This window comes from Punica granatum, chromosome 2 (assembly GCF_007655135.1).
Source record: "Punica granatum isolate Tunisia-2019 chromosome 2, ASM765513v2, whole genome shotgun sequence".
Taxonomy (NCBI): domain Eukaryota; kingdom Viridiplantae; phylum Streptophyta; class Magnoliopsida; order Myrtales; family Lythraceae; genus Punica; species Punica granatum.
In genome coordinates this window covers 13640400-13766591 of record NC_045128.1, presented here as the reverse complement: position 1 = coordinate 13766591, position 126192 = coordinate 13640400, and the positions used below count along the sequence as shown (strand labels likewise).

General features: G+C 36.7%; 8 protein-coding genes and 1 long non-coding RNA gene across 36 annotated transcripts; 4 read left to right on the top strand and 5 right to left on the bottom strand.

Moving 5' to 3' along the window:
• The first annotated feature begins 6489 nt into the window (after positions 1-6489).
• LOC116195290 (nuclear intron maturase 2, mitochondrial) lies at positions 6490-14973 on the top strand. 16 transcript variants are annotated; one of them, XM_031524374.1, is made up of 10 exons: positions 6490-6901; positions 7313-9569; positions 9835-9951; positions 10052-10222; positions 10345-10412; positions 10500-10654; positions 12720-12841; positions 12978-13158; positions 13267-13331; positions 13780-14973. In XM_031524374.1, exon 2 carries the CDS (start codon positions 7328-7330, stop codon positions 9530-9532), a length of 2205 nt encoding a protein of 734 aa, XP_031380234.1. In that variant the 5' UTR covers positions 6490-6901; positions 7313-7327; the 3' UTR covers positions 9533-9569; positions 9835-9951; positions 10052-10222; positions 10345-10412; positions 10500-10654; positions 12720-12841; positions 12978-13158; positions 13267-13331; positions 13780-14973. The 16 variants fall into 16 exon arrangements, with proteins under 16 accessions (XP_031380234.1, XP_031380236.1, XP_031380227.1 ...); XM_031524376.1 differs by having other exon boundaries at positions 9705-9951; XM_031524367.1 differs by having other exon boundaries at positions 10052-10412.
• A 12025-nt stretch (positions 14974-26998) lies between these two features.
• On the bottom strand, positions 26999-28770 carry LOC116198181 (heat stress transcription factor A-2c-like). The gene is made up of 2 exons (XM_031528531.1): positions 28096-28770; positions 26999-27970 (listed from the first exon to the last, which is right to left on the bottom strand). The coding sequence occupies exons 1-2, from the start codon at positions 28636-28638 to the stop codon at positions 27137-27139; spliced, it is 1377 nt and encodes a 458-aa protein (XP_031384391.1). The 5' UTR covers positions 28639-28770; the 3' UTR covers positions 26999-27136.
• A 3340-nt stretch (positions 28771-32110) lies between these two features.
• Positions 32111-35106, bottom strand: LOC116194277. Of its 3 annotated transcripts, none has more exons than XR_004154392.1 (2): positions 33833-35106; positions 32111-33740 (listed from the first exon to the last, which is right to left on the bottom strand). It is a non-coding gene; the product is annotated as an uncharacterized LOC116194277 (long non-coding RNA). The 3 variants fall into 3 exon arrangements; XR_004154394.1 differs by having other exon boundaries at positions 32111-33879; positions 34632-35106; XR_004154393.1 differs by having other exon boundaries at positions 34632-35106.
• Positions 35107-38055: 2949 nt separating this feature from the next.
• Positions 38056-45602, bottom strand: LOC116196199. 6 transcript variants are annotated; one of them, XM_031525804.1, is made up of 9 exons: positions 44907-45602; positions 43542-44716; positions 43019-43087; positions 42781-42909; positions 41559-41609; positions 41253-41393; positions 40022-41172; positions 39186-39647; positions 38056-38559 (listed from the first exon to the last, which is right to left on the bottom strand). In XM_031525804.1, exons 1-7 carry the CDS (start codon positions 45070-45072, stop codon positions 40165-40167), a joined length of 2739 nt encoding a protein of 912 aa, XP_031381664.1. In that variant the 5' UTR covers positions 45073-45602; the 3' UTR covers positions 38056-38559; positions 39186-39647; positions 40022-40164. The 6 variants fall into 6 exon arrangements, with proteins under 6 accessions (XP_031381664.1, XP_031381666.1, XP_031381662.1 ...); XM_031525806.1 differs by lacking the exon at positions 38056-38559 and having other exon boundaries at positions 39147-39478; positions 39583-39647; XM_031525802.1 differs by lacking the exon at positions 38056-38559 and having other exon boundaries at positions 39147-39647.
• A 9226-nt stretch (positions 45603-54828) lies between these two features.
• On the top strand, positions 54829-56794 carry LOC116193690 (nucleosome assembly protein 1;2-like). The gene is made up of 8 exons (XM_031522431.1): positions 54829-54864; positions 55391-55483; positions 55571-55634; positions 55789-55850; positions 55939-56123; positions 56225-56378; positions 56463-56506; positions 56644-56794. The coding sequence occupies exons 1-8, from the start codon at positions 54829-54831 to the stop codon at positions 56792-56794; spliced, it is 789 nt and encodes a 262-aa protein (XP_031378291.1).
• Positions 56795-60917: 4123 nt separating this feature from the next.
• Positions 60918-65326, top strand: LOC116196905 (DNA repair protein recA homolog 3, mitochondrial). 2 transcript variants are annotated; one of them, XM_031526844.1, is made up of 8 exons: positions 60918-61229; positions 61418-61475; positions 61929-62146; positions 62257-62344; positions 62907-63079; positions 63249-63395; positions 63559-63693; positions 64556-65326. In XM_031526844.1, exons 1-8 carry the CDS (start codon positions 61176-61178, stop codon positions 64925-64927), a joined length of 1245 nt encoding a protein of 414 aa, XP_031382704.1. In that variant the 5' UTR covers positions 60918-61175; the 3' UTR covers positions 64928-65326. The 2 variants fall into 2 exon arrangements, with proteins under 2 accessions (XP_031382704.1, XP_031382703.1); XM_031526843.1 differs by having other exon boundaries at positions 60918-61235.
• Positions 65327-67098: 1772 nt separating this feature from the next.
• LOC116196751 (CRM-domain containing factor CFM3, chloroplastic/mitochondrial) lies at positions 67099-72841 on the bottom strand. 5 transcript variants are annotated; one of them, XR_004154883.1, is made up of 10 exons: positions 71717-72841; positions 71040-71463; positions 70826-70956; positions 70385-70735; positions 70126-70282; positions 69368-69660; positions 69207-69266; positions 68958-69062; positions 68703-68860; positions 67099-67584 (listed from the first exon to the last, which is right to left on the bottom strand). XR_004154883.1 is itself a non-coding variant. In XM_031526625.1 (9 exons), the coding sequence occupies exons 1-9, from the start codon at positions 72779-72781 to the stop codon at positions 68786-68788; spliced, it is 2661 nt and encodes an 886-aa protein (XP_031382485.1). In that variant the 5' UTR covers positions 72782-72840; the 3' UTR covers positions 68239-68785. The 5 variants fall into 5 exon arrangements, 2 of the variants coding, with proteins under 2 accessions (XP_031382485.1, XP_031382486.1); XR_004154882.1 differs by lacking the exon at positions 67099-67584 and adding an exon at positions 68239-68528 and having other exon boundaries at positions 71717-72840; XR_004154884.1 differs by lacking the exon at positions 67099-67584 and having other exon boundaries at positions 68239-68860; positions 68976-69062; positions 69368-69656.
• Positions 72842-105357: 32516 nt separating this feature from the next.
• LOC116197027 (cytokinin dehydrogenase 3-like) lies at positions 105358-108178 on the top strand. The gene is made up of 5 exons (XM_031527032.1): positions 105358-106064; positions 106255-106382; positions 106682-106948; positions 107048-107316; positions 107703-108178. Exons 1-5 carry the CDS (start codon positions 105383-105385, stop codon positions 107989-107991), a joined length of 1635 nt encoding a protein of 544 aa, XP_031382892.1. The 5' UTR covers positions 105358-105382; the 3' UTR covers positions 107992-108178.
• A 10238-nt stretch (positions 108179-118416) lies between these two features.
• Positions 118417-122066, bottom strand: LOC116194385 (cytokinin dehydrogenase 3). The gene is made up of 5 exons (XM_031523198.1): positions 121328-122066; positions 120747-120874; positions 120299-120574; positions 119461-119729; positions 118417-118932 (listed from the first exon to the last, which is right to left on the bottom strand). Exons 1-5 carry the CDS (start codon positions 122004-122006, stop codon positions 118644-118646), a joined length of 1641 nt encoding a protein of 546 aa, XP_031379058.1. The 5' UTR covers positions 122007-122066; the 3' UTR covers positions 118417-118643.
• Positions 122067-126192: the final 4126 nt, after the last annotated feature.

The window sequence follows — 126192 nt, the reverse complement described above, 5'->3', positions numbered from 1 at the left end:
TGTTGCCAAATCACAAAATAATGTTCTTGCCATTGACTTGAAAATGTATTTTCAGAAAAGGGAAACAATGCAATATGGGTCATCTAGGCCTGTAACAGGTGTTGACCAATTCCTTAGATCTTTTAGGGTAATGCGAGAACCCCATAAAAGCCAAAGATTTGGTCGATCTATCTGGAAGTGGTCTAAAAGGAACTTCTGTATTCTGACCTGAATTACCTGAAATAAAGTGAAACTCAAGTCAAAACACACAAGTTTCTCCTAGATGTCCATGTTACTTCGTATTGCATGTCTCGGGTTTAGAAGTATGCGTATTTTGAAAAGAGCATTAACACCGTTTTGTAATTCGTCGACACGAGTTACAGATTAATGTTCAATTCGTGCAAAGTTGTTTAAAGCTGAATGAATTAACCGTGTGAGCGTCCCGATTAACTCGTTCGTGAAATTAATACTTAAGGGTTGTGCCGAATGCATTAATTATGAAAACGATTCGTGACTCAGCGACCAAGACGATTCCATAAGGATCGAGGATAATTTGGTCCAATGATCGAAATTACCCTCGTAACCGAATGGACCCGAATGAGCCATCAATACCCGAATCCATGCATGCTTTTTTGAAAAAGACATTTTCATGCGATATTGCGACAATAATGTAGATTGCAAATCACGCAAAATCCGAGAATGGACTTAAAATGGGGAGAGGAAGCCTCATGCAATCCGTACGAGTCTAAGAGACTCTCGGCCATTTCTCCTTGGAGAAAACCGAGAAGCCTCATGGCCCACATCGGATTCCACAAGTTTTCCCCGTCTTATTTCGAATCATTTCTCGCATGCTCAAGCAACAAACATGATAAATGACACGATTAAACGAAAGTCAGTATTGCCATGATTTAAATAACACATTCACACATGCACAAACATATTATTTAAGGAATAAATAAAATAATACCGACTTCATGCACGTGAGAAAACACGAGGAAACTCGAGAATCGAACTTGGATCGGGCCAAGAAGACCTTTCCTTGCCCGAAAAGAGCAAGAGATCATTCGGTCATCTCCCTTGGAGGGAAACCCGTGAGATCTCATGTCTTTCTCAAGTCAAGATGTTCTTCTCGACTACGATCCAAGTGTTTTCCGACATGCTAGCACGTAAATCGAGGACAAACATGCATAATACAATATGAAAATTGCATAAAGATTAAAACTTGGAAATAAAACACGCATAAAACCCCTTATAACTCCATAAACGCAACGAGAATGTAAAAGCCTTAGCTTTTCTAAGTCGGGAATGGTCATACCTAGTCCCGGGATGCGGGATGGGATTGTTAGAAGTCGGGTTGGACCTTTGTTGGGTCGGGTTTGGGCAGTTTTTCGTTGAACATACCCGAAATACACAAACAGACCCGGCTAGAACACTGAACAGACCCAACTGGCACAAGTCAAGTCGGACGTCACCACGGAAGTTCTCGATGGAATTTTGAGGCAAGTTCAACGGCTCTTGACTCCTAACTGACCTCCGGAGGTGACTGTGGTAGTCCTTTGGTCCCAGAGTTATCGGGTTGACTCATACAGTCCTGCAATGATCACGAAAAACAGAGCACGTTTGGAATTTCGAACCCGTTCGGCACCAGTCGGGTCGGACATCGCCATGGTGTCTCCTGATGGAATTTTAAGGCAAGGTCAACGGCTCCCGACTTCTAACTGACCCCCAGAGGTGACTAAGGTGGTCGTTTTGTGAAAGGAATCTTGGATCGACCTCATCTAAAAGAAAACAGCAAGAACAGTCAGAAAAATCGACCCGACTGGGCAGTTGAGCTGTTTCTTCGTGTTGGGTTAAAACCAACGGGTTTTTATTGGATTTCTTGACTCCTTGACACCCTAGGGTTGTGTGGGGAGGTGTTTGATGGGTTTTGGCGACTCAAACCGACCCGAAAGCCCTTGAAACTCGAGTTGCCATTTTTGACCCGAGAAGACCGTTTTCTGGGTTCGTTCTGTGGTGGCTGTTCCGATGGATTGGAGGCTTCAAACTTAAAATCTAAGCCTGGAAATGGATAAAAGGGGTCGAAAACATGTGGGATATGAAGTTTGGTGAAGTTTGAATTGAAGCCGGGATGGTTCCGACTTAAGTCTTTGATGTTCTTGCTTAGTGTTTGCTGAGCCAAAGGGGGCTGTGATTTTGCTGAGCTCTTTGGGAGCTTTTGCTTGATGAAAATAGCAAGTGTTGATGTAAGAGAAGGTAGGTGTGCTTGAAGATTACTTAGGCTATATATATGCATGCTTAATGACTTGATTAGTGAAATAAAAGTGCAATTAGGGCCATGGATTGTGTGAGATCCGAATTTTTAATGAGGATGAGGATGAAGACTTCTTCCATTGCATTGATGAGGAAGAGCCAAATGCATTGATGAAGGTGGAGTGTTGGAATGGTATTATAGGCTTGATATTTTGGAAGATAAGAATGCAAGTTCGCTTGTTGATTTGATGAAAAAAATGACAAGGAATGGACGGCAATGGAGGGGATGGTGGCTGGTCATGGCTGATCGTGGGCCCCACGGGCTTGAGGGGAAGTTCGGGGCAAAGTTCGGGTCTCGATTGGTCTCGTGTTCGAGTTTCGTGGCTCAAACGAATGTCGAATTGTCATTACGCGCACGAAAACGATTTAAACGAGCCCAAAATCATCCATTTTGCCTAAAAGGAAGATTCGTGTGATTTTTGGCTCGGAAGCCGGTTTTGCTCATTTCAAGCATTCAGAGCAAAGTTAGCCATTTCGGAATGCGCATCTCTTGTCTGTATTCCGAATCGGTCGTTTTGACATGCATTGTCAATCAGATTGAATTATTGACCAATAAGCCGGTATTGTCAATGTGAAGCCAGAGACGTCCTAAGAGTCCGAAGCTTAATTTCTCAGAATGATTTTTGAGTTGCTTGGGCGAGCCGGAGATCACTGTAATCTATGTTCGTTGAGGACTGGGTTCAAAGGACTGAAAAATTGCATCTGAAACTCTAAAACGATGTTTTGAGGGTCTAGATGGATTGTGAGATTCTGTCTTAGGATTTCATGTTGAGCGTTGAGATGAGTAGCACTGGGTTTGCTAACCATCCGATGTCAAGGTACCACGAAAAGGACCTCCGTTGATGAATTTCCGTTAAAAACGGACTTTTCTGCTCTTCAGAGGTCACTCGGGAAACTGAAAGAGATATTGTTGTCTGATGTGCTCAATTGCATATGTCCGCTATAGTTTTTTGGGCAATTCATGGCTAACTTGGTTTGCCGATGTTCTATTAGACCAATCTTCGGATAAGATTTTCCGTTGAAAAGTATGCTTGTTCTGTCGTTCGGGAGTCATTAGAGGAGTCTGTATGACTTTTGAAAGACAGTTTGAAGCAATGATCATGCTCTGCATAATTGTTGGACATGACTGTATCTGACCTCGGGCATTAACTTTTCTTGGATGAACCGGCATTTCTGGACTTCCACTTAAAAGTTGTATGTATTATGAAATTGCTCTGTATGGAGTAGTTGATCTGCGAAATGTGTTCGGAGACACTTTTCATCCATTTGATGTCACGAGGAATTTTTGAAGCCCAATATTGACTGTCTTCTGATGGTTGAGCGGACCAATGGAAAATAGTACTGTCGGCGATGTATTTTGAAAATGCCGGTTTGGATGCTGTTTGAGCTGTTTGTTTGCTCTATATGTTGCTGGATGATTATGTATGTTCTTCTGTCATATGCTTGAATCATCTACCTGTCTCTGTTGACTTGAGAATGAATAGCAATTTGCTGCTCTATCAAGCTCTCTTCTGTATCGATGCTCAAGTCGTAATATGAATTGCTGTTGATAGGCGTTGCCTGAACTGGTGAGCCAAAATGGGGTGCTGACACTCTAAAAACACCCGTACAACACAAAGGCAGCAAACCTGTTCTGCTTTTCACATTCAAGAAACAAATGACCTTGGGAAATATCTGGGATTTCCAATTGGTCTGTCACCTGGCAAAGAAAAAGACTTCAATTTTGTTGTAGAAAAGGTGCGATCGAAGCTTGCGGGTTGGAAAGCTAGTATGTTGTCCATGGCAGGTAGAGCTATTCTCATCAACACAACCTGTTCTGTCATACCATCTTATTTCATGCAATGCACCCGCCTGCCTCAGTCCACTCTTTCTAGTCTTGACCGAATCAATAGAAACTTCATATGGGGTTCTACGACGGAAAAGAAAAAGATTCACCTTGTTTCTTGGGAGATTGCAATTATGCCAAAAAACATGGGCGAGCTAGGCATCCCGAGTATGGACCTTTGCAACAAAGCCCTACTTGGGAATCTTGTCTCTAGAGCAACATCTTCAAGAGAGCCATAGGCTCATCTGTTACAACATCAGTTTAACACTTACAACTCATCACGACTTGCCAAGGGCTCCAGTAATTGGAAAGGCCTCCGAGTGGGTATGGAGGTGTGGGACAAAGGCACAAAATGGCGGATTGGTAACGGAGCTTCAGTTCGGTTCTGGTTGGACTGTTGGGTGGATGGGAAACCGCTCAGGAATATCATCTACAGGCCTCTTCCTGCCCACGAAGACAGTAGACTTGTAAACTCTGTCATGATGCCAAACGGTGAATGGAACTTCACCTCTTTACCCTTTGAGTTACTGCAATCCATTCGAGAATCCATCCAGGGCCTCCCAACGGGTCTCAGCCGCGATACTCCATATTCCATTATCTGGGGCCCCTCGAAGGATGGCAAGTTCAGTACCAAATTTGCTTACCTACTTCATCATGATCATCCTGAGCTTCGGATGACAGTTGGAATTGGTTATGGAAATGCCCTACCCTTCCTCGTAGTCAACATTTTACCTGGTTATGCCACAAGGAGAGGCTACCTACTGCCTCCCTCCTTGCTCACCGTGATTTAGCTATCTCACCCCGCTGTCCTTATTGCCTTTTAGAACAAGAGACAATTGATCATCTCCTTCGAAGTTGTCATAGGGCTCGTTCCTTTTGGCTCCAGTTGCAGATTCCCCAATCTAAATTGGGTACTTTTAATACCTCTATTAAAGATTGACTCCGCTATAACATTGCTTTTTTACATGCTTCGCACCTCCACATTCCATGGGGTATCCTCTTTACATTTGTTATATGGCATCTCTGGAAGAATAGGAATTCCTTGGTCTTCTCTTCAAAACCTCTTCATGACAACTTGGTTGAGTTCACCATTCAAGTTGTAGCAAAATTCTATACGACACGAATGAACTCCCTCACTAAGCCAAACTCGATCATACAAGTCAGTTGGGAGCCCCCCTGACGGCTTCTACAAGCTTAACTCTGATGGATGTTCTAAAGGCAATCCGGGATTCGTGGGTGCCGGGGGACTCATTCGGGATTCCTTAGGCAGATGGGCTACGGGCTTTAGGATGAACCTTGGCCGTACTACGAGTCCTACATCAGAACTTAAAGCCCTCATACAGGGGTTAATTTCAGCAAAGGAATGTGGTATTGGCAGCTTGGTAGTGGAGCTTGATACTAAGTTAGTCATTAGTTGGGTCTGGGGGAACTCCCCCAACATGATGCTAACAAATTTGATCAATGACTGCAGGAACCTATGTCGACACTTTGACACCATCATTCCCAAACATACATATAGAGAAGCCAACAAATGTGCTGATCACCTCGCCAACCTCGGTGCAGAGCTCCCTGATCTGCTCGTTTCCTTTTCACGTCCACCTCCTTCCATTAGACAGCTTCTTTTTGAGGATATTACGGGGCTTTCGACCTCACGTTCTGTAAACACTTTGCGTACGACTGATTAAGTTTTAATGATTACTTTTACATTACCAAAAAAAAAAACACAATCAACACATAGTTAAGCCTAATTAGCCCTGAATTCATCCAATTAAGGACTCTAATAAACTCAGTCCGAAAGTTACAGCAAGCATGCAAGTCTAATTTCCTGCTAATTTCGTCAAATTAAGCCACCACATGCATGATTACTTATAGCCAAGTGTATAATTAGTTTAATTTCATACAATTCGACTCTAATTAAGCCCAATTGACCACTAATTGGACTTAATCACAACATGTCCAGAATGTAACGGAGAGCAATTAAGCAAAATTAGACAGGATTAGAACCTAAGTAACATGTCACTACGATCCTAGGGGGTGACTAGCGATCCCAATTCCACCGGAGCCGGAGTGATCAGGGGGCGTTTGGTTTCAAAGTTAAAGTAATTTTGATTTTGATTTTGATTTTGATTGTGGAAAAAGACAAATGAGATGGTATTATAAATTTGACTTGGAAAACGTGTGTTTTTGTTGTGTAGTGGGTAGAGTTAAAATCAAAATCATGATTCTAAAATAATTTTATCAAACCAAACAGGCCCTGAATTGCAGGGTCAACCCTGGATCGCGGGTCGGGTAGGTGAATCGTATGATCGGCGCGACCCGGGCGATCCTACATTTAGCCGAAGCCCGCAAAATTGGCCCATGCCTCGTCGGCCCATTGAGCAGGTCGGGTCGGATCGGATTTTCTTCCCCCCATTCTTTCCTCTTCTCTGATCGAACGAAGAAAACTCTTCTTTTCTGCCCTAAATTCTCCGACACTTCTCCGATTGGAAGCCCTTCTTGTCGTCCTTCTTCAGCCGTAGCTTCTCCGATTGCAATCCTCCCTTGAGTGTTGAGTCCTTTCTTCTCGTTCTTCTTCTGTGGAGCTGGAGCTGGAGCTGCTGTGGAGTGTGGGAGCGGAGCCGCTGCGGAACGCCGGAACTGCTGCGGAGCCGGAGCTGGAGTTGTCGAGCTGCTTCGGAGTTGGAGCTGCTGCGGAACGCTGGAACTGCTGCGGAGCTGTTCTGCTTCGGTCTGCTGCCGGCTTGCCTTCTTCTCTGGGTTCGAGCTGCTCTGCTTCGGTTTGCTGAGGTGAGGCTTCAATCTCTCCTTGACTTGTTTGAGTCGAAATTGCTGACGATTTGAGCTTTCTGCTGACTTGTTTGCTGATTGAAATTGCTGCATTTTCTGGCTTCGAGCTCTCTGGTCTGCTGAGTTTTTGTTCGAGACTGGTCAGTTGAGTTGTTCTGCTGAGCTGTGTGTATTGTCGTGTTGTGTGTTGTATGATGTCCTGTGCTGTGCTTCGAGAGCTTGAGCTCTCTTTTCTGTGCTGTGCTGTGTGTTGTGCTTTTTGCTTCGAATTTATATGGTCTGCCTTCTCTGAGTTTGGCTTGTTGGGCAGTGGTCTTTATTGAACTTGAATGAACAACTTGAATCAAGTTTCTTGCATTTTCATTTATTGCTTTTGAGTCTATCTGACGAGACTTTATTTGGAACACGTAGCTCCTGAGCAGTCAAATGCATCAACGGCTGTCCCTGTTGACCGTAAGAATCATTGGAAATGCCAGTGCTAATGTCACCGGTCACTCAGTTTTGCACTCTCAGTTCAGTCACTTCCGGCCAGGGAACAGTGGGTTTGCTTTGTTCCGTTTCCTTTCGTTCCCAATGATGCACCGCCGAGCGCCGCCTGATCCTGATGACCCAGCCAATCTGTTGAAGGAAGATGGGGTCTCTGTTTGCTCCCAGATGTGGATTGAGAATTTCCGGGAACCTGATCGGATAGTCAGCAATCTGAGCTCGTACCTCCGACGATTTGAGCTGTGGGTGCTGGCCTATCAGAAAGTTTGCATCGATGAGACGGGCTCTTACATGCCAAAGAGCTCAATCCAGAGGCCTGCCCTGGAGGATCTGTTAGCCCTTAGAAATGCTGTACTTGATAACAGGTTCAAGTGGGGTGCCAGGTTAGACTTCTTCATAAAGTCCCCCAAGGATAAGACCGATTATCAGGCCTTGTCGAAGAGGAAGATTAAGGCTCTCTTGACTACGACGCAGCCCACCCCTTTTCAGGATCGGATTGTTCAGGAGGTTTTATTGATGATTTTGGAGCCAATTTACGAGTCAAGTTTTTCACAGAAATCTTTTGCTTTTAGGCCTGGGAGGAATGCTCACACTGTGTTGAGGGTGATTAGGAGGAGTTTTGCAGGGTATTTATGGTACATAAAGGGGGACTTGAGCACAATACTGGATGGGGTTAAAGTAGGCTTGGTTATTGGGTCTTTGATGAGGGATGTAAGGGATAAGAGGGTGATTGATTTGATTAAGAGTGCGCTCGTCACACCCGTGATTACTACTAAGATTGATGATGGTGAGAAGAAGAAGAAGAAGAAGAGGAAGTACCAGAAGAAGAGGGTGTTAGCTGAGGATGAACCCAAGCCCGATCCTTATTGGTTAGAAACCTTTTTTGGATTTGCTCCTGAGGAAGCAGAAAAACGACCGAATTGGGGACACTGCGGGATTCTTTCTCCTCTGCTGACTAATATATGTCTCGATGAGTTGGACCGGTGGATGGAGACCAAGATTAAGGAGTTCTACAAGCCTTCAAAGAGCGATGTTATTTGGAACTGCCCAGAAGGAGAGCAAGAACACGGTAATACCTCTTGGCCTGAGTTTGTGCCCACTAGCGGGCCTGACAAGACTCGGAAGATGGACTATGTGCGGTATGGTGGCCACATATTGATTGGTGTTCGTGGGCCCAGAGCTGATGCAGCGACTCTGAGAAAGCAGCTGATTGAGTTTTGCGATCAGAAGTACATGCTCAAGCTCGATAACGAGACCCTCCCTATCGAGCACATCACAAAGGGGATAATGTTTCTCGATCATGTGTTGTGTAGAAGAGTAGTCTACCCGACTTTAAGGTATACTGCGACTGGAGGGAAAATTATTAGTGAGAAGGGAGTGGGGACACTCTTATCAGTAACTGCAAGCTTGAAACAGTGTATTAAGCAGTTCAGGAAGTTGAAATTTCTCAAGGGGGACAGAGATCCTGACCCCCAGCCCTGTTTCAGGATGTTCCACGCAACTCAGTCCCACACCAATGCCCAAATGAACAAGTTCTTATCGACCATGGTGGAATGGTACCGATTTGCGGATAATCGCAAGAAAGTGGTGAACTTCTGTTCGTATATTATTAGAGGTTCTCTTGCAAAACTTTATGCTGCTAAATACAAGCTCCGCTCTAGAGCTAAGGTGTACAAGATCGGGTCGAGAAATTTGAGTCGTCCACTGAAGGAGAAGAAAGGACAGTCCCCAGAGTACCATAACCTGCTGAGGATGGGCCTCGTTGAGTCGATCGATGGGCTTCAGTACACAAGGATGTCTCTTGTTCCTGAAACAGATTACAGCCTCTTCCCAAGCAACTGGAGGCCCGACCATGAGAAGGCCCTGTTGGAGTACATAACACTTGACAACCCAAAGACTCAGGAAGAGCAGCGGAGTTGCATCCGGGAACAGGGTCTCGTCTCACCTCAGGACTACATCTCGATGCTCGTATGGAATTATAAGAGGAATGCTATTCCTCTCGATCAGCTTTCATTGCTGAAGAGTGTAAAAAACAATGCCGACTCTGATCAAAAGTTGCTCCTGAGCTTGGGCTATGATAAGGGCAACGGAGATTCCAAAGAAGAGGAGGAAGAAAATGAAGGGTTTCATGTGGCACAATTGTGAGATGTGTACTATTGTTTGAGAAATTTTTCGAGTTCAGGTAAGGAGGATGTTATTAACATCAAAATATATCATAAATTGCACATTGACTTAGTTTGGAAGATTTGATTTGAGTGGTAGTTTTCATTTGGACTGCTTTGGCCATCATCTCTTGCTTACATGTTTCATGCTCTAGACAAGCAATATATGCGAATGAACTTTTTGAACCGGATGTGTCTAGCGCAGAACCAACCAGTTCAGGTTGGTTCACTCAGTGAACTGGCTAGTTCATGCTCAAGATCCATGTGGCCTTTGGTTGAATTCAGGAATGCTGTGAGCATGGAGTTCTGTTTCTAGAAATTAATGGTCCTCTTAGTGCTCTGATGCTGCTGTGTATCCTCCAGAGCTGGTCTGTAATATTTCACATCGACAGAAGGATCAACGTAAGTGCTGTTGTTCAGGATTTCAGGCTCTTAATTGTTTGATATTACAATGCTAAAATATCAATCTATATCATATATTGTTGTGCTTTTCCCCTTTCAGTTTCCACAAGCTGGTTGCCATTTGGGAAGAGGAAATGAAGACCCAAAGATACTCTGCCATAGAACCCAAGCCAGAGGCCGATCTCAATAATGTGGTGCAAGCATCAAACAGCGATGAGGAAATTTGTGATGTAATTAGCGAATTATTGGATACTTCAGATGGTCATACAAGGTCAAGGGAACTGCAAAAATTTAAAGCTATAGGAGAACGGTTATATATGAATTCGTGTTATGAGGAAATTGTCTGCTATGAGTCTAATATCCACATATCTTATTTCCATGTGATGCCATTAGACAACGTTCAGTTGGAGAACTGGCTTAAGTATTTGGACTTCGTGGAGGGCCAAAAGGATTTTGAATAGGTATTTATTTTTTTCCCTTTTCTTGTGGCATAGTGCAAGTACAATGCATTTAATCTTTTCATATTTTTTAATGTACTTTAAATTCAGGTAGTTAAACTTTATGAACGATGTTTGCTTCCTGCTGCAAAATTATTGTGAGTTCTGGATGTGGTATGTGGTCTATGTTTAAGCTAAAGGAGGGGGAGAGAGAGAGAGAGAGAGCAAACTTTGCGTTGGACCATGCAGCGAAGATTTTTCTGAAGGTATATTTTTCTCCATGACCTATATTCACATTCTTTCATGAAAATTGCCGGGGGTTTGTGTAGGGGGTTGAGAATAAAAAAAACGTGTGGCTTTGGCTCTGTCAATTGCTTTTGACACTACTGTATGCAGGAAGGAATAACAGAAAGTGTAATAATAGAGTTCCTAATTGTTTATATTACTAGTTGGTGTCAGCATTCTAAATGCTTTGTTACTATAGCCAAAATGAAGTTTTATATTTAAATATGGCATCATATTTATCCACTTGTCTTCCTTTCCTTGTATGCTTTTTACTAATTTATTTGTAAAGCAGGCTGTTTGGTTATATATTTCCAAAATCATTTTGGATGCACCCTAGGAAATTCTAAGTTTACAATTGTAGTTTAAAGTAAGAGCACACTGATGTAGTTGCAAGCGTCGTAGCTTTTGCTTTGTCCACAATTCTGGGTGAATCTCAAGTCCTAGATTCAACAGGTCAGAAGGATATGGTAAACCTATATTTAAGGTTCAGACACTTCCTGAAACTATGTCAAAAGATTTTATCATGTTAAACATTTTGCCGTCATCGGTACATCGATATCCCAATTCAGATTCCACACAGTTCAAAAGAATTTTTCTTTTTCTTTTCTTTTTTGGTGTTACAGAATTTTTTTTAGACAAGTTACACATTTAGTTAGTGAAAGCTAGGTAACATTTTTTTTCTTTTTCTTTTTCTTGGCATCTTTACCATTTTCTCTCTGTAAAGACAAAGAAAACTGGGATAACTGTGCCTGAGTTACGATTCATAAAAGTTCTACAGCCCAATATATCTTTAAATATGCAAGTCAACCGGTTATTTCTGTGTATCTCATTATAAATGAATGACGGCAGACTGGCGATCAGAGTGTGAATTAGACTTGCATAGGAAGTATATGTTTGACCTGTTTCTGATTAATTAAATTAAACCCTAATAAAGAATCTACTCCTTTATTTAAATTTTAAATTTAAAGAGTTATTTTTTTCTTATAGATGATTACATGTTTCCCATCAGTATGATTCTAGTTTTTAATTCAACCTGATCAGTGCAGTTCAGGTGACAAGGATGCAACTAGTATGTTGTGCTATAAAAGTTGCAAATTGAAATTTATGTACGTACGTGGTGTTGTCTTATTCGAGATGTAGAAGAGGAGATATAGAAGAGGGGTTAAATGTAATTATATGTAGAGAATGATGCTTTGCGATTTGTAATTTGTGTAGTATGATGAGATAAAAGGGATAACTGAATATTTTTCATCGAAGAGAATGGACTTCCATAAAATGAATTGCCATGAATTAATTGATGGTCAGTTGGCATTACTATGAATAGTTGAAGTAACTTGGCTGCAGTCTTCAACACTATTTTAGGTTAAGTGCTGGCTTTATTGTTTTCCACTTTGATTGACATACCAGTGCTCAAATCAATTGGCGTGTTGATTGTCCTTCCTTTTTTTTTTTTTATCTTTTATTTTGGTGTGTTCTAGCAATCTTTGTTGCTTACACGGTGGCTTCTTCACTTCATCTCATTCATGCTTGATCTTCAACACAATTTAATTGATCTCTTTTTTAATTGATGTTGCAAACATTAGCTACATTTGCGATATGCTTCTCTTTAGGCCTTTCTCATAATTTAAAGAAATAATGGGTACCAACTGCTCTTCGTTACTTTGTTTCCCTCTGATTGCTTGCTTCAAAGACCTTGATGTTGAAAAGAATATTGAACCATTCAGGTTGCAATGCTAGTAATGTTATTTCCTAGCAATGTAGTACATCAAGGCTGCTCGAACCATACTGTCAATGTGCTTGCGACATTTTTCACTTTATTAAAAGGACAAATTGTCTGTGGTAGAAGTCCCTTTATTCTGATTAAGTGTGAAGAACAATACTTATCCAAAAAATTCCTCATTTGAAAATCATAGTCCTTCACTTTTACGTAAATTCTGCCATGGTCAGCTATAACTTTGTCGTCTGATTTTGTATCTGTAAAGTCTGCAGAGGAGTACTTTAAGAGTGGTTGGTCTTACTGGCAATGAATCACTGCAATCTTTACAGGCAGTCCTTTTCCTAATTGATGGTGCCCCAAACATCATTAGGGTGGTTTGTTTGGAAGTGAAGGAGAGGATTATCATATCAAGTATGAGGCGATCTGTTGTGAAAAGTGCAAACAAATTGAGGTTAACTTACCACTTTCCTGCTTATCAATTCTTTAACAAGACTTGTTCCATCCTTTCTCCTGAATCTTTTGATCAAGAACTGCTTTAGCACTTAAATTTTGACTAATATATCGCCATTGTGTGTTTCTCGCTGAAGGTAATCTGTAGAAAACATGGAAAGAGATAACGGTATCTGAGCTCATTTGCTGGGGGGACTAAGGTGATGCAAAAGGTATCTCAGGGTTGGACACTCTGATTATTCATTGGAGCTGATCTTTCCCTAGTACTCCGAGAATGCAGGAAACAGAGTTCCCTTGAGTTTTCTTTGGAAGGTTGAGGTTAGCAATCCCTTTTGTAACTTTTTCTTCTTCTCATCGTTTGGAATCCCTCTGAATTTCACGAGTCTCTCCATTGAATTTTCCTGAATGTACCGTCAAATGCATCAGGAAGCGATAAGATCCTTGGGAGCTCATAAAACGATGAACTTGTTGGCTTCGGAGAATTGATTAAGGTGAGTCCGGAAGTCTCAAATAAGCAAATCTGTAATAAGTATATAAGGCAACCCTCATGTGACTTTATCATGAACTACATAGTTATGATGATTTATTGAGATGCCGCTTCAACATGCTGCTTTAGTTTAAAACGTCAATCATCGGTTGAGAAAACATGGCAGCTATATTTCTTTTAATTTCGGTTCGATCTGCGTCTATTATGGTTCCCAATATTTGCATTTAAGTGACTGCTCGGACTGATGTTAGAATAGTCGCACATCAGTATGGGTATGCATGACATGTAGCAAGTTTTGATTTTTTTGCATTATTATTGTTATAATCGGAATTATTGCTTAGCAGTCGTGAGGAACCACTAGGCCACATCAACAATTAGCATACTAATAATTACTTCTAATTGTTCGCATCATATTCTTATCCCGTTAATAAGTCTTCTTGCCAAATTTTCAGGTCATGCTTTGGTTGATGCCTTTCAAAATCAAATATCCTTCTGTGTGCTTGAAGAACAATCCATTATTCGGGTACCACTTATCCAAAAAAAGGAAAAAAATTTGTTGTTTGGGCAGATATTTCTATTAATTACAATTCTAATCAACTTACAGCATCACGTCATTATCACACAATACGTTTTTCATATTTTTATTTTGTAAAGGTAGATCCCCTGCTAAGCGGGTCTCGCCCATATAGTTTACTAGGGTGAGCTGGTCGGAATGCGCTGTGCTTTCATGGTAAACAGACCCTATATGTAGTAGAACCAATGAATCGTATGAATTTGCTCATTAATGTGAAGGGGGGATGTTGCACAAATCAAATTCACATGCCATGCATTTGCTCATTGTTGCCGACTTGCTAATAAAAAGGGTAATGTTACGAAAGGGGTTAGATTTCATACCATTGAGGTCATTTTCCCGTACAAAAGATCAAACACAGCGTTTTTTCTGAATTTGCTTGAAGTTTGAATCTCTATCGAATTCGATGAGTTGGCCTTGTATTAATCGAACGTGCTTATTCAATAGGCACATGAACTCTTTGTGATAACCTTTTTCTAGCGTTTTCTTTCACCCTTATATATGTTGTGATGATGCTGTTTTTATATTTGGATGTTTATGTCAGTATATTTAGATCTTTTAAACCCACATTTTCCTTCCGCCAAAGAAGGCCCACATTTTCCTATATGGTAATTTTGGATTTAGTATTAACGAGGACCCATTGCAGAAAATTGCTGAGATGCGAAAGAATTGAAAGTACATTGTGCTCGAAGAATTGGACGATCGAAGGGCATAAAAATCACAACTTTGAAATGCAATTATCGGGAGGGAGCTGTCTGGTGGAGGGGGGACGAAACAAACTTCAACGATTCTGCGTACTAGAGCAGAAGTCCTTTCATGGATCGAATGAAGTTGTATATTCCTTAATCGAACTTCTCTGGTTCTGCCTAGTTTAGGAACTCTACTCTCAAGGTAGGAACATTTTCTTAGATAATTCATTCCTTAATTTTTTTTTTCTTTTCGGTAGAATTCATTCCTCAATTTTAATTTATATGCAATATCATATAGTATAAATTTGTTATCGTAATTTCTTTAGAAAAAAAAATAGTGAATCATACTAATTATATATATTGAGAAATCATGCTATTTTCTTTGAGAAGCGAAGAAATCATGTTCTTTTGTTCGATGTTGGTATTTCGCATTCTCATTCATTTAGAATTTAGCATTATACTTGGTCTAGAAAACCATTTTTAACCAGGAACCACCCTAACATGAATATTTTTCGTTACGTGAGTATATCGATTTTTTTCGTGTCTAACCCTTGTTTTATTGAATAAATTATACGAATCTAAGGGTTTTACTCAGAAAACATTTAATGTGCCTTTATTATTTAAAATACGAGTAATTGGGGTTTGAAAACAAAGTCTTTGATGGTTGGGTGTCACGTTTTACAATTTGTTTTGCACACATTCTTTCGGAAAATAAAATTCTATCAATTAACTCATTGTTTTAAAAATAGGCATTGATGGCTGAAATTAAGTACTTAGCACTCGATGACTTATTTATTCTTTATTCTCTAAAATCTCTCTTATGATGTGCGATCCCCAAGTCCTTTATTTTCTCTTTGATTCGATGTGCTTCTCGAACGACCAGCCTAGCTATAATTATTAAAATAATTTTTAAATATATATTTATGATTATTTATTTTATTCAAATAATGTATATATATATATTTATTAATGATATGACAAGAAATGATTGAAATATTCTTTCATATTTCTTTGAATATTTTCTCTATATTCTTAAATTGTTATTAATTATAATAATAACTATTATCATTTAATTTCTATGTGATATAATAAGACAGGAATTAGAAATGATTTTACCATTTTACCTCTATTTATTTTACCATAAAATTTATTAAGGTGTTGTGAAGTTTATATATTTATATATATATAGATTACACATTATATTCTTTATTACTCATAACTTCTTCCTGTTGTCTTTCGACTACTCAAAATGAATAAAATTCCCTCTTAAGTTCTCCAATTGAGACTGTTTAAGCCCAGCTGAAATCTTTCGTTAGTTTCTCCTAAGTTTCGAAAACCTAACTCTAGCTAGTCTAATAAATTTCTTCAATTACATGTCCCGAATTGACCACATTCTTGTTGTGCTTGAACCATGCAAAGCTAATCCTCGATGTGCGTTCATACATTTTCTAAATTTGAAGGATCTACGCTATAAAATTTTTTCAGGCTCGATCTTTTTGAAAGTTATAGAAGTAGAATTCATTGCACGGATTACAAGCCGTTCATGTACCCATAGTATATTATTTCTTCCTCTATCCCCTATTGACCTGATTGTATCTTATATACACTAGAGCGACGACCCACACCCACACCCACGCTTGGTGATGAATATAAATTTTAAATAAATGAAAATTTTAAACATTGTTTAGAAGAAAAAATTAAGAAAAAATAGAAAAAGAAGACGCAACTTAGAAAGAGGAGAAAGGTGGGGAGGAGGAGATAGAGGGGGGTGTTGCTAAGAGAAAATTGAGGAAGTTGAGTAATTAATTTAGTAAAATTAGACTATAATCTTTTTTTTAGTGGTTGTTATCAATTGAATTAATTTATTGTGAGACGCAGTTTTCTTCGACCTTTATAAAGTAGAGATTTATCCTACAATCAGACATGGGCGTGCCATCCCAGTAAACAGTGTAGACAATCATACTTTTTTTTTTTCCCACACATACCACTATCCTGTAATCCAATGGACCATGACAAATCCATCTTCAAGCGGGTTAGTCACATAATAGAAAAACTCTCTTAATTGTAAATTTTTACTATTCATAATATTTGAATCTAAAATCATAAATAGTTAAACGAAACGTTGAATTATATAAACCGATATATGCCAAAAGAAAAAAATCCAAACTGATGCGGTTAGCATATCCGTATCAAATTTAGGGTGGAGATTTTGTGGACCAGATCTCCAACATTAATTCGTCTTGGTCAAGCGAATGGTTAACTTAATCACCCCAAAGTTTTATTAATTATTCTTTAAGCTTTGTCTTTTTGCTTCTTTTGGCAATAACCCGACCATAAGCATCCTTTTGTCTACATCATATAACCCACTGACCATATATTATATTATAATATTTTGACAAGAACACTTAGCGATACGTGGCATGTAATTGATGACAGATGATTGAAACTTTCTGGCAAGACCTACAAACTTCTCCTCCCAGAAGATTCAGAAGGTAAGTGTAATGATTATATTAGGACCCAGAAGATCCATCCGGTCCCGTCAGAAGTTAGGGATCGAGAATTCATTCCACGTCCCCCTTTGGAATTATGTCCATTTGAAGATTTACAAAATTCACTAAACATAATAGGATTAACCACTCGAAAAAGCTTGAATTTTGATCCATTTTTAAAGTTTGGTATGAACTTTATTTTTTAGGAAAAAAGTTAGGCACCTGTGTCATTTTTCATCAGTTTTACTGACGTGACGGAAAATGGTGATTTCGTGACAAACAATGTCAAGTCATGTTAACAAAATAAAAAAAATTAAAGAAAAAAAAAAGAGAGAAATGCTTTGATTGGAGAAAGGGTGAGGGCCCCGGGTAAGCACCGCAACCCCTATTGGGGTTATCGATGACTTTGGAGGGCGTCGGCTACTCTAATCGGCGGTGGTGACCAGGATCGAAGTCCTACTCACTGAAATCGGGAGATCCCCAAGGGTGGTGGCTGAGATTGAGGTTTTACCTGCCAAAATAAGGAGAACCTCTAATTTGAGGATTATCCTGATTCTGCCCGTCCACCACTCCCATAATTAGGTTTGTTGGTGTCTTGTAGGGTTACTCGTGACTCCAATCGAGTGGCGGTGATTCACATTTTCTCCAATCAATGCCTTTCTCACCTTTTTTCTCCTTTATTTTTTTTTAAATTTTTGCTGAAGTGACATGACACCATTTATCATGTAGACATCGTTTTCCGTCAAATCAACAAAATGGATGAAAAATGGTACAAATGCCTAACGTGTTAAGAAAATTAAAGTTTGTGTCTTTTTTATTAAAAAATAAAATTCGTATCAAAATTAAAAAATAGTCAAAGTTGATGCTTTTTGGGATGATTAATCCAATATAATAATACCATATTGATTTTGGACATGCGGCATCCCATTAAATAACCTGTGATCTTTGATCTACTTGTTTCGTGAATTGAAAAGGAGAGAAATGGACGGGTGCAAAAGGGAGTGATTCGAATTTCTTAACTGGGTCAAATTTTTCAGGAGGATTGAGGAAACTGTAATACGAATCGAGATGAATCATTCTCGGGTAAGATCGAGAGTCATTAGAAAGTATTCATGGTTGAAAATATATAAAAAAAAAAGAATAATAAAAGCATGAGTAGAAAATTGTTACTGTGCATAAATATTATCACGTGTACAGAAAAGCGCTTCAATTGGAATCCAGCGACATAGATATGGTCAATTACCATAGTCGGTTTAGAATTTTCATATTTGACATGTTTATAAGATTTAATTCGAACGTAAAAGTATCTCTAACCAAACACTATTGAGGGTGGATTTCTGATATTATCCATATATACTTCCTCCATAATTTTTTATTACCTCAACTTCGGGGAAATCGATGAGGTGATCAAATTGTATAACAAATCCCTACTGAATTTTACATTTAAAAAATCATAAACGTCGTGCTACGAAACCTTCCTAAGATATGCTAAGTAGAAATTTGGCTCTATCACGGTATCATGCAACAACATTGGTAAGTCATGTTGGTGTAACAAAACATATTATATATGAGGCCGAGAGATATTGGTTTATACACTTAACTTTTCGTACATTGTTTAAACTTCTTGTATTATATTGCAATGTCAGACACTCAACATAATATTGATATCGCTCATAAACGATGTCAATGATTCGTCATACGTATCCATTGCTCATAACTTAGTATGAAAGACTCATCATAATAGGGTATATTACTCATCATAGTGCAATAAGAGAGCTTATTGTTTTACTAGCCTTGTTTTCTCTATTAATTTTATTATCTTGTGACAAAAATTTGCTAGGCATTGGACACAATCAATAGCACCGAGTCTTACAGATTATATAGTCGTTCATTATATCTTTCTATACTGTTATATAAAAAAAGATATCTCTCTTCCGTCTCACTTTTTGTTTTCAGAAAAACCCTTGACAAAATAATTCCACTTAATAAAACCCATAAGATTGAGAATAAAATGTTAAATACAATAAATACTACCCATCCTTCTTCTTCTTCTTCTTTTTTGGTGTAATGAGGATAATTTTATTGAAACTCAATAGATACTACCCACCCACTCTCCCCAATTTTCTCCCTTAGTTTTTATCTTTTGTTTTTTCTCCTTCTCTGTCCCCTCTCTTTCTCTTGCTCGCCGCCCCATCACCCTCCTATAATTTTATCTTTCCTTCAAAATTCGTCCTATAAAATAATGTAAAAACACAATATATTTCTATATAATTAGAAGATGCTTTGAAATTTCGTTTATTTGGTTTCATTTTATTATTTATGTACTTTTTATTTAAATAGTTTTTATTTATTATATCCGAGTGGATCGAGCCTCCAGTTATTATTTAAGTCGGATATGAGATATGCTCGCGATTACGGGCAGCCACGAAGAATTCAAGGATAATATTTTATTACTATCAAACGATGTTTAAGTTAAGATCTTGAATGAACCTAACAATATACGGTAATAGTGTAATTGCACAGTGTGAATCCCTTGCTGGTTGATTTTGGCCGGATGGCAACAATCAGAGGGAATCACAAATTAAGTGAGTTTTTTTTTTCCATCTTTTTTGGGTGGTAGAGTTCACAAAATTAATATATTTCATTTATTTGCTTTTAACCCTAACACTCTTTTCTTTTTTATCAATATTGTATTGGCCTTCACCGACAAGCATACTCTCTCAAGCAATTTGCCCCTCTAGAGTCCTTGACAAGTACATTTCTCTCTTCTCGATATTTTATGTGATTATTATTGAAATCGTCTATGTTAATTTTGTTAAAATTTCATCATCAATGGTCAGGCTTGTGACTAGGCAATCAACGACCTATAGCTCTCTTTGGGTTGTATGTGGTAAAATGCATTTACTATGTGGTCTGTCTCGGTTAGCCTACAATAATTTTTGTCTTTGGCTCTTCATCTTTGTATATTTGCTCGGAGGCTAGGGTAATTAGTTGGTTGTTGGTACTGTGATGATCTTCCTTCTCCTCTTGGGTGTATCTTAAGCCGTGTGATGTGAGAACTCTATGTACAATGATATTATAAATAATTTGAGCTCTATTTTCCTTTTTAAAAAAATCATATATGGGTCTTTAACCAATGCTAGAGGGCTCCATGCATGATCCACTTTGATGAAGATGCATTTATTTTTTATCATCAAAAATGGTTATCAAGATACTTATCTACTCTGCTTCGTGTTATTTATTTGCTTCTGAAATCTATCAACCTAATTAATTTGCCTGATCATGTTAATTAAATCCATGCTAGTAGAGACTATAATAAATTATAGGGCATAATCTTCTTTATTCCGGGCTTTATGTGCTATCACTTATCACGTTTTCCATGCTTTTAGATTTTTTATTATTCGACCTGACCTAGTCATGTCACTAAGAAAAATATGTACAGTATATTTTTCTAATTATACTCATGCAATTACCTAGATGGCGAGCAAAAAGAACCCTGGCCCTCCAAATGATATAAATGAGCCAAGAGGGAAAGCTCAATGGGATACTAAGGCTACGGAGATTTTTATTGATGCATGCATAATAGAGGTAGAAGCGGGTAATCGCCCTACCTCTCATTTTAAGAAGATCGGATGGAATAATCTTATTGCCAATTTCAACAAAGAGACAAACAAAGATTATAGTAAGACCTAGTTAAAAAACAAGTGGGTGAACTTAAAAAAATGGAAGATATGCAGACAACTTTTGGGGGAAAGAAAGTGGTCTTGGCTGGGATTCTTCGAATCAAACAATCAATGCATCTCCTGAACGGTGGGAAGAAAGACTGAAAGTACTTTTTTATTTAGTTTATGACTTTTTTCTAGTATTTTTTATCGTAAAGTTTCACTTTAGAAATTATAGTCCAATTAATATTTGCAGGAAGTACCTGAGGCTGAAAAATTCCGTGTCTGAGGTTTAGAATTTGTGGAAAAACTGGATCGGCTTTTTATGAATGTGGCGGCAACAGGGGATGTTGCGTGGTCACCATCCATTGGGGTACTACCATCACAAAATTCTCAGGAAGAAAATTCTATCAATTTGGAGGAAGAAAATAATGGATTTAATGAGAAGGAGATGGATGAGCTCGACTCTCAATATGATGAGAACAGAACTAGAAAGAGGCCTGCCAATTCAGAAGTGAGGAACAAAAGAGGGCAAAGTAAATGCAAAGGAGGGGGGCCGGAAAGTTTCCTACTCTAAGCAAATCGTGCTTTCTATAAATGCCTTAGTAGAAACTTTAAAGAGTAGAAATGCAGAAAGAACAACAACTAAGCTCATGAGAACAGACCCTTCATGTTGTAGTTATGCAGAACTTGTTGAGCAACTAGATGCTTTAACACAGATAGAACCCAGCAGCGATTTATATTATTTCCCTCTTGAGCTTTTCAAAGACAAAAATGAGAGAGAGTACTTTGCTGCACTGAAAATACCTGTTGTGAAAGTTGGATGGCAGCAACAGCAACAACTGAAGAAAGGGGATAGCTCTTTCTTGTCCATGATGTCTAATTTTTTTTATTATTATTATTGATGATTAAGTACTTTTATTAGTGTTTCCATTTAGCTCTATTCATCAAACAATTTCTCGCTGAACTCAATGAGGAACATATATTTATATTAGTATGATATTAATTGTCATGTCAAACAGATATTTAAATTTAATATGTTTTTGTCTTTTATTTTAAACTATTTGTTGGTTTTTACTTAGTGCTTATAATAATGGAAACATGATGTAATATCTCATTGCAAGTATGGACCATGAAAGTGATAGTGATGATGATGAAGAATTAGAGATTGATGCGGTGCTACATGCAGTGACTTGTATTATCATAGAGTGGTATAATAAGTACATGTACAAACACTACAAGAATAGCTCATATTTATCACAGCCCAAAAAGGAGGAAAAATTGTGGGAAACTCACCGTTTCCTCTGATTTTCCCACTAAATTTTCCGTTCAACCGGAGGCGTGGGAAAATATGCCGTACGAAAAGCTTTCCCACGGCCATTCCCACGATCCAGTCAGTGGGAAAATTTTCCCACTCCCCTCGGCGTAGGAAAGTGCGTGGTAAATTTCCTACGCTCATTCCCACGCAACAAAGTGTATGGAAGTTCGTGGCAAAATTCCCACGCCTTGCTTGTGGAAAAAGTGTGGGAATTTTCCCACGACCATTCCAACAATTGATGGCGTGGGAAAGTTCGTGGCAAGTTTCCTAGGCCCATTCCGACTAGTATCTCCCTGTGTCGTTCAACATGTGATTAAATAGAACTATATAATATGTTTCAGTTAAATAATTTGATACATAAACATATAATATATCGTTCTATAATATATAGAGGACACTACCGATTAGAAAAAAAAAAATGTTCCTCTGATGTTCCTTGATCATTCGAATTAAGAGGGAAAAATTGTTTACTGGATCATTTTTATTTTAGTTTCCCACAGAAGTGTTCCCATGTTCACCAACCGGGGGAAATGTTTCGATGTTTTTATTTATTTCATTTGAGTTTCCCACGTCCGAGCGTGGAAAAATTTCGTGAGAACATTTTCCTACAATTTTGGACGTGGGAACGCCTTGGGTAATTACTTATGGGATTATTTTCTACGTCCTAATGCGGGAAAAGTCATTGGGAAAATTTTGCGATGATTTTGTGGCGTGGAAAAGTCGTGGGAAATTATCTATGGATTTACTTTTTTAGTTTTCCACGTCTGAGCGTGGGAAAATTTTCCGACGATTTTGGAGTGTGTGAAAGCCGTGGCTAATTTCCTACAGGTCTCAATCGTGGGAAATTTGTGTGGGTAGCCCACAAGTTTCTTGCAGTTGAAAGAACCATGCATGGTCTCCCCATTTACTAGAAGTAGAAAAATTAAGGAGATCATGAGTGCAAATGATCAGAGATTTTTAAATATGTTTAGGATGGATAAAAGAGTGTTTGAGATGTTATGCCGAGAGTTACAAATTAATTACAATTTTAAAGGTTCCAGAGAAATTAGTCATATGGAATTATCAGGGATGTTCTTGTACACTCTTGAGCATGAGGTTAGTAATAGAAATGTTCAAAAAAAAAATTAAACGTTCTGGTGAGACAGTTTGCAGAAACTTTGCATATGTATTAGATATTATGGTATATTGCACCATATAGCCTAATGTTGACATATATTCTTAGATCTATCCCAACGTCGATTTTTTGTCTAAGGTATCACAACTTTGCTAATTTGATGTCACCATCTAGTACTAGGGGATAGTTGGTGAAACAAAAATAGTAACGTTGGGATACCTCAAGTAAAAAAATGACGTTGGGATAGATCTAAGAATATATGTCAACATTAGGCTATATGGTGTAATAAATCCTAAATATTATAGCTACAATGGCTATAGATATTGTGAGCAGCGTGGTCCACATTTTAGAGGTATTCCGTTGAAGATCAAGAATGACTCTCGATACTGGCCTCAGTTCAAGGTAACATATTGATATTTAACGGATTACATATGTTTGAGAGAATTTTTTTATTAACTTTTAATGTATTATTTGATTTAGAGTTGCATTGGCGTCATTGACGGTACTCATGTAAAGGCATCAATATCTCCAACACTTCAGGTGCCTTATATTGGACGGAAGGGTCATCCAACTCAAAATATAATGGTGGCATACAACTTTAATATGATTTCTACATTCATTTGGGCTGATTGGGAGGGTTGGGCTCATGATGCTCACATTTTTAATGGTGCTACTAATTCCTGGCGTGTTAAATTCCCAAAACCTCCACCAGGTAACCACATATATTTTTTTATAAGTTTATTTTATTATATTATTGTTATTACTGTTTTTAATTTTAATTATTATTATAATTTTTTTTTTGTTTTGAATATTTCAGGTAAATATTACTTGGTAGACGCGGGGTGTCCAAACAAGAAAGGATACCTAGGACCCTACAAAAATCATAGGTATCATCTTCTTGATTTTTGTCATGGAAGTGAACCTAGTGGCCTTGAGGAAATTTTAAATCATGCTCATTCATCAATAAGAAGTGTCATTGAAAGGTCCCTTGGTTTATGGAAGAAAAATGGCGCATCCTTGAAACTATGCCAAGTTACCCGTTTGATAAGGAAGTGAAAATTGTAGGTGAAACTATGGCTTTGCATAATTATATCCGGATTCATTTTCAAGATGACCCCCATTTCAAAAGTACGATAAAGATGCAGAGTTTGATCCTGGTGATGAAGATGATATAACACTTTAGAATGTTAGTTCTTTTAGTCAAGTAGATGAAATGGCTAGTGTTCATACTGCTATTACTATTAGTTTGATGAATAAATATTAGAAAAATAATTCTTATTTCCGTCCAATATTAAAAATTAATATTCTATTTAGTGCCATTTAACATTTTTTAGTTTAAAATTTTTTATTTGAATTATTGTCATTCAAATTACACAAAATATATTATGCATGTGTAATATATTATAATTATCTCATTGATGTATGCTGGTTATTTATGTACAAAATTCTAAATTTGTTTTTTGTTAATGTACTTATTAGCCATTTCATCTTTTATCAACGATAGCAAAAGCAGTTTCTCAAGCACTTATTATATCCTATCGTCACTTTCAGCAGATTCAAAAAATAACATGCCAAATGCCTAAACTACTTGTGAGCATAAGCAATTATTTTTCAGTAGTTTTGTTTCAACACTTTTCGTTTAGCAACAGCACAACCAAACCAAGCCGAAGTGAACCAAAAAAAGTGATTCCCATCAACTCACACACCGCTTTAGCAAAGAAAATAAGATCACATGCACCGCTTTAGTAGAAAGTTAGAAAATTTTCGCGAACTAAATGGGAACTTTTTTTGGTATGAAAAATAATTTTAAAAATTTTTAAAAATAAATAATAAATAAATAACACAAAATTGAAAAAATTGAAAAAAGAAAATGAAAATACTTGAAGAGGATCTTGGGGCATTGTTGAGGGCCCTCGCCTCTGCTACCACATTAAGATTTGGTAATATTTTCTAAGGAACAGAGCGAAGATAAATTTTCGGCGGTGTCGGAGCCATAAGTCGGCCGCTATTATTTAAGTAAAATTGTTATGCTCTCTGCATTGTGTACCACCAGCTAACACGTGCTTGCTATATCCTTTATTTATGTCTGTTTTTACCTTTTCGTTATTTTATTTTTTTCACTACCGTTTAATCATTTCATGTTTTAAAGAAATTTAATGAAAATTTAATGAAAAAATCGATGGAACATAATAGACGTAACGGGAAAGCGGTAACCTCGCAGAAAACACACATTGGTTACCAAAAAGAAAAAGTTGAGAGTACACATTCTTTTTTCCGGTCACAATAGAGGTACATTGGCCTAATATAGTGAAATAGAAATTTTACTATCTATAAAAGGTCATAAGTAGTCACACTAAATTTCGAACTTGAAACATCTTATTCCCAGGCGAGGACGTGAGTCACGTACTACACCCTCTTTTTAAGAGTACACATTTTAATTTCTATCTACTTTCATTTTTGGCTATATTTAAAAATAACGCAAAATGTAGGTTTTTTTTTGTTGGTGAAATTAACCCTTGTTTATATTGGCATTTTGCTTTTGGTGAAATTTATTGACATGTTTTAATGTTTGCATGGTTGAGGACAAAGAGTACTTAGAGGACATTACAAACATATATACTGCCCAGTATAAGTGTTAGTGAAAGGCCAAGCTTAACCTCTAGAGCTAACTTCTAACCGGAGACTGTCAGTCAACCGAAAACACCATATATAGACCGAACCCGAAAGATAAAATAAAGGGCAAAAAATTACTTTTTTTGTCCAATAAATTTATCCTTGGGTCAATTTTGATCGTTGAAGTTCTAAAAGTGGCAAATTACTTTGTAATGTAAATTTGATTAATTTCGTAATTATAGGACCAAAAGTATTTTTCTTTTAAAAAATTTATAAGGTTAAAAATATCTTTTTCAAAACTTATAAGACTGAAATTATCTTATGGAACAATCATATATGACTGATTCGATAATTTTATATATTATAGGATTAAAATTGATTGAATATTAAATTTATAAAAACAAAAGGATTTTTTTCTCTTAAATAAAGCATTGTTATCAGAACCGGACCGGACCGGCCGGTTCGACCGGTCGGACCGGGAACCGGCACCAAGTCCGGTCCGGTTCGCCTAAAAACCGAAATGGCAGCTTTGAACCGCCGGACCCATTGAACCGGCCGGTTTTAAGTAAAATTTCATTAAACCGGCCGGTTCTATGGGTTTTTATGGGTTTCCTATTTAATGTAAAAATTGGTTGGTTGTGTAAGGATTTGAACTCATGACCTCTTGCTTTTCATATTAGCATACTACCAACCAAACCACCACCACTTTTTTGTTCTTTTAATTCTACTTTTAAGTACTTATTAAAATAAAATATTTATTTTGAAGTAAGAAATATTAAATATAGATACTTTCTTATACTATTGTTATATTTCTTTAAAATCATCATACTTTTATCTTAATTATCATAATTTTTTTAATAATATGAATATTTATTTTATTTTAAATAAACGAGCGGTCCGACCCATCGAACCCCCGGTTGGACCCATAAACCCATGACCCCGTACCCTTTCCGGTTCATCATCCGGTCCGGTTCTGATAACACTGAAATAAAGTGATGCCTGTTATATCTGACTGGGAAAGAGAAAAAGAAAAATATACACGTTCTACAACTAGCATGCCAATTCCCATTATCTGTTAAAGAACGAAAGGCTACAAAGCATTTCGAGACGCTATGAACATCCGAAAGTTCCCACTTCGAGAGATAAAGGTCAAGCTCGTTCATCGCAACAATGAAATCGATAGTCGGTCGCTGAATAAACCGTATAAACCAATGGTTTAATGAAGTGGGAAAAAAGGTTAACCAACATATGTATTAACACGTCGTCGTCTATAATGTTTAGATAAGATTTCACAGGGCATATCCGATATTTTACAGGAAATTAACCCATTGAAATTTAAAGTTATCTGATCAATCAAGGCATTGCTCCTACAGCAGCCGGCTCTAGGAATTCGGCTTCGTATCCTTCCCAATCTCGCGACTTCCTGATAAGACCCTCGAATTCCAGGTATAGATTTGAGTCCTTCAATGCCTCGGCAATCTCCTCATTCTCCACATTCCCAATATCGCCAAGCAAATTATCGGACACGACTTGGTAGACCTCGGACATGTCTGAGAAGACACAATCTGGCTCCGATGGCGTAATCTCACCATTCCTAGGTTCCTGACCCAACTCACACCCAGTTACTTCTCCATCACCTGAAGCTGGAAATCCACCGCTTTCCTGATTATCATCACTGAGGTTGGGCTTCATCACCTCTATCAAGAACTCGGCCGCCTCGGGATCGATAGGCATCTGCAGCCTTGGCCTTTTCTTGCTGTGCCCACCGGCCATTTTGAGCTGTCTCATCTCTGGGTCTGAACTTCTCTTTTTCTGGATCAGCTGCTGAACGAAATTCGGGTTCCTGACCGCCTTTGCGAGGAAGAGGAACATGTGCTGGTGCCGGTTTTCTGCTCGCCGTATCCTCTCTTCAATTGCACTGATCTCATTCTGAGAGATTTCTTGCTCCTGTCTGAGTTTGAAAATTTCGAGCCTCAGCTCATCGCCGTCTTTCTTCATAATCTCGGCTTGTGCTTCCACATCCACCGTCCTCTTGTTTTCCGATATGGTCAACGACATTCCCGCTCGTCGAGGATGACTCTGGCTCGCCCGAGCCCTCCTTCTTATGTTATTGAGCAGCGGCTTCTTCCCTCTTTGGAAGAACTCGTGCGCAAAGTCCCACCTGTCCGAATCAATCTTCCTAAAGCCCTAGAAAAATTACGAGATATTGCAATCACATCATCGTATATTCGCGAAAATTTTCTGTTATCTGATCAGATCAAATCAAGCACGTAAAGTAATAACTGATTCAAAATAAAGGCATAGACTCTCACGTAGGTGTTGAGCTGTCTAATGAAGCTAGAGAAGTTGTTGTGCTTGAAGTACTTAGGCAGAAGGTCCTTGGAGAACTCGTGCTGGTCCCACACGACGAAGCTCTTCCCGTTCCTACTCCACGATACAACCGCGTCGCTCGCCGGGTCCTCCACCATCTCGTATGTCTTCTTCAGGAAGGGCGGCAGCCCCACCTCGTGCAGCCCCTCCATCGGCCTCGGCAAAGCCTCCGCTGCCGAAGATGACGACGAGGCAGCCCTGCCACTGCTGCCGCCACTGCTGCAGTCAGCCATGCTCGTGACTGTAAAATCGTTAAAGCCGGGATCCTCTCCATGGTCATCGCCTTCGCCTTCGCCTTCGCCTTCGCCTTCGTCTTCTTCTTCTTCTATCTTGATGACAACTGTTGGCTTGGTGTTGGCGGGGCGATTGTCACCATCAAATTCTTGATCCAAAGGGGAAGTTTGTTCCTTCGCTTTCAGCGGTAGCTCAATTCGTCGAACCAGAGCTCCGCTGACAAAGTCCGACTCCGTCGCCTCCGGCCCCATGCTTGATGATGGAGAGATGGGGTTCGAGGATTTATTCTTCTTCTTGCTTGAATAGAACAGACCAGACCAGACCAGACCAGAGCTTCAGCTTCACATAGAAACAGAGCAGGGCAGAGGTGAGAGAGAGACCGTGGCTGTCGGCCCCATTACATTCCATTTATAGAAATGTAAAGGGACCGCCACGTTTTCCGCATTCCCGAGATTTTGCCATTTGGAGTAATCCTCTGCCTCCTCATCTTCATTTTGCTCTCCAAGTCCCTCAGTTTAACGTTATTTCCGAAATGATCCATTTTGCTTAGTCATCTCGTCATCTTAACTCTTCTTTCTTCATCCATCATTGTTCTTTTCTTTTTGAGCAAGACCCAAGGAAAGCCCATACTACGGTAAAAATGTGTAAATATTATTAACTTGTTTGGATCGCGGGTTAGGGAGGGTTATGGAGAGGTGGGTTATAAAGAGCTATTATATACAAGTTGGAAGAATAATTATCAGATGAAAGATCATAATTATAGTTATCAAGTGGTTCTGAGTTCGATACTCATGTGGAACTACCCGTGTCCCTTATTAGATATTCAGCATTTTTATTTTATTGGGCTAGGCCTATGAGCCTTCACTGTAATCGGAAAAAAAAAAACTCTAGTTAGGATATACTTGTATAATTGAAATGTAATTTATCGATTTTTATTTTTGTTGTTTATTTACAGTGAGTTTGGTCTCTATTACGAGGCTTAAACTTAATGTGTGATTTCACTCATCTCGTGTGATCTTTCCATCAATTCTATTTTTCACATCTGATGCTTTAGGGAGATCTATTATGATTGATAAATCAAGGGAATAAAACTAATCATTACTTGTCTTTGCCATACCATAACATACCATGCCTAGTATGGCAGCGGACTAAATTTGGGCAGGTAATATGAGCACCATAACCACACGGCAGTCTAACACAATGCACCATATCCTCACAATATCCGCCGTGGTTTTGAATGAAGACCTATTAATAAAAGTTATCCTAAGGTAACCATTATACTCTCCAATATTTTTGGTAATCGGCTAAGCAAAAGTGGCCTTCAAAATGATGCCGGATAAAATGAGCTCGAAATATACGTATGACAAAGAATGCAATGCAGTTTTCACCCCCAATTTTTTCATTAGAAACTTATTCACATCGCATCATGCAATTTTGAAAAAAAAAAATTATGAACCGTAACAATTTGGTGCAGTTTTGTGGCCTAAAAAATGGTGGGATTATGGGCGGATGTGGATGGCGGGTACTGCCATCCCTTAACATGACATGAATAGTAATTAGTTGAAACACAATGAGTGTAATTGTTCTTCGATTTGGCGCTCTACGTGAGGGAATATTTTGCTTTCATGCAGACTTAAACGTTGAATATAATCTTCTGTCAGTAATCACACCGATTCTAATTGAAAATTATTTATTCTCGGGTACAAACGCCGCATCTCACGGAAATATTGCTCCCCCCTTGGTAGCGGTTGCGATCTGCTCCTGCTCTGTAATGGACGACCGAGATCATGCGGCTCTCGGCCCACGTGTCCCAATGTTGGCCCCTGGTTCGTTCGGTTGTGCTGACTTTATACACGAGTACAAAAATACAGATACAGATACTTATATATAGGAGATGATGCGGCTGTCGGCACACGTGTCCCAATGTTGACCCCTGGTTCGTTCGGTTGTGCTGACGTTATATACGAGTACAAAAATACAAATACAAATACTTATACGGATACATATATGTATATATATATATATATGTATATGTATCCATCCAATTCCCCCAAAAAGTGACAAAAGGAGTCTGATGAGAGCTGATTTATTTTGACCGATGTAATAAATGAATCAATTATCAACATAGATTACATTTTGATGCCTGTAATTAATATAATTGTTGCAAAAGGACGATTATTAGTCTCATATGCAAGAATGCACCACTGATAATAGAGGAATTTTTTTCTTGGACTAAACTAACAATTTGCCCCTCAAGTGATCAATATTACATTAAATCTCGCCTCAAAAAATTTTTATATCAATTTTGATCTTGACCTATTAAATGTAAATCATATAGTCTCTTTTGTCCGTCTGCTGTTAAAAATTCAACAGAACCCTCTAATGGAATATGCAATATGATGTACATTTAATAAGTCAATGTCAAAATTGATGTAAAAAAAAGTAAAAAAATAATGTCACATAAGATATTTTCGTCCACTATTGAAGGACAGGTAAACGAAATGGGTCATTTGATCTACACTTAATCTATCAAAGTCCAATTTGATATAAAAAATTTATCGAGGTCAGATTTGATGTAGTATCAATCTCTCAATAGACAAATTGTTAGTTTACTCTCTTTTCTTGTAATCTTTTTTATGTGATAATTAATAGAAATATGACAAGTGGCGTAATATTCTATTGCCACCTTAATTCTATAAACCAAAAGGACCTGCTCTCATAAGACGATAACACTAATTTATAATAAACACGGCAAATTGTCACATTTAGTAACACTGTGATTCATGAGCTAATATATCTTTCAAAAGAAATATTTACATTACGTTTGGTAACGAAGTTAAGTTTGATTTAATTTGATTTAGTTTGATTTGATAAAATTAAGATAAAAAGTAGTTGGAAAAAGTATGTGAGAGAATTTAAAGAAAAAATTTAAAAAGTAATGATTGCGTTGTTAAATTGAGGAAAACAATATTGAATAGTTGAGAAAATTTGGTGTTAAAAATTAATTTAAATAATATATAATAAAAAATATGAGAGAGAATTTGAAAAAAATATAGAAAAGTAGTGGTTGTGTTATTGAATTGAGAGAAAAGTAGAGTAAAGTAAAGTTAAGTGAAATTTGATTTTGTAAACGACCAAAGCTAGATGTTGACTGTATTGCTCGAATGTGTGGGAGTCAACAATTGCAGCAACATTGCACTACAAATCGATCTAACTTCAGAGCGGGAGTCATTCTTCATGATTTTGTTTCTATAGTTCCTCTTGGCTGGGCATACATGCGCGGCCTGTTCGTTTAGTTACACAAAATTTCATATGTATGCACATATGTATTGCATAATAGATATCTCAAGAAAATTGACAATATTACATTTTACTATGCTCAATATGTCAACAAAAATCATCAGACGATCGATTTATCTCTAGGAAATGACAAAAATCATCAGTCGATCGATTTTTCTCTACAAAATGAGAAAAATCATCGGTCAGTCTATTATATATGTTTTTATTTTGTATCTTCTCATATTTTAAATATACTAGGGCACGTGCCTTTAAACATGCCTTACTTTTGCTTGTTTTATAATCAGTATGAAATCTACAACGAATGATGGGACAAAATATAAAAACATTTTTTTTTTCCTTTACTTAAAGGAATGTTTCTTTATTCGGCTTATTATGATGGATCCAGGTAATACGGTAAAAATTAAAATTACAACAAAAAAAAAATGAGTCCTAAACTTAACATTGTTATATCTTGCTCTGCCGGTGCAATTCAAAGACTTCGTTTATGATCCTCTCTTCTTGTAATCCCAAAAAAGGTTGGAAGAAACAGGTCATGGCCTCTCCCCCAATCCCCCCCCCCCCCTACATAAATTATTCAAGCTGTTTCATAACCTTCCAAAATTGGTATTGCTGCCTCACGTATGAATTAATTCTCTACTTTTTACATCACAGTCTCATTTATATTATTGTATCTAGAGCTAAAGGCCAAGAATAATAGTTCATTTTTAAGCCAATACATCCATAAAAATAATGAACAATCTCCATTGAAACATAAAAGCCACAACCATTTTTTATAAGCTGACCAACAACAACAAAAGTATTGAACATAGGCCATGAAAAAAGGCAACAAAGCTGATGTCATTATATTTCTTTCTGCCTTATAAAAAAGATCAGGTTCAATTAATTAGGTAAAAAGAGAACTAACCAAAACTATTTAGGATAATAACCAATTTATAAGCAGCTCCACGAACTAAAAGTTAAAAATCTCTTATCAACATATCACACTTTGGAGCAGTTTTTTTAATTTATATTGTATAATCAGCATACCTAGTGTAAAACATTGTATTGCTGGGATCAAAGGGCCATCATCGGACCCATCCTCAATGGTTGGATAAGACCGATACCCAAAAAAAAAAATCCAAATTGGAGATAAGCTTTAAACCATCCCGAATTCCACTCATGGAGTCATACTAAAAAAAGCAATGAGGCCTATGCAAAAGTGAAAGATAATATGGTATGATCAATCAAATGGCGTGAAAGTGAAAGATAATATGGTATGACCGAACACCAACGAACCATGAAAAAGCAATGAGGCCTAGGCAAAACCAATGAATAAATCAACTGTAAGATCAGTGATTTCCTTAACCTTATATCATCGTTACATGGTTGTGGTAGTAGTAGTTTCTTTAGCAAAAAGCAAGGGTAAGTAATGGCATAGCAGTTCACGAAATAATAGCAAGCACATAAAGCAAAAGAGAAAACTATTGACTATGGATGTGAAAAATTAGCGAGTGTCTTAAACCCATGGTTTTGTCCAACAGAAGTTGAAAACTGTAAGTCGCGTTACTTGGACTCCCTAACAAGCAAAAGCAACTTACGCTAATAGGTAAAGAAGAAAATCAAACTTGTACTTTTGGATTTAGCTGCAGAAAAGATCAAGCACTGAGATAGAGCGAATTTAAGCTATATAAGATACTTGAATGCCCCATTTATAGAAAGCCAAAATTATCGTTAAAGAAGCTTGAAAAATGGACCACTTTTTTATTCCATATCAAATAGCTTTGAGCAACCAGAGGCTCAATCCGTTAGGGCTCTCTACTATTATTGTAGCTTTCCTTTTACAAAACCCCTCAGGAGGCTCACTCCGCTTGACATTATTCTTGTACACACTGCAAGTACCAAGCTTTACATATAATACTTTAACCCAGAAAGTACCAGAGCATGATCTCAAAATTACCATGGTTGCATGTAGAATAGCACAGAACATGGCTGGAGACGTATTTTACTTGAGCCATTTTATGTAGAATAGCATGCACGCAACAGCATAGATAATGGCCACAGACTTTTTCATAACCTACAAAAGGGACCCGGTTCTCAATATTTAACCACAACAGAGGAGAACCCTTAGTAATAAAATGACAGGTTATAACCCAGCAAGATCACAACCTGCCCCTGCGAAAACTGGGAGGCACCCACACTCACGCCCTCCCTTTCTGAAAGGACAAAGCCAATGAAAAGCATATGGAAAACCATTTATCTACAAGTTAACTTCATCAAACAATCCGTCAATAACAAACCCAAGTGAGGATCATGGACTACCTCTACCAGGAAAAAGGCCATGAAGGAAAGTTCTTTATATGCACTATCGGAGAATATGAAATGTGACCAAAATTTTGTGTTAAATGAATGCAATTCTGATAATCTTTTAAGGCTGGAAAGATCCAATAATTTCCATACTTTAATGCTCAGGCTATCTGTCACGAGGCTATCATCAGCAAATAATGTTTGTACAAATATAGTGGTCACCAAATTGAGCACAGAATATTATAATACGGCTCAAAAGTTAAGCACTTCTATAATGCCTCTGTTTATTTCGTTGCCAAAAAGAAATCACTTGGGGACAGAAATAACTAAATACACATTAGTATGGACAGAATCATGATCCGTGAACATATCCAAAGTATATTGTGTCAAAAGGTCTTGTAAGAAATTCCTTTATTGAAAAGGGACGTAGTCATAATTTAAGTACAACAATCAAGAGAACATTATGCGAAACATGTGGAGGGCAGAGAACTCAGGGCTCTGTTTACAACGTTAATTTCATGAATGCAAGCAATACTTTGAAAGAAGAGCAAAGTTACACTTCAAGGTCCTAAAATAGATCAAGTATCAATAGAAAATCAGAGACAATGGCGTTGACTAACAAACCAAAATGACGGTATAAAAATGGAGAACAAGATGTCACCTGAAGGCCATAAGACAGTTGAACGTCTGCAAACAATTCAGGTTGCTCCATGGAGCAGAGGAAGACTATAACAGGCGTTCAGCCTGCCCACAGTACATGGAAACAGAAAACAATTTCGGTCAGTAAACCGGGAATAGAGCGGAAAGGAGAGTGGGCGCTCCATGTGTATGAAGCATTATTACAGTCACGATAAAAAAACAGACGCGACAGCGATCGACGAAAAGCCATGAACTGGTTGAATGGGGTCGCCGGGCTTGGTAGGAAGAAGCAATTCACACCGGCACTTCGGTGTAGCTGCACGTCTTGGAGCAAGCGGAAGAGCATGCTGGTGGTGAAGCCGGTGGCGAAGAAGGTGGTGTGGACCCTCGCGAGTGCTGAAGGTGAAGTGGCAGGCCAGGGAAGTAGGCGAAAAGCAAGATGGAGCAGCGATGGGCTTGGAGAGAGAGGGCTCTGATGGGGACTCGGGCGGTTTGGAACGGCTGACTCTACTCAGTTTAATCGTGTATAATATCTATGGATGATGTTACCACAGTTGGTAATAAAAACAACCATCATGATTATTTTTTTCGCAGTCAATAGATCTTTTTTTATATAAGATCATGGCAGCACATATGTCATAGACTTTTATACTTTAAAATTCACCTCTCATAATCTGACTATCGATATTTGCAATAATGCATCTTCTCGTCGACGCTCGGTCTCACTTATGAATAAGCTGAATCCGCTTCGATATTAAATCGAATCGAAATACACAGTTAAATCAAATAAAAATAATTTAATTACTAAAAAAATAGACACTAAACAAACACTAAAATGTTTGTCTTTGTTCATACTCTTCTCATTGAACAAGAATCAAATCCCTCAAATTAAATGAAAAAATCAATCTCGTCAAATCCAAAAACTAAAAGAAAAATTCAATATCGTGGATGCTTGGCACACCTCTCATTGCCCCACGCTTTGGTGGCTGCCTCCAGCCCGCTGCGAGCGTGACTCCTCCCCCTTCCTCCCCGCCTCACAGCGCGGTAAGTGTACCAAGGAAAGCTAGAGTCAAGCAACTCTTCCGCTTATTGAGTACTGATGAAGCTCGTGGCACCGCCCCCAGTGATAATCGGGAACTCCAAACTACCGGCCGAAGCAACAACCCATCTCAATTTGAAGGCCAAATTACATTTAAAAAATTCATCAAATTTCACATTTTTTTTTCCTCTCCAGATTTGTTTCGTTTGCACCGTGCTTCAAGATTAGGCCTAGTCCAAGCTCATGGTGCCAGCTAGGCCTAGAGTTTTTTTTTAAAAAAATGCGAAAAATGAAGTGGAAGCAAACATCATTTTAGAAATTGATCCAGAAACCAAGCCCGGCTGAAGAAAAGAATGGCTCCAATCATCTGGATTTTCTGAAAAATTCGGGAACAATGTTTTACCAAAGATCACCGATATCTTCACATAGCAAATAACTATAATATATTCTGTACAACAAATTCCCTTTTGTCTGTACACCAATTCAATAATAATTCACAACCTCGAGGTTGTGGAGTTGCTTGACTCGAGCTTTCTCAGGTAGGCTTTACCGAACTGTCAGGCCAGGAGGGAAGGGGAGGAAGGGGGAGGGAAAGGGAGGAAGGGGGAGGAGTCGGGCTCGGAGCAGGCTGGAGGCAGAGCTGCGGAAAGGGTGCGGGGTCAAGTGGCGGTGCCGAGCATCGCCGAGATTGATTTTTTTTTTTTTAATAGGGATTTGATTTCAATGAAGTTTTTCTTTCGATTCGGGGGATTTGATTCTCGTTCAATTGGGAGAGTAAGAAAAGAGACAAACATTGTGTTTGTTTATTATTTCGTATTTTAGTAATTAAATTATTTTTTATTTGATTGAACTGGTGCATTTCAATTTGGTTTAATATCGAAGTGGATTCAGCTCGCTCACAGGCGAGATCGAACATCGACGAGAAGATGCGTGATTGAAAATATCGATAATCAAATTATGAATGGCGAATCTTAAGTTATAAAAATTTAAAACACGTGTATGATCAGGATCTGATGTGAGGGAATCTAATGGTCAGAAAAAAACAATCGTGATAATCATTTTTGATAGCCAATCGCTCTAGAATCTTCATAATATATATATATTAGCATGCGGTGGGGGCACAAGGCGGAGGCACGCTTGATAATATAGGACTTTCTTTATATACCTTTCTCTTTTTAATATGAAGAGACACTACTTGGGGCAGTTTTATAATTTTTAGTAGACATAAAAGTCAAGGGCAGTGGGAACGAATTAGCGAAAGGGAATTGAACGGTGATAAAATGGAAGGGTATTTTTGGAATGTAAAAATCCAGAAACATAAGGTTAATTATGGAATTTTATCTAAAATAGTAGGGTATTTTTGAAATGTAAAAATTGAAAAACGCTAAATGGAGCTTCTCACTTTTATATATTGTATATATGTATAGATATATATTAATTTGAGCTTACAATACTCTATCAATGAATCATATTAAATTTTTCGTCAATTTTGGATGTTAAAATTAAAATTGACTTTATGCTAAAATTGACACAAAATTGAAATTACAAGTATTGAAAGGATGTTTCAGATTTTAAAAAATTGACACAAAATTGCGATTTTTTTTTGTTGATTTGTTGTAAATAAATAAATAAAATCTTTATGTTTCTATGACTTATTATGTTTATGCCTTATATGTAGTATTATATTTAGTAGATGTAACATTGATTGAGAGTATAGATTTGTTATTGTTATATGTTACTCTTTTTTAATAGAAACTTTTAAATTTATTTGTAATACATTTGTATTTGTAGATATTCATTCAGAAACAATATACGGTATAATGCTAAATCCAATAGAACTTCCCATATGAATAGTTTTATTAAATAATACATATTTTGAGTATAGTATTTAAAAAATTGGACAATCCGTACATTTTGTAATAGTAGAAGTTACATATTTGCAATTCTTATCTTAAAAGTTTCATATCAATATAATATATGGGATATATAATATATGCGTCATTTTGCAAGGGCTCAGAGGGGGGAGCCACTGATCTGATCCCTCTCTCAGCGACTATCCAGCCCCTCGGTGTTATTTTTTAAGATCAAATTAATTTATTTTATTTTAATTTCTAATTTTTCTTTTACTTTTTAAATAATTTTAATTTGCAACCATTGATAAATTACCACTTAAGTAAAATTATCGGTGTCAAGTGCACATTAAAAGTGTCTTTATTCAAATATAAAATATGAAAAAAAAGGTTAGTAAAAATAAATAAAAAAAGTTGAATGAAAAGTTTCAAATACAAGACAATTGACACGTCTAATCATGTTTCTACCACTTTAATACTAATAAACTTATGCTTATCTCTCACATTCTTTAATTTTTTTATTAATCACTTTCGATGAGTTATTAAATTAAAGAAGATAAATGAAAAAATACTCAATCATGAGTTGAGAAATTGCTCTAGAATCTTACATGATAGACTCACATCACGCGAACGGAAACTCCTCATTGCACAGACTTGAATAGCCTACTTTAAATACATATAAATATATCGAAATTAATCCATACATGAATATGGACGGGATATACATGTCTCCACCGTTATAATCACACAGACCCACGCACAACACGAGCCGAAACAACTTTTACCGCGTTCCGATGAATTATCGATTTCTTCCGAAAAGGTGTTTTGTTTTGTCTTCATTAGGCACCCGGCGGGGAAAAAACCCACGAACCCACCGCCCTCCGCCGTTAATTCCCCCTAAGGAAGGATAAAGATATAATTCCCCTTGGTTTGTCGTCGCATTATTCCGGACATTTGCTAGCTTTGATTTGATCCTCTGCGATTCATCCAGAAAAGATCCCCTGCCGACTGTTTTATATCCGCCGCTGCGTACCCTGCCATGGCTCTCCTCTCTTCTTGTCCTGTGTAAAGTACCATGTTGTACTTTATTTATGGATTAGTATTATGTTATATATATTATTTATATACAGAAATATATATATATATATATATATGCCGTCAAAGGTGAAAGGACCACATTTTTTAAAAGGATAATGACTCTAAAAAGCACAATTTTTCAGAAATTATGTAGAAAACGCATCCTATTATTTTAATTGCACATTTAACACAACATTAATCCTTTCGCTCATTTTAACTATAATGGTTAATTTAGACTTAACGATACCATGCGACACAATATGAATGGACGAGTTGACCCCACAATTTTATTTAATAAAAATTATTCTAAAAATTAAAAATGAATTTAAAAAAAAGGACCTGAATCGGAGGATAAGGTGGAGGGGACCGGTGGTGTCCCCCCCCCCCCCCCCCCCCAAAAAAAAAACCCAAAAATAATAATAATTAAATAAAAAAAAAGACGGGTGGTTGACGGCATTTTAGGTCATTATACCTTTTTAAATACACACATATCATATTATATATATATATATATATTTATTTATTTATTTATTTATTATTTTGATGAAATTCCCACGGACAAATTTGTAAATTACTTTGAATATAATGGATTCATCCTTCTACTTCTTACCAACTGCTACATTCACCAATTTGATGATATCAATGACCATGCACAGCACATTATCAGTCAAACTGAAAGCATTAGGCCTGGTCCAACAATTACTCAATCTCCCAAAGCCTCTAATCGACCTGATAAGAGTGCGCACTTGTCGCCTCAAGACACGATCCCGTATTCCCTCAACGTTGCAAGTGCAGGATCATGAACGATCGCGTCAGTGCTCAGAATCTCAATACAACTTTCTGCAGGGAGTACTCATGAAATGCAGAAAAAATCACACGCGTGCGTGCGCCACGGAGATCAACCTGCAACAGCAATTGCAGTAGATTGGCAGCTTCTCCAAGCAACGTCAGCTTCTTTAAATGATAAACCCGTAAAAGGTGACTAAAGCAAAAGCATTTCACCCGACTTGAATCTTAGAACAAAACCATCCGCTATTCTTGCAAGAGTGATGACCAAGACCATCGGCCTCCTCTGCATACAGCATAAATTCTGCCAACATTAGTTCGCAGAAGCTCTAAAGGCTGTTTAAGGTCCCAGTATTGACATTTACTGATCGTGTAGACAATGACAGCAGCGGACCAAAATAGATCTATTGCATTCTACAGCTTTCCACATTGGACAACAATCAGAGTACTGGAACTGAAAGCTCACTAAGGAATCGACCACTCTCAGACACATGAGACATCGTGTATCAAAAACAGTTGAACCAATCCTGCAGTTAGTTGCACTCAGCACAGTTTATAGGGGTAACCGACCAGTAACCTGACCCAAGAACCACATTCTAATAAAAAGAAAGAGCACCCTGTAATAAATAAGGCAAAAATCAAGTCGAAAAACTAACAAACCTGATAGAACATTGGGGTCAGCCTTGATCAAAAGTGACTGACATCAGATTACGAGTTGCTTCTTCCTACATCATAATAAATATACACTGAAGAGGAAAAAACCATGTCCCCTTCCTTCAACATTTAGCAAAATCAGATCTCTGCTACTTTTTCTTGCCGATGCTGGACAGGAAATCCAAAATCTTTTGAGCTCTCGCAGTGTCATTGCAGTTGGCTCCATTGGCTGTTTCCTTACTGGTCGAAGAACAGGTAGCATGATCTCCAGAAGAGCGACTCTTCATCATCATCTCCTTCTCACACCTTGCTGCAAATGCTAGGGTTGAAGACAGCACCTTCTGAGTCGAGTTAGACATGCTCTTGTAAGGCGAAGGAGTCGAGCTCTCTGCTCGTTGACGAGTAATCACTGGAAAAGTTGGCATGTTACAAGCCTTGACACTTGAGTTCTGAAGCTTATTCATTTGCTCCCCTTGAGTGGATCTATCACCTGTCCTGGGAGAAGTAGCATCTTTCCTAGTACCGGCATCATTCTGTGGAATCTTCACAGAAACGATATTATTAAGTTCCTCAGATCCCATCACCTGAGCTCTTGCCGGTGTTTTGTGTGACCCAAAAACCTTTTCCAACCCATTTTGCAGGGTCTGATTATCAGCTTTAACTTGCTTATCTGTAATTGTATTGCCTGATTTTGGAAGTCCAGTATTGGCATTGTTGGATGAAGACCTAGCAAAAGATAGAAAATTTATTCCTCTCGATGCCACCGATGGTGAAGTCTTCATACTCTCATTAGTCTCCTCCACCATGCCTGTTGAGGAACTCTCTTTTGCCTGATTTTTCAGTCTGCCTTCGTCCCTCCCTTTCAAAGATGAGTTGCTCTGTCCTGACTTTATGGCAGGAGTTACTGTTAGATCCTTTACAGGATGGGAACCAATATTGGATTTCTGAACTTGTGCTTTTCCGAGAGAGCTTGCTATAATCTGGTCCATGCTCTTGAAAGAAATTCCAAGATTTTCCAATACTGCACCAGCAGCTCTACCAGAGGGACTATTTATATCTGGTCTTTTTATGGTACTCGCATCATTGGTCTTAGACGGAGGCCTTGATTCGGGTCCCGAAGCGTTCATCTTAGCAGAAGTGGAGTCCTTTGGTAGAACCTGAAGTTAAATATGCTGATGAAATATACAAATAATAAGCAACTCATGAGACAAAAAAGAGAAATTTGTAGCAAAGATACCTTGTGTGAAAACAGGCAGCTGTCACCTCTGCTGCAAAAGCCTTCCGACGCAAATTTGGTACAAGGATAGTTAGAGAGCTGATGATCGAATGGACAGTTGTCTCCTTTCATGCACGAACGGCGTGCAAAGTAACAACAAGGCTGCAGCATGAGATATGAATGTTAAAAGGAGATGCAGGGAAAACAGGGTTTTATCCAATGGGTTATACTCCGGGATTACTCCTAGAAAAATAAGGCATAACCTATAAATCAATACAAAGATAGAAAAAAAAGCACATCCAAAATAAAAGGCAATATTGCTCATACCGTGGACTTTGTGATAGGCACTGTATCATGTGAAAACTTGCATTTCTCTCCCTGTTAAAGATGAAAAAGCATGAATGGTTAGCCTATGGGAAAAAGGAACGACATAAACTGAGAAAAATTTAGACAACTCTAGCACATAATAGTCAATCACTAAATTCAGACAAAATAAACAAGAAATAGATAAATTGATGGGGCTCCTAAAATACTCCAAGGATCCAGGAGCATTACACCAAGTACAAAGAGCACTGAGTTATATAAATCCCATGCCTTCAATTACAGAAATGTCATGTAGTACATATAACATTAAATCCTAGCCTAATCTTTTCAGCTTGCAAACTTCTCTAATATTAAACTGGAGTGAACATTATCTCTAGTAAACCTCTGCAAGGCTCTAGCCAGCAGTAAAAACTTCACTACCATGATTTTTTACTTAGCACCGATTACCACTGAAATAAAATCGTCCTCCATGAATATGATTTCCACGGCTGGAAACACAGCGCAAATATCTCATTGTGGATACCCCATAGTCCATTCATCAGAAAGATAACATTACCTAGTCTAGTATACTCAATCCAATTCCAAGACCAAGATTGAAATTGAATGTTATTCCTTGCATATCATGTCCACTTAATATGATATACTAGTGTTAGATCAAATTGAAGTGTCCAATTAACCACTCACAAAATTGTTGACTACTTTCCAATCAATTCTGGTTCCAAACAGCAAGGCAAAAAAATATTAAACAGTATGGAGCCCAAAATCATTCAATGGAAAACTTAGGCAATACCATTTTAACAAGAATTAGCTGAAATCCAGGATGAAATCAATTGGATATGTTACGGCACTGCAAAAATTTCTTGAACAAAATCGTTCAGCCAAGTAGTTCCAGACAGGATATAACAGGACTATCGCATGTGGAAGGATATACTAAAGGATCTGTTTGGGCCAAGTTTCTTGTGCAAGGCAGAGTTACAAGCACCTAAAGACTTCCAGTGGAACAGATGATGACACTCCAATAAAATAAAATAAAAAAGAATGTAAAATTCTTCATGTAAGGAAATTGCAGACATAATTAACTTCAACAACCTCCCAAAGTGCAACTAGTGGACCATACTCAAGATGTAAGACAAATGAACAGACCAAAGATGTAGGCCAAATGAAGCTTAGATATGGTTGAACATACTCAAGACATGAACAAATGAAGCGATCCAGATAATCATACCTCCTGGCACCTTCCATGGATATAATGGCGGCAGAGTGGTATCTTTTTCGGCATCTGTACTGGCTGCAATTTCAACCTTTTCACACCAAGCTCTTTGTTCTTCATGGCTCTCTTCTTTCTTTCTTTTTTCTGTAACAAAGCTCATCACTCAGTCGATATATCATATTAAAAAAAAAATGAAAAGATCGTAAGCCAATATCTTGCTAGTACAGAGCATGAAACAAGAAACAAGCTTTACCTTCTTCTTTTCTTTACGCTCTTGAGAGCAAGGACCCCGTTTCCTTTTCTTGGGGACATCAATGTCCTGCTTCACAAGCCAGCACCATATAGTATCAATAACTATTTTGTGAAGAAACTTATGACTATAAATTCCAACAGAAAGTTACAAGTAGCTATATTATCTCTCCAAAATTTCCTCTCAAAACAATATAAGAGTGGAAGAATGAGTGAGAAAGGGAATCTTCAGCTCGTAGACAGTTTAAAGGTCACGTGTCAAATATACATTAGCATGCAAAGCCCTTGTTAAGGCTTCTACATGTGCTCTTGCACATAGACATTGTTGGATGCATGTGCATGTGAAGTATTCATGGGCTCAAGATGGATTAACTCATTAGATTAAAATTAAAATAGAACCGCACTAACACTAATAATAATGATAACACAAATAATAATCAACTAAACGGGAACAGCCAACTGCTACCCTAGGTGGAAACATCAACAACAGTAAAATGTTGGGGAAATAGGAAGAGTTGGAAACATACCTTCTCAGGAGTAAACCCTTCATCTGCAATTTCCTTTTCCTCTAAAATGTCTCCATAAAATACTAGATCATTGGAACGTGTTGCTGGCATCCCAGCACCTTCCTTTGCTGCTGGCTGCTGCGGTTCATTTTTTCCATCTTCAATGAAATTATCACGCCTATCAACTCCTTGGGCCTCTAGACATCTTGCGTTTTCACAAGAATCCAAATCATCTTTAGTACCAACATTGCCCCCATCAGTTTCCTTGACACACCCTTCTCTGTGATCATTAGTATTAGATTTTATGCCCAAGGAATAGGCAGATGCATCAACCCCTTGGACAATTGCTTCAGATACTTGCCTGTTGCCAAGCTTTTCATCTGGCACCTGAGAATTCTCTGAATGCGCAGGAGCTGGAACTTCAGTTTCAAAGCTATCAGAAAGTTCTCCTTCCTCCATTTGATCATCCACAACCATTGGAATGGGAGCCAACAGAGTATCACCAGAAGCTACAGAATCGTTGTGCTGTACTGCTATATCTGCACCCAACATGTTGTCCCTTGGAAATGAACTCTCAATTACTTCACTCTCTTTGGGTTGAGGAGCCAACGCATTATTGCTAGGAGACGAGCACAAGTCCTCAGAACCTTTTTGACCCAAGTGTTCTCCATCTTGTAGCATCAGAGCCACTTCTTTGAATTCATTCACGACATTCTGTTTATAACCAGACTGCTCTTCGTGTTGTCTCTCCAGCTCAACAGTGCCATCACCACAAGGGGTCTTATCTAAACATACCGCGTTATTTTCAATGCTACTATCATCTTGAACAGGTCCAAAATCTCTGTCCACAATGGACTTGAACTCATCTACAATCATTTGCTCCCGATTGGAAGCATTATCTTCCAAACTTACCACATCAGTGGTCCTCTCGGCATTATTTTCCTTTTGCTTTGACAGATCTCCAGGTTCTTCCTCATTCATACTCATTAGATCAGCTATCCTACTAAGTGCCATTTGAGTGTCATTAGGCCCTCTTTCTGACAACCCAAAGCTCTCTTCGACAGCTCCACCTTTCTCTTCGTAAAAATTATCCTTCTTCTCGACATCTGCGTCTCCCATCTTACCCTCATCACAGGTTCCATGCTCGGTATTTTCAGTAGCATCATTGAGGACAAAATCATCGAGGGTAAGGGACCCTGTGAAGGACAAGAAAGAACACAATTTAAATTGGTCGGTTAGCAACAAGCAGTCCCTTCAAAAACCCATGGCATAGTGACACGATCCCACTGCATAAATATTTGCAAGCCGCAATCTTTCCTATCACAATCTCCACAAAATTCAAATTTAAGCAATTCACTGAAAACGACCACCGCACGAAAACGTTACCTGGGGGCAGCTGATAGGGGACGAACTTAACGACACGAGGGGGTTGGTTCTGGTCGTCGAACAGGGAGAGGATCCGGGAGAGGGTTCTGTAGGTTTGGCTCTTCAGGGGAGACCTCCGGCGAGGAAGAAAACCGCGTCTCGGGGATTGCGGCTGGGCATCTTCCATTGTTGGTCGAGGGAAGTTCTTGACTATTGTGAGTTTCGCCGACTCAGCTAAAACCTCCTTCCGGGGTTTTGACCTCTCGGCGCCGACTCACAGGGAGTGGCCATGGGACAAGTCGGGTCGGTTCCTTAAAAAAAAAAATCGGATGACACCAACCGCTCCGAGACCCGTGCTTAAACGAAAGCACTTTGCGAGCAGGAGGCGGCGGAGGGCGGACACGGGCAGGAACTGGCAGAGATGGCAACTAGTAGGAGGCGGCGACGGGGAGGAGCCGGTGAGGACGAAGGGGGAGGAGCAGCTGGGGGAGGCGGCGGCTTGTGTATCATGAGTGAGCACGCTTCAGTAAAGCTCGAGGCAAAGGGGAGGAAGAAGAAGAAGCGGGAGGTGGCGGAGTCGAGTTAACGGCGGAGACGGGATGACGACGAGAGCGGCGGACTCGGGCTGACGGCGAGCAGGGGCAACGGGTAGAGGAAGACGAAAGGGTAGGGCCGGGGAGAGGGTTGAGATAGTGGCCTTTTGGTAATTTTTCTGGAGTCATACCCTACAAATTTAAATTAGGGTAATTTAAAAAATTCCACATTTTTCCCTTTATATTAATTTTAAACGGAATGGATTAATTCAAGCGGTTCGATATTAAAAGAGCCAATGGTCAATAGATAAGGATTGTTAAAAGAGCCGGTGGTGTCGTAAAGGGTTTGAATCACTATTTTATATATTTACTTAATTGACAAATTTCTTCTATTTACTCAATTGATAAATTTTTTGCTAATTGATTGTTTACCAGTTCAACCCTATTTATTAGGTTCTAGTCATGTTTATATATAGCTGAAATATAGATTAAATTATTTTAATTATAGATGAACTTAATTTCTTTTTTTAATTTAATACTTATTATTTTAAATAATATATGAAATTATTTTGTATGAATTAATTGTATACCAATTTAATCCTATTTACTTGTTCCAATTATCAATTTGACCCAAGTTATGAGGATGTTGTCAACTTTATATATAGAGAGATACTTGCCCTCGCTCACGTGTGGGCAATTGCTTTTGTGTTTGACGCAAACTCTATTTGCGGAAATTTGTAAGAGGCGATTGAAGAAGACAGTAGTTATTGTGTAAGAGAGAGATATGAAGTAAAACCTTAGAAATTTAGGAAAAGCGACTACAATATGGACTTTTTGCCTTTGAGGATAGTACTTGAGTATATCGCATTACACGGGAAGGCATACCTCAAAATGAAAAAGTAGTATCAAAGACAAAATTTGAAAAATGAAAAAGTTATAGAATGCGGAATTGAGAGCTTAGGAGAGAATAGAGTAAAAATAAGAAGAAAATGTCACATATGAGGAAAAAGAAAGAGGAGAATAATATCAAATGGACAATATTATTGTTCTTCAACTTTTCTATTCTATTTTGAATTATATGATATTTAAAGTAAGAATAAAATGTTATTTTTGACATTTTAGACATCCTACAAACGTGAAAAATCCAACTCTTACTTAAATAATAGGATTAAATTAGATTAGATATATATATATATATATATATATATTTAGATATGGATATAGAAGTATATATAAGATATATAAGTAAAATTAAAATAATCTGAACATTAATAAAGCTAAAATATTATAATAATTTATTAGAAGGATTAAGAATGTCAATTTGATCCATTGAAATCCAATTATGAAAATCAAATTCGGCCTCTTAAAATAAGTTCAACTTCAAAAAAAAAGTGATAAATAAGTTTACTCACAAATTAGTATCTAACTAGTTTTCAATCATGTGCGTTACACGGATCTATAGACATATAATAATTATTCACAATTGTTAAAAATGAAATTACGTTAAGAATTTTTAATTATTACTTTCTATGTTTGAAGAATAATTTTCAATATGTTGACATTAGACTAATTTTAAATGATTTAGTGATAATTCTATGATTGATTCTCATATTTAATTTACTTTATAAATATTTAATTAATATTCCTAAAAATAAATATTCTTAATTAATTATTTGTATATTATCAGAGATCATTATATATATTTGCTTCAAAAATAGCAACCTGATTTTACAATTTTTTAATATAATATTTTCTAATATTATATTTGAATATCCTCATTTAAAATACTTAATTTTAATATTTTGACAATTTTTTTATTATAAAGGTGATTTTTAGTAATTCATACTTCAATTTTATATACGAAAGGGTTAATTTCACCATACAACACGATATTTTGAAAATTTTCACCACATAACACATATCGTTATAATTTCACCAAATCGCACGACATTTTGAAATTTTTTTACGGCGTAGCACGAAACGCAATAATTTCATCGTACGGCATAAAATTTCAAAAAAAACTCATGGCATAGCATGACGTTAGTTTTCTGTCAATGACCTACCGATGTATATATATGTATGTCTATGTGTGGACGAGAGAGAGAGAAGAGAGAACTTTGTGAGGTCGTTGACAGAAAACGAATGTGAAAAAATTATTACGCTTCATTAAATTTTTTTGAAATTTTGTGCCATGGGGTGAAATTATTACGCTTCATGCTATGCTGTGAAAAAATTTCAAAATATCATGCGATTTGGTGAATTATAATGATATGTGCTATGTGATGAAAATTTTCAAAATATCATACTGTATAGTGAAATTAACTATTTATTTAATGATATTTACATTTAGTACATTGATAGCATTTATTATTTAGTGTAGTTTTTGTACTATATATATATACATATAAATGGGGAAAAGTACAAAAACCCCCTTGTGGTTTGAGCTTGCGACAAATTGGATCCTATGGTTTTTCGAGAGACAAAGAACACCTCGTGGTTCATTTCGTGAGATATAATGGACCTCACCATTAATTTTTTCATCACTTTTGGTCCTCAAACTTTTCTTTTTGTCATTATTATGCTCAAGCTTCCAACTTTTTTCAATTTGATCCTAAAACTCGAGGGAAAAAAAAGGGAAGGGCCTGAGGCCGTCGGTTGCCGACCCCGACCCCACCACTGAGGTCGTATGCACTCATGGATGCCAGCGACCATGGAGGCGGGAATCAGCGGCCCCACCCCCGAATCAATCGGGATCTCGAACTTGAGATCCCGATCAATTCCGGAGCTAGGGCCACTAATCGAAGGCCCTGACCCCACCCTCGAGGTTTTCGAAGTCCTTTGTGGGTGTCAACAACCTTGGTGGTAGGGTCAGGATTGCCAACCGACGGCCCAAGCCCCTTCTCCCTTTTTCCCGATTTTTAGGATCAAATTGCAAAAAAATTAAAAATTTTAGGGTAATAATGACAAAAGGAAAATTCTGAGGACCAAAAGTGATGAAAAAATTAATGGTGAGATCTATTATGTCTCACGAAGTGAACCACAAAGTATTATTAGTTCTTAAAAAAATCACATGATCCAATTTATCTCAAGCTTAAACCACAATGCGGTTTTGTACTTTTTCTACATAAATATAATATACTAATGCTTTATCTCGTGCTTTGCACGGGTAGTTTCGTATATCGACTATCATGTAATTTGATTAATCTCATTTAGAAAGATCAATTTATTAATGAGAACATTAATGCTGCGTTTGGTTTGTAAGTAACATTTTAAAATCAGATTTTGATTTTGAAAAGAGTGGTATAAACTGTTATGTATGAGGCCTACTTTTTGATTTTGTATGAGTTATGTGATTTTGATTTTGAAAAAAAATGATATAAATGGGGCTCACCCTTTGACTCTGTATGAGTTATTTTGCTTTGTTGTGGGTAGAATTTTGTTTTGTTGTGAGTAGAATTAAGTTAAAGTAAGATTTTAAAATTCAACTTTGAATCCAAACAGAGTATAATTTTTTATTGTTAAATGCAATTTGAAACAATAATTTTTAATAAAAATAAATAACTTCTTTTGAACAAAAATAAAAGTAAGTATTAATTACAAATAGAGTAAGTTTTACGATTTAATAATAATTTTGCAACTAATTGTCTCATGCAATGCACAAGCTTATTTTAATTATATATATATGTATTTTGTATTGAATGTGATATTAAATATAATAAGTTATATATATATAAATTTTATATTCTAACATGATCATCAATTTTGTATATAAATGCAAATATTAATATAAGAAAATTAAAAGTGTCCAATATAGTTTTATTCCTATACTTCATTTCTTAATATTATATTTTTTTCTAATCAAATTCTAAAATTTTAATTAACTTTAATGATTCATTTTTTCTTAATTTTGTTTAAAAAGTATTGTATTTTTTAGTTAGTATTTCAATGTTTTCAAATTTTATTATTTGTATTCAATATTTTAAATTATATTATTTTTATAATTTTAAAATAATTTTATCTTTTCATACTTTTTCAAATGCATTAATTGATGAACATTTATTGCGGTTTAAGTTAATTTTACTAATATAAAGATAGATTGGATGGTAAACTAATTTATATTACAATTAAAATATGGTGGCAAAATATATTAAATGGCACAACATTTGTACTTTGTGTTCAATTTGGCACAACCTTTAAAAGTTGTCTTAAAATGCAAACTTATCATTTTTGTGTCAAATATAGCACGCCGTTATATGTTTGTACAAAATTGACTATCTTACTGACATGGCGCATGTATTTGGCATGCGGAGCACACGTGAATGGAGAGCACATGGCTCAAATGTGTCAAATTCGGCACAAACTCTAGACAATGTGTCAAATTTGGCACATCCTTTCATTTGGTGCCAAAACCGGCATACCTTTCTAATTCGTGCCACATGTGCTTATTCCATGTATGCGCCTTCTGCCAAATATGTGCATCAAGTTAGCAAAGGTATTAATTTTGGTCAAAAATATAATGGCGTGCTAGATTAGGTATGAAAATTAAAAGTTGTGCTTTTTAGGCAATTTTTAAAGGTTGTGCCAAATTTAACAAAAAGTGTAAAGGTTATGCCATTTAAAATATTGATCTTTAAAATCCATATTACTTATTACATGCATGCAAAAATAATATATTTTTCATTATTAAAATAATAGATTATTTCCAAATACTTTTTTATTTTTACTATATCTAAAAGTATTTCATCTATTCTTTTATATTTATTTTAGAACTTACAATCTAGGGGTGTGCATGGGTACAGGGTAGAACCGGTTGGACCCTATCCTAACGGGTAGGTTCTGGGTAATTCCAATTAGAAACATGGTAGGGTCTGGGTATGAAAATTAAGAATTGGTGATTTCCGATTCCAGTTTCGGTCCCTACCTACAGGGTACCTAGAACCGGGACCGGAACCGGATGATAATATTTAAAAAAAAAAACAGAGAGTAAAGTGTGGTTGTGTCTCAGTGTTTGAGTTGAGCTTCTAACTCGAAATTTTCTATGCTACTCTGCTAGTCCCCTCTGTCTCCGACTCTCCAAGGCTGCCCACTGCCCAGTCCTTCGATCTCCGACTCTCCTTCAAGCTCTCCGACTCTGCTTCGAGCTCTTCTCCAAGACCCTAGCAGTTGGCGGTCGCTTCCTCTGGCCATTCTCTAGTAGACTGGTACGAATCCATTCTCGGCGCGCTCTCTTCCCCTACTGCTCTTCTGGCCATCATCTAGTAGGAATCCATCCTCTGCACCCTCTCTTCCCCGGCAGTGCCTCCTCTGGCCATCCTCCGGTGCGAATCCATCCTCTGTGAGCTATCTTCCTCGGCGATGCCTCCTCTAGTGGTAGCAGCTCTAGCATATATGTTTTATTTGAGTACCATCGGTTCTTGAGGATACCGGGGTGATGTAAATGATGTGTACGAGTAATTTGTTGAAACTTATTTTCACCTGCTGATGATCCCGTGAGGCTTTATCCATTCATTACGAGGAAGAACTATTTGCGATAGTGAAATGTAATACAAGATGTTTGCTTTTGAACAACTTGTCATCTTTGCTTACGAGTTGAACCCCTAGGGCCTTGTTGGTTGATTATCTGTTCCATGATAAACTGTGAGTGCAGCCAAACTGGCGAAGGCCCAAGGGTATTGACTCGTGTGGGAGGAGGAAGTTTAAGGAATGCACCATGATGCCCAACATCGGGTATGGTCGGACAAGAAGACCCGCCACTACCTTCCCAATAAGTTCAAGAAGTTTGTTGTGCACAACGTGAATGAACCGGAGCTCTTGATGATGCACAACAAGTACAGGCTCTTAGATCCAAACACTACCAAATGTTTATTTATACAAATTTTTTAGACCTTATATGGAATTTTGTTGAGGATCCCCATTACTGATTGGGTGTCAATGTCGTGGTAGGACTTACTGTGGCGAGATTGCCCATAATGTGTCTACCAAGAAGAGGAAGGAGATTGTCAAGCGTGCAACACAACTTGATCTAGTGTTGACAAACAAGTTAGGCAGGTTGAGGAGCCAGGAGGATTAGTAAGCTTAGATGTAATAGTTTTCTGCAAGTTTTGTGGTATATCGACACTTTTAATGTATTAGTCCACATCCGTGTGAACGGATCAAAATTTTTATGTCTACTCGTTTTGCTTTTGGTTTTGGAGGGTCGACCTCTTCTTTTTGCTAAGGGATGATGATTCAGTTACCGAAACACATGCTTTATGTTAGTGCCTTAATGCTTCCAATATTGTGTTCCTGTACTATTTTTGTTTGAGATTGGTATGAAAGGCAACATGATGCAATCAAACAAGGTATTCGAAACATGTGATATAATACAGAGAATGAGATGGGATATTTTGTTTGTGGATGGATGGGATATTTTCGGTTTTATTTAGCGAGATGAAAAAATTTACATGTTCTAACAGGGTACCCAGAACTTGTGGTATAATACAGGTTCCGGGTAGGTTCCAGTTCCAGGATTCAACAGGGTAGGGTTCGGTTCCAAAATCTTGGAACTAGTCCATTACAGAGTAGGGTTCGGGTATCGTGAAAAAAACATGGTACTCGGACCGATCACCCCTATTACAATTAACACTTATAAATTAAATTAAAATATATAGAAAGCAAATTATACGTATAAACTTATATAAAATGATCGCAAATACTCTTGAAAGTTGGTTTTTCATGCATAGGTAGTAGTCAATGATTTTTTCAGTGTGTATCATAGTATTCGAATGCTTAATGGGCCCTAATTATCCAATTCGAGTCGGATTAGCTCATTAAAGAATAAAACTCTCTTAATCAAGGACTTTCTCCCTTCATAAGATTCGAACATGAGACATTACTTAAAGGGAACAAGCGTCGAACCACTTGAACCAACACTCCTTAGTTAATAAGAAAAGATCTATATGCAATGATTAAAGAATTGACTTATTGGAAAAGTACGAGAATTTTACATCACTTTCTCAATTCTTTTACTTAACCCATGGGTCTAACTTATTATAATTGAAAAATGTGAAAATTATTTCTTTTATTTGGAAATAAATTAACAATTGCATCCTTGAGAGATATGTTTCGCATTAATTGGGTCTTTAACTTATTTTTTTCTATCAATGCCCCGACCTTAAAAGTGCATATATCTTGACCTATTTTTTTCACCCGCCTAGTTCTTGCTGTTTCAAAGTACATAATTAGATCAATGACATACCCTTTACATTAATCTGGTCTTGATCATTTAAAGGAGATCACTATCAATTAGTTCCTTTACCCATTTTTCATATCAATTTGATTCATGACCAGTATATATTGTTTAGGTCCTTCTACCACATTTCAGTTGATAAATGTACTATAATATTGGCTAGTCATATCTTACGGAAAGAGTGCACATGCAATACACGTGTCATATTTAATAATAAAAGAAAAAAATAATAGTGAATGAAATAATCATCAAGAATAAACTCATCGTATTTTGTGCATTTTGATTTTACTTCACATCAAGATCTCAAAATGAGTGGCGTAAGTACCAATTTTTTACTTCATATTAACTAAATGGTTTTCATTATGAGAACTGAACTATATACTAATAAGTTGGCCATATAGAAAAGTTTCTTTTTGGTTGTTTGGTATCTAGACATGGTGAATAATTCATATATTAACTATCCAACTACATCAATAACAACGATGTGTACAAGGAAACATTTATTGGCATAATCATTGACCAACAAAACCTGTTTTCTAGTATTATATATATAGTTGTTTTTTGACGTGGCACTTCACGTGTCAGAAACTATCTAACATAGCACAATAATAGAATAAATTGTTCAACTTTTTTAAGTCATAATTAAAAAATAAAATAAAATAATAAATAATTAAAAAAACCCTCCTCTTTCTATTCCCTTTCCTCTCTCTTTCCTCTCTTCTTGCACCCTTCTAGATCATATCTCCCCATCCTTGTAGAAGCAAAGGAACTCAAGCTCGTCGCCCTCTCTCATCGTTCTCCCCTTATGTCTTTTTTTCTTTAATTGTCTGAATCGATGGTGGGTGATGCTGCCAGCAAGCTAGGTGTTGGGGCGCCTCCACTCCCAATTCAGTGCAAATATATTTAAGTCAATAAAAACAAAAGAAGAGACAGAAGTAGGAGAGAAGAAGGCCGCCACCGCTCGAGTGAGCTATCGGCCGGCCAAACAGGAGAGCAAAGAGAGACGAGCTAGGATATGACAGAAAGAGAAAGGTGCAGAGGAGAGAGAGAGCTTTTTATTCAATTTTTTTTAATTTCAATTCATTTTTATGTTGTTTTAGTTAGTAATGAATTTTTTACTTTAAGGTTGAGTCCATATTGGATTGGCATTGACATGTCAGCTGCCACATCAGAAAATGTTGATGGCATTAGTGGAAAACTAAGGGAATGCTTGATTGTAAAATTTTGGAAGATTAAGCTTGCAAAACATTTTGTACCATTCATGCTTTTCCTAATCATTAAGTAACAAAAATTTGCTTATATTCTGGCATTATATATGGTAAGTTTTTTTTTAGGTTATGACGAGGCCAATGGACTTTCTATGAACAAAAAAAGAAGAAGAAGAGAGAAATAAAGAGCTCAGAGAGTCTCATTGGCAAGAGTTAAAGTTGGAACCTATTGGTTCACAAACGAATGAGTGTGCATTCCATTTATTCTACATAGTAGGATTTGATTATATGCATAACTAATAACTAACTTTCAAAATGGCCTGTTGTTTTACCATTACAATAAGAAAAATACGTGCGAGTTAGATAGTATCTACTACGAATTAATGATTTCATTGTCATTTTAAAGAATTCAAATGCCTAATATCATAACTGACATTTTTTAATTCAAAATAATTCAATAATTTTTATTATTGGAACTGAACTGTGAACTAGTAATAATTAATAGAAAGTCGAGCTGCTTAGTCAATATATGCGGCAAATAGGTTATTTGTATGAATAATGTTCAACTATATCAATAACCACAATGTGCATAAGGAAACAGTTATTGACGTAATCATTAAGCAACCAAACTTGGTTATATTTACAACTAACCTTCCCCAAAATGACCTAACTTATTAAGATGACATAAAGGAAAATAAGGCGGTGAATACATACCACATACAACACTTAATTTCAATACCTAATTTTACAAAATGTTGCCATTTTATTTTTTTTAGCATATCATAATAAGTACTTACCAAATTTTTTATTCCCCATGCTATAAAATTGGGACCCCACTCTCAATTTCAATGTGTCTCTTCTATCTTGCCTCTTCTCTTTCATCTCCCTCAAGTCCTCTACTCAATTTGGTTTGGTTTTTTTTTTTTCCATTTCCTCTTTAATGTTCCCGAGTTCAAGAACCACCATGAGCAACCATGCCAAAAGCTTTGAAACGGAGGCGGTTGACTTTGGTGAGCTTCATTCCTCTTCCTTATTCCTTATCCGTTCTTCTTCATAATGAATTCTCTAACATGCGTAGTTCTCTTTTTGTAGTCCTTAATAAGGAGGACCAAATTGCTGCTCTTGGTTGGCTATATGTATGTAAGAGTTCCGTGATTTTGACTTCTCATAAAACTTAACAAAAGACCTTTCTAGATTAGGTCATCTTTTGATGATTATGTTTTCTTCAAGTCACTAGTGACATATCAGAGTATGTACCAATAATGATTGTCAAAACTTTTTATGTGCATTTTCATCCAAGGCACCATTTCACGATTTTTCTTAGGGTGACCTTTTTTTTTTTCATTTGCAGGATAACCCTAAAAACTATTTGTTGAAGATGCCTGATTACCCTTCTAGGTCCTTAGGAAGGCGTGTCCTTTCTTTGAAAGAGATACAAGCATGCCCATCAACAATTCTATTTTTAAATTGTAACAATTTACATTATTTGGATTAGTTTAAAATAATTTTATGATGAATTCACCATATATATTGCAGGGTGTATTTGATAAACTCGAAGCGGAGTTCCTCAAGGAAAGGGTTGCTCTCGAAGTTAAGTACCAACAACTTTATCAGCCTCTATATGCCCAGGTAGAAACACTAGTGAGATAACTTTTACATGTCTCTAATCATCTTATGCTATTATCACTAATTTTGAGATTCATTGATTTCACATAGAGATATGAGATCGTGAATGGAATTAAAGAGGTTCGTGGAATTCCTACTGATATAGAAGATCAAGGTGATAAGTACGTTGTATAAATAATAGAATTTGTTTTATTTTTATTACATAAAGATGTGATAATTACTTGATAGTATACAGTAGAATTTTGAAACTTTTCGTAGATTGGATAGAAATGACTTTTTTTTTAAATAACAGTAATTTTCCCATGCAGAGAAAGGCATCCCAAACTTTTGGCTGACTACATTGAAAAACAATGAAGTTGTTGCTTATGAGGTTGCAATTTGATGAATTTAATCTTCTATTTTTATGTCTTTTGAGTTTTTCATCTAACTACTCGTTGATTTGCACTCTCGTGGTATAGATTTTTGAAAAAGATGAAGATGCCCTTAGATATCTTCGAGATATAAGATGGAGCAAGACAGATAATCCTAAAGGATTCAAGATTGACTTCTTCTTCTACACGAATCCTTACTTCAAGAATTCTATCTTGACAAAGATTTACCATTTGATCAACGAGGAAGAGCCGATCCTCGAGAAGGCTACTAGGTAAATCACGTGAACTGTTTACTTAATTCTTTGTCTCGATAGCACATATTCACTCTAACAATCTCTCTTATGGTGTTGGCCATTTCATTAATTCCTTGTAGTACTAAGGTTGAATGGTATCCTCATAAATGCTTAACTTCGGAGAGTTTCTTATATAAGGACATTGAAATCAAAATTAAAGGCCATGAGAGCTTTTTCGACTTCTTCAATCCACCTCCTGTCCCTAGAAGGCGCAAGGACCTTGATGAAGACGTTGTAAGAAAGCATCAATTCATCTATTGCTCTCTTCGACTTTAATTTCTTTTCCTTTGTATATAAAAGCTTTGGTATTTATTGTAGGCTAATAAACTCAAGAAGAATATGGAGCAAGACTATTACGTCGGGTTGGTCTAGCTTTGCTTTTGGTGTAGAGTTTTCGTATTCCTTTCATTTCCTTCTTATTAATTCTCTATGGAACTTCCTTATATCTATTAAAGTACAACTAAAAGGCTTAAACCCTGAGCATGATCAAATTTTGTAGAGCGACTATTAGAGACAAGATCATCCCACATGCTATCAAATGGTTCATTGGAAAGGCTCAAGGTAATGTTTATGACCTTGATGACAATGAAGACGTTGGCGATGAGGATGAAGATTATTCTGAAGAGGATGATGACTCTAAAGATATATAGAATGTGATGTAAACTGTTATTTTCATAATCCAAATCCCATGCTTCTTTTCTTTTATGATTCTACATATTTCCCTTTATTTCACGAAACATATTGCTTAATCAGGCTAATATATTATTGCAGAAAGGAGGAAACGATGCCAACCATGAATAATTTATATGTTTACAAATTTTTGTTTAGTTATGGGCATAATTAAGAAAGCTCTACGAAACATGTCTTTTGTCTTTTGTGGATTTTTTTTTTGCTAGAGGCGCTCTTTTTCAATATACCATAATGAGTCTTACCATAATTTTTATCCCTCATGTTATAATATGGCCACCTCACTCTTAATTGTAATATGACTCTTCTATCTTGCTTCTTTATTATCTCTCTCAAGTCCTCTGCTAAATGCAATTTGGTTTAATCCAGATCCACTATAATAATCCTGAGTTCAAGATCATAAATCACCAACATGAGTTACTAACAAGAAAAGTTTGGAAATGGAAGAGATGATCATTGGCGAGCTCTGCTCAAGCCCTATCCCCAATTCAATTCGTCTTCCTTATTTCTACTTCTACTTCATATGACTTCTCAAATGTGCATTTTTCTCTCTTTGTAGCTCTCAATAACAAGGACCAAGTGGCTGGCCTAGATGGAGAACCATCGAATTTTCTGTTTTGAGTTTTTTTTTCGGTAAGGGAAATGACAAGAGTCCAAATAGAAAATTAAAGCATACAAAAATGGAGTATGAAAGCCCCAATGATATCACCTAACATGAGATGGCCAAGACTGTTAGGAACCAAATCAATATAATGCACTCCAAGTGAAAAAGAGAAAAATCTTTGTGCAGGCCAATCTGCACAATTGATATCCTTTCGGTATGTTTTGAGTTTTTACATGCTTGATAATGTCTTTTGGAGCAATGAACATTGAAAAATAAATTTTCCTTCAGCTTATACAGGCTTAAGTACATCCACCTAAAAGCTCAAACTATTAGGTGTTGGAACTTAAGTCTCATATAATTCCTAATTCTTTTTCTTATTGTTGGATATATTGACCTCTTAAGACTTGCTCTCATGTGGCAATGTATGGACTTTATATATATTTCGAGCTTTTGGGCTGGCAAAGGCCAAGTGGAGATTTTACATGGTATTAGAACGGATTGCGCTTTTGTGTGCTTGTGTGGACTGACAATACGCCAAAGTCTAGTATAGAGCTGCCAAATTGCACCTCATGGAAGTCCCTTCACCCAAGCATAGAAGAGAGGAGTCCGACTTGAGATTAATTGTTGAAGGCGAGCATTCAAAGAGCACTTGACACATGTAGACAAGTGAAAGAGACACAAGTTACCACGTGAGAGCAGGTATTGAGAATGAGAATCTCACAGGAAAAGATAAGGAAAATTCAATGGTTTATAAAAAAATTTCTAATGCTTCGTTTTTCACCAATAAATAGATACTAAAACTTATCAGCTCAAGTTTTTAGGTTGGGACTCAATCGTTATAGATCGTTATCGATCTATTATATTATGTCCTATTCTAGTTAGAGAAAAAATGGAATAGTTAGATTTATGCGGAACAAATAATATCCGAACATTTTTTTTTTGTATATTTATATAAATATATAAAAAGGTAAATATTGATCCAACACATCTCCTTATCCTTTGGAGTACAATATTATAATGGATTTTGCTTAATTTATCATTTAGTTCAGTTTTATTTTAGGTTTATGAAATTTCAAAGAAAGAAACGAGTCATTATGTCACATTACCAAGAACCTCATCTCAAAAAGAGAAAAAAAAAAGTTGTGTTGTCCAGGTGCTTTACTAGGACTAACTAGTAAAAAGCCTAGGGTCGAAGGTGCATATGGAAACCAATCACGCTCAAGGAGGAAAGCTCAATATAGTATTCATTTAGAATAAAATAAAAAAATTGCATCTTATTATGATCTTACATAACAATAATTACTTAAATACAAGAACCTCGGGCTTTTGGCTTTTTAAAGAATTTAATAAGAAGCCCTCTGAGAAAGATTGGTCTTCTTTTTCTATTACAAAGGATGTCTATGGGGCATTGGGCATTGTGTAAGAAAATGAAAACCTAAATAACGGGGAAGTTGTAGTCCCTCAAACGAGAATTAAACCCGAAACATTTTGTTTCCTAGATGAAGACGTGTATCATTGTACTATACTCTTTCTCTCCAAGATTGGTTTAGAATTCATGGAGAAGTTATTATCAAATTTTATACCAAATAATGAGGATAAATTTTTTTTAATCAAATTGTTTTCTGAGATATCATTTTATCATATTTTTTAGGGGTGACGTTTTGATTTCAATTAGAGGATAAGTCTGACAACTATTCATTTTTTAGGATCCGACTACGCCTCGCATTCACAGAATGTCATGTAGAGGTTCTCAAAGAAATACAAACGTGCCATCTTTCAAAATTCTATTTCGTGTTGATCGTAACAATTTACGTCATCTCTGGGAAGAATAAAATACTTTTATAATGAAATTATCCATATGCTAATTGCAAGGTATATATGATGAACTTGAAGGAAAGTTCATTAAAGAACGGGTTGCACTCGAAATTAAGTACGAGGAACTTTATCAACCTTTATATGCTAAGGTAAAACACCAATAAGATGATCTTTACAAAGTTTCAATAATACCCATTACGATATCGATAAATTCAAGAATTATTTTTTCAGTTCTAAGAGATACCCATTGGTCTAGTACAAGGATAAAAAATAAAGCGAAATAAAGAGACACATATGTCTTATAAGTGAGGATCGAATTCAAGACTTCTTGATTCCAAGTCAGCATTTTGTGCCATTATAGTAAGATCCCTTCCTCAAATTTAACAATTAATAAATTCGTACAGAGATATGACATTGTGAATGGACTTGAAGAGGTTCGTGGAATCTTCGGTCGAGGCAATAGAAGATCAAAAAGTTTGTTCAGTGTTTGATTGATATGGTGTGGATTTGCTTGATTTGATAATGTGTGGTGTGGATAGAGAGTTTTAGCAATAAGCTAGGTTTTTGGGAGAAAAGAACCTTATGGGCCTGCTTAAGTGGGTTTTCTCATTCAAGCATGGTTTGTTTGGTTTCAAAGTGTGATTTTAAAATCACACTTTATTTTAATTATACTCACAACAAAATAAAATAACTCATATAAAGTCAAATGGTGGGCCCCATTTATACCATTCTTTTTTCCACAACAAAACAAAATAATTCATATAAAGTTAAAGGGTGAGCCCCATTCATAACCATTTATATTACTCTTTTTCAAAATCAAAACCATAATTTTAAAATCCTATTTTGAAATCAAACGCAGCATAATATTTCACTGGGGGATATGATGCTCGGCGGTTCTTCCCGTGAAGGTCTCGACTTGGAGAGGTCAAGGCAAATCCACCATCGAGGGCTGCCTCCTCATGCCCTCCTCCACTTTCATTTTCAACAAATGTCGTATTTGCCCTTGAAATGTCAAGTGACATGCACATGAATTTCTTTCACCAGAAAAGTGATCGCTATGGCCAAAGTGCCTATTTTTCGTAAGTTTTGGGGGGAATTCCTTTTTTTATAAAGGTCAGTGGCAAACGCCTCTTACTCCTAAAGGTCAGAGGCCAAGTGCTTTTTTACTCTAAACAAATAAAGTTAAGAACATGCATTTGAATATTCAATATTTTTATTTATATATCTAGCAAAAATTAGGGAAGAAAAGAATTTTCTCTCAAAAAAAAAAAAGTCCAACCGCCACAACCGGTTAAATGGGTTTACCGATTTTGACCAGGTACCAAGCTTTTGTATAACTTGACTTGGACAAGTCAGCGGTTTGCATGTTAACCGGTTCGACTGGCCGGTCAGGGTTGGGGTTTAAAAACACCGGAGGCCACGCCATAGGCATAGAGTCTATCTTGCAAATCTCTTAGGTTGAGCCTAGACATTTGCATTTGAGTCGGCCGTGGAGTGGAATAATTGGGTGGGCTGATGCTGTCCCAATATGGCCCACTTAGAACTCGAAAGCCCAACACGGCCCAAAAACAGCTCGGCCCTTTAGCTCTCGCCCCCCTCCCCGGACCCGCCACCAAACATAACAATTAACAATTATTATTAACGTACGAAGAAAAGAACGTAAAATTCATCACTGCTCCTCTGCTGCTGCGCTGGTCGCAGTTCAGTCAGAAGAACTCGAAGGAGGGAAAAATCCCAATTTGACAAAAACCCTAAAAAGGCTCTCTCTCTCTCTCTCTGGTTCTGACGTTTGAGCTTCTGTTCTCTCTGCGGCGAAGCCATGGGTCTCTTCTAGCAGTTGCCCATAGCGGGAGTTTCTGCCCTTTCCGCTCTCTCTTTGATCACTTTCTTCGCCCAAGAGTGGAAGGCCGGAGGTTGTGCCTCTGATGGCGAGTCTTGTCCGGGGCTGGTCTCGTCTCCTCAGAAGGTCTCTGTCGGAGGTTGAGGTTGTTTTATGACCGTTCTCTGCCCTGTCTTGTTTGCCCTACGTTCCGGACAGTAGTTTCAGACAGCATGCCTGACTATGCTATTTTTATGCTTAAGTAGTGGTCCTGTCACTGAAAAAGGGATTTATCGGTTTTCCTATTTATTTCTTATTTATTTATTAATTGTTATATTTTCTCTGCAGGGTCACAGGAGAGGGGTGCTGGGGCCGGCTTCCCAGTTGTGCTACTTCTCTACCAAAGGTGACTCCTTTCCAATATTTAGTTACAGTTTATTAAGTTTTGACGGCTTGTTTGGATGTGGGAAATGATGCTCAGTTCATCCAAGCATGGGGAGTTTGAACTTTGAAGTGAGGAGGGTGACCCCAGCTTATGTAATGATACTTCATGAGCAACTCTGTTCTCATTTGAAGCCTTATGGGGGATTTTAGATAGAGAAAGGGGGGCAATGGACCAAGAACAAGACCGATAAAAGCTGTTTTTTTTCATGATAAATTTTTATGTTCCTTCCCGACCAGCATTCGTTACATGCAACAGTTACCCTTTTTCTTTCTTGTCTAGCTCTAAAATTACTAATGAGCATTAGCTTGCAGCAAGACCAAAGTGAGGGTGATTGCGGGTGATAGAGTTTGGTCCACATTGCTTGTGCTGTAGAGTTAGTATTGCTTAACATGTGAAAATATTGGCTTTCCGAAGGCAGGAAGAAATCCAAGTCTGATGGAAGTGATTCTTGTGAGGAAAATATGTCCAAAAAGGACGTCGCCTTGCAACAAGCGTTGGATCAGATCACTTCCTCCTTTGGGAAGGGGTCAATAATGTGGCTTGGCCGTTCTGTCTCTCCTAGAACTGTTCCTGTAATCTCCACAGGCTCGTTTGCTTTAGACATAGCTCTTGGAATTGGTGGACTTCCCAAGGTATTTCTCTTACCTAATCTTGAAGTGCTTGCGGAACCACAATGGGAGATTGAAATTAAATTTGAAACTTAAAATTTGAAATCTGTCTATAATGATGTATTATTTTTTAGGGCCGTGTTGCGGAAATATACGGTCCAGAGGCTTCTGGAAAGACAACTCTTGCACTACATGTAATTGCTGAAGCTCAAAAGCAAGGAGGTAGCTTGTTAAACACTCCTGAAGTTGTTTCTCTTGGTGGTTGAGATTTTATTGGCTACAATTGTGCCATTTGGACCCAGTACTACTGTGGCAGCAATAGGTGCTTTTGTTGCAGAGTTCTTTGGTTTGAGCAATGTTATGCTAACTCTTAGAAACTATTTAATAGCTCAGCGGTGCTTTCTGGTGCTTTAGAATCTGCTATTACCAAACAGAGTAGTGCTTATGCTATCTGTTAAGGAAAGTCGATAAGCTTCTTCTGTAATAGATTGAAGACAGCTTCTCAAAACTTTATTGGATAGGATGACTCTAGGAAGTCTTTGAAAATTTAACTACTTTTTTCTATTTCGTGGCAAATCCTTGAATTTTTCTGGTTAAATCCAATCAACAACGTTTTGTCTGTTAGGACTAGAAACCTTGTGCTTGTGCCTTGGAATGACTGATGACTGTAACTTTTGACACATCAATTGTCCATATTTTATATTAGTTCACTTTTGATTTGCTGGAAACTAAGCTATCTATGAATGATTTTTAAAACTTCTGCTTTTCCCCAATTTTCATTTAGGATACTGTGTTTTTGTTGATGCTGAGCATGCCCTTGACCCAGCATTGGCTGAGGCTATTGGAGTTAACACCGAAAATTTGCTTCTCTCACAACCCGATTGTGGTGAGCAAGCTTTGAGCCTCGTAGATACACTTATAAGGAGTGGTTCCGTGGATGTTGTTGTTGTTGACAGTGTGAGTATGACCCTTTCTCGATCTCCAACAGTACAATTCTTTTTATTTTTTTTTCTCTTGGAACTCCCTTTTGGGTTGGATTTCCAAGCCTTGTTTTATGTGAATGATTCTCTGAGGTGAGGAATTAGAATCAAATTTATGGGAAATTATGGGCTGAATGGAATTGTAGGTTGCTGCACTTGTGCCTAAAGGTGAACTTGATGGTGAGATGGGAGATGCTCACATGGCAATGCAAGCTAGATTGATGAGCCAGGCACTTCGCAAATTGAGTCACTCTTTATCACTCTCCCAGACAATTTTGATCTTCTTAAATCAGGTATACTCTCTTGATATAAATGCTAATGGTGTCAAATTAGGCCCTGTGTTCATATTAACTTAAGTTTGTTTATAGGAGTTTAGAAGTAGAAAAAGAGGGAAAACAGAAGACTAATACAAACGTCTCAGCGATGTTTGGCTGATTTGGGCGTGTCTTGATTCAGGTGAGGTCGAAGCTTTCTACTTTTGGTGGATTTGGCGGGCCCACTGAAGTTACTTGTGGGGGAAATGCCCTGAAGTTCTATGCTTCGGTGCGCCTAAATATTCGAAAAACAGGGCTTATTAAGAAGGGAGAAGAGGTATTCTTGTCGCTCTCTGTGACTGGATGATGTATTTATATGGGAACAGAATGGAGTTTCATCCATTTCTGATAATACCTATTCAATTTGGTTCCAGAAAAGATTGCTCCCATCTTTTTTTGCCCCTCGTTTTGGAAAGTAAAAAAGCTAAAGATATTAAGAGAATTGTGCTTAGAATCAATTTCATATTATGAGAGTTAAAAACCAAGACACTTTTTTTCTGAAGTGCTGACACTTCTTTTAATTTTTCTTTTCCTGTAATTTTCTAAAATAAAAAAGTGATAAAAAGGGTATCTCACACTTGTCACTGTTCTTCCTTGCTTGGATCCTCCAGGGCAATCCACATGTTTACATGAGTCTTCCCAAAACATAGAAGTCTGATCTTTTGTCATGCGTATTCAAGTTACTTAAGTCATCTTCATGTGGATTTATATGATGCAACATCGGGATTGTCATTTGAGTTATGTGCTATGTTGGAATATCGTGGTCCTTTTATATGGTGTAAATAGTGTTTTCAGTCAAATTATGTTTTGTTATGCTCCGTTTGGTTTTACAATCATGTTTTTAAAATTTTAACTCTAACTTTAACTCTACTCACTAAACAACAAAAATCAACAACACAATTATTATATTTTCATTTTTCTTCAATTGTTTAACCATTCAATTCAATTTTTAATATTAAATTCTCTCAACTATCCATTAACTTTTTCACAATTCAACAACACAATCATTACTTTTTCTCAACTATTCATTACTTTTTTCACACTTTTTCTCATAATTCAACAACACAATCATTACAATCCAATTAAAATCAAAACTCAACTCTATCTGATTATGTTTCTGTTGGTTGGAATTTGTTTAGACCGTAGGAAGTGAAGTCCAGGTGAAAGTTGTCAAGAACAAGTTGGCCCCTCCTTTCAGAACAGCTTCTTTCGAGCTTGAGTTTGGGAAGGGAATATCCCGTACAATGGAGATCATTACTTTGGGACTGAAGCACAAGTTTGTCTCAAAAGCTGGGGCTATGTACAGTTTAAATGGGCAGAGCTTCCGAGGGAAGGAAGCTTTCAGGGATTTCCTCGACAAGAATGAAGATGTTCGTGAAGATCTCATGTCGAAGCTGAGAGAGAAGCTCCTCCATGAGCCCGAGAAAGGACCCGAGGCTGAAACATCAGATGGAGCTTTGGAAGAAGTGATCTCTACTGATGAGGAAGCCCCAGCTGCGGCTGAAGCTTAATTATTCGATGGATCCTGAAAGAGACTGATATGACATTGTCTCTGGTTGCAAGGATCCACTGATATCGTATGACCTTCAGGTGGCTCCAGATGATCGGACTCAGATGATGGGCTTTTATACCGTGGACAGACCAGAGGAGCTAGGAGCAAGTACTGAAGGACTTGAGGGCAAATGTATGCTTCCTTTCTAACCCATAAATTTTAAGGTTGCATATGATAGCACTGTGAGTTTTTTTTGTTTTTTTGGGTTTTTTTTTTCGTCTTGTATATGTCAAATAGTGGAATTGGTCAGAAGTTCTGCCGGGTTGAACAGGTGCAGATTGGAAAGATATTGATGTCAGATGTTAAATTTTCTTGATCCATCTATTTGTACGTGTCTTATCGATGATTATTTGATCTCTAAGAACTGAGCATTGGACAGATACCTCAAAAATGAGCAGCCACTTATCACAAAATTGTTCCTTGAGCTTGAACTTAAATCTGCACCAGCATTTCCATGTCGATTCTAGCCAATCCATTACAAGCAGTTGCATCCAACTTTCCATTTCGTTAAATTGTCCTAATGCCTATTATAGCGGGTGAGTTTGATTGCTGAGATTAAAATCTAAAGCTGTTGCATATCGAGGGCAGGTCCCAACATGGTGAGAAATTCATCAGTGAACATATCTCGTTAGATGACGTGAGGAAGAATCAATTAGACGGTAGGTCCCAACATGGTAAGAAATTCATCAGTGATTATATCTCGTTAAGTGACGTGAAGAAGAATCAATTAGAATGCAATAAACTCATAAGGGGGGTTAATCACTTAGGCAATTGTCATAATTATTGCTAATTGTAAGAGTTTTGCGGGTTCTTCCTCAGAGTAAAATGCAGTTTGCTCCCCCGAGCATCGAACGAAATGGCAGAGTGCCCTTGGCCTTTAAAATTTTTCACTATACCACCCAACCTATTGAAAAAGTAGCAAAGTCCACCTTGACTACTTTACCGATCACTTTTCCGACCAAAATTTATTTATTTTTTAATTTATTGATATTCAACATTTACCAATAGTCTCAAAAATAAAAAGAGGAGGAATAGAAGAGAAGAATGTCGCCTAGAGGCAACAAATAAACCCAACAATCCATATGCATTATTCTTCGAACAGAACAAATGAGAATTATCATACAAATTGCAAGCAGACAGCAATTTGGGCAAACAATTCATTGCAACATGGTTCCCTATGCTTTTAGATCCATTCATTACCTCAACAATCCCATCACAGTACATGCTTATGCGACAATTACTTAAAATTAGCAAAATTGATTCCCCATTATATGATGCGAGAGAGAGACGGAGGCAATGAACAAATCCAATAAACAATTTTGGGACATAATTGATACAACAAAATATAACAAATTATTGGAGTATACGGAAATTACGGGTCCAATCTTGAAGCTCGAGGAATTGCTATGAACTGTGAGCTCTCAAATTTGCATGAAAGTCTGGCAAAACCATGGAGCAACTTCATCGGAGAAATTGATTGAGAGTGTTTGGTTTCAAGGATTTGGGCAGAGATTCTTCCCTCTCCCTAAATGACAATCTTCTGTCCTTGTTTTTCTTTTTTTCCTGTTTTTTTTTGAAATTATTGCATAATTGCTAATTTTAATAAATTAATAAAATATAAAATCTACCTGAAAAAGTGACCGGAAAGAAGTCCCGGTGCACTTTGCTTCTTTTTTAATAGGTCGGGAGGTATTGTGTAAAATTTTGAAGATTAGAGGGCACTCTGCCGCTAGGCTCAAAGCTCGGGGGCAAACTGCATTTTACTCTATTTCTCGTCACATCATTATTATTTAAGAATTTCTCCAACGTCATAGTTTGTCTAGACGGTCTTGGTGCAGATTTCACATAGTCGAGCTGCCAGCACGACTTCCTTGCCCTTCGTATGTTGGGGTGGCGGTACGCCTTGGTACCTTGGCTGAGCAATGAGCGTCAGTGGGGAGTTTCCTTCAAAGGTCATGAATTCGAGCTTGATGCTAGGATTTACATGGAATGATTTGCGGCTCGGCTACTAACATCTTTCTTTCCCCAATTATCGCCGCTTGCAGCCGAGCCTTTTTCAAGAGCTTCATGAGCTGATTCAGTCCGAACTAAATTTTCACACCAACGTTTATACAGTCTTCGAAGGGCACAAATTCTAATCCTTTTTTTTTTCCTTGAATGACTTTTAGTACAAAAATTAACAGCAAAATAAGTTAGAATTATTTGCTTAGTACCGAGCCAAGCACGAGATCACACATTTTTAGCCAGAGTCTGAGCTTGAGCGTGTTACTCGGTGATGCCATGCTTTCTGGTCCATTGCACCCAAAAACAGCAAAGCCACCACCTTGGTCACACCCTCGGTCACAATGGAGCCAGCTGGGTCAGCACAATGGTTGGGAGGGAAGGACCGAAGCTTTTCCCTCAAGCTCATTCATCGGGGGCTCGAGGTCCTGAAATCGTACGCTTTGACACAAGTAGGACATGCACTACTTTGAGATTGAGATCTCAGAAGACGCTCCTGGCCATTGTTTCAGAAGCTATTGAGTCGACTTAATCTCAATTTCCAGTCCATGTAAATCACACAAAAGCGCACAACTTTCACCCTCTTCTTCACATGCAGGCGGTATGATTTGCCTTCTGCATTTGTACATACAATGTACAGTGATTTGGAGCTACAAAGCTATAAAGCACCTTTACGGACAAAATATATGTTTACGATGTGCGACACGACACACATGTGATCTTACAAGTCGATATACATTATCGATGCACCATCCAGCAGTAAACACTAGCAAACGAAAAAAGTTCAAAATTAATACATACATTCATTCAAATAGCAGCTGTTTCTAGAGTCTTATGGAGAAGCTCATGAAGCATGCAAGTCAATTGATGCCGAGTACTGCACTGCTCAACGACGCCTGTACTCTACAGTCTCGAATAATCGACAGCATATCCTATCTTTTTCTCCAAAATCCGGAACAAAGATCATACAACCATGCTCTCATATAAAAAAGTCTTCTGACTTGTTTGGTTTCAAAATAGGATTTTAAATTCTATTTTAACTTAATTCTACCAACAACAAAACAAAATAACTTATACAAAGTCAAAGGGTGAATCCCATTTATACCACTTTTTTTCCACAACAAAACAAAATAACTAATACAAAGTCAAAAGGTGAACTCCATTTATACCACTATTTTTCAAAATCAAAATCTGATTTTAAAATACTACTTTGAAACCAAACGCAGCATTCATCTCAAACACATCCCGCACAATAGCTTGTTCCAGCTATTCTCAGGGAAAATCCAAAGCAGCTCGTTATATTGGTCCTAATGATTGTGTGATTGTACTTTTACAAGTTGATGCAGAGTTTTTGGTCACAGCAACCGCTTCTATTGCAACCGTACTAGTACAAACCCGCTTCACCTACTCGTGGATGATGGACAAATTTTAATCACTACAATAGACCATAAAAGATTAGTACACGCTCTGATTTCTCACAAAATTTTTAGTCGGATTCACGTCCTCATATTGTTCCTCCAACTTCATGAGACCAGCAATTCAGAAGAGAGAGCTTCCAGCTGATACAAGACCATGCAAAATGCCGCTTCGATCATTGCTTGAGACATAGGCAACATTTTAAGCTGCCTTTTGTTTTTAGGGACATTTTAAGCTCCAGCTTATTAAAGATGTTGACTACTAATTAAATAGATTAGGTCCCGTACTTCCAAGAAATGGAATAATAAATCTTTTACCTCTAAGATTTGATCCAGAGCTAATTATGTAGAGCTCTAATTGGTCCAGTGAATTATCCTCGTTGAAATTGTTTAACAATGCGCTATTCGTTCTGATCGCTGGCATCCTCATTTTCACTATCATAGACTTCAAGATACGCATCTGCCTCCTCTTCATCCTAATTCAGAGACAAAAGAAAACACATATCACAGGAAAGTAGGATCTACTTGCAGTAATTAATATTTGTAGACAAAGTAGTAAAGAAAGTCTCCTACAAAGACGATGAGAGATACCGTTTCCTCAACATCACTTTCAGTGGAGGCATTGTAATGACTATAGTTGTTCCGTTCGTCCTTTTTCTCACCGTTCTTCTTACCCTCCTGCAAGCAATAACATAAGGCAGAACATGTAAGATATTAAATCAATTGGAAAACTGTTTTTAAGTATATATGGCGATCTTATTCACGAATTACTGGGTGAAACCAGATCCTCAAGAGTAATATATATAAATTATGGAAACTTACTAGCTCGGACTTGAGCAATTCAATTCTCTCTTGCAAATCTAAGATATGATGCTTAAGTGCCTGCTCAGAAAAGAAAAAGAAAACAGATCACTTAAAAGTCTTTTAGCAAAGTCCTCAGTAGAGAGGACAATCATATGTCATAGAAGATCTAGGAATATCACCTCGCGTCTCTGAAGTTCAATGGACCGAGCTAGAGCTTGCCTTCGAGTCAACAAGTTTCTGGGCCTCACTGTGTTGGGTCTCTGATAGTTTTTGCCACGGTAGACAATTATAGCATATCCTTTGGGGGTTTTATCTACAGATACAAGTACTCCACCACTCTCCGCCTCCAAAGATATTGCGAGATGCTTTACTTGCAGAAAGCTTCTCCCTCTCACAATTAGTTTAACCAACTCCCGATGCTTCCAGTGTAAGTGCATGTTTTCCACAGTCCCATCAAAAATCCCTCGTCTCCCTTAAAAAACAAAACAATATGTGACTTAAGCACAGCTTCAAAAACGAGCTGATCAGACCAGTTTTATGTCCAAAATCAGAAAACCAGATCGACAGCTGGTTTATGCTAGAAAGATTCAGACTCTTTCCACAAACTGGCTACTTCTTGCATTTTACCAAAAAAAAAAAAGGCTACTACTTGCTTGAATCAACCCCTTTTTCATTGAACTAATCAAAATCATGTTTGCAAATAATTCTTTAATAGTCTTATAGTGAATCCAGTTGAACAAATAAACTCTTCACACAGTTCAGCATCTGACTTGGTTCAAAAAATATGATTTTATGACATAAAAAAATGAAATTCTATGTGCATGTTGAGTAGGTTTTGCAAAATTATTATTCAACTGATACTTGATTAAAGATAAAATACACATATCATCTGCAGCTATTAAATGCCCAAAATCAAGTGAGCCACTTAATTACTTACCAAGGAGAAGGTAGGGCTTCATGCTTAGGCCCATCTTGCGAAACAAAAACCTCTCCTCATCGCTCACAGTCTCGAGATCTGAAGGGAGGTCAGATGGATCTAAATTCTCCTGCAGTTTCGCTAGACTGCGCTCAGCCTTCCTAACTTTTCTCTTTGCCTAGAGAGATGAAGCACAATAACCATTATATAAAAGCAGAGGAGGATGATTCAAATTCCATAAAAGTTGACAGCATCGAATATCAGAGCCCAAATTACTCACCAAAGCAAGTTTTTTCTCGAGAGATCTCACAAGTAATTCATGTCTGTTAAGTGATGAATCTCTTATCATCTGTTCAACATCTTCCGAGCTCGGTTCAATGCCCCAACGAGAGGTTGCCGCAAGCGTTTCTGCAAGAGTACCTGCGACTAGGGAGCATTTAGAATCGTTGAAGCTCGAACTAATAGAACTTGATGCCAATTGGCGCATTTGCTCTTCCTCGTTTTGCTGGTGATTTGTCAGCTTTAGCCTCGCTTCCAGAGCCTCCTTGACAGCAGGAGGCAGAAAATCATTGCCTCTGTAGAAGACGATAAAATCCTTGTTTCGTGAGAGCAGAGTTCCTCCTGTCAAATTCTGCCAGGAGATACCAAGCTTTAAGGAGAAGGACGAAATATTTTTATAATGTCACTTATAAAACGAAGCTGCAGTAGTTAAATGCCTGACCTTGAGCTCTTCAGCCATTCTATCATTACACGTATTTAGTACTCCTCGTTTAATGGCTATTTTAGCAATAGCACTCCTTTCCCACAATCTTACCATTGCCTGGGCAAGACCCTGCAGTTTCCTGTTCCTACCTACAACAATTGACTCTTAAGAATGTCGGATCATGCAAAACGTGGAAAACTTAGTCCAGAGACATAATATTATAATGCATTACCCAAGGCAAAATGTGGAGGAATTGTTCTTGCAAGCTGACGGAAATTCGTCATCTCCTTGTTCCTCAAGCAAGGCCTGACCCCATGAGGCAGGAGCCTGAAGGGGGTCTTATAATCAGGGACCACTGAAGGAAGCAGGTCAGCATCCACGGGCACGGGTTCGCGGCCCGACCAGTCCTTGAACCGTGGGCCCAATTCATCCAATAAATTATCAATGTCCATGAGTTCTTTATCAGATAGATCCTTGGGATGCTTTGCAAAGTCAGGCAAGTAAGGGGCCTCCGCTTTAAATGAGCTTGTTTCTCTGGCACTAGTAGCCTGAGTTTGTTCATTGAATAATTGTACACAAGGGAGCTTGTAGGACATTCCCCTGTAGAGAACTATTGAACTTCCAGATCTCCATATAACCAATCCACCAGTTCGACTCTGTTTGGGCACAAGACAAATGGCCAGAACTCATAAGAACACTGCTTCAACTACACATTGTTTTAACGGCAAGGAATTGGATACTACTTAACACGATTAGCCATGTGATGAAATGCTACACGATCCACTGACTATGAATTTTGTACGACAAAACTTATGATATATCAAACCAACCAAATCAACAATCACAATTCTGACACACACAACTTGCCAACTTGATTGTGTACAGATAGAATAGAGGTAAAACGCGTACCTCTAAAATCTCTTGAGTCATTTTCATGTTCATCGACTGAGGACCTTCAAACTTGAGCTTCACAACTTCGTCCACTTTCCACTTCTCGTGAATCGATGCCACCAGGGCCTCCGTGATTCCAGCATCACCAACTTTGGTCCTCTCAAGCATTCGAAGAGCCACATTCCGGAGCCTCTTAAGCTCATGCTCGGGAATTATCCGCTCCGCTAACTCAGTGTTGCTCCTCTTCTTTCTTCCATCTCCTTCGCTGCGCCATGGCAACTCAACAGAACCACCACCCGCATAATCATTACTCACCCCACCAAAATCCTTCCCTTTCTCCTCAGCATTTCCATTCAAAGTCGCATCATTTCCTCTTCCAAAATCAAAACTCTTCTTTTCTACTGAATTTGACAAGCGAACATCGTCATCTTCATCATCATCTATCCTAATCCTCGCGAACTTCTCACCGTAACTAATTTCATCCCCTGCATTACCTGCTTCTTCAACATCACTGTGTCCCAAAAGCTCAACGAACCCATTGAACTCTTCACCTTCTGTTTCAGAATTTTGACAACTATCACCCGCAGAACCAAACTTGGGTTTATGCCTAACAACCCAAGGAGCCGAATTATACCCATCTTTGGAATCGGTAGTCACCTCTTGCGACTGTTTATCAATCCACTGGACCTGTTCGGATTCTTGCCGTTCCTGCTGTGGCTCCGCTTCTCCTTGCTCTTCTCCTTCTTCGCGCTGTTGCCATGGGAAATTTTCCCTATTGGAGTCGAGCTTCAGAGACCATTTGTCTTGAATCTGCCGGAGGAAGCTGGGTTTGGGCTTCCTCTTCTTCCTGATGGTATGGACGGGTGCTTTGATTGGCGGGTTGTCGGATTCAGTGTCGAATTGAAGTGTTTGGCGAGAGCAGGAAATCCTTAATTTAGGCAAATTCGAAGTTTTTGCTGACCGGTTCTGGTAGGGGAGAAGGAGAATGTACAGAGATGGAGAAGAGGATGAAGAAGAGAAGATTATGGAAGAAGGAGAAGAAGTAGAAGCAGGACAACTCAGTGAAAATGGCGAGGGCGCCATGGAGATAGCTGCACAGTAATGGACCTTGCTGGTGGAGAATATGTATTTTCCCTTTTTTTTTTTCATCTATACCTATCCTATGCATTAAAGCACAAAGTTTGTAGGATTTTCAATATTTCAAAAATGCCTTTATATACTCATCACTTTTCCCTTGCAGTTTTTTGCTCGTGCCTTTTTAGTCACATATTTTCACTATATATAAAAATCTACTATTTCTAATAATTGCTCATTTTCGACGCTTTATTGTTTCGTATCTTTCTCAATCGAGTCAAGCCTTCATCACATATATTTTTGTTATATTCTTATTTCATAACGATTTATAGTTTTAAAAATTTCATTACACTATATGTTCGTTTTTAATGTCTGTTGTTCTAATATGTTTATATATTCTTTGTCTCATCGCTATGAATCATGTGATTGTTTTCAAAATTTCCGGTATTCCTAATTTTTGTTTCAAAAAATCTCGTATTTTTTATAAATTTCTACCTTTTTTTTCATATCTTTTACTCCCATAATTTGGGCGTGCTTTGTTAGTATGATTTTTTCTTACACACTTTCAACCTTTATTTATCACTCTTTTGGTTTTTAATTACTTCTCCTTTTAATTATTCTTATTCTTTGACTCTGTTATTCGTTAACAAAATTTCTCATATTCTCTTTCTTCGACCATAGTCATTTTATTTTCTTCAAGTTTCAAAAACTAATTTGTACCTATTCTTTCTCATGACTTTTCGATTTCAAGGCACTCTTTCATACTTTTTCATTATAAAAAAAACTATATAACATGTTCTTTCCAATAATTATTCACTATAATAAACGTATTAAATATGAAACAACTTCTCCATTCAATGGTCACGATTCTTCTCTCTTATTTCCTATTTACATTTTGTATCGATGGATTTTTAAAATTTATATTAAGAATTTTTTTAAATTTTTTTATTGATGAATATTTTCTGATGAGTTACTAATATATATCATATGATTAAAATTTTAAGTTTTTTGATGAATTTTTCAAAATTTATATTAATTTATTTAAAAAATTATTTTAGACATTATGCCATCTGTAATTTGTTTTTGTAGTCCCAATTAAAATTTTTATGGGATTCTGTGGATACAAAAGTATGCATTGAAAAAAAAAGAAAAAAAAAGAGAAGAATGGTTTTAAAGAAAAGAGTTACCATATTATTGATTTTTTTATTTAAATTTTATTTTCTTTTATTTGAAGTTTCTTCTTCTCTCCCTATTCTTATCCTCTTCATTTTTTTTTTCTATCCACATACATCGGCTATCATTTTATGCATTGCCACTATAGTGCCTTCCACCACCACTTGCTAACAATATTACACAAGCTTAAAGTCCTCATGCTGTCAATGTCTTCCTTCACGAGCTCTAGGTACATTTTCGTCTTTGCTCCTCAATGATACTTATGTAAAAAGGGAGAGATAAGTTGCTTTCAATGTAAATCTAATATCGATTATTAATACAACTTATCAGTTTGCAACTGAAATTAAATTTACTCTTGTGCCATTGATGGAATCTAAAGTGTATTCTTTGTTTTTCTATTTTATTTGTTAAGTATAATTTATAATATATAATATGAACTACTAAAATAAATTTATATATATATAAAATCGGGTCCGATCAACTTCCTTTCAATTTTCTTTCTTTAAAACTTAAACCCACACTTAAGTCTTTAATTTTCAGAATTTTTCGATCAATTTGGGTCGAATTTTTCTGAATTTTCAAGTTATGGGTGTCATTGCAAGAGTACTCATGAAAATAATATTTCTATAAATTATTTTGTAAAATCTTATTAAAAATTTAAATTTGTTCCTCTATTTTTTTAGGATAACTATTGAAATAAAAGATCCAATAAAAAAAATATATCGACTGGAAAAATATTCTAGAAATAAATCATTTTTAAATTGCATTAATTTCATTTTTTAAAAATAATTTCCAATATTTTAATCGTACTTATCAAATTTTTGTTATTATACACTAGATTCTGTACCAGTGCTACGCGCAGTGTGAAAAAAACTAGTTTAAAACGTTGTCTCTGTATTTTCATCATTATATACCATTTGTAATTCTACATAGTTGTGCTATTATTAAAAAATGGTGAAAAATGAAAAAATTAATTTTTTTTAGTGACAAGAAAAATAACTTACGTTGAGATAGAGATGGCGTGGGCGTTGAAGAGAAATAAGTAAAATGTAGAGTGAAAGATGACCACGTGTGAATTGATGGATGAGAGAGATAAGATATATGAATTTAAAATTTAAATAGTTTTATAGTTTTATTCTTGCATTCAATTTTACTTTTCTTCAATAGAGTAAAATATAATGGGGATAATTTCGTAAAATTGTACCAAAACTGATATATATATATATATATATATATTTAGATATAGTGATTTATCATTAGTATGTTAATTTTGTTTATACTTTTTTTATATTACTCATATGTAAATACTATTATTGAAATACATACATATATATGTTTCCATTGAATTTATATATTATTTATTTATTTTATTATAAATAAAATGAAATATTTTTTGTGAATATTATTAGTTTCCTTTAATAAGTTTTATTTTTAATTTAATATTTCCATACCAATAGGTTCACTTGGTAGCTTTTTATGTGCCATGTCTACAATGTTAATGACGTGTTAGAAAAATCTAACAAAGTTGATAGGAAAGTGATGGCACACTAGATGTTATAAGAAACTCATAATTTGTAATTTTCTCATTAAAAAAAATTCGTGCTAGAAATAATAAAAAGGCCAAATTTTTGCTTTTTTTGGGTCATCAACCATCATAAATATTATTATTTATTATTTATTTTATTTATTTATAAATCAAAGTAAGAATAAATTTTTGAGTAGAAATGATACAAATCCATTCAAAAGGAAATAATATTAATTTACTTATAATTTGTATATTTCTTTTTTTAAAAGAGCTTTCTTATATATTTTGTTGATCGAATATTATATATTTTAATTGTATCAAAGAAGGTTTATGTGCAATGCACGTGTAAATTCACTAATATAATATACGGGAAAAGTATAGTTTTGGTCTTATGGTTTCATCCTTTTTCTTTTTTTCTTTTCTATTTTCGTCCTTTATGTTTAATTTTATTTCTGTTTTCATCATTCCATTACTTCAACCATCAGTGTTGCTGACATGGAATCCTATAGGATGTCTAATTAGACACTTGGATGTCCCATCCTCATCATCATTTCAAACATAAGGGGAAAAAAAGATGAATATATAAGAAATGCTCCTCGTAATATTTTCTTTATATACACAAACAAGATATCCATCGAGTGGTTGATGAGAATCTTGCCTTTGCAAATCACCATAAGCTTGTAGAAGCGAAGAGGAAGGAATGAAAGTTGGGATCTGGGAAAAGGAGTGAGAGCAAAGAGAGAGTTGGAGTAGAGAGAGAAGATAGAAGTATGAGAGAACAGAGAAATAGATCTCCCACAATCTTGCTAATGGATGCACTCATGAAAATTCCAATCTCCTCATTTATGTTAGTTTGAGGATATCCACCACCAGCAATGTTGATCAGTCCCATGGAAGAGAGGAATGATTCACTTTCTAGTGATCATATACTCCAAAATTAATTTGCATTTTTTTACTTTAAACCCAAAATATGGATTGTTCTTGTATCCGTAAAAAATTCAAAGACTGAACCCTTTTTTTTTTCTCGCTCAAGCAAGATTCAACTCTAATTTTAGAGTAGCTTGTTATGAAGTGAAAGGAGTTACCTGGAAAAAAAAAATCCAAAGTCAAAAATTTTACTAGAACAACCAAAAAAATTGAGATTTTCAATCCGACATAGAAAATTCGAACCAACATAAGATTCAAACTGACATTAATTAATTTGCGGATTTAAGCGGAAAATGAGAGACGGATAGAGAGAGTTGTGGGGAATGAGTCAATTGCAGATCTCAATGCTGAATTCTTCGAGGGAACAGGCCGGCTGGGAGTTGAGGCGGAAGATATGAGGGCATTGCTACCGACACCTGAGGAGGAAGCATGACCTAACATCCACGAGCGGTGGCATAGAACGTTGAAAGCTGCTGTTGTGGTCATTGTTCTTCTAATTTCTCCGAGTGTCTAGTAACTTGTTGATCCATTACGAGAATGAACAAATCAATCGGGAAAAGAAGAATTTTATATTCCATATTTGTTTCTTTTTCAATATTTATTATTATTATTAATTTACTGATTTTTCCTTTATTCACTCTTCAGAGGAGGATGTAGACTTATATCTCAATATGTGGCATCAGATCTGATCCATGTCAGTTAACAGTAAAAGTAACGAAAGGTTGCAAATAGAAAATCGGCAAATGACAAAGGACAAAAATAGAAAAGAATAGAAATCAGCAAATGATAAAGGACGAAAATAGAAAAGAATAAAGAAAAAGGATGAAAATAGAAAAGTGAGGCCAAAACTATATATACTTTTCCCTATATATATCTGCACTACAACAAAAGCGGAATGAAAGTTTTGCTCTTTGTTTACAAAAAATGCCCTCAATGATAAATTACCAACCAATTAATTTGAAAATATTGAGGACAAATTAATAATTTCAAATAGTTTCGTCTACTGTCGATTGTCTACACTTTACATACATTCCATTTATTTGATTCATGTTTTTTTAAAAATCTAATCCATAATTTAAAAAATTAACAATATATAATTTATGTATTACGAGATAACAAAAAATTCACAAAACATCGCTGATAACATAATCAGAAGTGTGTTTAGTGCGGGCATCGAATCTAGTGTATGTGTGTGTATATATATATATATTCTTTTTTTTCGGTTATAGGAGAGGCCCATGAGACTAGTAATATGCACGAATGTCTTAGGCAACCGATTGATAATTAATGGGTTCCTGCTTATTAATTGCCTATGAATAGAGTAGTAAATTCGATGTAAAGCATACGTTTCGGCGGCGCTTGGAAGAGACAAATAAAGATTATAGAATCCTAGGTTAGTAACTCCATAATTCGATAGAATATAGAAAAAAGAATTGATTATGTATTAGATACTAAGGGAAAATTGATAGTTCTATATTCACCTCCATTGATTTTTACTCGTGTTTACTTCATTGCTCTAGTTTAGTTTTTTAGATTTATTTTACATCACTTACCTAAAATTAATCGTCTAGATAAAAGTTAGTTGTGACGGTTATGGTACTTACTGAGGTTTAGATCAATATTTGTTGGTGTACATAAGAAATTTTGAGTAAAAAAAAGACAGGAAATTCACACGACAAACTTTCAATTTAATTTGAATAATGGATTACAATCTCTAACTTGATTACTGTAAATACCAGGAAAAATCCTCTAAGTCTCTTCGCTTAGACTAAATGCCGCTAAGAGAATCCGCAAGACTTGATCTCATAACTTCGTGATTAATCTCCGTTGATTGGCTTCGAGTTGATGTATCTCCTGCCTTTACGCTCGTACGGACACTTTCCTTTTAACACAAACATTGTTAAAAATCGTCGGGGCTTGTGTGCTTGAGTCGATCGATTGTGAAGCTCGCTGGGGTCTTCAAGACTTAATTCGCCGTTCTTCACGTTCTTCCTTTAAATGCGAAGCATTCTTGAAACCTTGAGGGATTTAATCTTCCAGCACTTCGTTAATTTGCGGAGTACCTGTTCTGTTAAAGATGTGGGTTTCGTGAGACCTGGGACCTTCAAGATTGCTAGTATGATGGCTACAAGGTAAGTGTTTAGTCTCGCCATTCCCGTTTTGGCGAGTATTTACCGCAGCCTTAATACGATTGCTACTTCTACAAACCCGGCAAATACTCGGAGTTGTTTTCCAGCACATTATCTGTATGCATGGATTGGTCTCTATTTTGAGATACACTATTTTAAGATGCGTTGTATGAACCAGCCCTTGATGGTCAAATTTTCAGGAGAGGAGTCTCTGCACTTTTTCAATGAAGCGACAGCTCGAGAACGGATAAGTATGGATGGGAAAATCACTTGAGATGCAATGTTCTCAAACAGTCTCTGATGATGGTACGCTTGAACCACAGAAATATGTGTATTTTACTAGCATGCACTCTTCTTTTCTCACTCTATGCTGTGAGGATATTCACATCATTAAGACTTATAGTCCGCATTAGTTCAGCAGACAATTTGGTTTCATCAGGACATCCCTGGAGACTTAGTGAAAAATGTGTTGAGTTATGGAGCTTGAAGTACTGTGATTCCAGATCGAGAGAAGCGATCCATCAATGTTTTGTTCAGCCCATTGGTGATGTAATTAGGGTTTGTTCCCTTTATAAGTAACAGCTTATATCTCTTGTAACCTTAACTCAAAAATAGTAGAATATCTGGCTTGGCGGCGCCCCCAGACGTAGTCAGAATTTCTGACGAACTGGGTAATCAATTTCATGTGTCCTTTCTATTTTTCGTTCATATTGTCTTCCACTATCGTATATCAGGCGCAACAAATTGGTATCAGAGCTCGGGTTTGAATCTGGAGCAATCTACGATGGACGGAGGAAAATCGGTGATCGAAAAGTTTGATGGATCGGATTACGAGTTTTGGAGGATGCAGATCGAAGATTATCTTTACGGTAAAGATTTGTGGCAACCTCTAGAGAATAAGCCGATCGGGATGACAGACGCGGAATGGAACGTGTTGGATAGGAAGGCGATGAGTGTGATTCGTCTGTTGCTGTCGCGGAACGTGGCGTTTCATACAGCGAAGGAGAAAAACACCAAAGGTATACTGTAGGTTTTAGCTGATATGTACGAAAAGCCATCAACGGCGAATAAAGTTCATCTAATGCGGTGGGTGTTTAACCTAAATATGTCAGAAAGTATTGTTGTTGCTGAACATCTAAATGAGTTCAATTTGAAAACGGCTCAATTGACCTCAGTCGATATTGATTTTGATGACGAAGTAAGAGCCCTAATTTTATTGTCGTCTCTGCTAGAAAGTTGGAGTGGAACGGTCACAGCTATTAGTGCTTTAGCGGGGAAGGAGAAATTAAAGTTTGACGATGTTCGAGATATGCTAGTTAGTGAAAAAACTTCGAGATCAACTTTGAGTACAGAAAATAGAGGTAGATCAGAATTAGGGATTTCGAGTCGAGGCAGATCGAAATCGAGAAATAAATATAAGTCGGGAAAAGACAAAAGTTCAATTGAGTGCTGGAATTGTAAGAAACATGGTCATTACAAGAATCAGTGTAAGGCACCGAGAAAGGAAAGGAAAGACGACAACTCAGCAAATGTGGCAACTGAGGAGATTAGTGACGCATTGATCTTGAGTGTCAGCAGTCCGTTGGAATCGTGGGTTTTGGATTATGGAGCATCATTTCATTCCTGCCCTAATGCCGATATAATGGAGAATTATACTTTTGGTAATTTTGGTAAGGTTTATCTTGCTGATGATGAGCCTTTGGAGATCGCAGAGAAGGGAGATGTTCGGATTAAAACACCGAATGGACTCATATGGCAGTGGCGTGGTGTGCGACACATTCCTAGTTTGAAGAGGAATCTGATTTCTGTAGGGCAGTTGGATGACGAGGGTTATGACTTGTCCTTTGGCTCTAGTTCTTGGAAAATAATCAAAGGGGCCATGGTGGTGGCTCGAGGTAAAAAGGAGGGTACACTGTACATGATCGTGAACAGCCATGACAGCATTGCACTCGCCAGTGCAAACAGCGATGCAGATTTGTGGCATTACAGGCTTGGCCACACGACTGAGAAAGGGATGAAACAGTTATGTTCAAAGGGCAAACTACCAGGTCTAAAAACAGTTGAGCTTGGATTATGCGATGATTGTGTATTTGGGAAGCAGAAAAGAGTTAGTTTTTTGAAGGCCGGTAGAACTTTGAAGGAGCAGAAGTTGGAGCTGGTACATAGTGACTTATGGGGACCAGCACCGGTCACATCTCTTGGTGGCGCATCATATTACATGACCTTCATTGACGACTCCACGAGGAAGGTATGAGTTTATTTTCTTAAACGTAAATCTGACGCTTTTGATGCTTTCAGAATGTGGAAAGCTTTGGTAGAAAATGAAACAGGCCTGAAGGTGAAGTGTTTGAGATTTGATAATGGTGGAGAATATGAGCTCGATGAGTTCAAAGAGTACAGTGCTGTGAATGGTATTCGCATGGAGAAAATTGTTAGAGGGACCCCTCAACAGAACGAGGTTGCAGAACGAATGAACAAAACCTTGAATGAACGTGCTAGGTGCATGCGATTGAAGTGTGGGTTACCGAAGACATTTTGGACAGATGCAGTTAGCACTGCTGCTTTCTTAATTAATAGATGACCATCAGTTCCTTTGGATAACGACATACCAGAGGAGGCTTGGAGTGGTAAAGAGGTAAACTTGTCATTTCTTAAAGTATTTGGTTGTGTTTCGTATGTTCATGTTGATGCCACTGCTAGAAGTAAACTGGATGCAAAATATGTGAAATGTACTTCATTGGATATGGCGGTGATGAATTTGGTTATAGATTTTGGAATGATCAGAATCAGAAAATAATTCGAAGTCGAGATGTCATTTTTAATGAGCATGTCTTGTACAAAGACAGGTCAGGTGCACCAGACATTGATAGTGCATGTACTCAAGTTAAAAACCCTCAGTTTGTTGAATTGGATATTTCAAACACACGTGTTAGCAAAATTCAGAATGACCAGGAGGTTGTTGAGGCAGAACCAAGTACGCCAATAGTTCCATTGAGGAGATCAGAAAGACAACATCACGCACCGGAAAGGTACTCGCCCTCTTTACACTATCTTTTGTTGATTGATAGTGGTGAGCCAGAATATTATGCTGAGGCTATGCAGAGTGAGCACTCGAGCAAGTGGGAGCTTGCAATGGAAGATGAAATGAATTCTTTAATGTCCAATAGCACTTGGGAACTAGTTGAGCTTCCAAAGGGTACGAAAGCATTGCATAACAAGTGGGTTTACAGAATTAAAGAAGAGGCAGATGGAAGCAAGCGTTACAAGGCAAGGTTGGTTGTGAAGGGTTTTCAGCAGAAACAAGGTATTGATTATACATATATATTCTCTCATGTTGTGAAGCTAACTACTATTAGATTAGTTTTGAGCATAGTTGCTGCAGAGAATTTATTGTTAGAGCAGATGGATGTAAAAACAGCCTTTCTTCATGGTGGTCTTAACAAAGACATTTATGTGAAGCAACCAGAAGGATACTTGTCTGAAGGTAGTAGTGAGCTTGTGTGTAAGCTACAAAAAAGTTTGTATAGTTTGAAACAAGCCTCGAGACAGTGGTATATGAAGTTTGATGGGTTCATGCATGATATCGAGTTTGTCAGATGCAATGCTGATCATTGCTGTTACTTCAAGAGGTTTGACAATAGCTTTATTATTTTGCGATTATATGTTGATGATATGTTGATAGCAGGCTCTTGTGCTCAAGAGGTGAACAAGTTGAAGAAGCAATTGTCCAAACAGTTTGAAATGAAGGATCTTGGAGAGGCTAAACAGATCCTAGGTATGAAGATTAATCGAGATAAAGTGGCAGGAAAGCTGTTCCTTTCACAGGCTGAATACATGGAAAAAGTTTTGAAGAGATTCCGTATGGATGAAGCAAAGCTAGTAAGTACTCCTATGGGCAGCCATTTTAAGTTATCAAAAAGGGCTTTACCTAAAAGTGATTCAGAGCGTGCTCATATGGAGAAAACTCCCTATGCTTCAGCAGTTGGAAGTATTATGTATGCTATGGTGTGTACTAGACCAGATATTGCGCATGCAGTGGGAGTTGTGAACAGATATATGAGTAATCCGGGTAAGCAGCATTGGGAAACAATAAAGTAGATCTTCAGATACTTGCGAGGTACCACAGAGAGGGCTCTATGTTTTGAAGGCAAGAACATGGTTTTGAATGGTTATGTTGATGCTGACTTGGCAAGTGATCTTGATAAAAGGAAGAGTACTACCGAGTACGTGTTTACTTTTAGTGGTACATCGGTTTCTTAGGCTTCTAAGTTGCAAAAGATAGTGGCTTTGTCTACTACAGAAGCAGAGTATATAGCAGTGACAGAGGCTAGTAAAGAAATGATATGGTTGCAGAATTTCTTGTGTGAACTGAGGAAAGAGCAGAAGAACAGTATTCTTTACAACGATAGTCAGAGCGCTATTTTCTTAGCTAAGAATCCAGCTTTTCATTCGAGAACGAAGCACATTGAGTTGAAGTATCATTACATTTGACATCTCTTGGAAAAGAAGGCTTTGCAACTAATGAAGATTCGTGGAAGCGAGAATCCTGCTGATATGTTAACTAAGGCTGTGACCTTAGAGAAGTTGAAGCTATGCATGGCTTTAACTGGCCTTGGAGCTTGAGGAGTTCGAGGATTGGCGCTGCCGTCATTTTATGGGTTATTTGTTGATTGCGAAGATAAAGAGATAATTACATTCGTGTTCAGTCTCCAAGTGGGAGATTATTGAGTTATGAAGCTTGAAGTACTGTGATTCCAGATCGAGAGCGGCGATCCATCAATGTTTTGTTCTGCCCATTGGTGATGTAATTAGGGTTTGTTCCCTTTATAAGTAGCAGCTTATATCTCTTGTAACCTTAACTCAAAAATAGTAGAATACCTGGTTTGGCGGCGCCCCCAGACATAGTCAGAATTTTTGACGAACTGGGTAATCAATTTCGTGTGTCATTTTTGCTTTTCGTTCATATTTTCTTCCACTATCATATATCAGACGCAACAAAAGGATGGGCCCCTCACTTTGGAGAATTTATATCAGCTTCACCAATCTTGTAGTCGTTATAATACAACAGCAAGTGCAACCTTTCCTGAAGCCACCGAAGGTTTTGCTTTGCGTGTGACCCAGAGTATAAGGATTGGTGGCGAAGGCTTTCACGTGATCAATTTAGTGTGGGAACAAGCAATATAATTCAAATTATCCTGACCCCAAAGAGAAGAGGCTCCAAGAAAGGTAACAGAGAAAAGGGTGAGCCCGCTATGAAAAAGAAGCCCGACCAAACTCCGACGAACCTAGTCTCCATTGTTGATGAGAGGCATGCTCCAGATATGGGCCAAAGAGTGTGTTTTAATGGAATTTATCCCGATGAAAACCTAATTGTCTGTTGAACTGATGTGGACTATAAGGCTCAACGATGTGAATATCCTCACAGCGTAGAGTGAGAAAAGAGGAGACGCAAATTTCTGTGGATCAAGCGTACCATCATCACAGACAGTTTGAGAATACTTCTTATACAGCGTGGTAACATCCCAAGTGATTTTGCCATCAATATTTATCCGTTCTCGAGCTGTCGCTTCATTGAAAAAGTGCATAGACCCTTCTCCTGAAAATTTGACCATTAAGGGCTGGTTCATACAACGCTTCCTAAAATAGTGTGTCTCAAAATAGAGATCGATCCATGCATACAGATAATGTGCTGGAAAACAGTTCCGAGTATTTGCTGAGTTTGTAGAAGTAGCAATCGTATTAAGGCCACGGTAAATACTCGCCAAAACAGGAATGGCAAGACTAAACACTTGCCATGTACCCATCATACTAGCAATCTTGAAGGTCCCAGGTCTCACGAAACCCACGTCTGTAACCGACAAGGCAAAACAGCAAAGCCAACAAGATAAAAATGCTGCTAAATAGGTCTCTTTCTTGTGCTCCTCCTTCACGTAAAGTTCAAGGAGAGCCTCGTGATCTTTAGACCAAGGCCCAATGAGCGGGAGGTCACCACGTGGGTTCTGAGTTTTGCGAGGAATAGTAGTGTGATCCTTTACGCTTTTCGGACAAAGGTGGCGGGATGGGCCTCTGAACCAAAATGCCACCTAATCAGAAAGCTTTATTTTCCACCCCCTTTATCACCACTGTTAAGGCGATGATATGCAGCAAATAGGTGTTTGCAACTCCGAGGAAAGTGAGCCCTAATTCCTGAGTTGTGACCGTCCAATTTTTCTGCAGATGGGATGATTTCATCATAGAACAAGCCGCTTACAGATAAACCACCAGAGCTATACAAGTCCCATAAGGAAATGGAAACCTCCCCTTCACTGGTACCAGGATTATTCGTTTCCAGACACCATGATTTACAAAAGCTTTAATGATGTTGAAGTTCTTATCATAACTGAAAAGAAAGGCATATACAGCATCATAAAGTCGAGCTCTCCTGAGTGGATCCTTGTAGCGAACGAGGACGCCCTCCAACCATTCCTAATATAAAGGATAAAAGTAATTTCTCCTTTAATCTCTAATGGGTTTTCCCCGATATGCTTTTACATCAAGTATAGCTCGGCTCAAGTAAGGAAATGGCTGAGGGCGTAAAGTATGCTGGTGATGAGAACTGAGCAAAAAAATGGCATCCTTCTTCTAGTCCCATGTAGTCAAATTCTGAAGATGTGGAGGGTGGAATACGAGTGGCCATTTTGGTGAAAAATTCCCAATTGCAGGAGATCGTACAAGTAAGTGGGTCTCTTCTTCATCCTTGGCATCCCTCAAAGACAAGATCGTAAAAAAGGCTTCTTTGAAACCGTTCAGTCCTCGAAGATCACCATCCCTAAAACCAAATAAATTGAAGAAAGTGATTAGAGGGTGATATATAAATTGCATGTGCATCAAACGAATGTGACGATGGCATTCTTAAATGGTGAGCTCGATAAAGAAATATATATGAATCAACCAGAAGGCTTTGTGTTATCCAGAAATGAAAGGAAAGTGTGCAAATTAGTCAAGTCGATGTACGACTTAATACGAGCACTCAAACAATGGTACAAGAAATTCGACTGAGTTATCTTATCGAATGAGTTCATGCATAACAATACGGACACGTGCATTTACTTCAAGTTTACAGACAAGTACGGAATCATTGTTTGATTATAGTGGACAATATGTTGATATTTGGCACGAACTTCGAAGGTCTTCGTGAAACCAAAGAGTATCTGACCTCGAAGTTCAAAATGAAGGATCTAAACGATTTTGATACAATTTTAGGGATGAAGGTGCATAAACATGAAAACAGTTTTGCCCTTAGTCAATCTCACTATATCGAGAAGGTGTTGGAGAAGTTTAAACATTTGAAATTTAAGGAGTCCAACACCCCCTATGATCCAAACATTAAGTTATGTGAGAATAATGGGAGGCCATTAGCGCAAATAGAGTATGCTAGTGCAATTGGGAGTCTAATGTATGCGATGCACTACACTAGACCCAACATAGAATTTGCGGTGTGCAAATTATTGAGGTTTATAGGTGAACCTAGTATCGAACATTGGAAAGCTATCGGTGAAGTTTTCGGTTATCTAAAGAAAGCAGTAAATTTGGGATTTTTTTACAGTGATTATCCCGCGGTACTTGAAGGGTATTCGAATGCAAGTTGGATAATGAGTTTAAGTGATAATAAGTCGACCTCGGGATGGGTCTTTACAATTGGAGGTGGAGCCATTAGTTGGGCCTCCAAAAAGCAAACTTGCATCTCCCATTCTACAATGGAGGCCGAATTTAAAATTTTGGTGTCCGCCGGCAATGAAGCAGAATGGTTTAGAGATCTCTTGTTAGATATAAAGTTGTGGCCACAACATAAGTTGCCAATTTCGTATATTGTGAATAGGTATTGATTATGTCTCAAGTGTATTACTAAATATATTTTGAGGGTCTAGACAAATTAACTTGAAACATGAGTTTGAAATGTTAAGACGTATGAAAATTTAGCGATCTCATCAATGAAAGGTTAGTCGAGGGATTCGGTATAGGTACCGTTGCTAAAATAGAATTAAAACCATTAATCGCATCATTGATAATGGGACCATTACCTTATTCTAGCCAAAAGTTAGTTTCAAGGTTTAAGGGATAACAACAAGTTATTGAATGACAAATGTGTACTAAGACGAGGATTTAGTGCCCAAATTTAGGAGGATGAGTTGTAACTCTTAATGGATTAGTATTCGGTATTAGTTATCGAGTAGTCCACCTATATGGACAAGAAGCGATGCCACTTCGAACGAGAGTTTTTTCTCAAGGTTGTCTATCTCGTGCATGTTCATGAAAACGGGATGAGCATATGGCCATAACAGTGTTAAAGCAAAGAAACTCTTACTCAAATTATTTAACGATTGTGTGTGTGACTTTTCCGGTATCGACTTTAAGAGTGATGGTTTAAGCGACTAGCTACCAATCACTTTGTTAGTTCCTTGAGGATTTACACTAACAAGGGGTTTAAATCTAACGATACCACTCTTTATGTATGACCGTAATGTTTTAATTTCTGGAATGTGCAATCCAATGGGGGATTGATGAGTATAGTAGATTGCAAATTCAACGGGCTTACGTGGTAATTACTTGGTGTAATTTGCTTATTTAGTGGACGAAATCGGAAGTTAAAATTAAATAAAAAACACTTATCACCATATAGATATGCATGGAGCGGTCAATGGTTGCGTTGAGCAATGCCTTTGCATAATTAGGCAGTTAACTGCCTTGAGACACCGGTCTAAAGACTGAAAATGTATGTGGCAGATACTTTGGAACCAATTGTTTTGTTCAACAAGTTTGACCAGCACAATTCAAAAGTGCTGTTGCATCCGGTGGCTATTTTGGAGCCGACTGATTTTAAAAATATATTAGAAGTCTTTTGTGGATATATCCCAAATAAGAGTTTCTTTCTCCCAAGTAGTGCCCATGGAACACAAATAGATAGAGATTTTAGTGTCAAAAGTTAGTGGATTGATGATTCGTAATAATTCCAAAATATTGAGTGAGAGTATGGCGTTCTACGAGTTTGCTAATTGTAGAACACACAAAGGCTTCATTGTATCATTTAAGAGACTCACCAGAAATCCAATAACAACTTCGTGTGAGGGCGAATAACTATTTTTGGAAAGCGTTAAACCTTACCTCGAAGAAATTATTTAACATCGAAAATCGTCTTTGTCATCTTTTCGAATTTGAGTTCGAGATCGACATCTTCTTCTTTGACCGTCTTCAAATTCTCTGAATCCGAATTCAAGTCCGACTTCGTCCCGGAGCCATCCGCCCTCAGGTATAAATCCCCAACAATATTGATTGTCTTTGTCTATTCACAAGACTGGAGTCCGAGACCTTGCTTAAAAGGAATAAGCGCCGAATTATTTGAACAAATTCATGTTCGTGGAGAGATGTCAATTTTGATATTAAATTCCTTGTGTCATTCCAAAAAAGAGAAAATCTGCAAGGATCATTTTGATAATTGCCTAATTTTGACCAATACTATCTCTATTCATGGAAAATCTACAAAGATCCCTCTCGGAAATATATGGAAGATCTCATGTACAAGAGCAAACGTCCAAGTGATAATTGACCGCAATATTGAATTGAACGATCAAGATAGCGGGTGGGCTGCTTGTCTAAATAGAATTGGAGATATTACAACGGTTAGCTAGTAAAAACAACCACCACGGTTGTTTTTATTTCAACCATTAGATTTTAATAAGAAAGATCTCAACTGTACACGTATTTGAAATCTTTTTAACAGAAAATTCACCACTCATACTTTGATTTTTTATACTTTTGACTATGCATTTCTCGACGAAGCTCAATTACGTCCATGAACAAGTCGAATCCCGGTTCGACATTAGACCAAACTAAATCGACTTATTCAATTTTATATTTTTTAGGAAAAAAATATAATAATTTATCTCTATCGTCCTCCTTTTCGACATTCTCCTCCCAGAAACAGAAAAAAAACACAATGAAAATTGCAAATCAAATTAAAGGCCTAAAAATAAAAAATTTAACGTTCAATCGAATCCGTTTTGGATTGCTTCCGACGCCTTCAATCGATTCAAGCCACCGCCGACCTACACCACTCCTACCCATGGCCACACAGCCCATCTCAGATCTTGAATTGTTACAATAGAACTTCCGACTGAATCTTTCCTCAAGACTGATTAAAAACTTAGTAATAATTTGGCTTAGTTGACCAGAGTTGATTGAGCGGATTAATTAAGCAATCGACCACCGAAAATGGATAGAATTAGGTAGGGTATTGGAATCTGTTAGTTTAACCGAATGGGATTAAAGTTGCAATTGAATGGCTAAGAGGCTAAATTGGTTGAGTTGACTTCAGATTATCGGGAGTTTTAATCAGTTTGATTAATCAATTAGGAGGCTTTATTGAATCGGTGCCCGAACGGCTTTTTAGGGTTTTAGGGCTAGATTTTTAATTTTTAGGATTTAATTGAATGATGGATAGATAATGGGAGGTGTTGCCGTGGGAAGGAGAGGCACGGGTCGGAGAAGGCTTGATGGGAAGGAATCAGAGAGCTGGAGATGGGAGGTGTGGCTGCGGGAAGGAGAGGTGCAGGTCGATAACGGCTTGAATCGATTGGATGCGTCGGAGGCAATCCTAGACGTAATTGATTGAATATTGAATTTTTTTTTATTTAATTTGCAATTTTGCAAGGTGTTCTATGTTTTTGGGAGTGGAAAGTTGAAGAAGACGACGAATTTGGAGCTAAATTGTTTTTTTTTTTCATTTTTTTTAAAAGTATAAACTTATCATTATTTATTAATGTATTGAACCGATTGATTGGGTTTGGTTTAATGTCGAACCAGATTTGACTCGTTTATTGATGCGATTAGACCTCCCCGAAAAGATGCATGGTAAAAAATATCGAAAGTCGAAGATTCAGGGTGAATTTTTATGTAAAAAGAATTTGAAAACATGTACGACTTGAATCTTACCTAATCTTATTCAAAGGTTGAAAAGAAAAAAACAACTATGGTAGTTGTTTTTCGAACCATCCATGGTAGCATGTCCCAAATAGAATAGTCCATGCGAATGAATAGAAAATTTATAGGTGTTGTCATCTCCCGGGATCTTCGATGATGATGATGCAAACATATATACCGCACAAGAAACACACTTATTATTTTGTCCGGCAAAAAGTCCACTTAACGAATATTCTATTTGCCTATAATTTTAAGGGAAGTATACCTTTTTATCTCTGAACTATGGGCGCCGAGCATACTACCTCCTAAATTAATTTTTAAGCATATTGCCAATCAATCACATTTGTTAATAGAACTAAATGCTGCCATAAGTTATTCGGTGTAGTTATCGGCATTTTTAATAAGCAAACTCATTGCATTGTGCATTTTGATATTCAGAAGGTCAATGGGCTCCAACTAATTCTTAATATCCTTTTTTTATTTGTTATTTTTTTAGTTTGCTTATTAAAATTTTATTGAGACTCAAAGTGATACGAGTTCACGTCCAATTCAAAAAGGTATACTGCACGTTTTCTATTTAAACATTTCGAAGCACAAGACTCTTCCTTACCGGAGATTGTAAAGGGAATTGCAAAACAAACAAAAAAAGCACATTTTCACTCCCTTAATCATAGGGGAGGGGGCACTTTTACTCGTAAACTAAGTATGTGCATTGTGCCCCCTCACCGAGTGGCTCCATATACATATATTTATATGTATATGTTGGGTGGACTTTTATTTTTTATTTTGAATTTGCAAAGTATTGAGAATAGAATATTGGAATCTCGAAGTCTTGTGCTTTCGTATCCTTGATTTTTGAAAAGGAACACATAATTGTGACAGGGGTCATGAATCTCTTACAAATGACGTCGTTTTCAGGACACGCCCCTCACCCCACCGAAAGATCTCGTGTCTGCAACCAGAAGATTTTGCCGTCCTTTTCATGCAATTTCCTTCCACCTACGTATCCTCCTCCTAACGGCCGGCACATATAGACTTCGAGCTTTCGCTAGCTATATATATATAGCTATATATATATATATATATGTATATATATAGGTAAATACTCGCTATATTTCCGTTGTTGGGTGGACGAAAGCATGACATGGAGCAATTTTTGGGGTCTCGGTGCAAACGTGGACATTTGTGGAGCCCAATTCCTTTCTCTCCCATAAAGTGCTATCATGTTGAACGATTAAAAATCGAAATTATAATACTGTATGGTGAAATTTCCTAAATTATTGTGTTGTACAGTGAGAGAAGCTAATTTATCACGCTATACGGTAAAACAAGCCAAATTATCGTATTATAAGGTAAAAAATGCCAATTTATTATACTATACTGTACGGTGAAAAAAGTCAAATCACTGTGCTGTACAGTAAAAAAAATTATTGTGAAAAAAAATAAATTACTGTGTTATAAAGTGAATTGTGAAATGATAGCCCACAATTGTCCCATTTACATAGGGATCCCAAAAAATTGCGACATCTAAACTTTCCATCCACACGGTGTACCATTCGGTGAAAATTTTTCTAAATATCATAGCGTTGAAATTGCTGTGATATTTACTATGTGGTGATAAAGTTCAGAATTTATTTCCAACTACAGAAAATAAAATATCTTACTTGCGAGGAGGAAGAACAACGTTATTAATTTATACAAACATAATAGTTAGAGCTAGAATTATAGTTAACTCGCACTAATATATAATTGGCATTTTATTTTTCTGCTGAACATATTACTAAGAGCAAATAACAGTTTTGCATGGCAACAATGTTCAAAACAAAAGAGTTTATGATGATCACAAAAATGGTGAACTAGCATAAGATGTCATACGCACCGCGGAGTATTGTGAAAAGATATCCAACAGATGCAGAGTGACAGCTTTTACATTGTGATTATGATCAAATCTTCTTGTTTGTGCAAAAGATTTTGCATCGGAATGGCAACTCACTCGTGGGCGAATTATTACGAGTTGGTTCTTTCGTTCTATATGATGACACTGTGTCATATTGTTAAAGCCAGCATGAACTTTATGAAAATTCCTTTGTTATGTTGAAAGATGAGGTGTTGAAGCAAGTCCAGTATACTTGTCTTTTCAATCAAATTCTTGGTTTCTTGTCCCAATTGTTGCAAAAGACTCCTATATCTCACTGATGATATTCTCTCAAGTGTTACATGGGACATATTTTATTCCTTACTATAACTCAGTTCAAATCAGATATAATGTTCGGTCGAGGCAATATGTTCAGTTAAATATAAACAACTATATTTGCATTTTTGTATCAACTATTGATATTACTTGTTCGAACTAATTTACAATGTTAAAAATAAACTTGACATACTTTTTGTATTGGTCATATATCATTTATTACTCTGACCATAAAATAAATAAGTGGACCTGATTGAACCGCTTATTTCTGCTCCTACTGCAGAGGAGAGAGAGGGATGTGCCCTTCAAGCTATAGTGTCTTTTTTTGGTCCTTGATAGTTGTGTTCTTTAGATTACACTTCTTGATGTATTCATACATACATCACCAGAAATAAAATTATAATAAAATAATTTTAAATTATAAAGTGGGAAATAAAGTTGGAAAAGTTGATTTTTAATAAAAATAAATCACTAGAACAAAAATTATCTAAGATAAAATTATTTTTATAAAATAAAGAATAAAATTACAAAGTGGATTTTTAAATAATATATAAAAAAAGTAAATATCGAAATAATTGTAAAATAAATAAAAATTATGAAATAATGTTCACCAAAAAAGATATTATAAAGCAATTGTAAAATATTGTGAATTGTTTTTAAAATAATTCCAAAATAAATATTTTAAATCAAAAGACAAACTTTGTCAAATAAAAATAAATGTTATTTACTTATCGTAAATACTGTAAAAATAAAACATTATTTGAAATGCTTTGACATATATATTGCAAAATAAAAAACATTTATTGTAAAATGATTATTGTAAATATAAAAAGGTAAAAGTGATTTATTTATTGTAAAATAAAAACTATAAAATAACCTTTTTTAAACGTTCTGTAAATCTTTGAGTGATATAATCAATATAAAAAATTAAAATATCTTTCTGATTTCAGAAACTAACAACCAAAAAAAAAAGGGAACTGACACCTTCGGCGAAGGAAAAATAAATAATCAACCCAATTAGCACCTAATTAATCCTAATTGATTGTTAAATCAACCAATTGGATCTCGGATCAAATCAGCAAAAACATTTCAGCATGCATAAAAGGTCAATTATGAGCCAATCAGGGCTAATTAAACCTAATTAAGCAAGATTCCAACCAATAGGAAGTCAATTACACCTAATTAGGCCTAATCAAGTCACAAATCATCAAATTAGCTTCTCTAAGCCTAATTTACAAAAAATTACAGAATGGTACAAAGTCTGATTTCATGCTAATTTAACCTAATTAAGCTAATTCAAGCCCAATTACTCATAGCCAAGTTCATGATTAAGCCGATTGCACACGATTTAAGCCTAATTAAACCCAATTGACCCCAAATTAGACCAAATTATCACACGATCAGCATGCTATCACGATCAATTAAGCAAGATTTAACCCGATTAGGACCTAATTAGCACATACATAGACTAATTACAACTTATCACAACTAATTATGACAAGTTGACTCAATTAACACACAATCAAGTCCAATTAATCATGCAATTAGTCTTTCTTGAATACGACCAAGATTAATTAGCCAACTTTGATCCTAATTAGGCAAGATACTATCAATTAATCCTAATTAAGCTCTAATTCACTCAATTTACCAACCTAGTCATCTAATCTACACATATTTAGGCTAATTAAGCACAAAATGACCAAGATGGAAGCTAAAGAGCTCCATCCCGGTTCTGAATAGAGGCGAAAGATCATCCATCTCACCTTAGTTTTGCACAATTCGAACTTACGAGCTCGGAATCAATGGAACTTACTCTCAATCTCACCAAATCCTACTATATATATATATATATATTGCTAACTCGGGGTGTTCAAGTTTCGCCCGACTAATTCCCGGGGCTCTTTGAACCCTTGGCGGCGCACATAATGGGTAATCACGCTAAAGGCACTCCGGTGGCCCCAAGGAGATTCGAACTTGGGATCAGGTGCAAACTTAGACGTACCTTAACCACTAGACCAAACCTCTTGGGGTTACCAAATCCTACTATATATGTAAGAACTTATATGTATTTAGTGATTTCTAAGGTTATTTTGGCAGAGTTTCAGCACAAGAATTGCCAAAAGTTCTCTCTCACTAAAAATGAACCCCTATTTATAGGCATAGGGGAGTTAGGGGGTCGTTTTGTAAACACTGAAAGTTCAGGAACAAAAATGGAATTTAATTTATAAAATTTAAGAGCTCTAGACTAGTCCAGTTGTCCAAACCTGTTCGTTGGGACCATTAGGCCCCGAACGCGGCGCAGTTAGTACCCGAGCCTTTATACAGGGACGCGGCAATTAACCGCGCCCTTGTCCTAAATATGCACATCGGTGGGAGCTCACTTGAACTAGTTGAATTGAACTGGTTTGGTCGGGCAAGAATAACATATCTGCCCTCAAACTTTCAAAAACATTACATTTTTATTCTTTTCGGGATTTTAAAGCACATGTGAGCGGAGAAAAATTATCTTAAAATTATTAACTAGGAAGCACCTCGACATGAATATTTTCGCTACGTGAGAATATCGATTTCTCCGTCTCGAACCCTTGTCATGTTGGATAAAATATATGGATCGAAGGATTTTAACTAGAAAATTTATCGTGCCTTTTTACATGAAAAATACCAGCAATTGGATTTAAAACAAGGTCTTTGGAGAGTAAGCGTCACGATTCGAAATCCGTTTTATACGCGCGTCATCGGAGAAAGAAATACTGCTAATTAACTTGTACAAATGTTGAAAATAGGCACATATAGTCAAAATTAAGTACTCAACACTCGATGACTTATCTGTTGATTCTTAATAGTCCATCTTCTTACAAGCGATCCTCATATGCTTTCATCTACTCTCTGATTCAATGTGTTTCCTGAATGGTAGATCTAACCCGGGCCAGAATGAGGTGCTTACAATGGTCACATCAACCAATTCTATAAGCCTAGCCACCCGATCTATTCATTCGGTCAAGTCCCTAAGGCAGGCCGCTTGATGCTATTCCAAGAGTGGAAGCTGATAGAGATAACTTTATATACATATATCGTTTGCATTTCATTGACAAATATGTATATACGAATGTACTAAATATTTCATTATGCAGAAATTGTGTTTTTGTAATCCGAGGTGGGAGAATTATATGAGGATGACCTTCATGTCGAAGGCAAGTGAGTGATCATCGAATATATATTTCAAGCACCAGGCACAGGGTAAGCCGCTTGATTTCCTGGGAATGCTCATTTGGCGGAGCTCCATGCACATTAAGAGAAACAAGATTTTTAGAAGATTTCTAAGGCAAATAAGGCGAATAGAAATTCTAACACTAGAGCATCTATCAGTATCGAAGGATCAAACTCGACGAGTACCCTTGCCTATAGAATGGTAAGCCACAATGCTTGTCATCATCATTGAAATGATTTTGTTATGGAACTTGACTTGTAATTATTAACATTTTCAACAAATTCAATATGTGATTTAACCGAGCATTGTTCATGAATTCATCTTTTTTATTTTTTTTGCAGTCAAAGAAAGAAGGAAGACAAGTCACTATCTTGGAGGTCTACGAAAAAAACCATCAAAAGAAGGATGGTACTTGGGTTAGCCCATATGTACAAGAGAATGTGGTAAGTTATAATTAAGATTGAAAGGACTAGCTTTTTAATACTTAACTAGAACTTTGGCTTGTTGGTTATTGAATGTTATTGATATGTGGATATCTTTCTTTTTTCATTATCTTAACAGGAGGAGAAGTTCACTCGGTGTCCCAATCTATTGGCCCCAACCTTTCTAATGAGGAGACTTCCAAGCTTTGGGCGGAGACGGTCGGGACGAGTAAGAAAGGCAATGCACATGAGATTACCTGGTATCACTGCAATTCCAGTAGTTCACTACATACCGATTGTGGACCATCTGGCACGGTGGGGATGAGCGACGAATGTTACGAGGAGGTGACCACTAAATTGAGCACTTTGGAGTCAACAATTTTAGGAGCATCGAAAGCTGCTAAGATTTATTGGAGGTTGCATGGCAGAACAAACGGGAAAGTCCGTTCTTGAAACCTCTACGGGGAAGCAACCTTGCAGTGATAGTACCCATGGCGAGGTGGAGGACGAGGATTATACAGATGATGATGATGAGCAGGTCGGTTTGTTTTGAATATGTGTTGATGGAATGGTTTGTACTTTTGGTTTTTTTATTAATAGGAAGACTTGGACGTTTGTATGTGAATAATCATGTGGATAACTGTTTGTATGTGTAGGTGGTTTGTGAGTTGATATTGTGTTAATGTGGATGTTTGTATTTTTGGTTTATAAGAGGAAATGTTTTTGGTATTTCGGGAAATAAAAATAAATAACATTAATATAAATATAAATGTATAAGTAATTCAAATATAATTAAATGTAGAACAATGACAAGTGAAACTCAATATAACTCAACGGTTAAGGAGATTGCCATAAATGGGAGAGGGGCAGGCGTGCGGGAGGCCCTAGGCTCGAATAGCTCCAATAATAAAGAAACAGAGAGGGATCAAAGACCGAATGAATTAATTTTGATTTTTTGAAAGGCTTTAATCCCACGCAAATTGTTTAATCCCGGATCTTCGTATCCCTCGCTAGGCAGAATTAAATTCTTTTTTTATACTATCTCGGCATTAGCAAGGGATATACCCTCGTTGATCCTTCGCTAGGTTAGCGAGGGACATATCTTTTGCTAATCCCTCGCTATTAGGGAGGGATTGGTCCGTCGCTAGCTCGAGGGCTTAGTGAGGGACTGTTCCTCGCTAATTGCGAGGAATTATCCCTCACTAATCTAACGAGGGACTAGCGAGGTATATCCCTCGCAAAACCCTCGCCATAGCAAGGGATTTCACTCGCTAATAACGAAGGTTTAGCGTGGGTTTTGCCCCCTCGCAGGTTTTAGTGAGGCCATGTTTGGCGAGGGCACGTTATCCCTCGCTAAATACAATTATTTTAGTAATGTAAGGTACGATTGATCTGTTGGTCGGGGACCCTTATGACAAACTTTGACGCACTTACTTATAGGCATTTACATGAAACCATAAGAGATGTATCAAAATTGGATATGTCTATAAACATGCGATCAACATCTTATTCAAAAGAGAAACAACTGCCTAGATGGCCTAAAACCAACCAACTAAATATTCTAATGAGTATCAGAGAATATATCCGATTTACTCTAATATCTATAAACAAATATAACCCAAATATTCAATCCCTGCTCCCCAAGAATTGTATCTCGTCTGTCATGTCTATAATTTCCACCGCCATTCATTTTTCCTCAATTCGGCTGGGTCTCCATTCTCTTAGGCCAAGAATTCCATAATCTAGGCAAACATCTGGGCCTTAAATTGGACTTTCCTTTAAACAGTAATTCGGCTTTATAGGGTTGGCAATTAAGACGGAAAACTCTGTCTCTATATGAAATAGAGACGGAAAAGTCCATCTCAACACATCCCTCCTAAAGAGTCTCATCCCAAAATAATAAGACGAAAATTTTCATATGATCCTCGATTGATACAGAAATTTGAGACGGAATTTTCCGTCTTAACCTGATAGACAGAATAAACCGTCTCAAATTCTTTTTCACGATTGAGACAGAAAGAGAGATGGAGCTTTCCGTCTCTCCGTTAGAGAGGGAAAATTTCGTCTTTCTCTTAGTCTCAATCCTTGAGACCGAAACCCATCAAAAAATGTAAAATGATAAAAAAAATTAGTTCGGCCAAGCCTGAAGGGAGCACGAGGTTCCTTGCGCCCACTACCCTATGCAAAGAGTGCAATGCACCCCATCTCTTTAATTGTATGGGCTTTGCACCCATGGAGATGAAATTCTATGTCTTATTTTCCATCTCTTTAATGATGGATGGAATCTTCCGTCTCAATTTAATAATTTCCGTCACAAAATTGAGACATATTCGTTTCATCTCAAAATTTTGTATCTATAGGAGAGACGGATTTTGAGACGAAAAGTGTCGTCTCCATATTAAGAGACAGTACTTTTCATCCCCTAATCCGTTTCAAATAATGAGACGGAGATTTCCATCATTTTTACCGTCTATCTGGTGATAGATGGAATTTCACTCTTAATTTCAAAATTTCCGTCTCAAAATAAAGACAACCTCATTCCATCTCAAAATTCCGTCCCTATACTTAACATTGGTCCTGCAAAAATCTGCTCGAATAAGTAATATGGATTGCATGGAATGCATCTGATAGGTCTTCCTAACCTGTACAAGATCTTAGGGTCAAAGATTTATTTGTTGAAATTGGGTTATCTTTCTGTGCTAACATTTGTGATCTCCATCCAACCAGATCTTTGTTGATTTCCCTTAGGATCTTCCTCAACCTGCTTGCAAAAGAAATTTCTATCTGTCTACCAATTAAAAACCCCCAAATTGTGTCCATTTTATTGTACTTTTCTATAGCTATATATATATATATATTGGTAATTTGTGGTATACCATTTCATAGCAGAAAGTATAAGCAGATGCGTTTCAAAGGTTGGTGGCCCACTATTAATTAGAAGTTAGAATCGTCAAAGGGAAATATACATATACTGTATGCTAGGGGGTCATACTAATTGCACTGGACCTAAACAGACTGAGAGAGATCAAGGGAACAAATTGACACATGGGGTTGACATAATTATTATGTTTCGAATTAATTTGACTTTTGCCCAATATTTTGTTTTTGTTGGCTATGAATTTGCCCAATTAGAGTGCATATATACAGACTTAGAAAACGATATTGCATGTAACAAAATCTTTTGTGACGAAAAGATCTTGGTGATGTTTACACCCTTCAATTTCATTAAGCAACCTAATCCATTGGGAATCTTAATTCTAAGAAGAGAGGTCTTTTTTTTTTAGTGCAGTCTGGTATTCGAAAGGGGTAAGCTCCGATTAATTCAATTTGAGCCGAGTTAGCCTTAAAAGGGGTAAGCTCTTGAATCAATGATTTCCTCTATTCACAAAATTGAAGTCCGAAAGACTTTGCTTAAAACGAACAAGAGCCGAGTCGTTTAAACCAATCCACGTTTGTGAAAAGAGGTCAATTTAATATTAAATTTCTTGTGTCATTCCAGAAAAGAGAAAATCTGCAAGTATCATTTTGATGATTGCCTAATTTTGACCGTTACTAGCTCTATATATGGAAAATCTACAAGATCCCTCTCGAAAATATATAGAAGATCTCATGCAGTCGAGAGCAAACGGCTAAATGATAATTGACCGCAATATTGAAACGATCAAGAAAACAGGAGGCCTACTTGTTTAAATAGAATTGCCCATGAGAATGAATAGAAAATCTATACGTGATGTCATCTCCCAGAAACGTCGGTGATGATGCAAACATATATATTGCACAAGACACACAAATTAATTTGTCCGGCAAAAAAGTCCAATTAAAGAATATTCTATTTTACCAATAAAATTGTTGATTGAGTGATAAGCAGCTTAAATATCGTAAGGATGAGAATATAAGTTCGAGCCATGGTTGGGAGGGAAAATAATTTTTAATACTCGATTTTCAAGAATTACGATAGCAATATCTCCCATAATTTTAAATAGAGCAAATAGGCAATTTCGTCCCTGACTTTCACAAGTTATTTCAATTTCGTCCCTGCCTTATTTTTTAAATCAATTTAGTCCCGACTTTGCACTTTTGCATCAATTTCGTCCCTGCTACATCAAATTAGTCCTCGACTTTGCACGGTTACATCAATTTAGTCCCTGACTTTGCACGGTTACATCAATTTAGTCTCTAACTTTCGCAACACAAGTCCCTGAGTTTTGGCGTTACATCAGATCGATTGCTGATTACATAGGGGCAGATAGCGCTACTATTCCGTTAAATTTGTTCAGGGGCTGAACTAATGTAACGCTTGGCAAATTGATGTTACCCCAAATTATCATATTCTTCCTCTGTCTTCTCTCTCTCTCTCTTTATCTTCTCTCTCTCTCTCTCTCTTTATCCTCTCTCTCTCTCTCTCTCTATCTTCTCTCTCTCTCCTTCTCTTTCGTTCCACAGTCCCACTTCAAACGACTTTCCTCTCCTCCGTCTTCAGCTTCCTCTTCCTCTTCCTCATCGAATTCCCTTCGGTGAATCACTCGGATTCTTTATAAAGCTAGTCTCCTCGGAGTTCTAGAGACAAGATGAAACCTCTGTAGAACTAGAGATTCATGTTTCAGCTCTCCTGAGACCCAAAAACCCGACAACGTCCATTTATTTCAAAAAATACGTTAAATACTTATATTTCTAGAAAAATCCTAGAAAATTATTGAAAATAGGAAATTGAAATACGAGTTCTTAGGCGCAAAAATTAATAAAAATGGAGATCGAAGCGTGTCGCGCGAGCCTCCCAGAGTTGCTGGGTGTCACAAGCATGAACAACATTGGACAACCTATCGGGCCAACTTCGGTAGAGTGTTTCGTTCTCTACAGGACTCGGATTTTTGTGTTCTAGATGTTTGTGGAAACCTCAAATAACAGGCTACAGTTTAGAATCAAACGGAAGTGAAAAATATGGAGAAAACAGGTCGAAAAACTAGCTCGAATCCTCTAGTTCATCACGTTTGCAGCTGACTTTAGAATGCTATATTTTTCAAACAACTCAACCAAATTTGGTTCTGTAAGATCCTGTAGCTCCCTACTGATCTAAGTAATGAAATTATATAGCAATTCCAGTCAAATAACATAACTACGACGATCTGCCATCAATGAGCATTCAAGTTTTCTCTCTATGGACCCTAACGAGCTACACCTCAGCTTCCAGAGTTGAGGGTCACCCCGTCGCCCACCGCCTCGAAATCAGTCAGATTGAAGGCAATTGACCTTAGCCTCTAGAATGGCCGGGCCGCAACAGGTGAGATTTGTGTTGAAGAAGAAGAACGAGAAGGAGAGGAGGAAGAAGAAGAGTAAGCAGAGACAGATGGGTTAAAAAAAAAGTCAAGGACTAATTTGATGTAGCACGAGAACCAAATTGATGTAATATTTTCCACCATTTAACACCGTCAGCATTAATACTTAATTGCAGGGACCAAATTGATGTGGCAGGGGACCAAATTGATGTCGCATTGGAACCTGATCGATGCAACCACCCCACAGAATGACCAAATTGATGCAACTGTAGAACTAATTGATGGAACTGCAGAAAGTCAGTGACTAAATTGATATAACCGTGCAAAGTCGATGACCAATTTGATGTAGAAGGGACAAAATTGATACAAAAGTGCAAAGTCGGGGACAAAATTGATGCAAAAGTGCAAAGTCGATGACGAAATTGACGTTAAAAATAAGTTAGTGACGGAATTGCCTATTTACTCTTTTAAATAAAAAATCTACCGAAAGGTTGGGGAACAGGGGTGCAGTGTGTTCTATGCCTTTAACGCCCTCTCAGCAATAATTTTAGGGGAAATGTACCATTTTATCTACAAACTATGGGCGCCAAGCATTCTCCCCTTTAATGAGATTTTATGTGTTTTAAAAATTAAAAGAACCAGGTACTGCCATAAGTTAATTATTCGGGGTGACTCTTGACATTTTTTAATAATCAAACTCACTGCATTGGCGCGTAGTTGTTAATAGAACTAAGTACTTTAGTGAACTTTATAAGAGTTAATTATTAATTTTGTCCTTGAGATGGCCAAATAACGTCACTTTGGTCCCTCAGACGAAAATTACATCACATTAGTTTCTTATAACATCAATTAGATCTCTTGTAACATCACTTTGTTTCTTTTTCTTTAATTTTTTAATTTTTGAAATTATTTTTAAAATTTTGAAATTGAAATTAATGAGAAATTAATTTTTGACCGGAAATAGTGGCCAGAAAAGTAACTCGGTTGCACTTTGTTTTTTTTTAAATAGGTCAAGTGGCATATTGCAAAATTTTAAAGGTTAGGGGGCACTTTACCACTAAGCTCAATGGTGAGGTGCAAACTGTATTTTACTCTCCAATTTATTAGCTTGGTTTACAGAAACCAAAATTCAAAAAATCAAATAAACACTTTTCAAATTTCAGAAAATTTTAAAAAGGGAAATTAAAGAAAAAATTGGCAGACTACGAGGTGAGGGAGGGGGCGGTGTTGTCTCCCTCTATTGCCAGCCACCAGCCCCTCAGACTTGGCCATCGGCGCCGAGCGAGCCTCCACCGCCCTTCCCTCCCTCTCTTCTCTTCACCTAATAGATCTGTGATCTGTCTTCTTTTTTTTTTTCAATTTTTTTTCAAAAATTTGAAATATATTTTAAATTTTTATATTGAATATACTATTCAAGATTGCCAAAAAAGTGGATCATTATTTCGTTTTTATTAGACTAAGCATATATTTTAATAAAATACTTTTTTTAAACCCATTACACATCGAACCCCAATTGTTTTATCATTATTTTAAATCTAATTCATTTTAATTGTTTGGAAATTATTTAAATTGCATTTAATATTTAAAATCATTTTGAAATAAATATTTTATTTATATTACGATTTTTCTAGTTTTTTAATTTATTATTGATTTTATAATTTACAATTATTGAGTTTTTATTTTCAGCTTTATTTATAACTATTTTATTGGCAAATTTCACCATACAATAAGAGAGTTTGAACTTTTTTACTGCATAGCATATATGTCGGCATATGAAGATGATGAGGATAGAGCTGAGGTAGCAGAGAGGGATCGGTCCATGTGTCTATAAGGCCCACACAAATATCCACGTTGGCACTATTAGTGTGGTTAACGAGCCACATTAGCAATTTCCGTAAAAAATGGATGGTTGTGTTATGCCGGGATAGATTTGAAATCAAATCACTAACGTTAGGTTTCTACAGAAAAATCAACGTTGGGATGAAACTAATAAAAAGTGTAAAGATTGTGATATATTGTGCTATTTTCCCTAATAAGTATCATGTAGAGCAAAGTTTAGCCCTGAATTTGATAAAATATCTTGCTCGCCAGAAGGAAGAACTACGATACTAATTTAAACAAAACAAAATCGTTAGAGGGAGAATTGTAGTTGACTCACAATAATATATAATGGCGTTTTATTTTTTTGCTGAACATATTACTTTGAGCAAATAACAGTTCTGCGTGGAAACAATGTTCCAAAAAAAAAAAAGAGTGTCATGTCATGATCACGAAAGTATGAACTAGCATAATATGTGGTACGCCACCACAAAATATTGTGAAAACATATCCAATAGACACAGAGTGGCAGCTTTTACATTATAATTAATGATCAATTCTTTTTGTTAGTGCAAAAGATTTTGCATTGGCAGGACGGCTTAATCATGGACGAATTAGTATGAGTTGGTTCTTTTATTTTTATGATGGTGCACGCAATATTTTAGAAAGATGATCATCTCAATCATGGTGAATTAGTACGAGTTGGTTCTTTTTTTCTTATGATGATGCACGCAATATTTTAGAAAGATGATCATTTTTCAGAAAATCGATATATTAGAACTACGTCATTTGTTGAGTTGAGCCAACTATTCATGTAGAAGAGCATATTAGTCAGACCAATAAAAGACACTTGAATTACTGTTTGGGAAAGTGATCGTTTCATAGTCAATTCAAAATTTACTCTCCGTAGCAGTTGGTTGTAATTAGTTATACTATTTTCTTGAATCAACTTCTTGTGTTAAAACTAATCCGACCTATTTTATTCTTCATTATATGAAATGATACATGCTGAAACTGTGTTTGTCGGACTTCTTCTAACAATAAATCAATGTGCCTACTATATGTTAATTCAGTGCTCATTGTTATGATTATGACAAAATAAAACTTTCTTTTAAAAATTGCTTTTGCCTCGAACTGTTATTTGCTCAAACCAACATATTTATGCAGAAAATAATATTTCTGCTATATATTAGTTTGGGCAGCTGTAATTTATACGGTAGTTCTTGACCCTTGAGAGCAAAATATTTCATTTATTTTCTTGATTAAATAACTTGTAATTGGAATTGCTAAAACTAAACTGAAAATGAAATAATTGTAAATAGAAAATGAAAGATAAAGTTTATTTAAAAAAAAATAAATCACTAGAACAAAAATTATCTAAAATAAATTTATTTTTATAAATTGAAGAATAAAATTACAAAGTTGAGTTTTCAGTAATATGAAAAAAGAAACAAACTAAATGTCCAAGTAATTGTAAAATAAATAAAATAACTATTATGAAATAATGTTCACAAAGAAAGATATTATAAAACAACCGTACAATATTGAGAATTGTTTCTAAAATAATTATAAAATATGTATTATAAATAAAAAAAATGTATTCTAAATAAATATAAATATTATTTACATATTGTAAATACTATAGAAATAAAACATCATTTTTAAATGTCAAAACACGAATATTGTAAAATAAAAATTATTTATAGCAAAATAATTACTTTTCAATATTGTAAAATGAGGGGGTGGCAACCTTGTTTGGGCGTTTTACCCGGTGGTAGGACCACCTCTACTCGGACCCCCCAAACCCACCTACTTTCCCTACATGTCGCGCCGGGAGTGAGCCACACTTACCCCTCCCTATCTTTGTTCTTTAGTTGTTTCTTTTTTTGTTTTTTAAAATTTTGCTGGCCGGTTCAACCAACCGGTCCAATTTATGGGTTGAATACACATGGCGACTTCTCGTTTGTACATGTCATCAAACCCAAAGATCCAATAAATTTTTTTTAGTATTTACCCTTATTTCTGAAAACCCATTGAATCTCGATTAATCTAGTTCGAACCAAGTCGTCTCACTAAGGGGTAAAACTCCAAGTCGCAGATTTTCTTCATTCAATGTGATTTAATAAATTTATGACGCGATTGAAAGATATGCTTGTTAAAATGATGTTTTAATATTAAAAAAGGACCTATAAATGATTTGGAAAATCAACATGCTGTCATGGTACACAAATGAACGTACTATTATAGAATATGCTTTAAACATAAGCCAAGAGAGAACATACGCTTACATTATGTGATCTTAGATCAACCGACCAGTTTAATAAATTATGGAAATATAGACATTTCTTCACCTTTTACCAAGAAAACAAGCGGCATTACCGAGTCATTGGCAAATTAATAAGTAATCTATTGTTAGAAAAATTTAGACCCTGTATAGATATAAAGCTCTTTGACCTCCCTCTCTATTATCTTCCACGTGTTCATAAATTAATTGTTGCGTCTCTTCTGTAACCGAAAAAATTAATTGTCGTATGCATGAATTATTACAGATAAAGGACGAAAAAAAGAAGAAGAATATACATCTTATTTAAAAAGTATATGGTCTTTTCACTTAAAAAAGATAACCATAAGATCTTTCCAAAAAATAAAATAAAACAAAGATGATGTATATAAAAAGTCTGCTCTATTCGAAGATGATGTAATGGAGTCGTTAGACATTCCCGTTAAAAATTTAAAAGTTTCAAATTCGATTATAATAATGGAATTATCACTATCCTTTTATTAAAATTTTTAATTTTTTTACTAAACATGAATCTCTCTTATAACAAAAAGTCCACCAATATTATAATTATAATTAATACTAAAAGAACGCCCTATCTCTTTCCCCTAAGGTTTCCATACACACGTACATGTATAAATATACGTGTTAACCCCTCCATGGCTCTACCACAAATATTCACCAATCTCTCAGCTCTCTCAAGTCTCAAGATGGAAGAGAGGCATCCAAACTCAACATACTTCATCACCATCTTCATCATAAGTGGATTACTCTCGACAGTGGGCGAGTCGTCCAAGCCTTATGCAAATTCCACCGAGTTCCCTGCTCCCCTACCTAATGACCTCTCTTCTCTTCCCAATCTCTTCGCCAATGAACTCCGCTTGGACCCAGACAGCATCAACCTTGCCTCCACTGACTATGGCAACATCTTCCGAGTATTCCCTGCCGCCGTCCTCCACCCCACCAGCTTAAACAACGTTGTTTCCCTCATTCAGTCCTCATACAACTCCTCGACCCCGTTCACCATTGCCGCCCGAGGACAAGGCCACTCGGTGCAAGGCCAGGCCATGTCTCAAGGCGGGGTTGTTGTGAACATGATGTCCCTTCGAGAGCATGCGATAAACAACAGCAATAATGACCAAAGCCGAGCATTTATTGCCTCTGTCTTCCACAGGCCTTCTGGAAAATATCTGCATTACGCAGATGTTGGGGGTGAGATGTTGTGGATTGATGTGTTACAGGACACGACTAAGCAGGGGTTTTCCCCTGTTTCATGGACCGACTATTTGTACCTAAGCGTTGGTGGGACACTCTCTAATGCGGGGATAAGCGGGCAGACATTCCGGTTCGGTCCTCAGATCAGCAATGTGCATGAGTTGGACGTGATCACTGGTATATATATCATATTCCTATATATCAAACAAATGATGAATTTATTTTTTCTCTAATTTTCTCCTGCTCTCTTTAAGTTTTTTCAATAAGTTCTATATATCTAAGTTGTAATAAAGGAGTAACAGAACAAAAACGTTGTGATAAAGGAAGATATATAATAAGTTGGCTCTATCATCCCTTTTTGTTTCAGGAACCGGGGAGTTCTTGACCTGTTCGCGTTCCAAAAATTCCGAGCTATTCTATGCCGTCCTAGGTGGGTTAGGACAGTTTGGGATCATAACCCGGGCACGAATTGCCTTAGAACCTGCGCCAAAGAGGGTAAGTACAAATATATTTCCTTCATCACATCATCTCATATAATATCACATAAGATTGATCGATTTGTTTCGTTGTATCAGAACTTCTTCTTTTTTTTTTTTATGAATATTATATCAAAGTTCTCATGGTAAAACTACCAGAAGAAGTTTCTGGTATCCAATGATTTTCCTATAGGTATATGTTTTGTGCATCTTCACGTTTGTTATCCATCACGACATTCAACTTCATGTGGAACTTTCTTCTCACTAGTATATGTTTGAATGCTCATCATCTTTGTTTACCAATTTTTTGTCTTTCAGGTTAAGTGGGTAAGAATGTTGTACAACGACTTCTCAGTTTTCACGAGAGACCAAGAACGTCTGATTTCAATCCATGGAAGGAAACAAAGGAATGCGCTGGACTACGTGGAAGGTTTCCTCATGATGAACCAGCAAGGCTCTCCAGACAGTTGGTTTCCATCTTCCGAGCACGCGAGAATTACTTCGTTAGTAACCAAATATGGAGTTATCTACTGTCTTGAAGTTGCCAAGTACTACGATGATCTTTCCCGTGATTCAGTTGACATGGTAATTCCAGCTTCATTACTGTCAGGTCATACAGTGCATATGAAAATTAAACTTATTTGTTAATCAATTTGCTCAACCTTTATCTTTTAACAATTGCAGGATCTAGAGAATTTGTTCAGAGGGTTGGGACACACCCCAGGATTTAGGTACAAGAAGGACGTATCATACGTGGAATTTCTGAACCGGGTGCGAGTGGGAGAGCTTCAGCTTCGATCTCAGGGACTGTGGGATGTTCCTCACCCGTGGCTGAACCTATTCCTCCCTAAATCTCATATTTCCGACTTCAACGAAGGCGTTTTCAGGAACATTATTCTGAAAAACAACATCACCACCGGACTCGTCCTCTTTTATCCCATGAACAGAAACAAGTAATTGACATCAAACTATCTATCTTTTCTGATTGTTGTATTTTGCAGATTTTCATGCGCTTCACCAATTCTCACGTATTGGTTTCTAACTTCTACTTAAAACAAACTTTTGCGCTTTTCATATGTGGTCTTTTTGTTTTTTTCCGCAAAAATGGGGAAAAAAGAGAGTAAAAAAGCTGTGCTTATATCATAACATTTTAAGATTTCAGGCCTTATAAAAGTTGAAATATATTATTTTGTTGTCTTTCTCATTTCAGAGAGAAATGAAAAGTTTTATGATTTTGCTGAAAACAAGCATTGAGAACTAACATTTAACTAGCTTTCCGCATTATTTGCTATGCACTAATTAATTATGTCAAAGTTTCTGAACACAAATTACTTTTCAGATGGGACGATCGAATGTCTGCATCGATACTGGATGAAGAAGTTTTCTACACCGTAGCATTTCTTCAGTCAACTGGCTTTGACGACTGGCAACATTTCGACCAACAGAACAACCAGGTCTTACAATATTGTAAGGATGCCGGTATCAGAATCAAGCAATACCTTCCCCATTACCGGAGTAAAGAAGATTGGGCCGGTCACTTCGGCTCGAAATGGAGGACCTTCCGTGAACGAAAAACACAGTTTGACCCGAAAATGATACTATCTCCTGGACAGATGATCTTTAATTAGTAGATAGGTCAATAGTTCGATAGGATAAATAAATCCTTCATGGGTTTTCTTGGTTCAACACCTATTCGGTTTGAGATCAGAAAAGCATAAGTAATATTCCTAGTCTTTGTTTTTTTATTATTGTTTCTCCGTCAATGGATGTATATTGTCAAGTTGAATGAATCAAGTAATGAAGGAAAAAGATTGCTTTCATGATGCGAGATGAATGCGTCACCTGTGTACACATAACGAAGAAAAATTAAATATGGTCGATCATGTTTGGATATTATTACAAATAATGTCACCTGATATGGGTTTTTTTTTTGTGTGTATTTTTTGGCTAGGTGAGATGGGTAGATATTCTATAAATCATTATGGGATAGACAAATGCCTAATTTATTGGATTACCATATCTTAATCTTTAAATCTTTGTCGATTTCAATGGATGTTTATAGACCTAATACAATGAAATAGAAATCCTACAACCTCTTAGTTTAAAAGTGAGGGCATGTGCTATACCCTTTTTCTCAATCTTTTTTTGGTTTCAAGGGAGACCCGTGAATGTAGTACTACGAAACAAAATTCCTGCAACCTCTTAGTTTATTGGAGAAAGCATGCGTTATTGCACTAAACTCTCTTTTTTAATCTTTTTTTCGGTTGCAAGGCAAGCTCGTGAACCTAGTACAATGAAACTTAATCCATATTGTCAAGGGAGCGAGTTGGAAAGCTTTTCCCAATTGCATGTTGCTTTTTTCTAAATTTCCATTATTTTATTTTATTTTCATTTTTTAAATTGCCACAATTTTTTTCATTTCTTTCTTCTGTTTGGTGTTTTTAGACCCAATCAAAACAAGATAGTCCCGATTGTTACGGCCATACCAATTATTTCAAGAAAAAGTGTTTTTTTTTTCAAATTTTGGCTAGAAATATCAGAAAAAGTTGTGTATAAAAAATGCTAGATCATAAGATATATGCAATATCTTTTTTGAATAAAATTAGGATTTGCAAACTGATATAGTGTAAATGTAAGTTTTTGTTGTAAAAAATTTGAATATTCGGATACTAATTCTCAACTTTATTGGCTACTTATAAAATATGTTTTATAATCTCTATACCAATAGGCATATAACTCATATTTGCCAAAATGAAATGCAGATTACAATATATAACTTTATTAATAATTTTAAAAATAAATTAAACAATCATAGAATTTTTTATGATATGTTATATACCGGTTGACCCACAACACGGTGTAGAGTGGGGTTTGAAAACATTGTTTTTTGTCGTCATCTAAGTATTGAAATAAGAAAAAGAGAGAGGAGGATAAAATGAGATAGAGTTCAAAAGAAGTACGGTCATATTAAAGGTAGCGATCCTCTGGCTAAATTTACCTTCTTTTAAATTCTTTCTTTTCTTATCAAATATTTTTTTATTAATAATTTTGCCATCCTTCTCAAAGATGCATCTACATTTTTAATTTCTTATTTCAAAATGATTTTTCTTTAATTATGTCCCAGTTGATATAAAATTTTCATTCATGTAAGTTGTTCATCTTTGACATTCCATAAGCTATCTAGTTATTCAAAACTTCATATAAAATAGCTAAACTAATCCACATGTCGATCGGTTAGTGGCTGAACTAATCCACATAGGCACTGTTAACACCTTAACCGTGCCATGTCAGCCGCTCCGTTAATATTTGACGGAAATGGTCATGATGGGAGAGATGTTGAACAACCTGAAAACTATAGGACATTTTAGGCTATTTTTTAAACTATAAGATAGATTTGAAAAAGTGGCAAAGTCATGGGATACTGGTGCAATTTACCCTAATATATATACCAAACTATATTTCAATTAGGCTTGTCATATTCCTTTTTTAAAATTTTTTTGTCAATCAATGAATATGTTTTTAAATCGGATCAATCAAGTAATGAAGGAAGGAGATCGCTATCATTATACAAGATGAATGAGTCACCTGTGTGCACTTAATGAACTGAAATTAAATATGCTTGATCACCGAAAATATAAAAAAGGAATTGAATACGCTTGATCATGTTGAATATTACAAATAATGATTAGGATAGATGTTCTGTAAAGAGCTGTGGAATACTTAGATGCCTAATTAATCGGATAACTTTAATATCTTTACGCAACAGGTTTGTATTACTCAGAGAAATTATTTGTTTAAGATCTTGAATCTAAGATCAGTGAAGTTCATCCGCTTAAGAAAGTTATGACTATACAAGAAATCTAAGTACATTCGCAGATTTCATGAAGTTTGGATTTTTATTGCTGAATATCGTGTAGGCTCCCTCAACACCGCGAGGTGCGTGCCACTTGAACCTTCATCATATCTCAAGTCCAAAGATTTTTCTAGCTTTTTCGGAGCTACAATCTAAGGGATGATTATTCTTTCATATAACTTTCGGCTATTATCTCTAGGGCTGACAATATTTCACACGACACGATAATACGATACGGATACGACACCGAGTTAAACGGGTTTGGGTTAGACATTTTTGATAATCGGTCTAAACGGGTCCAACCCGTTTAAACACGGTTAATAAGCGTGTCTTACCGAGTTGAACCCGTGTAACCCGATTATACATGATTAAACATGTTTATTTAGACATGTTTAATTGTGTTACTATAATCATGTAACCCGTTAACCCGTTAATGTATTTGGATTTATCAAAATATCCTTATGTAATCCTAACTTCCTAAGTGCATAACCTAATTTCATTTCCTTTCTTTCACCCAATCCAACACAGCACAACCGCACTTCCATTTCTACTTCTACTTCTCTACTACCCTCCATCAAATCTCATCTACGATTTGATTTCCTTCTTCTTATCCATCAATGGCGAAGTTCTGCTTCTTCACTCTCATTGCTCTCCTCTCCGTGCACCTCACATTGTCCGCAGATCCGCCGAAGATCTCGCCCTCCCCTGCTCCCAAGCTCGCCGCTGACTCCACTCCCACCATTTCCCCTTCGAAGCCCACCGCTTCGCTAGCTCCCGCTCCAGCCAATGCGCCTCATGGCTCAATTTCATCCTCATCGTCACTGCCTCCCTCGGATGTGGCTCTCGCCTCTTCCCCGTCCACATCCCCCTCCCCGCCATCTCAATCTCCATGTTAACGTGTAAACATGTCGTGTTAATGTGTTCGGGTAAACGAGTTAATCGAATAAACATGTCGTGTTAATATATCCGGGTAACTAAGTTGATCGGATAAACAAGTTGTGTTAACGTGTCCGGAAAACGTTTATAATCGTGTCGTGTATACGGGTACCTATTATGACACGTTTCGATAAATGGGTTTAAACGTGTCTAAACGAATTGACACGGATATAAACGTGTCGTGTATGGGTTTCCAAAACCTGACCCGTTTAATAATTGTGTCGTATATGGGTTATGACTTCAATGACACGAACCCGTTTAGACACAACACGTATAAACACGACACGACACGAATTGCCACCCCCTAACTATCTCCCCTTTGTTTGTCCTCTAGACCGAAGCTCTCAACTATTTTTATTATTTATTTTTAATTTTTACTCAAATAAAAAAATAAAGATTATGTGTGAACATTTTATGTAATATGAACCTTATTCAGTAATATATATATGTGTGTGTGTGCGCGCGCATGGACTAGCAAGGAAAGAACTAAGAATTATGATCCTAATTAGTATTCTCTCAAAAAAATAATAATTTGGTCAACTAAGTCAAATAGGGCTAAGTGCATATATTTTCAACAAATGGGGTTAAGTATCATTTCTCCAAACCTCAAGAAAAGTTAGTGCATTTACCATTTTTTATTTTTATTTTACTCTCCTAACAATCACTCTTTCAAGTTTTAGACTATATTTCTCCCCCTTTTTCTTTTTTTCTCTAAAGCCAGTCTTTCAGATTCTCAACATAGTGGGATTGGGTTTCCGATTTAGCGGGAAAGTTTCTTTCCTAGCTTGTAATGAAGTAGAGTTGAGTTGAGTTATGTTTCTAATTTTAATTTTTTTTATAGAAGGACCCTAATTTTATTCCTTTTTTGCACAATTGCCCCAACTCTGTCTCTCTCTCCTTCTCCACTGTCTCTCTCTAGAGCAACCCTTTCCCCCTCCCGATCGACCTCTCTTTCTCTTCATCTCAATGCCTCAACCGAGCTCAAAATCATCATCGAGGGTGAACTCCCTCGGAGCCTGGATTGAGGCCCAGCATGCTCCACTTCATGTGCGACTCCTACTTTGGCTGCGACCAAGAGTACAAGTTCTCTCTCGATGTCGGGGAGACCATGGACGTCGATGATGCCAACAATGATGACGGTGGATAGGAGGATGGCCTGAGTTGTTGCTCCCGATGAGGTTGTCCCAGTGATTGAGGGTCCAATAAAGGAGGGGAAAGGAGATCTTGGCTCTCCTGATTTTAAGGTTTCATCAAATTGAAATATGAGGAAAATTTTGGTTTGATTTCTTGGTGGAGGTTCATCAAATAGAAATCTTAGACTCATCGTGGCTCGAGAACTATTGCCATGAGTTGTAATTGGCTTGTCGTGGGTGGGACGACCATGGAAGTGAAGTAATCAGTTCGAGAAGGGAGAAGAAGGGCATGAAGATGAAGAAGACAATGAACAGTGCTCGGTGGGGCAAAATTGAAAATTTTTAAAAATTTTGGTCTTTAAAATTTTGAAAAGTTTGTAGTAGAGTTAAGTGGAGTTGAGTCAAAACATAACTCTAAAACCAAATAGACCCTGAGATTTTCATTTCATTGTATTATGTCCATGACTTTTTTTGTAACCAAAAAATATTTTCTTGAAGTGGTAGGCAGATGCTGGGTTACATTCAACAACAGTTGACATGGCATGTGTTGATTGGACGGTATCTTCACATCAAATCCGAGATCTTCATATATTACTTGATATTCTCCACAATACACCAAATATACATGCATGACTCGAACACTTTTCAAAAATACTAGTTTAAAATAGATTCTTACCTTCATGATTTGTCTGTAATCTCCACTATTACTTTCAAATATTTCTTGAAGACTTCAATTCCCATTTCTTATGATTTCTCCTAAATAATTTTTTTTATATGTATCATAATATCTGAAAGTTTAATAGGCACTGCTTAAATAACTCTCTGTCACTGAGGACGAGACGTTGAAGATGGAAAAAACAATTTAATGAAATTAAGGGTGACACGGTAAAGGACAAGTAATGGGAGGAAAAAAAGTCCATATAATAACCAAAAACCAGAGAACTGATTCACAATAAATAAATAAATAAATAGAGAACTGACCTCGGCAGAATTCAAATTCTGCCGGGTTAAATACAACATATTTGTTCTCGGGTTAGTAATCAGGTTTGACCCAAAAAACCCTACCAGGGCCCAAGTGACCGCGCTAAGTTGAACTGAGACGGTGATCGACTGCTGCTGTTGCTCCAGTGACCGGCGCTCGTCAACTACTACGTGGGGCTTGCTTCTCCCATCCCATGAGGCAGTGATCACTGACTGACCGGGGCTCCGCAATCCTCTTAGCTCTCACTCTTAGTCTCATAGTCACCGTCTCTCGAGTTTCGACTTTCTCCCTCACAGTCACTAGGTAATCGGCACCTCTCCTTCCTCCTCAGTCGCGACTCTCTCCCTTACCAATCACCACGTAATCGACTATCACATCCTCAATTATTGTACAGGTCAGTGGATATATATGCAAAGAGCTGGTTGATTGTAAGCAACGGCAACAAAAGAAAGAATCAAAGAAAAATATGTGAAAATATACATAATGATACACGTGATATCAAAGAATTTAAATTCAGCAAAAAAAGTAAAGGAAAGAAAAAATAAAGCAAAAAAAAAATATATATATATATATATATATGAAAGAAGTTAAAGGAGAATACTAGTAATTACAATTTCACCAATGAAATTATTGCTAACGAAGAAAATCGGCACTCGAAGAGCTTTATCCTTTAGTGGGTCAAGGCGGCTCGACTGGATTAGTTGAGAGCCGATTGGACTTCCGAATGTTAGAGTGCAAACCGAAAAAAGAGGTGCAATAGAGTAAGAGATTACCGGCAAATCAAGGACTAGGTTCCCATTTTTTATTTTTCTAAATTTCGGTTAACCGGCCGACTTCAAAACCTGACCTTTCTAGTCAGATTGTGTCTTTTTTCTGGGTGAGCATTTCTCCAACCCTTCTGAAAAATCAGTGACCCAATCCGAATTAGGAAAATTCGTACCAACGCGACCCATTTACACTCCTTTGATCCTCACTTCCATGGGACTTAATAAAGGTAAAGCCCTTCCTTGGCTCGGCTTTGATTGGAAAGGCAAACTTTGTCAATGGGGCCATCGACGCGCCAAAGTCCGGACCGCAAGATGTGGTCCTGGCATGCTCGTGTAAGACCAGAAAGATTCGTATGGCAGATTGACTGATTAGGCACGCTAATTGTGTCACGCAGCACGCTCATCTTGATTCCGAATTGCACGATTTCCTATTGATAACAATATTGATAGCAACAGTGGGTACAGAAGTCAGAGGTTTATTTCCTTGTATCATTTATGAGTTTTCCTTGATGCCCTCAACAGCCCGCTTCTCATAGAAGCAGTGGGTACAGAAGTCAGAGGTTTATTTCCTTGTATCATTTATGAGTTTTCCTTGATGCCCTCAACAGCCCGCTTCTCATAGAACCAGCATTGTTTGAGGAAACATTTGTGTTTGATTTTACAATTAAGTAGAGTTGAATTTTAATTTTAATTAGATTGTAATGATTGTGTTATTGAATTATGCGAAAAAATATGAAAAAATAATGAATAGTTAAGATAAAGTAAAGATTGCGTTGTTGAATTTTAGAAAAAGTAATGATTAGTTGAGAGAAAATAATGATTGTATTGTTGAATTGTGGAAAAAGTAATGAATAGTTGGGAGAAAATAATGATTGTATTATAAATTGAAGGTAAGTGAAGTTAAGTGGAGTAGAGTTAAAATTAAAATTAAAATTTATTTGCGAAACCACACAAACTAAAAATTACTGTGAAGTCTCCCTTAATTGTCCGGTGCTTTTATTTCCATGGATATAGTGAAATTCTGGAAAATCTTCATAATCACAATTTAGGATGGGCCCAAAAGATAGGGTACCACTGGGCTGGGAAAACTGGGCCTCTGTGTGTGAAGAAGATGCATTGACGAAGTCTCTCCCCTCTATTTCTTTTTTCCTAATTTTTTTCCCTATCTATATTATTCATAATTGATTTAGACTTTTGCAACAAGATGTCTCCATTTGTCTGATGAGAGTCTTTCATGAGTTTTCCCTTAGCTCGTGATCGAACATTCATTCGCATCCCCTATATTGATACATTAAGTGATTAACAAGATGAATTCATTGCATGATAGCGAGCACACCATAAATAAGATCGAGAAGTTAATTTTAAGTTTTACAACCTATCAATGTCAATAAATTCAATTTTAAATATTAATTAAAATTATAATATACAAACATCCTCAACGCACGAGCCACGTGATTAGTTAAATCACGTTGATTTTTCATCCTTTCGTCGATAAGAACTTGGCATTGTTAAAAACCTATATATCAAATCGAATCCAATCCAATAAATAAACTAAATTGCGTGCTTGTCCGCAGGGATCAAAAGGCCTATATATTATCTGTGTTTTTAATGGCATTGTGTATTCCTGTACAGCAAATGTCAACAAGTGTCAAGAAATGGAGGATGGTGTTTCCTTTTCCTTGTGAAACCACGAAGCCTTTTAGATGAGACTAATTCTAAATCGAATTTCAGTTTGGCCAGATCTCAAAGCACTTATATTATATTACAAACTCTTTTACTGTAATCAATATTTGCTCATAGAGTGTAGTCTGCCCAATGGCATCGTGCTTTGTGATTGATTGAAACTATTTTTTCCTCGCGATTTGCATCACTTGGTATCCGAAATCTAATAGGTCCCAACTAGATCAACTTAATTGAAATCTTTTTTTACACTCTATATATATATATATATATCAATTCTCCAATGCTATTGTTTGCCGACATTTCCGGATCTTCAAGTCATGGACAACCAAATTCTTGCAGTCATGAGATTTCTGGCTTTAGTTAATATTTTAAAATTTAAATTTCAAAATTCTCTTACTAGTCGTCCTCTGAAATTCGTTTTAACTGCCGGTGACATATCCATATTAGACGTGGAAATCATATATTTATGAAAGACTTTTAATAATCAAATAGGTACATAGATTACAACGATTCATCACCATGTTACTAATTCTCTGGAATTTAGTTTTTAGTTTGGTTGTGAACAAATTAGTTTTAGTGGAAGAATAAAAGAATTATTCAGCAGAGGAAGAGACTACAATGATTCATTACCAACTTTCAAATAGCTCAGGAGAAACCCGGAAAAAATTAGTACCAGTGTGAGAATACCCAAACTAACCCACAAAGATGTATGAGAGTAGGGAGAGAGAGGAGCGGAAAGCAAAAGATATATGAGAATGAGGGAAATTTAGAGATTAGTGCATAGTTATGACTGTTAGTGATAAATTAACCACTTTATTTCAAACTAGTTGTCCTCATTAATAAAACTAGATGTAGAATGACAAAAAGGTGCCGCGTAGAGGCATACGACCTCGCTTGTCAATCAAAAGAGGTTATAGTTTCGATTCTCGTGGTAGAACTACTCGTATCCCTTTATTAACTATTAGAAATTTTATTTTATTGTACTAGGCTTATGGGCTTTCTTTATAATTGAAAAAAAAAGTACATCTAGAATAAGTGATGTCAAATCTTACCCTTGCATCTTCCTAGGCATGGTGATTTGAAGGCTCGTTACTAATAATAGATTGTCTATCATGGATATAATTTTCTTCAGAAATGTATCTGGTGAGACTTCATGTTTGTTACATGACAACTTTGAAGAAATCAGAAAGATCATATATTCTTAATTCAGTACGTCTTCCCCACAAACCATTCAAAGGCCACTCTTTCCTTTCTTTGCATCTGTCAAACAGATTGGTGATTGACACAGATTCAGCGGCAATTAGACTCTGACTTACTTTGGAGAGAACCTATATATATTGATGAGCTAGTTTGTAGACTTGCTAACATGTTGTTTCATATCATGCGTGGAAAGCTAGCTAGGAGGAGGAAGCTCCATGGCGTTCTTGAGTTAGCTCTGATAGCCGTACATAAAACTATTGCGTATAGAAATCCAGGATATCACGTTGAAATATAAGGCAGATTGGTTGTGTTAATAGGTTTCCATATTTGTATATCTGGTAAGTTCACCTTGGCTAGCTAGTTCTTTGGTTTCAATAGAAGAGCATTGCCTTGTCAATATAGGTTGGTTCAAATGATTCGACATCTAATTTCAGGCTTAAGCAATATATCCGGCTCGAGTCTTCTGAACTAAAAAAAAAAAATCTATGATTAGAAGAGTTTTACTTCTCCAACTCGGATCGAATCTAGATTAGTTGATGTTCTTTGAGCTTTTAAACACCATGTACAAAATCGACAAAAAAAAAACGCATTATGCCACCTATGCAATGGAGAAACAATAAAGTGCCAAATTGTTCATTATCATATGGCAAGCCATCAAGATTCCTTGGATTGCCATAATTACGCACGGCCACCTTTGTGGACAAGATCCTAAAAAATTACTGCCTGTTTGCCTGGAACTTGACAGGAGAAAGCTTTTTCCTTTGATAATAATGAAAACATATATAAATAAATAAATAATAATAATAATTAGACATAAATAAATAAATAAAAACATGTGTAAACAATAAAAAGTCAAAAAAGTGATAGGGAGGCAACAGCTTTTTCTGTCTCCTTAATAACCTGCAATCTGCAATTAAGAAGCTTCTTCAGACAATCTTCCACACAAAGTCTCCCAACTTGGGAAAAAAAAATTTGTTCTGGAAAAAAAAAGAATAAATTTTTTATCTGGATTTTTGGGTCCATCTCCACGGCCCACGAGTGCGGCCTTTTTCATTCCATCATCATCATCAAGATCGTTTCACTATAGATTTTTCTTTTTTCTTTTTGTCCCTTCGCGGAAACGTCAAATCTACAGTAAAATATTATTATGTGAACATAGCCAACGGTGAGTCGAGCCAATCGTCTACTGAAGCACGCATGCAAAAGTATCAAATTCATCGATTATACAAGAAGGACCAATGTTGATGTGGTGGATTATTGAGAGTTCAGGAATAATTTCTCATATACATAAGATCTTGTAGATACATATATATCATAAATGTGATATAGTGTAACACGTCCGATTAAACCATATAATGTTTGGATTTATTTATGGGTATATGAAAATATCCAATATGTATGACTTTTTCCCCACCTTTTTTCTATGTACTCGTCAATAGTTATAATACCAAATGAATATATTTGATACTAGTGTGATCACTGTTGTGCACAGGTGTATGTATATATGAATGAATCCATGATAGCAATCTAATTCCTTCATATACTTGATTCATTCTTCTTTACAACATACATCTATTGACAAACAGGAAAAAGAAAAAAGAGAGTAACCTAGTCAAGAACCTAGTCCCTATACTACTTATGCTTGTGTAATCTTAAACCTGATATATATCGAAGCAAAATATGAAGGATAATAATTATTAATATATCCTATAGCATTATTTATCTTCTAATTAAAGATCATCTGCCCAGGAGATAGTATCATTTTCGGGTCAAACTGTGTTTTTCGTTCACGGAAAGTCCTCCACTTTGAGCCGAAGTGTCTGGCCCAGTCTTCTTTAGTCCGGTAATGGGGAAGGTATTGCTTGATGCTTATACCGGCGTCCTTACAATATTGTAGGACCTGTTTGTTTTGTTGGTCGAAATGCTGCCAGTCATCAAAGCCACTCGACTGAAGAAACCCTACGGTATAGAAAACTTCTTCATCCGGTATGGATGCAGACATTCGATCGTCCCATCTGAAAAGTAATCAATTGAGTTTAGGGCTGATTCATTTAATAATATAAATGAGGGAAGCTAATTAGTTTCACTAGTTCTCTTAATTTTTTTTTCAGAAAAATTCAGGAATACATTTTTTTTTATAAATATGATGGCGACAAAGTAATATATTTTAACTTATAAAACGTCTGTAACATTGAAATTATGCTATATGCAAAGTTTTTATTTTTCCCATTTTTAGTGAAAAACAAAGACCATGTGGAAAATGCAATTGATTGCCAGCTGCAACCAATTGCCAATTATCCTTTTATGACTGAAATAAACATTATGGATGTTTTGTTGTTTTATCCTTTTCTAGAACTAACATATAAGAATGGTAAAGTACATAAAAATTTGCAAGAAATTAAACAACAACCAGAACAAGAACATTGAGGACACATCATAGGTTTCATGAAAGAATTAAAAGTGAAGGGCACATGTTTTAGAGACATTAATTAGGATATATTGAAATAAGGAAAGAGTATAACCAGAGAAATGTGAATTATTACTTGTTTCTGTTCATAGGGTAAACGAGGACGATTCCGGCGGTGATGTTGTTTCTGAGAACAATGTTCCTGAAAATGCCGTCGTTGAAGTCAAAAATATGAGATTTTGGGATGAAAAGGTTCAGCCACGGGTGAGGAACATCCCAAAGTCCCTGAGCTTGAAGACGAAGCTCTCCTGGTCGTACCCGGTTCAAAAATTCCATGTACGAAACGTCCTTCTTGAACATAAATCCTGGGATATGTCCCATCTCTCTGAGCAAATCCTCGAGATCCTGCATGGAAAGATTAATTAATCGTTGTCCTTGGACTTGTTTACTCGGCAAATAAGAGACCATCCCCCCAAGATTTTGGATTATATTTATTCCATATACAGGTATATATATACTCATATACAATTAATGATTGAGATGTATGTGGCACTATCTTAAACGTACGGGTTGGAGTAATAGCTTTTATCAATAACAAAACATAAATTCTTCAAGAAATTAAAATATTCACAATAATTGCATTTGTCTTCTTGTAATTAATCATGTTGTTGAGATCACAACAACACATGTAGGATCTTGCCAACTTTGTGGATGCAGCCTTATTAAGTTGATATTTCGTCCTCTTGATTATAATAACCTGTATATCGATTAACGTCTTAAGAGCCATCCGATAATACAACTCAAAGAATTGTATGCCTAATGCTAGTCATTCTTTTAGTTGAGACATGGAAAAGGACTTCCAAAGCACATGGTTTGGTAGACATTACCAAACAAAAAGATACATTTACCCTAACGAAAAAGGTTAAGAGCACAATGAACAATGACAAATATGTGCGTAATGGAGGTAAATTTACCTTGTCAACTGAATTATAGGAAAGATCATCGTAGTACTTGGCAACTTCGAGACAGTAGATAATGTCATGTTTGGTTACTAGGGAAATGATTCTCGCTTGCTCGGAAGACGGGAAGAAGGAAGATCTCCAATTATTTGGAGAGCCTTGGTTCATCAGAAGGAGACCTTCCAAATAGTCCGGCGCATTGCTTTGCTTCCTTCCATTGATTGAAATCAGATGTTCCTGGTCTCTCGTGAAAGCTGAGAAGTCATCGTACAGCAATCTTACCCACTTAACCTGAAACACGAACAATTAATGTGATGAAGGTCTATAATGAGCATTCCAATCACATATAAGAAAACTTCTTATGTTAGTTTTATCATTCATGTTTATTTGATCTAGTAAGCCTGATGTTAGGTGTAAAACTATACGACGCGTGATGAAGGATGAAAGGTATACGTGTGCTTACCCTCTTTGGTGCGGGTTCTAGGGCAATTCGAGCCCGGGTTATGATCCCGAACTGTCCTAGGCCTCCTAGGACAGCATAGAATAGCTCGGAGTTGTTGGAGGGCGAACAGGTCATGAACTCCCCAGTTCCTGAAACAAAAAGGGACGATACAGCCAACTTATATATCGATCAATTCACCTTTCGCCCCAGAGAAAAACACTGTACAAAATTTTTTTGTGGGCACCACAAAAAAACGAAAATAAAAGAGAGAACTGGCGACTATTGATTAGAAAAATAAGTTTATCATCTATTTCATATGAGAAAATAACAGTTTCCATATATATATATATGTATATATGTATATATTTATATATGTAACTGGTATGTCATGAGGGACAGATTTACATTACGTCATGGCCAAAAAATTCCATGTATATAATTTTGCACACTCGAAGAATATTATGAATCATGTATTATATAATTTTGGAAAGCGACTCTAATTAAATGGTAGCAACTGGCAACTACCCCCTTGAATCTCTTCGAAAGACCATTTCAAATTCCTCATCGACGAAATTAAGAAGAATCAAAGATTGTGTTCATACCAGTGATCACGTCCAACTCATGCACATTGCTGATCTGTGGACCGTACCGGAATGTCTGCCCACTTATCCCCGCATTAGAGAGTGTCCCACCAACGGTTAGGTACAAATAGTCCGTAAACGAGACAGGGGAAAACCCTTTCTCCATTGTGTCCCGTAATACATCGATCCACAACATCTCGCCCCCAACATCGGCATAATGGTGATGTTTACCAGAAAGGCTGTGGAAGACACAGGCAATTTTGGCTCGGTTCTGGCTGTTATTATTGTTGTTCATCATATGTTCTCGAAGGGACATCATGTCCACAACGACACCATCCCGGGCCATGGCCTGGCCTCGCAACGAGTGGCCCCGTCCTCGGGCAGCAATTTTGAATGGGGTGGAGGATTTGTATGAGGATTTAATGAGGGAAAGAATGTCGTTTAAGGAGGTGGGGCGGAGGACAGCGGCAGGGGATTCTCGGACGATGTTGCCGAAGTCGGTGGAGACGAGGTTGATGCTGCCGGGGTCCGAGTGGAGTTTATCGGCGAAGAGCTTGAGAAGAGAAGGGAGCTTATTAGGTAGGCGAGGAAGAAACTTGGTGGCAATTGAATAAGGTTTGGACTTGCCCATGGCCGAGATTAATCCACTTACGATGAAGATGATGACGAAATATGTTGAGATTGGATACCTCTTTTCCATCTTGACTTGAGAGAGATAGAGATAGAGAGAGAGAGATTGCTGAGTGCTTGTGGTAAAGCCATGGAGGGGTTCATGTATATATATAAACCTTAGGGGAAGAGAGAGACAGCATTTTCCTTTTGAATATTATTATAACATGGGCACACACGTTCGATTTTTATTCGGTTCTAAGGAAAGTCCGTCAATCTAGTATAATAAAATAGAAATCCTAATAATTAATAAAATGACATAGATAATCTCAATAAATATGAAATATAAAATCTCTTGATTACTATGCGATAGTGTGCACTACTGCTGCACACCCTCTTTTTACGCACACCTTCCTTTTTAAGTAATTTTTTGTAATAACACATCCCAGGCAACAATAATTTGAACATGAGGAGAGTTGGGAGAGAGGGAGAAACAATTTGAAAATCAGATATATATGAGAAAGGGGGCGTATAATGAGGCATATATTCCTCGTCTGCAAATAAAAAATTTTCGATTTGATGTTAGTGAGATTTCTCTTATTCCTTTACTTAAACTTTTTTTTTTCTGGGCGCCATCTGATATGAAGAAGTGCAGTGATCAATGGATTGTGACTAATAATCCAAGTTCAAACTGGGTTGGACCGCGAAGGGTAAGGCTCTCCCAATCATAAATTCTTTTTCATTTACAAAACTTGAATAGAAAATCTTAATTAAAAAAGAGACGTTTAATCACTTGAATTAATCCATAGTGATCCCTTCGTTTAGCTTTTTGTTTTTCTTTATAAAGTTTATGAGCGTCCCATTTGATAAAACAAAAGAAAAAGGCAGAGCTATATACACGATAGCCGCAGAGGGAAGACTTCAAACAAAAAACGATTTACGACTCTGTGATAAGATTTGTCTTCTCGGTAAGTGGTGATGCTGTAATACGTAAATGAAGGATTTGGAAATCGGTACAGAGATGTCAATGGATATTAATTTCCATAGTGAAAATTGGTGCGTTTTGATATGAGATCACATCACCTTAGAGTGTGACCTTGACTTATGATTAAAATGGCAATTACTTTACCAGTAATGCCGGTGTGATATACGTGAAAATTTACATTGATATTATGTGTCAGATATAATTTTCAGTCACACTTGACATCTTGTTATAGTGGAGCCCGCATGACCTTACAACTTGAGAAAATTTACATTGATATTATATGTTAGATATAATTTTCAGTCACACTTGACACTTTATTATAGTGGAGCCCGCATGACCTCACAACTTGATAAACCATATACAATTAGTAACAATGAATGGTAAGAAGTTGACAAACAATTAATAATCCACCAGCTTTAAAGGTACTTAACCACGAAATTGTCAGGTAAGGTCCTCCAGTGATGTTTCGTCACTTAAGTAATACCCGATAGAATTGACGATAACTAATTGTAGCATTTTATCTCTATAGCTTCCTAATTATAATTTTATGTAGTTGAGATTTCATTTTCTTTTGCTTTCTATTCGAGCACTTCCATCAATCTATTTGCATGCCACTTTATCTCAACCCTCTACTCCTAGACGCTCAATCTCTACAAATATCCTTACTCAGTTAGATAACTCAATCAATCGATATTTTATCTCTACAAATAAGGACCAAGACGTGAATAGTGGTTCATTTTGTTTTCTTCTATTAGAAAACACAATAAAATCATGTGAATAAGTGTCGGGTCAATATCATATTTGAAAGACACGTTTTAAAAACAAAGTATGGAAATTAATCTCTACTTGTTTTTTCAAGAAAATCAGTGTAGAAAACTGTTTTGATGATGCTATTGATGAAATCTATATATATATATAAGTCAAAGTTATAGTGGGCCCAAGCAGATGTCTTCAGAACCACTAGAGTGTCGAATGAAATATTTTAGTTTTTTTTAAAAAAAAATTTAATTTTTAATAGATTACAAATTGAGAGCGTGTTTGATTTTAGAGTTTTTTTAGATGTGTTTGGTTTCAGAGTTAAAGTAACTTTGATAGTATGTTTGGTTTTAGAGTTGAGTTAAGTTAGGTTGAGTTGAATTTTGATTTTAATTGGTTTGTAATGATTGTGATGTTGAATTATGAGAAAAAGTGTGAAAAAGTAATAAATAGTTGAAAAAAAAGTAATGATAGTATTGTTGAATTGTGAAAAAAAAAATGAATAGTTGAGAGAATTTATTATTAAAAATTGAATTGAATGGTTAAAAAAAATTTTAAAAATAGAAAAGTAATAATTGTGTTATTGACTTTTGTTATGTAATGAACAGAGTTAAAGTTAAAATTAAAATCTTAAAATTAGATTATGAAATCAAACAGGCTATTATTTTTTGAATATGTTCAAAATATCTTTTGAATATTTGGGTATTTCATGTTTATATGTATAATATACTTTAAAATCTTTCAATTATTAATTAATAACCTAAATCTAACTAACTATGTTTGAACAAATTATGTTATCTATAGAATACTTTTCAAAATTCTAGTAATTCTGAAATTCTTATGGATAAACAGTAATTTTGAATTTATTTTTTTATATTAGAAATCTTTCAAATTTGAGCTTTCAAACTTACATATTTCACGACTTTCTCAATTTTTAATTTTATTTTGATATTTTTATGTAAATAAATATTTTTGAACAAAATATATTATCTACATAATTTTTTCTAACTATTGATAATTTCAAAATTAGCAAGAAAATAGATCACATTCTAACTCGTGCAATGCATGTCATGGATATTAATCCTACATGGAAAATATGAATCAATATCTATTGATTTATATGAGACTTAGAAACCAATCTTAACACCTTAAACTTTTAAGTGGAAATGGACCTGAGTCCATATCAGCCCAATAAAAATTCAATGTGGTATTAGAGCCCATGTTACGTGCATACATCCCCACGCATGTGTGTGCACTCACACTACACCAGACCCAATATGTCTGAGTGCAGCAAGAGTGCACCTTGTGTTGGTCCCCTTCGCTCGAGCATGGAGGATGAGCCCGGCTCGAAGTCAATTATTGAGCGAGGGTTTAGGAGCACTTGACAATGTGTAGGCAGAAAGATACCACACATTGCACGTGAGGACGGGTGTTGAGAATATTAATACCGCATGAAAAAGATAAATCAATATCCATTGGTTTATACGAGACTTGAGAACCAACACTTAACAGCTTGATTTTTTAAGTGGAAATGGATCGGAACCCGTGTGAGTCCATGGGAATTATATGGGCATACCGGCCCATGGAAATTTAATAATGTATGGACTCCACGCTTAATTAAATATAAGATGTGAGAGAGAGAGTAAAGACATCGAGATGTGGTAGTGGTGAGACTCAACAATGAGAGTTATTCTATTGACTATTCATTGAATTATATAACGAGCTCAACTATTTATAGGTCGCAAATATGAGAACCAAATATATAGAAATAAGGTCCCCAATAATATCTAGATCAAAACTTGAAAATTCCAACGATATAATGATCGACACAAACCTTATCCAAATATTATATTGCCTAAATAATTATAAGATAATGTCTCTCATACTCTTCGGTGTTGCGGATATCTTGTCTTTCAGATAAATATGAATTTGACAAGAACAAGGCCTCCTTGGCCAGATAGTGATATAAAACTAATCGATTGAATGGCTTCGTTTGACCAAAGATCATGAAAAATTAAATCGAACCTCTTGGCTTCAAAGGTCGAGGAATGTCTGTTAACTAATGCACTGAATTACATAATGAACTCGCCTATTTGTATGCTATAAATATGTGATCCAAATATAAAAATAAGATGCATAATAATATCTAAACCGGATCTCAGAAATCCAAAGATATAAAATATAATTACTGATCAATACAATCCTATCCGAAAATACAATTGTCTAAATCATAAGATAATATCTTTTACAACACTTTCTACTTGAAAAAAAAAATACAATGGGTTGAAAAAGACTCCGTAGTAAGAAAGAGAGATTGGTGTAGAAGCATCATCATCAACCTACTTGTAAAAATTCATAATTCAATTCTCATCAATTAGACTCATGCTTTCCTATATTCCCCCTCTATCCATCCCCCTCTAGGAAGTGTGAATCGTGAAAATTTTGCAAGGGAAAGCATAAAGTCTATGTGCCGTTGGGAGGAAGATAAGTAGGTGGGAGGAAATTGCATGAAAAGCAGGGTAAATCTTTGGGTTGC

What these genes read in the sequence shown, in the direction of transcription:
- LOC116195290 (XM_031524374.1), top strand. Translation starts at nt 7,328, where the DNA reads ATGCATCAACGGCTGTCCCTGTTGACCGTAAGAATCATTGGAAATGCC.
- LOC116198181 (XM_031528531.1), bottom strand. Translation starts at nt 28,638, where the DNA reads ATGGGGCCGGAGGCGACGGAGTCGGACTTTGTCAGCGGAGCTCTGGTT. An exon ending in TTAGACAGCTCAACACCTAC is followed by an intron (nt 27,971 to 28,095) that starts GTGAGAGTCTAT and finishes TAATTTTTCTAG; the next exon opens with GGCTTTAGGAAGATTGATTC.
- LOC116196199 (XM_031525804.1), bottom strand. Translation starts at nt 45,072, where the DNA reads ATGGAAGATGCCCAGCCGCAATCCCCGAGACGCGGTTTTCTTCCTCGC. An exon ending in TCCATGGAAGGTGCCAGGAG is followed by an intron (nt 41,610 to 42,780) that starts GTATGATTATCT and finishes CATCTTTAACAG; the next exon opens with GGAGAGAAATGCAAGTTTTC. An exon ending in TGCCTATCACAAAGTCCACG is followed by an intron (nt 41,394 to 41,558) that starts GTATGAGCAATA and finishes CTCATGCTGCAG; the next exon opens with CCTTGTTGTTACTTTGCACG.
- LOC116193690 (XM_031522431.1), top strand. Translation starts at nt 54,829, where the DNA reads ATGCCAAAAGCTTTGAAACGGAGGCGGTTGACTTTG. An exon ending in AACGGAGGCGGTTGACTTTG is followed by an intron (nt 54,865 to 55,390) that starts GTGAGCTTCATT and finishes TATATATTGCAG; the next exon opens with GGTGTATTTGATAAACTCGA. An exon ending in ATCAGCCTCTATATGCCCAG is followed by an intron (nt 55,484 to 55,570) that starts GTAGAAACACTA and finishes GATTTCACATAG; the next exon opens with AGATATGAGATCGTGAATGG.
- LOC116196905 (XM_031526843.1), top strand. Translation starts at nt 61,176, where the DNA reads ATGGCGAGTCTTGTCCGGGGCTGGTCTCGTCTCCTCAGAAGGTCTCTG. An exon ending in GGTCTCTGTCGGAGGTTGAG is followed by an intron (nt 61,236 to 61,417) that starts GTTGTTTTATGA and finishes TTTTCTCTGCAG; the next exon opens with GGTCACAGGAGAGGGGTGCT. An exon ending in TTATTAAGAAGGGAGAAGAG is followed by an intron (nt 63,694 to 64,555) that starts GTATTCTTGTCG and finishes GAATTTGTTTAG; the next exon opens with ACCGTAGGAAGTGAAGTCCA.
- LOC116196751 (XM_031526625.1), bottom strand. Translation starts at nt 72,781, where the DNA reads ATGGCGCCCTCGCCATTTTCACTGAGTTGTCCTGCTTCTACTTCTTCT. An exon ending in GAAGCCCTACCTTCTCCTTG is followed by an intron (nt 69,661 to 70,125) that starts GTAAGTAATTAA and finishes TTGTTTTTTAAG; the next exon opens with GGAGACGAGGGATTTTTGAT. An exon ending in TTGAACTTCAGAGACGCGAG is followed by an intron (nt 69,267 to 69,367) that starts GTGATATTCCTA and finishes TTTTCTGAGCAG; the next exon opens with GCACTTAAGCATCATATCTT.
- LOC116197027 (XM_031527032.1), top strand. Translation starts at nt 105,383, where the DNA reads ATGGAAGAGAGGCATCCAAACTCAACATACTTCATCACCATCTTCATC. An exon ending in TGAGTTGGACGTGATCACTG is followed by an intron (nt 106,065 to 106,254) that starts GTATATATATCA and finishes TTTTTGTTTCAG; the next exon opens with GAACCGGGGAGTTCTTGACC. An exon ending in CCCGTGATTCAGTTGACATG is followed by an intron (nt 106,949 to 107,047) that starts GTAATTCCAGCT and finishes TAACAATTGCAG; the next exon opens with GATCTAGAGAATTTGTTCAG.
- LOC116194385 (XM_031523198.1), bottom strand. Translation starts at nt 122,006, where the DNA reads ATGGAAAAGAGGTATCCAATCTCAACATATTTCGTCATCATCTTCATC. An exon ending in TAGAACCCGCACCAAAGAGG is followed by an intron (nt 120,575 to 120,746) that starts GTAAGCACACGT and finishes TTCGTGTTTCAG; the next exon opens with GTTAAGTGGGTAAGATTGCT. An exon ending in CCTATAATTCAGTTGACAAG is followed by an intron (nt 119,730 to 120,298) that starts GTAAATTTACCT and finishes CTTTCCATGCAG; the next exon opens with GATCTCGAGGATTTGCTCAG.